Below are 144,179 nucleotides of genomic sequence, written 5' to 3'. Positions count from 1 at the left end.
GTATTACAAGGTCTGACTCAAAAACCCTTTGAACCTTCAGCAAAAAATTATTTTAAAGTATCAGTCTTTTTAGTGGCCATCACTTCTGCTAAAAGGATTTTCTGAACTCCAGGCTCTTTCATCAAAGACTCTGTACATTATTTTCTATAAAGACAGGGTTACCTTATGAACTAATGCTTCTTTTTTCCTAAAGTGGCTTCTTAATCTAACTTTAACCAGTCTATTCATTTACCAGTTTTCTTTCCAAAATTTTCAAATAAAGGAGAATATAGGCTACATCTTCTGGAAGTGCACAAGCAATTATGTTTTTATTTACACAGAACTTAAAAAAAATCAGAACATCAGACTGACTGTCTCCTTGTTAACAAATTGACTGGGTTAAATAGTATCTGAGGTTATACTGGATAAATGGATAACTAATTAAATTTTCTGGCTCTATTCCCAACAAGGCGTTTCTCAACCAAGACCACCTAAAGCCCACTCAACTAGATCCATGGCCACTTCATGTGCTTTTCAATCATGAACTTCTATTGATCATATTTCCCCAGCAGTCTCATGGTCCAGTGCTCATACCTTTGTTGCTCTTTACAAATTGGACCTAATCTCCAGAAGCAGACCTGCTTTTGGTTCAGGGGCTCTCCGGAATATACTTCCATGAAGGCCACCCAAGATTCACATAGCTGGGGAATCTGTCCCATTCATTGAGGAAGGATGAAAAGGACAACATCAGATTTAAAAGTTATGTACTCACATAACTAGGCATCTGTGTTGTCCATTTTCATTCTTCCTCAGCTTCCCCCCTCCACCCCTTCCTATAACCTTCTGGAGTGACCTGATGTTTTTTTTTTTTTTTTTGGAACCTATAGTTCTGGGTTTGAGCCCTATTCTATTTCATATCTTTTTCTTTAACTATTTAATGTAGACTTTATGGCAGCAGACATGGTCTTAGGTGCTGGGGATGGACAAGGGCATTATGGGCATACCTCTCAACTGTACAGATTTTCATAGAATATTCAGATTTTGGCCTCACAATTTTGGTCTGATTTACATAAAATTGTGGTTTTCTGGCAAATTAGTGGTAAATAATTAAAGATTTAAGTTAAAAAGTAATGACAGACAGTTGAGTTTCAGACTTCATATCCTTCAGAAACTTCATGCTAATGCAAACCCTATTATTCTATCAACTTTCTAAGTTTATAACAGCAATATTTAAAAAGTGTCCTTATTTTTGAACCTTTGTCCCACTTTTATTTATTGCTTTGTCCAGATTATTGCTGTAAGAGGTTGAGAGGTATGATTATAGATAGAGGGAGGAGCTCGAGAGTTGGATCCAAAGTCTGAAGTATGTGGCTGAGTCAGATCCAAGGATCAGATCCGTAACCCATTCACTAAGGAAAATGAAAATGGGCAACATAGATGCTTAGTTACGGTAAGTACATAACATTTAATTAATGGCTATTGACCAATCACTGTATAAACCAGAAAGGAGTTAGCAATGATTTTCCTTTCACCAGAATCAACAAGACAATAACCCTAGCAGAAAAAGGACAGGAGCATATCTGTTTTGGTCAGATTCCAGGTGTCCCAAGGACTTCATTGAAGTTTCTTCTCTTAGTCGGTGTAACAGTATGAAGTATAGCTAAATGCAGCCCACCATATTAGAGCATGTGTGCACTGCAGTTCTCGGCTCAGCTTTTTTTTTTTTTTTTTTTGCATTAAATATTTTATTTACTATCTAGGCCTTTTCTATGCTTTTAGTAGGACAGTACTTGGAACTAGGCAAAAGATTTTAAAACTAACTGGAAAATGGATGGTTAATAATGTAAGTATTGTATTGTTCACCTAGTGGGAGAAAATAAAAGGGAGGGTAAATTAAGTTTTAACAATCTAATGGGAGGGCCTTCCCAACTTGATATTCTAATGCTAATCAATATGAGCACTGGAGATAAGACTGGGAGGAACTTCAAAGTCAAATTTATATAAGGTGTAGCAACTCAAAAGCCATTTGGGTTAAGATCACAGGGTATGCAAGGTGAAGAAATCAAAAAAAGAATCACAGAGCAGCTAGAGCTCTGGCAGCCCCCACAAATTAAGCTTTGCCCTGTTCTCTGCTTATCTTAAATCAAAATGCTACTTCTCATCTCTTCTCACAATTCAAATAGATTTAATCTTATTGCATTCAAAAAGTGCAGCACAAATAGATGCTAACTGGTCCTTAAACTTTAAGAAAAAATTTAGAGTAAAACTGCAATTAAAAAAATAAAACTACAAATTTAAGGTAAATGAAAGTGCAATAAAAAGAACAAAAGAGAAGCAATGCAGTATGCAAACTGTAACTCAAGGAATCCAAAATAGTCATGGAGCAATGGCAACTCCCACAGATTAAATCTTGTCTTGTTCTGCTTACTTGAAATAAAAAGGGTACTTTTCAGCATCTTCTACATTTCTACATTTCATATAGACTTCTTGCAGTGAAAGACTACAACTCAGAGCTTTCTTAATTGGCCCTAACCAAAAACATTTTTAAAAATATATATAAAAAAAGAAAGAAAAACACATGTAAAGCAATAAAACAAAAGCAAAATGTAAATGTGCAAACTATAAACCAAGAAATCCAAAATAGTCACACAGCAGGAGTCACAGAGAACTAATAATTCTTACAGATTTGTGCCATGATGACCACAACAGAGAATCTTATTAATGTTGTGAGGGAGCTACCAGTGCTGGCTACTCAGGCTCCACAACTTGAGTAGGTGGTTGATGGTATCCTGGATGAAATGTATGCCATGACTGAATATTCGGAAACAATCATCATTTTGTGGATAGGGTCATGAGGACAATGTCAAGATTTATGGAGGAGATGTCCCAAGTTTTTCAACACACAATGTGGTCTATAATACTACATATGTATCTAGGCACACATCAGACATTACTCTTAATCCATCCAACATTATGAGGAATGTAGAATCTATGATGTGTGCTTACTAGGTACTAAGCATTGAATGTTTATCTGACATCTGTGTCTGTGAATGTTAGTGCATTGGATGCAGCAATTTAGGAACACATGTGGGTGAGACCACCCAAGAGCAGCAGGGAACATATGGAACCACTGTCCTTTAACACATAGTTGTGCCAGCACCTGCAGATATATGGTCTTCAGGATTTCACATGGTGCTGTGGCTTGAGAGATCACAGAAGTTCCTCACAAAAAGAATACAAGGAGTAAACACAGTCCTGTGCAGACCATCTCAAAGTTCTCTCCCTCTGTGGTCTCCTACAGAATGCTACATGGTGATCTTTGCCTAGCCTACAAGCATCCTCTGATTCCATACTGATAGGTTTGTTGCACATCCACAAAACAAATAGTATCAGAAATACCCGTTCTAAGGACCTAAACCTCATCAACGACATAACTAGGACATGTAGGGACAAATACATGTCTCAAAGATTACCCCTTCTCTGGAACAGGCTTCCCATCCACATGAAACAAAGCTCGCCCCTAAACATATTCAAAAATGACATGGAACAATGGATGGGCAATCACAAATTGCTCCCTTGTTTGACATATGTCTCTAATGAATAGGGACAGTCTGTGAATGCTTGATGTGTACATGCCTATATCGTAACTATAAAATTCCATGGAGCATGGACACATCAGCAATATTTTGCTAAATATGGGATAAGCTTGGCTAGATGAGGTTTAGACTTAAATGGCTCTTGAGTACATAGCCTAGCCACCTATGAACCTGTTGCTGCTGTTTTCAGGGTTAAACAAATCCCATATAATATCCACAGTGAGCTTGGGAATGACAGTTTGCACAAACAAGTAGGGACAGTCATACATGTGCATCTGCCTCTACTTAGATATTAGAGATCTGAAGGGCTAAGTAAATATATTCTGACCCACAGAATCATATGCGGAACAGTTTTTTTTTCTATCAGCATTAGTCTACAGCAGTCATGTCCAGAGCAATCCATGGTGTGGCATTATAACAAAGCAGAAGGGCATAACTACAAACATGGGGTTTATCTTGGAACTATCTATCCTTTATCTACTTTGGTTGGTGTTTGTGCTGTACATATAACAATGCATTCAAGAGACACAGTTATCCATTTCTGTTGTATATGGTGTTTTGATGGGCAGCACATACAAACCATTTACACATATTAATAATTTTTGTGTGTATACATTTGAGGTGCTGCTATATATATATATATATATATATATATATATATATATATATATATATACAATAATGCTGCATTTGGGAGGGGTATGTGTCTTTGTAGTGACTCAGAATTTACATTGTGTCCTTCTGTGTAACACCTGTTGTCCACACAACAGGTACAGGTAGAGACAGTTAGGAATTAGTTGCATGGTCTCTTACATGACTACATCTTACATGTCACTGAATGATATATTTATATGTTTGTGTTTCTGTGGATCCACTCCTCACTTCCAAATGCAGCACATGTTCTACTTAAACACCACCAGTGTTGCTTACAGTCATTTAAATAAAAAAGCATAATCTAAAATGAAGTTGTGCAATTTTTGTAAAGATGCAAAACAACTTGTAGGGAGAAGTTGCCAATACCCCCATTCACTTGATTATACCAGATAGTATGGTAAGCTTTCTGCTTTGTAGCTCCAGGGTTTGGGTTCATTACTGACCTCTGTTTATTATCTGAGTGAAGTTTTGCATGTTTCCCAGTTTTCTCTGGTTATTTCACTGTCTTCCCACCTTATAAAACTGATGATTGATCGGTTCCATTAAATTGCTAACTTCAACTTCATAAAAGCAATAAATAAAAAGTTTGCCCTTATACACTTACAAAAAAGAATCAAACAAAAAACAAAACATTGAAAAAACAGTCCCAACTGAAGGTGGTAACTTAAAAGAACTCACACCAAAAAAACACCAAACTCAGCACTTAAAGGGAAATAGAAAAAACAATTTCCACGAAATAGCGTAAAAACAGTATTATTTCTGCTTTCATCCAAACAAGGACTTCTTCAGAATAAATCAACCATTGAACTTGGAAACATTTAAAAGAAAACCATCCAATGACAATCTAATGCCAATTAAGTAATAAAACACGCAAATTAAGTTTAAAGACATAATTAAAAAATTATTCATTTTTAAACTGCTTTAACCTTTTGTCTTTCAAAAAACATTTGATGTTAACATTTTCATTAAGGCCAGGTGCCTTGTCAGCCTCAAGTTTAAGTTGCCACAATGTTTCTTTTTGTTTGATTTTATTCTTAAAGTTACCCCCTCTCAAATCCAAAGGAACTACTTCTATATCAGTAAAAAGAAACTTCTTAAAATTAGTACAAATCTGCAAATGTTTATAAAGAGCATTGGTTTCATCTTTAGATGTTATAGCATAAAGAAGTTCTTTAACTCTCACATCTAAACTCCGTGTAGTCATGCCTATATAATAGGCATGGCAACTGGAGCATACACCAACATAAACAGCTATCTGAAGGGTGCAGGAATTTAAAAGGCAAATGTGTAGTACATTTGCTGACAGGTTGGGGAAGCCTACTTGGGGTATCCCAGTAGCACTGCTTGTTGCAGTGACTTGGTCAGACTCATACTAAAATGAATGCTGACAGAATCAAATGCTTCACTACAGGAAGAAGCTTATGAATAGCTCATAGCCTTATTCATTTGCACTAAGTACCAGACAATTCACACCCATTTGCCTGAAAAAAAAATTAAATTTTTAATTCATAATTAATATTTTAACATTAAACTCATAGATGTCATGTTGTCCTGTTTTATTCACAACCAAATAATAAACAGTGTCAGCAGTCAACAAAACAAGGAAACCAAGGGTTTTACTCAAAGAACATGGAAAATATGATTAAGCTCTACTCTGGGATGCAGGACACATTTACACACACACACACACACACACACACACACACACACACACACACACACACACACACACACACACACGACCATAAATTACTGTCCTCTGTTTGACTGTGTACATTCAGATGTTTGCTTGTGATAAATAAATGAAAAAAAATGCATAAATTATGACAGAGAAGTGTCTTTCAGCTCATTGCTGTGAGAACCAGTGCATCACATTGCACACGCTTTGTCTTTTCAATTTCTTACCTCAAAAATCAGACAGGGACACAAAAATCAGGAAGAAATTTTAAATCATTCTCTTATATACTTAGTTGCATTAGCAAGCATTTTCTGAAAGACATACAGTCTGGAATGCACATGCCTGTTATTTAGTTATCTCAGTCCACAACAATTTGCCTAAAGTCATAAATTAACAAGGAACAGACCAAAATAATCCTCATCTTCTTTACTCAAGAATTCTGGACAAAGCCAAAAATAATTGGTAGGTGGAACAAAGGCTCCAAATGTTAAATTCTGTTTCTTTAATCTGTTTATTTACTACACTGAAGAAAGTGTTATTTTTCAGGAGTACTGTCTGAATGACTTGTTCACAGTCATTCAGCAGGCAAATGGAGATGAGAGAATTCAAACCGTGTACTTTTTGTACAGGAAGCAGCTTGTGAACAGCTTGGTGCCTTAAGTGCCAGGCAATGTTAATTCACTTAAAAAGTTAACAGAACAACAACAGGTGTTCTGCTGACATGCATTTTCTGAATGATGAGAGCTGAAATTTGGCTTTGTATTGGAACATTACCCCACAAAATGCGCAGTAGCAAGGACCGCCCAAACTGCGCCCAGCACCCTGCTCTTGATGGTGAATAGACATCATTAGATGTGCTTCTTCCATATGAATATTAATTCGGGATTGCCGCATGAAGAATAACTATTAAATTGCACGTTGCTTATTCTAGCTAACGATATGTATTTAAGTACTTTTCCCTAGTACTGCGGAAGGTGCTTTCAGTGACTTGAAAAATAAATGCAAAATGTTTCTCCCCTCTTAGGAGAGAATGGGTGCAGAGGGCTTGTTTCTCCTTGAATTTATTTACACCTTTTTAGTACTGTTCTTTATAAAGTAAAAACAGTGCTGTTTTCTTTTTCTACAAATCATATATATGTATATATATATATATATATATATATATATATATATATAAAATTAAATTCTTCTAACAGTATTCTTTTGTATGAGTACATACAATGCTTTATTTGTTTTAAACTATTATTATTTATTTATATTTACATATTAACCAGGTGGATGGACTTGACCAAATACCATTATCAGTCATGACCCAGACACAGCAGGGCAGAAACAGCAATACACAATTATGTAAAAATAGACAATTATTCAACAATGTACAATTGTTGAATTAGGCATAAACAAAGGATAATAAGAGACAAATATTACTATTCAGTAATAAATACATATGTACGTTGCCACGTGAAATTTGAATGTTATAATATACAAGTTACTAGAGATGCAAATCTATCCAGGAAGTAAGCAGAATTGTAAGGCAGAAATGTTAGCCATTATCAATGAAACATTGACATGCTGTGTCTTTATGGAGTTATTCTTTAAGCACTGTTTTGAAGTTCATTAAGCTTTCTTTGGCCCTAAGATCAGAGGGGAGATTGTGTCAAATGGCAGGACCAAGTCTTGAAAGTGCTCTTTCACTAAACATTGTTTTAAATGGAGGCCTGTGCAGAGATAAGAGATCAAGTTGTGCATTTTTAAGGGAGTAAGGTTCTCTAATGTGAAGGAGCTTTATTAATGGTTGTCAGTACCCTTCATGCAAAATTTTCTATATTATATATGTTAGTAGGTAGATGGATTTTTGGCTACTGGGAGCCAATTTACCTTTTGTAGCAATAGGCAATGTGTGGTGTTGGCTGCCAAAAGAGTAGATCTGCAGATTTTTATTATGGTCGGAATTCGTTTAGTATTGTGGGAAGAATGAAAGGTCAGAAGAGGAAAACTATTCAAGTTTGGAGAGTAAAACATTTTTGGCTATGGCAAGTGTGTAATGTTATAACATAGCTTAAGTTGGGAGACGACTTTGTGGCTGATGTTCTCAGTGTGGTTAGAGAGAGTATGTGATTGGTCCAGTAGAAGGCTCGGGTATTTATATTCTGTGACTGTGGGTATTGTTATGAGATTCTAAAATAAAAAAATTAGGGCATTTGAGAGAATTTTTGGGGAATGAGAAGAGCAATACATTTTTTATAGTTAATTATCAGCTTGGTAGGTATAGCCCAGTGGTGGAGCTTGATGAAGGATTGCTGTAATTGGATTTGTAAAGTTTGAGGACATTTGTTTGTTTGAAGTAGAAGGATGCCACCTATATAGAGTACAAGGGTTAATGAGGGAATGTCATCTGGGAGGTCATTTATGAACAAGAAAAAGAGAAGGGGGACTAGTAATGATATTCATGAAAGTGAACAGTGTGTTTACTTGGAAAGTTCTGTTTAACAGATAACTTTGTAATCATTTAATAGTATTTTGACCAAAGTTAAATCTGGTAAGTTTGTTGATAAGAAGTCTGTGATCAACTATTTCAAAAGCTCTGGTCATATCTACAAAAATGCCAACAGTGATAAGGCCTTCATTCATGTTACAGTAGACAGAGTTAGTGGCTGTGAGTAAGGCTGTTTTGGTCTTGAAGGTTTTCTAAAGTAGTGTCAGATAAGAATCCGTAGCTATTGATATTTATTTTATTAAATTTTATTATTTATTGGCATTTTATTTATTTGTTAACTGGGATAGTCCATTGGGCTAAGCAGAGCCCATTTTCAGTGGAGGCTTGGGGAGAAAAGCTCCAAAAGAAACACATTAGGAATATGTAAAATCAAACAGCATAAACTTATTACAAAGTAATCCACTACAGTTTATATAGTAGCATGAGTAAATATTATGTCAACTGCCTAGCATACATAATTTTTGCAGAGCTTCTAAGCTTAATTACACTATCAGACAACTAGTAGCCAAGTTATAGGATATAAGAGAATAAGTGAGGAAAGTATAAGAATAAAGAGGGGAAAGAAATAGATAGTGTAAAAGACAGGGTAAAGGAGGCGAGTAAAAGGGAAACTTGAGAGAAGAATAGGAACAACATTGGGAATATGTTTGAGAAGTTGACTGTAGAGAAGCATTTCCAAGATTTTAGTCAATGGACAGAGGGTGAAAATAAGGCACCAGTCGGTGTTCTTTGGAGGTGGGTATTTTAGGAAGGGGAATAATGACACCATACTTAAATTTAGATGTGGTATGCCAGTAATGACTGATAAATTGTATATGTATGTAAGGGGTTTAACAATATACTTTTCTGCTTTACTAAGAAACATGGGGTGAAGTTTAGTGTGTCTAGGAGGACTGTTTAAGGTTATTAACTAAAAATGTTGTTTCTTTTTTTGGTGCTTTCTCTAAAGTGGAAAGTAGCTGCATATTCAGCAGGGAAGTATCAATATAGTTGTCTGGTGACAACTGTTTGTTCCTGTTGGTAGTACTGTATGTATTTACGATTTCATTGATGGTGGAAAGAAGCAAAGTTTTAACGTTTGCTGCTTGGTTACTGTTGCAGCTGTTATTGCTCAAATTATGGGGTTGCACATTTTTATGCGTAAGACTAGTAATTTATTTATTATTTGTTTACTGGGAAAGTCCAACTTGGAACAAGGTCAGGGGAGAAACACTCCAGACACGTCTTTGTAATGTGTGAGGAAACTAAAGCAACCCCACACGAATGTAGTGAGGATATGTAGATTCCACACAGAAAGCACCCCAGCCAAGAATTGAACCAGAGAACCTCTTGCTGTGAGGTGACAATGCAAGCCACTGCACCACCGCACTGTACAGTGTAATGTCTTTGATTTGTTTCCAGAATTGTTCGGGATTAGAGACAGCTGACAGTTGTTTATCATGAAATTAGGTGACTTTTACAGATTTTGTTGCTATTCTAATTTGCTTTCTTAGGGTAAGATACTTTTGGTTCATAGGGTCATAGGATCATAGGTGTATACCAGGCTAATGTCCACTAGGGCCTTTATAAAGCCTAGCCATGCAACTCATATGTGACCTGGAAGTTTATGTCAGTTACATTTTGTTTCCAAGATCTCCCTGCTAAGTCTCTATGTTCACTTAAATATCTCATTATTTTGTTTTAGACTGTTTACTTAATGTTGGTCTAAATGTTGCATTTACAGCTTACCTGTTCGGTCTACCCCAGCATAATACAGAATAAAGTTGTGTCGCTGAACAGTTTAGGCATACTACAGATTGTTACTAAATAAATGGAATATAGTCTAAAATTGTGAAACTACTTTTGTTTTCTAACGTTCCATATTAATAGCATTTTCACTTTTGAATTCTGATATTTTTTTATTTGATAATATGTGACTTGTGATATTCATGTTGTTTTTTTGTTAATACTGCACCATAATCCATGTTCTTCTTTAATTTTGTCTTTTACATTTTCATGTTGAAGATCCATCCAATATATAGTGCAGCACTTGAAGCCCTACAAGCCCTGAGAATCCAAGATATTGAAGAGATCAGATCATATCGCTCACCTCCATCCCTTGTTATCATGGTAACAGATGCACTCTGCGTAATGTTTGGGAAGCAGCCTGACTGGGAGCATGCCAAGCAGCTGATTGGGCAAGCAAATTTCTTTCAGGTAAATTGTCACTGAAATCTAAAAAAAGGCATCTCTTGGTAAAGGAGAATGATGAATTACAGCCCTAGTAATTTACCAGTGAACATATTCAGAGAAAACTTTTTGTTACCGCATTTGATAACCACAAGTCTTTGTCTGCTGCTTCATGTAAAATTTTGCAAAATTGGAAGTGGCATGTAATATTTGACCAATTAGTAAACATTATTATTAATTTTGCTTTTATCTTTGTTGTGTTTTAATTTGGCAGTTGTTTCCTTGTAGTAACATCAAGCAGCTATGCATGGATGCCAAAAGCTTATTCATAAAAAAAAAAAAAAACAAAACATCAGCTCTTATTCTAGTAGTTGTGCTGTTTCTTCTTTCTTTCTTTCTTTCTTTCTTTCTTTCTTTCTTTCTTTCTTTCTTTCTTTCTTCTGATTCTGCTAACAGGGAATGGCAAGACATAACATACTGCACTGTTTGCTTTCTGGTTACCCCTGTTTGCCTCTGGAGGAATTAACAATAAAATAAATACAAATAAATCAACATTCTTTTATAAGACCTTTATTGACTTGTCACTTAAGACATAGGCAAGCATACATTTATATAAAAGAAAAAAACAGATAAACATGTTCACAGTTACAAACATTATTCATCATATTTGTTCTTTTGTATAACTATCACCAATCCAACATTGCATAAATTGCTCAGTTCCGGCCTTCCCTTAAACCTCACATCCTTCAAAATATTATTCTACATGTATTGTTCCCACAATTTCCTTTTTTTCCCATGTAAATTGCTCTTACCCTTTTCTAAACATCCCACTTCCGTTTTTTTATCTGTATAAAAATATTCAGTACTTCAGATACAGTTGGTTTAGACTTTCACTTCCATTTTCTAGTAATTGTTTTTTGGCATCCACCAGAATTTAACTTCACAATGCCTTACTATGTCTAAGCAATTCAGATCCTATGTCCCAGTTAGAGGAATCATGTCCTTAGTTATATCCATTTGTTCACACAGCATTTCTGACAAAGTACTCTATAAGGGGAATTTTTAAAGTCTGCCAACTCATTACACTCCCTAAATATATGTTCCCAGTTACCTCTTTCTTCCCTGTCACACCTTCAGCATTTGCCATCTACCTGAGGTAAAATTCTTTGGAGTCTGCTTGGGGTATAAAAATACCTCTGTAAACATGTCCAAGCAAAAACCCTTAATTTGCTAGACTTGTTGCATACTTATGAGCCATACATATGTCCTGGCATTGTTTCCTTGTGAATTGCTTATCCAATCTCTCTTCCAAGTCTTTTCTAACATCCTCTGATTGATTCCTATATTTATCGTGCAATATTTTATATACTCTACTAATTTATCTCTTTTTAACAGCAGCTTCTGTTCTAGATTCAATTAAAAACTCCACCAAAGCAGGTCTTTCACTTAATATTCCCCTATCCATCCCTGATAAGGAAGGCAGTCTCTAGCCTGTAATTCAAATGTCTTCTTAGCCTCTTCCCATTCTGTTACATTTCCTTCTCTAGTTGTTTGATCCCAATACTTTGGTTCTTTTACCAGTTTTCTCCAGTAAATTCCAGCCCCCTCTTCCCTATTCTCTGTACCCCTAATTGCAGTCACCTCTCTCAGCAACATCACTTTTTTCCATTCTTAGTTGACTTAGTACTTAGAATACTTTCTGCTACTTTATGAATATACTATTTCGTACTGCACTCACTCCTTATTTCTTGAATTCCACCCCCCATTTCATTATCATCTCTTTTCACTGTAACAAAAACAACCAGAAGTCAAACATCTGATATATCATTTAATCGAGAACCAAAACAGATAAAATTGCAAAGCTTTCGAGTACAACTCTTCTTCAGGTACATAAAACGTGTGCTTGTTCTCTTCTTTTATATACAAAACAGCCAACCAAATCTAGACTTAGCAGCAGCAACAGTATTCTTAAAAATAAACATGATATGATATAGGAAACTTTTTATGTGTTTTTAAGTAAATTTTTTATAGTTGTAAGTTTATAAATGTTTAATAGATAGTTTTGGCTTTTAAGATTATTACTGAGTTGTAATTGATTAATTTGGTACGTTAATTGATGTCTTGAGTTGGTTGGCTGTTTTGTATATAAAAGAGAACAGGCAGCATGTTTTATGCACTTGAAGAAGAGCTGTACTCGAAAGCTTTGCAATTTTATCTGTTTTGGTTCTCAATTAAACGATATATCAGACGTTGGACTTGTGTTTGTTACAGTGTGTTTGTTGTACCTTGAAACCCTTCAGCAGCTTGAGGAAATTATTCTGTGATATTGCTTTGATTTGCTTCTCTCCCTGACGAACGTCTGTTGGATTATAAATGGATATACAGCCCTGACAGACTACAAAAGTTTTTAGTGTTTGGTACTAATCCTCTCCTAAATATTTGTGCTGACTCTGCTGAGATTGAAATATCCAATCCTAGTAATATGGAGATTTTTGACCTGTATAATACTATTAAAACTCTGAAATTGAAGGCTGAGCAATACAAAAAACTGCAATGGCAGATGTTAAGTTTTAATGCTTATATTGAACTGGGTATTGTTCCCAGGGGGCTTAGAATTACCAAAATGCTTACGTATGGAAATATATATCCAGAGCTTCTTTTAAAATGACAAAAACTCAATTTAAGGCATAGCGCCAATTATATGCAGCCCATGAATGACTTTTTTTGTGAAGCATGAAACTGAACTGGCTTTAGAAAATCAAACATTAGAAGATAAACTGTTGAATGCCTCTGACTTTGGTTCTGTTGTGAATGCATATGATAGTATGCTAGAGAGGCTTAAAATCTTTGAAGATAAGCTTGTTGCTTTAAAAAAACAAAAACTACTTTGTGATCTAAATGACTTTAAAAGTAGAAACATCTTTTACTGGCTGAAAGCAACTAAGCTAGTGACGACGCATACAACTGCATTCTCTGCTGGTTCTGACCAATTAATTTGCAGCTTGGTGTCCAATGCACAAGCCCCGCTCCAATATCTGCTCAAGCAAAGTGTAGTGAAGCTGTTAGTGATCTGGATAGCTTCAATGGGCCGTCTAAACAAACTACATAGAGTAAAATTATATCTAATAACAAACAGAGTAACTCTCCAAAGATGAGTAATTCATCTAGTTTAAATGATGTAGATACTAATAGAGAGTGTTTTTTAGTACAAACTTGCTTTCAATTGGAATAGCCAACAGAAATAAAAGAAAGACCAATGGGTTTCAGCAACAGTCAGAAGCGAACAAGAACAAAAGATGAAGACAAACACATAGTGAGAAAACTGCAGAACAAGATAGGCTTGGGGACAAAATTCAAGAAATTGAAAATGTGACTGCTGCTAATGCTAATGTATTTAACCTATTTGACTATGCTTTAAGCCCATCTCAAATAATCTTACTTAGTAAAGGGCTGTCATTTATCCCTTCATCTGCTGGGGATTTAAATGATGTTCGATTCTCAGAGCATCTTCTGTGTAGCGACATGCGTGAATGGGCGTTCCTTCGTTGAAGGTTGTGCGTTAGGCCCGGCAAGCCAGTACGTAAAAATCTACTGCCAATCATTAGCGGACCGGAGTTCCGCTGTGGCGACCTCTAACCGGGAAAAGCCAAAAGACACAAATTAACTGAACTGAGACTATTTGCCAGATCACTGGATTTAAAGGTACTATATAAGAATGGCTCTGATACTAACAATGAATTTCTGAAATGGTCAAGTACTTTTGTCCCATGTAATACTCCCACTGTTAAAGCATTTTTAACTATGTGTGAGCAAGAGATATACAATTCTTTATTTTAAAAGCAAAAAGGAAATACATTTTATAATTTAAGTAGAGATGAATGTGAAGTACTTATTACTCTTTGCTCTAATAATGATGTTATTATTAAGCCAGCTGACAAATGTGGCAAGATAGTTGTGATGAATGCAAGTCAGTACAATGGGTGGATGAATTCATTTTTAGCTGATACCAGCACTTTTTTAGATATTATAGGTTCATAGGTAGGTACTAGGTTATTGGCCCTAGGGCCTATATAAGCCTAGCCAAAAAGGTACCCTGGCTTTCACCACCCAAGAAAATTATTTTCCTGTGCCCCTGTCGAGCAGAGCTACAGAAGTGATTCCCAGGGTGAATTTCCTATTTCCCATCCAATCATCAAGATTTTTCTTGAAGAGTGGTAATGAGGAGCTTTGTTTGATATAGATAGGTAGTTTGTTCCAGAATATGGGAAGTCTCTGGAACAGGAATCTTTCCCTCCAGCATGTTCTGTTTATTGTGGTGACAATGTTTAGGTCCCTAGAGCTTGTAGCTTTGGGGGATTAGGATTTATTTAAGTGGAGCATGTCCAACAGCTCTGGGTTTGACATAGCTTTGTATGTTAGGCAGAGATCGCCTCTGTGTAAACGATATGCGATGGAGTAAAGCTGGAGTTTTTTGAGAATGTCTGTGTAGGGCATCTGTTTGAGGCCGGTAATCTTCTTGTGAGGTACTTCTGTGGCCTTTCCAGTTGTTGTAGATGTCTTGTGAGGTACATACCAAAAGGGGTGCTGTATTCTATAATGTGTCTAATGAGTGATAAGTAGAGGAGAGCAATGGCCTCTTTTTTCCTGGATGAGAAACCTTTTGTGATGAGGTGTGCCACGTAGAAGGATTTCCTGACTACTGTGGTGATGTGATTATCAAAGGAGAGACTACTGTCCACCTGTGTCCCAAGGTCTCATCACACTTTTGGTTTTAAGTAGACTACCGCCTATGTGGTAGTTCATGGGTACAAAAGGGATGACAATGCACTTTTTGGCATTGAGCTTGAGGCCATGGCTTTGACACCAGGCATCTGTCTCAGTGAGGATGTCCACATCATTAGGAGTTTTGATTATGGCTCCTAGTTTGCAGTCATCTGCGAACTTCATTAGCCAAAGACCTTTTGTGTTAGCCTGTACTTCAGAGAAGTAGATACCAAACAGGGGAGGACCCAGGACTGAACCCTGTGGTACTCCACTTGTCACTGGTGGTCTGAAGTTAATAGATTTTATGTGAATGATGTCATCACTAACGTCAAGGGTTACCCATATGATTTAGTAATAGAAGGTTCATTGACACCTGAAATGTATAACTTTCTCTATTTGGCTAATTCAGTAATTCCATGTGTATATGGCCATCCTAAAATTCACAGATGTTTAGTTGCACAACCCATGAAGCCTATTGTTTGTGGGAAAAGATGGCTCATCACAGCAATTTTTTGAAGTATTTAGATAAACAACTAGCACCTTTGTTAAAATTCTGTAATAGTTTTATTAAGGACACCAGGGATTTCCTATTCAGTCTTAAAGAATGGCTGTTGGTTAATAATTATGATAATATTCTTTTAGTAACGATGGACATTAAGTCCTTATTTACAGTCATTCCAAATAAATATTGTGTAGAAGCTGTAAGGGAACATCTGAATATGCATTGTGAATATTCTTCTTCAAAAGTAGAAATATTATGTTCCATGCTTGAAATTGTACTAAATAATAATGTATTTATGCTTAATAAAAAATGTTACCATCATCGACTAGGTGTGGCTATGGGCACACCAGTCGCAAATACTTATGCCAGTCTTGTGTTAGTGAGATGAGAAGAAAGATTTATTTTTAATGAAAATGCTAAGACTTTTAGGAATGAATACTTTTATTCTTTAAGCATTTTGTGGATGATGTATTTCTTTTTATGGAAAGGAGACATGGATGCTTTGATTGTTTTTGTAGATTATTTACTCTCCTCTACTGTGTTTTTGATTTTCAATGTTAAATTATCTTATGATAGTATATATTTTTTTGATATTATGGTTTCAAGGAATGACATTTTATCTGATACCACAATACACATGAAAAATGTGCAGGCTGTCAGATACGTTCATTCAGATAACATGCACCCTAGGCACATTTATTGAGAAGTAGTAAAAAGTCAGTTTATGAGGGCAAGTAGACTGAGTACTAGGGATGCAACATTCATAAAGGAAATGGAAGGAATGGCAATAGATTTTAAAAGTAGGGGGGATATGACAATGCCCTTATCCAAGAAACTAAACAGTTGGTGAGCTATGAGAGAAAGAGTTCAGCTAAACCTTATTTATGTTCACAGAATACTGATATTCAATCTGATATTAAAAAAATAAGAATATAAACAGTCATGTTATTAGTTATGTGATGAAATATAATAGACATACAAGAACAGTACAACAAATTATTAGGAAAAATTGGAGTATATTGAATTCTAATCAGGAAGTCAGTGAAATTGTAGGCATGATACCTAAGTTTGCATAAAAAAGGGAAAAGAACCTTAAACAATACTTATGTTATAAAGACATGAAAATTGGCATATATGTAAATAGATATAGGAAAAAAATCTGGTACTGTTCTTGTTTTAATTGTGTTCATTGCAAATATATAAATACAGATTTATTTTTCAAACATCCTATTAGTCAAGGCACATTTGTGTTTAAGGTATCAGGTACGTGTAGCACTGAAGATGGGATGTATTTTGCTAATTGTGTTCAATGCCATTGTTTTTATTTAGGAAAGACCAATATGAAACGTAAAGAAAGAATCTGTGCACATATGTCCGTTATTTGGAGGAATATTATTACTAATGCTCTAGCTAAACATATTTCCACTAAAGGTGTAGAATATAAATTTAAATTTAGAATTCTGCAAGTTATATCTCAAGATGGCTTGGGGGGGGGGTTAATAAATAGAACAGAACTAATGGAATACAAGTTGATTAATTATTTTAGGGCGGCTAAACTACCAGGACTTAATAGCAGCAACAGAATTAAACCTATTCTTAAGAATAAATATGATATGCTATAGGAAACTTTATGTGTTTTTATGCACATTTTTTTATATTTGTTATGTTTATAAATGTTTTATAGATAGTCTGGGCTTTTAAGGGTAATACTGGGTTGTAACTGATTAATTTAGTATGCTAATTGATGTCTTGATTTGGTTGGCTGTTTTAAATATAAAGGAAGAGAACAAGCAGTGTGTTTTATGCACTTGAAGAAGAGTTGTACTCAAAAGCTTTGCAATTTTATCTGTTTTGGTTCTTGATTAAACAATATATTGGATGATAGACTTGTGGTTGTTTTTGTTACAGTGTGTTTGTTGTACCTTGAAGCCCTTCAGCAGCTTGGGGAGATTATTCTGTGATATCATCTCTTTTCACTTTTAATTATAGCTTTCTGCTTGTATTTATATATTTCAACCTTAACTGTGTAGATCTACAATATCCCTTCAAAGCAGGTAATCCCAAACCACCTTGTTCTATTGAAAGGATAACTTTTCCCACTTGACCCTTGCCCTCATCCCCTCCCACAAATTCCTTCAACTCTTTATTAATTATTGTCCACAACTTCTCCTCTGGTTGATAAAAAATGTGTCTGATCTTAAAATTAAAAAGACTAAAAACATTTTCAGTGCTTGTATCTTGCTGTCCATATCTATAAACAAGAGCTTTCATTTACTCAGTTTTTGTATTATCTTTTTAGTCTCTTCCCACATATCCTTAGCTGCTATCCTTTTTAATTCATACTCCTAAATACTTCATTTTATTGCGTCCCCAAAAATATGGATATTGCTGATCCAGTTCATGTGTGGGTATATAGTTTACAGCTACTGCCTTTATTTTATCTTTCTACAATTTTCTATTGCAAAAATACTTAAAATTATCTCAAAATGTTTCGTAACACTGAGATGTCCTTTTCTGTTTTTTTTTTCAGGTACAAAATAATATCATATGTAGATAAAGCCAACTTTTCTTAATAACAAAACCAATTATATCCTTCAGATTTCAAGTCTACTATTTTCTTTGCCAATGGATCTAAATATAAAGCAAATAACAAAGGGGGAAAGAGGACACCCCTGTCTGGTTCCACTGTTCAGACACAACTTATCAGAGAGGAACTCTCCACTTTAATTCTTGTCTCCTGTCACTCATATATCCTCATAATTAATCTTATTATTCTATCATTGAATGCAAATGCTTCCATTGTCCTGCTCATAAAATCCCAGCTAAGTCAAGACCCATCAACAACAGAGGTATTTTCTAACTTTCTCTATTAATGTTGTCAAATGCTTGCCTCCCCTCCTCAAAACAACATTGATCCATATTTATCAGTTTTGGCAACATATTTGCCAATCTATTAGTTATTAGAGACAGAACCACTTTATAATCATGGTTTAAAAATTGAAATAGGCTATATGAAGCTGGATTTGATGGGTCTTTACTACAGCTTTTTTTCTAGGATGTTGGTGGTCCCTCTCCTTTCAAAATACTGTTAAAATCTTCCATATCTTTATTACTTTACTTCCCTTCTAGTTTCCAAAGTTCTACAGGAATGCCAGTTATTTCTGGAGACTTTCCTGCAGATTGATTATACATCATTGTTTTTATTTCCTCTCCTCCTAGCTTGACTGTTAATTGTTGAGCCTCATCTACCTCTCACCTTGGCATATTTAAGTCTTCCATAAATATTTCCATTTGTGCTCTTTTTGATTTCCAATTTCTCTGCTTTATACAAATTTTCATAAAATTTCTGAAATACCTCTAATACATCTGCAGAATCTCTGATTATTTTTCTTGTTATAGGCTCCCTAAGTTTGGTAAAAGACCCTTTCTACTTTCTGTTGCGTATGTCATTGTGCTAAATGATTTTGTGGTCTGGAGTTATCAAAAATAGTTTCTTAACAGCTGTCTTTCTAAACTCATACAGATTATCCAGATTCTCCCTTATTTTCTCTTTAGAACTCCTCAGTTTTGCCTCTTCTTGTTCTGTGAGATTCTCCTTATTCTGTAATACTTTAACCTTTAGCAGCCTGTGTAAATAGTTCCTGTTACTTAGTAACAATATCTCTTTTATTTCTACTCTATTTTTAAAGTCCATTGTCATTTTTCCCATTCACTAGCTATAACTTCTGAAGAAATTTGTATCTTCTTTAATAACTCCTGAATAATTTCCACTATACATTCCTTATATTCCTCTCTTTTTGATAAGTGGGGAAGCACCAGGCTCTAATTATTTCTTCATTACCCTGCATTTTTATCTTAATTTTTTTGAGCATTATCTGAAATAGTTATTGGATATGCATCAAAGCTTTCAATTAAATGCATATGTCCCTATGAAATATAACTTCTATATAGGTTAGCTCCATTATTGTACCTTTGGGAATAATGTGTAAATTCTTTCCAAGTTCCTACTACTGAGTTCATGTCTTCCATACCAAATATTTTCATAAATGTTTCCAGAAAACTACCCTCTTTTGTTATATTTTTCATTCTAAGTCCCCCAGATACATCCTCACTGTTGCGACTCAAGTTACAGCCCACTCCTATAAATAATATTCCCTGCTGAAAGATTATTACGTCTTCCAAAAATTCATAAGCTCCATAATAGCAGTTTTAGGTGGAATATAAATACAGGCCAGTGTAATCCACCACTTTTGCTAGTAGCCCCTTATTGCTACAAATTTACCATTATTATCTTTTTTCTGCCTTCTATCACTATGAGAGCTTGTCTAGGAATTCATATATGTACTACTCTTTTCCTTTGTCCCTGATATTCTGCTGAATATCCATCCTGAAATCCTTTCTTTATGAAATGTATATGCTTATTTCTTTCCAACTATGTCTCCTGTAGCATTGCTATTTGCACTCTCTGCATTTCTTACTATATTTCAGCACTCTTCATTTCTGTCTATACTTGTGAGGCCATTAATGTTCCAAAATAAAATGGATAGTGTACCCATTATGATAAGAAGTTATTATTCCCACCTATTATACGTCAGCTTTTTAAAATGTCTATTTCTAACTTTTGTGTTACATGCACACACTAAAGTTTGGCAGGTTGATCTTTTATACAGTTGTTTCTTGCCATCTCCATTTGAACCTATGCCACATTTTACAAGACTTTTTGTTCCGAGGGCCCTCAAAACGTCAAACACAACCCAAGAACACCCCATAACCTATTATCTCAAAACAAGCATACACAACTGCGTACATCTTCAAATAGTGAAATTTAACCCTCCTGATAGGAACAATTGTCCCAAATTGACAGCTGCCCCCACAGGCATTATCTAACCTAAAATTAATAATAAATAAATAAACCAACATTATGAGAATAACTGATATGCATCTCATGGCATATTCCTCAGTTTAGAATTTACAACCTTTAGGGATGACTACTTTTTATGTTCTTGCTTTGCTGGATATCTATGTTGTGAAATCCCTGTTGGGAATGCTAATGCCAGAGAGAGAGTGAGAGAACTCTTATACTAACCTTAGAATTATGGAATGCAGTATTTGACTCCAGAGGCCTTCTCTTGTAGGTACCTGTTAAAATTTTGTCTTGGTATCCTCTGCATGTCACATTTCTGAAATTTCTCTTGTTCACATGCACAAGAGTTCACTTGCCTCCAAGTATCACACATAATTAGATCAGGCATTGGATTAGGGGCTATGACATTCAGTTCTTTTCTGCCACTCAGAAAGTTCAGGTGTTTACCCTAATGCTGATCATAGAAAAGATCTGCCATGTAATGCCTGAGATGGTGAAACCTTCAAAGTGTTGCTGTGGTCAGCATATCATAAGTCAGGACCCTGCATGGTACTTTCTGTATTCCCTGGGAGAGTAGTCTAGCATGAAGTATTGCAGTCAGTGCCAATTTTTAAACTGAGACACGTTTGAGACATGAAGAGGAAAGCTTGAGACCTATGTCAATTCACCCCAAAGGGAGCTGTTGAGAGGGTGCAGTGTGTGGAATAGCACAAGTGTTTCTCATGTGACTCTTGACCTGTGCAAGACCAGCATTTGAACATATGAGGATCAGAGGCAAGTTGTCAGTCATATCCATCTCCTGGTAAGTCTGCTCTCAAAGTAGCCTCATGCTACTTACATATCACAAGTTTATCCCTCAAGTGGGTAGAGGTTCAACTTACATCTGTAGTCTACTAAATATAGGAGGAGCATCCCACACCTCTCCTTTTGAAAGGAGGTTACATCCTGGGTTGTCTGCACTACACCATCACTCATTTTCAGCATCAGGAGCATACTCATGTCCAGCCAGCTCACACTGAGCAGTCTCATGAGTCCCCTAGCACTGGCTGTGGAGTTGCATTAGGAAATCAAAGAGTCTTCTCCCCAGACCTCCATCACATTGACATATCTTGGTGGCTAGAGTGGAGGAGACTTCTTTGGATCTCCCTGCTTTATTTTGTCCCCAAGAGAATCACCTGGACAATAGATATACATCAGTTGTTTGATATTTGGTGGGATCTGTTTTCACAAGTACAAAATGTACTGTTAAGGAGAGTATGCTGTTACCAGAACTAGGCTCTGCATATGCCTCTTATGTCTCTGAGTTCCAACTCCAGTAAATGCTTTCCCTAGTACTAAGGGAAGATGAGTGTGAGGACCTAGAAGTTGTTGTCTCTGAGATGCCCATATGACATCTTGTTGGGAGTTTCACAGACTCTTGAATTCTGGAGCATATTATCCATTCCTTTGTTTTACTCCATAAAAATATGCCAATCATTATCTAGACAATTAGGATGAAGACCCCTGGATCATACTACACATTGTTCCCCGTCTTGAAGGATGCTGTTTATGCATCCTGGAAAATACGGTTTCTGCTCACTCTTTTTTCAAAACAGCTGAAATTCTCTATAAGCCCATAATGGAATGGAGTCATCTATTACCCAAGCTTTGTAATGCAAACTCCTATGCAATATTTTCAGTACAGCATAGATCCAAGAGACTAGCACATCCTATCTGTCCACCTAGTCAAGAGCTTTATGCTTTTTTGGGCAAGAAGACTTTCTTCTTTCTGACTTTGTGGGTTAGGATGGTAAATTATGTTTCACATCTCTCTAAATTCTACTCCTCTATTGTAGACTTGATACAGTAAAAAATGGCTTACCTTGAGTGTGGAATCAGGAAGGATCTGGAAGGGAGGTTCATCACAAATTCTACTGTTGGTTTTGCATGCACCCTGTACTTTTGATAGTGTTGGTGTAAGAATGTGCCTATTCTGGCCAGAGCCATGGCATAGAGGGATAAAGCCTTAACTATGGCTCAGGTGACCCATGTTCAAGTAGTATCTGAGGCACTTGCAAGTTGGTAATGGCATACCCATCTCTGTGGGTGGGGGAATTCATCTAGGAGTTCCAGAAGGGAGGATAAGTCCATACATATAAGTAGTCCCCCATATGTAACAGACAAACATAGGTGTAGGGGGTAAACAAATATGCTGGAGGAAGCAGATCCCCCCAGGCATCCTTAAGTGTGTTCCAGCCCAGCCTTGGAACAGAGATAGTCTGGAAGCAGTAGCAGAGGGTAGTAAATCCTGTAATGGACAAAGGCACTGGGGTAGCTGGAAATAATGAAGCAGAAGGGAGATAAAAACATAAAAATGTGCCTGTACTGAATGGAGTAGCCTGGACTCTTATTATTTAAGAATGAACTCAGGCAGGCCATCCTGAGTGCCCTCTTCCAAGGTGATACCTACTTTAGGCAGGCATCCCCTGATTTGGCAGAAGACCTTCAAAAAGGGAAATAGGCCTAATAGTGTAGGGTGAGTATAATGCTCACCTGGAGCCCATAATCTTCTAGGCCACTGTAGTTCTCTAAAATAAATGCAACCCTCATATAATTAGTAGGGCTCCCCAAGCATAAGGCATTGTAACCGCCATTGGTTGCTACTAGATCTGTTAGAGGATAACTCCACTTGCCCACCAGTGGCATTCTTGGCTTTCTTGTAGGATTTCCCTACTTCTCATATTTCACTATGGCTTAAAGAGGAACCATCTCTGACTAGTGATTCCTTAACAATATAACAGATGATCATGCACAACACTATTATGTCCTGCACAGAAAAGCACCATACAGGGACTAAGCTGCCTCAGCAGAGCCCAATAGACCATGACTTCAATAGAGAAAATAACAGTACAGCCTCCTCTGGAGCAGGGGAGACAATTTTACTCCCACATGTTCCCGTCTTATATCCCAGAGACATGAGAAAAAATATCCTGTACATCAATTTCTAAGTGGGGATTCTCTTTGGGATCATTTCCTTTTAGCTGCATGGTACTTGGATTGTGTTGCTGGCTGTGATGGACACATTTTGATGCAGCAGTGTCTCATTTCCACAGAAGGCTTTCCTTTACTTCTACCTGCATGGGCATAATGTTCACTACATGATGTTGACATTTGATCTATTCTTCATACTAAACAGTATTTACCATGGTACTTGCCATGAAGACAAAGGCCTTCCAAGAGAAGGACCTAAATATGTTCCCTTACATGGATGACTGTCTCCTTGTAGACTTGTAGGAGTACTTATGTGTAACATTCTTGGCTTGGCCACTTCCCCAGTTACAGAACCTGGGATCTTCATGTACTGAGAGATGTTTTCTTAGCTCAGAGGATTGGGAATTTTTCAACATTAATCATTCTAGCCAATTGAAAAGACTAAGGAAGTCATAGACTAAACCACCTGAGTGAGGATGCAGTGGACAGTTTAAGCCCAGACCTGTCTGTTCCTCATAAGCCTTATGACAATCAGAATCCATATGGTTCCACTTACATACCTGAAACTATCAAACCTCACAGAGATTCTTTTAGCATCAGACCCTACCACTGGCCTGTAAAATGGTAGATGATTCTGCTAGCCACAAAGTTTGAGAAATCATTTCATGCTCAACTCCTGAGAGACTTGCTTGGCTACAAACATCTGCATTACCAGCTGAAGCTAAGTGAAACTTGCAGTAGTGAAATTTAGTATTTTGTTAAGTACAACCTTGCAGTTTTAAAAGTACTGTATTTTCAACTTTTTCTGTTTCCTAATTGTGTGTTTCTGAACAGTGTGCTGTGTGTCTCTGCAGTTATTTTGCTGTAGAGGGGTGTTGGTATCACTTCTTTGTTATCTGTTTAGTAGCCTAGAGGGATTCCTCTGTACTTTAAGTGCTAGCCACAAAGTTTGAGAAATCATTTTATACTCAACTCCTGAGAGACTTGTTTGGCTACAAACATCTGCATTACCAGCTGAAGCTAAGTGAAACTTGCAGTAGTGAATTTTAGTATTTTGTTACATACAAACTTGCAGTTTTAAAAGTACTGCATTTTCATTTTTTTCTGTTTCCTAATTGTGTATTTCTGAACAGTGTGTTGTGTGTCTCTCTGCAGTTAGTTCTCCACCCACCCTCCCTGTTCTTGTGTTGGTGGCTCTGGAATTGCCCGCCCCTCCTGTAAGTCTGTATTAGAACACTCCTCCTGGGTCCATCTCATTTGCTCACTTAACTGAGTACAGTGAGATCGTATTCTGAGTCTAGTGTTCTCTCTACTTAATACAGAGAGAAGATTTGAGAAGGCCAGCCCACTTAGGTTCTTCCTTCCTCTCTTGTTTCACTTAAAAAAAAATAAATAAAAAATAAATGTTTTGCACTTTATTCATTTGCTTTTGCTGTAGTTGTGTTTCCTCCTACTCTATTTTGCTTTTCTTAAAAGTACTCAGTTTTATTTATTCTGCTGCATTTATTACTGCTTGGTCATAACCTGATTAAATTGTAACTGCTATTCTAAGTCTTTTGGTTTAAGCACTTGGGCTTCATACAGGCTGTTTTACATTAAGAAGGTTTGTGGACTGTACTGTTGTGGCAGGACAGGTAGCCTACATCCTTCCAAGCTGAGAATTGCTGATTGAAGGCCCAGTGTCTGCTATTCTAAAAGTGTATTAGTTCTGGCTTAAGCGCTTGGGCTTCAGGCCAGTTATTCTACATTAAGAAGGTTTGTGGTCTGCACTCTTGTGGGAGGAGAGGCTGGATTCTGACCTTCTGAGCTAGGAATTTCTGGTCACAGGCTTATTGTGACTGCTTATTTGAACTATTTCTTTCTGAAATTGGTGTGCCTTGTTTCTGTAGCATAGACCAGATTCAGGCCTGCTGAATCTAGCTTTGTTTGTATAACTTGAGGCACTGATCCAGGCCATATTTTTTTGGAGAAGGTTCCCCTGCACCCTAGTAAGCAGGGGTGTGTAGTTAGAACTTGTCTGATTGAAGACTGCTGGAACAGGGCTCAGTTTTGAGCTTTTTTCTGGTTAATTGGGTAACTTGTTTAAATCAGTTTGTTTGTTTTCTATTGTTTTATATATATATATATATATATATATATATATATATATATATATATATATATATAAATTGCACTTTATTCATCTGCTTTTACTGTATCTGTGTTTCTTCCTGCTTTATTATTGCGGGCATTGACTACAACTCTGATCTGTGATATATAAAAATAATTATCGCTTTTCTGTGCTTTTAAACTGTTTTTTTTTGAGTGTATCTGCTTTATTTTCTGAAAAAAAAAAATATATATATATATATATATATATATATATATATATATATATATATATATATATATATACTTGTTTCCCGCCTTTCTAAGCTAGAATAGTCCAATTTTCAGGTTAGTGCTGAATTCAGGGTTGTGTTACAAATCTCTGTGTTTGCCCATACCTTACTTGGATAGAAGGAAGTTTCTCTGTTCACCTGTGAGAGAGGGGAGCTTTGAGCAGCCTATCTGTCCCTGGAGGAGTGGTTTCAGCCCAGAAATTAGTAGTTTATTGGCCATTTTGGGCTAATTTCTATCTCTTTCATTTTCCTGCTATAAATACCATATTTGCCCGGTTTTGCACGCCGGGCAGCACCAGTTAGCTAGGGTAAAACTATTCCTGGCTCCACAAAGTCTCCTCTTTAATTTTCCCTTGGAACTAGACAAACTTTCAACTTAAGCACTCAAGCCATTCATTTCTCAGCTCGGCACTTGCTCAAAACTTATAGCAAGCACTTATAAACCCTAGCACTAGACCCTCCTGTACTGTACAGAAGGACAAGGCTCTCTATTCGAACTTACCAGCCATCCAGTAAAACAATTCCCTGTACCTATCCAGGCATGTCTAAAGGTCAGTTTCAGGTGTACTCTCCAGTCCAACTGGTGAATCTGGGCATTTTGAGGTAATGTTACAACTGCCTCATGTACACAGACAACCCCCTTCTCCTACCACCAAACACTAATACATGCGAGAGATGCAGTTATACAGCCAGACTAGGGGCTAAGCTCTCTCAACCCAAGACTGGATCAGACAGTCAAGAGGAGAAGGGAAATACTTGCATCACACCACCAGTCTTACATAGACCCGTTAAACCAGCATTGACAAAAAACACACAAATACATGAAAACATACTCAGTAAATAAAAATCTGCAAAACCAACAGAGACCTCTAAAGCAAACATCCAAGCAACCTCCACTCCCCTACACAAACCATGAAACACATACTTCACAAAACCAGTGTGCTATGCAATCACAGCCCTTAAGGCAAAATAACATACCCAACATACTAGTAATAGGTGACTCTATAGTCAGGCACACTGACATCCCACTTGCTAGGCTGAATAAGGAGAAGGTTACTGTTAGCTGCCTATCGGGTGCCAGGATCCGCCACATAACACAAGCACTCAGGTCACTCCAGAACAAGTACAAATATGACTTTGTCATTGTCCATGTTGGTGTGAATGACCTGAGCCGTACCTCCCTGGACTACATGAAAAGAGACATGGAAGAGCTCTCTGATCATGTAGCCCATGCCGGTATGACCCTGACCCTGAGCAGCATCCTGCCCTCACCAAGAATGATACCATGGTATAAAGAAAAAATTCTCGATTTCAACAATTGGCTAAGTTTCTGGTGTCATTCAAAGGGGATCCAGTGTCTGTCTGCCTGGGATGACATGCTCAACAAGCCACACTGCTTCACTAGAGATGGCTTGCACCTGTCACCCTTAGGCTTTCGAATACTTGCCAAGGCTCTTGCCACCCCCATAGTGCCTTTCTTAGGCAAGGCTCAAAAGACAAACCCACCGCCGTAAATAGAACAAGTAACAAAAAACTGAGGGTAATGCTACTCAATGCCAGAAGTCTAAACCTCAAAATGCATGCACTCGGGGCACTCCTCAATATGGAGAAAAACGATATATGTGCAGTAACAGAAACCTGGTTTAAGGCTCCAGAGAGCACACCAGCACTACCAGGCTACAACTCATACCATACATTTCGGCCACAGAACCCAAACCAAAATACAAAAGGCGTGGGCGTATCCATATTCATCAAGGATACCCACACCTCCAGGTTAGTGGCAGGCACAGCACGATGCTTCAGATATCATCAACGTGCAACTAACAATGGGCAAACCTGCAATTCAAATTGTAGCTTGCTACAGATCACCCACCATGTCCCAGGACCCCCATTCTGCATTTCTGGAAATACTGGGAAACATAAAGGTCCTACCAAACACCCTAATATTGGGTGATTTCAATTACCCAAACATTAACTGGGAGAACTACTCAAGTACTAACTCCCTTGTCCAACTTTTCCTAGAATTTATAAACTCAAACGCCCTGGCTCAACTGGTCAACACTCCCACCAGAGGTGACAACATATTGGACCTGGTCATCACCAACATGGGCGACCGGTGTTCCACACCAGAGGTCAACCCCTCGCTGGTTAGATCTGATCATAAACAAATCACTTTGGATATCCATATTCCGCCCCCACCCCCAGACAACAAAGCCACCATGAAAAACTTTTCAAAAGCAAACTTCACGTTACTTAAGATCGAGGTGGAAAGTTTCAAAGCCCCCATGCTGAAGGATAACACTGTCCAAGCTGCAAAATCCTTTACTAATGCATTCTACGGGCAGCTACAAGAATGCATGGATCATGCCATCCCAAGCAAAAGCAAGACTCACTCCTCCAAGAAAAGGAAACTGGTCTGGTGGACTCCTGCCATAAACAAGCTATACAATAGAAGGAGGAAACTAGTACAGAAAAGAGTAAAATCCCAAGAAGGGAAGACATCCCTGATCAGCATCAGCAAGAAACTACGATCCCTCATAAAATCATCCAAGGCTAGCTTTGAAAGAAAAATTGCCAAGGACTCCAAAGATAACCACAAGGCATCCAAAGATAACCACAAGGCATTCTTTAGCTATGTCAAGAATCTAAGTGGCAATGCTTAGATCTGCTCAGAGTTAGTGCAGAATGACACAAAATACACTGAACCGACTGATATCACCAGCATCCTGGCAGACAGGTTCAGTGCAAACTTCACCCCCCTCTCACCCCCAAAAGGGCCCATAACCATACCATAAGAATGTAGAGTCCCTGAAATCACAGACACTCAGGTTAAAAGTTAAACTCCAAAACTTCACTTCACTGAAGTTAAACGCCAAAAAATGTATAGTCATACCCTTTGGGAAAAACAAGGTAACCCCAAGCTACCATATAGGTGGCAATCCACTAAGCACAGAAGAGGTTATCAGGGACCTGGGGACCCAGGTTGACAGTGGCCTTTCTTTTGACACTCACATTGCTAAAGTGGTTAGAAAGACCTTCTACATTGCCCACCTGATCATGAAGGGATTCACATCCAGATCTAGTGAGATCATTGTTCCCCTGTACTCTTCACTTATCAGACCAATGATCGAGTACAATGCCCCATTCGGGATGTATCTCACCCGACATCTGCAGCAATTGGAGAGACCCCAAAAGTTCCTCACCAAAAGGATAAAGGGACTCCAAAATCTGTCATATGCTGCCAGATTGAAGAAACTCCAGCTCTATTCAGTCACATACCGTCTGCTCAGAGGTGACATGTGCCTGACATACAAGGCCTTGTCCAACCCAGAATTAATGGGCATGCTCCACCTCAAAAAATCCAAATCCACCAAAACCACTAGAGCAAGCGACTTAAACCTTAGCACGGATATAAATAGGATGTGCTGGAGGGATAGATTTATCACTCAGAGACTCCCTATGCTGTGGAATAAAATCCCGGTCCATGTGAGGCAGAGCACCTCGCTGGCTCTGTTCAAGAGAAATCTTGACCTGTGGATGGGAGATCGTAGGTTTAACCCGGGAATCATCTCTGTGTCACTGCTGGACAGAGGCACAACAAACTAATGGGCACAGTATTTTTTCATATAAGGGGTGGCGTAAGCCACAAAAATTTGGGCTAGGCTTATAGATGCCTTAGGGCAGATAGCCTAGTATAAACCTATGAACCTATGAACCTATAAAACAGCCCTCTCCAAAGCCAAAACTCAGCATCAGTGGGACCTGACAGTGTCTCAGGCTGCGTCCTACACGAGCTCAAAGACAAATTAACCCCTCACCTAAACACACTGTTCAGACTCAGCCTCTCCACAGGCTACATACACATAGAGTGGCACACAGCAACGGTTATTCTGCTCCACAAAGGTGGAGCCACAACAGACCCTGAGAACTATCACCGTATAAGCCTGACTAGCTTGGTCTGCAAGGCTATGGAGCGCATTATCATGGAACTCATTAACAGAGACATTGAGAACCTCCAAACACTGGACCCTACCCAGTTTGGCTTTGTTAAGGGCGGATCATGCCTCCTAAACCTGGTGGACTTCTCTGAGGCAGTTACCAAGGCTATAGATGAAGGAAAGTGGTACACACAGCCTACCTAGACATCGCTAAAGCCTTTGACACCATTTCCCATTCTGGTATTATAGACAAGCTCACCAGCCTGAACATAAACCCCTACGTCACAAGATGGGTTGCCAACTGACTCATGGACAGAACCCACATGGTGACAGTTGCGGGAGCTAGGTCCGTCTCTAAACCGGTTACAAGTGGTGTTCCTCAGGGCTCAGTCCTAGGACCCCTCCTGTTCGGCATATACTTCTCAGGGGTACAGGCAAGCACAGGAGGACTATGGCTGACCAAGTTTGCAGATGACTGCAAACTAGGAGCTATAATTGACTCTCTGGCTGACACTGACATCCTCCAAAAGGGTCTCACTGAGATGGATACCTGGTGTCAAAATCATGGCCTTAAGCTAAATGCCAAAAAGTGCATAGTCATCCCCTTTGGAAAAAACAAAGTACCCAAAAACTACCACATAGGTGGCAGTCCCCTAAATACGGAAGATGTAAGAAGGGATCTGGGGATCCAAGTAGATAGTAATCTCACCTTTGATAATCACATTGCCAAAGTGGTTAGAAAATCCTTCTACGTGGCCCACCTAATCACAAAAGGGTTCACATCCAGATCAAAAGAGGTCATTGTGCCCCCTCTACTCATCACTCATCAGACCCATCTTAGAGTACAACTCCCCATTTGGGATGTACCTTACAAGACACCTGTAACAGCTGGAAAGACCACAGAAGTACCTCACCAAGAGGATTAATGGCCTCAAACAGATGCCCTATGCAGCTCGACTGAAGAAACTCCAATTGTACTCGGTTGCATACCGCCTACTCAGAGGTGATCTCTGCCTGACATACAAGGCCATGTCCAACCCAGAATTGATGGACATGTTCCACCTAAAGAAAACCTTATCCCCTCAAGCCACACGCTCTAGGGATCTAAACCTCACCACAGCAATAAATAGGACATACTGGAGGGATAAATTCCTGTCCCAGAGACCTCCCATTCTTTGGAGCAAGATCCCAATCTACATTAGGCAGAGCTCCTCGCTAACACTCTTCAAAAGAAACCTTGATGAGTGGATGGGAAACAGAAAGTTTACCTCAGGGATCACTTCAGTGGCTCTGCTGGACAGAGGCACAGGGAACTAATCTAAGGGGATGGCGACAGCCAACACATTCTGGCTAGGCTTATAAATGCCTTTGGGCAGATAGCCTAGTATCCGCCTATGAACTTATGAACCTATGAGTCTTGATATGAGCTGTACCCCTCCTCTGGCAGCTGTTATCATATGCCCTGGTAATAGGCCTCAGCTGGGGGGAGTTCAACTTGATTTATTCCTTGGCAGGTATTGCAGACCTCATCCACCATCAAGAATCAGGAGTTCCAAATAAACTAACTTAAGCAGTGGGTAATGCTCCCAGTCGTAAAAGTCCTAAAAGGACAGTTAAGATTAAAGCTCCTCTTACTGCAGTCCAGTTAGGCCATGGTGTAGTATGTGAATAGGTATGGTGACATGTGCTCATACCTGTCATGCAGAGCTAGTAGCAGACCACTGCCTGGAGCATCAGCTCAGCAGACATTCACATCTTGTGGAAATTAATGTGGTTAATGTTTAAAAATAAAAGCCAACTGGCACCACGGCTACCAATAAGCAGCTTTTAATAAAACAACACAGCTGAAAAACTTAAAAATGCAGCTAATACTTTTGATACAATAGCTTCATCAGGCAAAAAGATGTAACAGACAAATGAAAGTACTTTTATACAAAGCTACAAAGTCAGTGGTGAGTCATATGACAATGAATTAACTCACAGCAAATAAGCACAACTAATTCCATCAGTAAAGTACCCTCTTTTGATTCAGAAAATATGTCCTCAAAACTAGAATGTGTGACCTTTAAAGGAGAAGTTTGGTTGTTACAGGATACTAATCATTTAAAATTTTAGGATGCATTTAGATCTTGCAGAACCTATGTAGCATGTTTGCTATCATTGCATCAAGAGCTTTTAGCTTCAGATATGGGATGAATAAGTATATGCTGGGGCAGTTACTTGTTTCCCCCTGTCCATGAAGCTCAAGGGTGCTAAACTGTAGATGAATTTGCTGTTATCTATCCATTCATCCAAATTACATTTGAATAGAGTAAGAGAACTACTCTGCTTTATGCTGAGTAGAAGATAATTTCTATAGAAACAGTATTTTCTGTAATACAAACCTATCCCTCCAAGATGTTCTAATTATTTGACAAAAGAGATTGAGAGCCCTTGAGTGGATGTTTATGATATCATTGCAAGCATGACTGTGTTGTAGTTATTTATTTATTTGTTTATTTATTATGTATATATTGATATTTGATTACGAGGAAAGTCCAACTGGGTAGAAGCCCATTTTCAGTGGAGGCCTGGGGAGAAAAGCTTCAAATTACTACAAAACATTTTAAGATCAATAAGCTTACAATCTTCAAAAATGAAACAAAAACATATACAGTTTAAATAACTAAAACAAAATTAGAGCTAATATAAAAACATCTGTTAAGAATCAATACAAGTTATATAACAATCATTTAATATTTATAGAAATTTTAGACAGTTTGTAGAGAAATTAAAGGTAAGTTAGTCTAATACAAACAGGAATTGCAATATGAAGTGAAGGAAAAACAGGCTTATGGTATATTTAGAGAGGAAGTCAAGGAAGAGAATTTGATAGAAGGATGTAAGTGAAGGAGGGAGAATAAGGCGGTATAAGGAATAAAAAGGTATTTGTTCACAATAGGTCTGACAGAATAGGTTTTTTTATCCGTACAAGCAAGGAATGCCAAAGGCATCAAACTTTTGAAACTAAAAGATCTGTAAGTTGGTCTAGGCAAAGGAGGCAGTTGTTGCAGGTATAATCATTAGGTGCTGATGGTATGAGAATGGAATACTGGTAATGATTTACGAAGCTGTGAGGATATCATGGCTTCATGAATGAATGTCGATACTGCATGTGCTGCCATGGCTGAAGCAATGAAGGACTTGGTATAAGGTGAATTAAGCTTTAGGAATCTTTTTGATGCATTTGTATCAAGCTGCTTGCAACAGTTTCAGAGGAGAAGAGCTTTTTCTTTTTCATTCTTTGCACTTTAACTTCAAGGTTGAGTGGGGTAGTGCCAGTTTGGGAACTGCATAGGGCACCAGATGATATAGCTATAATTCTGGATACCAGTTTTTGGGTAATCACTCATCCTAATTGCTCTTAACTCTCAAAAGTAATACACATATTTTACAAACTACAATTAATAAGATCTGCAGCTTCAAATCTATTCTTCTTACCAGAACATCAATCTGTCTCTTTCTCCCTTTCTCTGTTTCTCTCTCTCTCTTTTTATATATATATATATATATATATATATATATATATATATATATATATATATATATATATATATATATATATATGTATATATATATATATATATATATATATATATATATATATATATATATATATCACTAACTACTAGCAGCTGCTCAAACTAGTTAATTTTCAACTCAATAACATTTTAACTCTTATCTCTGAAGTATTGTCCTCCTCTGGCAAAACTGTGAGTGACTAAGAAAACTCATTTTCTCTAAGAAGCAATAACTATGGTGAACTCACCTTGCCAAGGTCCTCCTTTGGGCTGACTACTTCCAAAGAAGCCTTTACTAAAACTGTCCATGTAGCCAGGAGCCAGGAACCTGTTACACAACAAGAATTCTCTCTCCTTCTACCTGTAAGAATCTCACCACACACCATTTTGATGACTGTCAGTGTTGCTGTTTTAAAGGTAGCAGGTAAATAATCACCCTTTATGTTCCAACCTGTTCTGTACAATATCTGCTAAAGAATGCCTATTTGTTCTGTTTCTTATCATGTTTCCATTAATTGCATATAATCAGATTGTGTTTTGTTGTTTTTGTTGATTCACATGCTCATATTGTATTTATCTGAATACATACTTTTTAATATCTATATAAAGTTATATATACACTGAAGGAGTTATTATTCTCTATTTGCAGGCTCTGTAACATCATACATTATTAGTGCATGTTTATTATTTAGGTTTGTTCTATGTTTATTATACTGAGTTCACTTGGTCTATCATACACTTCCACCAATTGGTTCTCCAGCTACCTTTCCAATAGACTCCAGTCTGTTAAATGGATTAATTCCTACTCATCCTTCCTACCTGTCAAAACAGGTGTTCCCTAAGGATAGATACTGGGGCTACTGCTTTTCAACATAATTTCTAGCAACTTACACTCTGCCAAATATCAAGCATCCCACATAAAATAGGCAGCTGATTCCACATTAATCTCTTCTGCCAGTAACCCAATTAAAAAAAGTTGGTAAGTTAGATGCCCTTGAGTTGAAATCGACTCATGGTGACTGTATGGGTATGCCCCATAGGATTCTCATGGCATATTATGGAAATAGATTGCCAGGCCTTTCTTCCTCACAGATACTGCTGCAGCCTGGTTGTGCCCCAACCAGGTTTTGAACCCATGTCTTCCATTTAGTAATCCTGATCCTTAGCCTCTATACTATCAGTCTGGGCAGTAATCCAGTTTCCCTACAACATATTATCCAAGAGTCATGTTCATCAATTGAAAGCTGGCTGAATAACTCCCAGATTCTACTCAAGCCAAAAAAAGTTTCTTCTATTTTTCTCAATACCCAAATATAACTGGTGACTTCCATGATGACTCCATATTGAGTAACAGCTTAATTCTATCTCTCCCAGTATGAAAGCAGAAAATTAGCAGAGAAGGCCAGTGAACTTACATTTCTGGGTAAATTTCAGTAACTGACTAGTAAGTGTACTGCCTGGATCCCAGGAAAAGGGAAATTCAGAGGACCTGAAAGAAAATCAACTACAAAAGGTGAAAAAAAAACACTGACTTGGAAGAGTACTGCAGTTATTCAGGAAATAATAGTGAAAGCTCCAGACATGACTTCCAGTAACCTAGAGTAAAGTATAAGACAACTGCACACAGACCTGATTGAAATAAATGACACACTGATAGAGTATATCAATTCAAATAACAAAAGACAGGAAAAATGGAAAAAGCTTTAAACAGATATTCAGATGAGGTGATAAAACTGCAAAAATCAGAGGTCAAAATGAAGAAAAGGCTGGCTGAATATGAGACTGCTCAAGAAGAGATGTTTCAAAAAATAATATAATTAGAGGACAGTGTACATAGGGAAAAGCTGAGATTTTCTGCTTTACCAGAGAAGCTGGAAGGAACAGACTCTATTAATTTTATGGAAGTACAAATAAGCAACTGGACTGGTATTCCAAAGCAGGAGTTGCTAATTGAAAGGGCACCTTATGTACATGCGCCAAACCTGGCTATGAAAAAGCAACCTAGACCTTTAATAGTAAAGATGTAATCCTACCAGCAGAAGGAGTTGATGCTGACAAAACTGCAGCAGAAGGACAAAGTACTAAAAGTGGGAGACAGGGGAATATCTGTGGAGAATAATTACTTGTGGTACACCAAGCAGAAGAGGAGTATGTTTATTTTATTATTTAGGGAATGTTGAGAAGCAGGCATGATATTCAAACTCCTGTACCCAACTATCTTGAAATTATTCTTTCTTGGATGAATAGAATCATATTTTGATACAGTACATGCTAAGGAGAAATGCAAAACTTTGTCCAACAATAACTGAGCTGTTAAACAGAAGGAGATTCTGCTACTTATTCTTCTGGTAACAAAAGACCACAGACAGACTGTGCCAGTGAAACCTTTTCCAATGTTTCAATTGAAAATGCTTGAGAGAATGGAAAAAGCACAAGAGCTGACTAGAAGAATTGAGAGTAAGCTGGAAATGAAGCAAAGGCTGGACTTGGGAGATGGAGATGAACATGAATAAAACCAGTAACTTGGAAATTGACAAATGTGGGATTATAAAGCAATAATTATATTTGTGAAACATGACATAATAAGAAAATCTGGAAATATTGCACCTTTTGGCTTTGTTAAACTTGTAGGGAACTCTAAAGCATATGCCCTACTTCATGTCATTAATGTTCATTCAGAAAAAATACTTGGAGAGGGGAAGAGGAGGGAGAAAGTTAACTGTAAGCAAAACAAAATTATTTTTCTTAATAGAAATATTTTATAGTGCATTATGTTCTTTGCATGCTATAGGGTTTTCTCAGTTATTTTAAGTGTAATGAGGATACTAAAAATAGGTAAATAGGTGATCCAGTTATTTTCTCCCTTCTTTTCTCGTTCTCCTTGTTCAATTTTAAGAAATGTAGGCATTGCAATGTAAAAAAAGAAGAAAAGTCTGGTCAAAAGAGCATGATGAAAGAAACGTACTTTTCTCATTCTTGCATAGGGGAATGACTGGATTAAGGCCCTTAGCTTGCTCTAGTAACATGTTTTAAGAGAAAGCAAGTAAATGAAAAAGAGCATTGAATATTATAAAGCTTTTTTCTAGCAAATAAATGTATGCTTAGTAGCAACTCTGTATCTGGTCCTCATGTCTCTATGGAGAAAATGTGATAAAGAGAAATGGCTAGGCAATTATGTTTTCTGAAAGCATTCAAGTGCATTCCACTCTGGGAGAGGTATAAAGATAAGACAAAACCAAACATCCCTTAGTAGAAGCACAGGCTGTACCATGCATCTTAGCATGGATAACCTTTCTTTTAGGTAACCCAAGTCTATGAGTGTGGCTGTCAGTTTGGGACAGTTGTTCCTATTAGGAGAGTAAAACTTCAATGTTTGAAGCTGTACATAGTTGTGTGTTTTAGTATTAAATTAATAGGTTTTTAGGGGGGTACTGGGGTGCATTTTTTGAGGGATTTCAATAAAACAAAAAGTTTTGTAAGATGTGACATGGGCTCAAATGGATATGACAAGAAACAACTGTATAAATGATCAGCCTGCTAAACAGTGTATACATGCAACAAAAGCTGGAACTAGACATGTAACAAAAAAGCTGTTGCACATAAGAGGTGGGAATAATTGCTTTTTAACATAATGATGCTTTCTGTAATGTCTTTAAATGTCAATGATCTCACAGATAAATACAAAAAATGAAGTTTAGTGAACAATATTAAAAAATGCAGAGTGCAAACAGCTATGCTACAGGAGATACACTTGGAAAGAATTGAAAATGTGAATTTGATAAAGAAAGATTTTCAGGGTGGTTATTCAGCAGAAAATACGGGGGAAAGGAAAAGAGGAGTACCTATATTAATTGCAATAGGAGTTACAATAGTGATAGAAGAGGATAAAAAAGATAATAATGGTAGCTTTGTAGTACTAAGGGGCTACTGGCAAGGGAGGAGGATTACACTAGCATGTATTTATATTCTACCTAAAACTGCTATAATGAAGCTTAAGAAAATTCTGGGAGAAATAATCAGCTTTCAGAAAGGAATATACTTATAAGTGGGGGCTGGAATTTGATTTGCAGCAGTAAAATTGTGTTTGTGCGGCCCAAAAGGGAAAATATAACAAAGGAGAGTAAATTTGTGAAGAAATTTATAAAAATATTTGACATGAAAAAAGATGTGAATTCAGTACTAGGGGTTCGGAGTTAATTTACATATTATTCCCCAAGATACAAAAACTGGGCTATGCTAGACAGAATTTACATTTCACAGGAACATGTGCATTTAATTAAAAGTCTTGATATGCACCCAATAACTGTTATAGATCATGCACCAATAATAACTAAAATAAAACACAGGGTAATTTAATAAAAATGAGACACTGGCGCTTTCCCACCTATCTGTTGAAAAGAGGAATTTAAGGAATGGGTTGAAGAAATTATTCAGAAGCTATTAGAGAAGATAGATATTTCATCTGACAATATAGCTGAGGAGTGGGATAAAATTAAATTGGATTTTAAAAGTAGAGTGGAAATAAAAGAAAGGGAGATATAGTTAAGAAGTAACAAGAATTATTGTGAGGGACTGATAAATGTTAATGTATTGCAGAATAGGGGGAATCTCACAGAAGAAAAAGAGGAACAACTGCAGAATACTAAACAGAAAAGAAGGAATTACCACTTTAATATGCATGAGTTTAGAAAGATTGTTGTTAAGAACTGTTTTTTTGATAACAATTCTAGAGCACAAAAACTTTTAGCAGAACAACTCAGGCAACAAAAAGTAGAAAGGGCTGTTGCCAAGCTTAGAGAGCCTATAACAAGAAAGATAAGAGATCCTGTAGAGGTATTAGAAATATTTAGGAAATTCTATAAACATCTGTATAAAGCAGAAGAATATGGAATCAAGAAAAGGTACAAATGGAAATGTTTGTGGAAGAATTAAATATGCCAAGGTTAGAGGTAGATATGAGGCTCAATTAATAACAGTTAAGACAAGAGGAGATGAGATAAAAATGGTGATGTATAACCAAGCCACAGGAAAGTCCCCAAGACTAGATGGTATACCTGTGGAAGTTTAGAAGCTAGGAGGGAAAAAATTATAAAGATCTGGAAGGATTTGTTTAACAGGGGTCCAGGGAAGAAAATAGTGTGGGAAGAAATAGCCAGAGAATTGTTATGGCTAGGCTTGTATAGGCCCTAGGGCCGATAGCCTAGTACCAACCTATGAACCTATGAACAGTATTTTAAGAGAAGGAGCTGTACCAACATCCTGTAAGAAAGCGGTGGTAGCTGTAATACCTAAAGAGGGTAAAGACGCATCAGATCCAGCTTCATACAGGCCCATTTCAATACTAAACCATGATTATAAAGTGTTCATGTCATGAGGAGGCAAACATTTGACAACATTAACAGAACACTGATGATCCAGAGGGAAGCAGTATGTAAGAAAATACCATTGTTGTTGGTGGGTCTTGATGCAGAGAAAGCATTCAACAGAGTAAACTGCGTCTCTATGAGTAGGGCACTGAAAGCATTTGCATTCCATGATAAAATTGTAAGACTGATTAGAAGGATCGAGCCCCTAAAGTAGTTTGAGGTTGAACTTGACTTCACTCTGACAGCTCCTGTGATGACACTGATGCCAAGTTGTACTGGCCTTGCCTTTCCCCTTGGATTACATCACTGGCTCAGAGAAGGGAACTTTCTGCTGGGCATCAGCTGTTTCCTCAAATTCACTTGCCCAGGACTGTGCCATGGGGATGACATTCCTGCTTCAATCTGTGAGTGGTGACACAACACAGAAAGTAGCAGTTACCAGTAATAAGTCACTGCACTCAGTTAGCATTGCATGAGGTGCCAGGGACTGCTTTCAGCAATGGGAGAGATCCATTGATCTCATTGGGCAGATGCCATCCACCTTAAAATGGGCATCCCTCAGCCTAATAGTAGCTCCCTCACTACAGTTCCACTTGCTCCACCAGCTGTGTGGGGCTTAGGGAGCTCCCAACAGGTAGATTGTTAAACATACACCTGGAAAAACAAAAAACGCAACAAAATAAACCAGCTCGGAAGATAGCAGTCATTAACAAAGAGTTGAGCAGATTGCAGATGGACATTGTACCTTTCCAGGAAAGAAGGTTGCCATTCAATGGATGTCTCAGTAAGAAAGACTTTACTTTTTTTGGCATGGAAAGCTTCCAGAAGAGACCAGGGAACATGGTGTTGATTTTATAATCAGAAACAACCTCGTTGGCTCAGTCATACCACTAAATATGTGAAATGAGAGACTGCTGAAAAATCCAACTACAAACACCAGTGGCCATTGTCAATATCTACACTCCTACTATAACTTGTATGATGAACTTCTTGCTGCCATCAGTGAGGTCTGTTCCAATGAACCATTATTCATTCCTGAAAAATTTAATTCCAGAGTTGGAAATGACCATCAGAGCTAGCCATCTTGTCTGGGACATTTTGGAACAGGAAACATGAATGAAAATGGACAGCATCTCTATGAACTTTGTTCCCAAAATGACCTCTGCATAATCAACACCTCCTTCAAGGCCAAGCCCCAGCACAAACTTTCATTGAGGCACCCAAGTTTGAAACATTGGCACCAACTTCACCTTGTCACCATCAAATGCAGCAATTTAGGTAGTGTAAGAGGATTAGGTTATACATATAGTATTGGCATAATAGTTAAGGTGTTTACCTCCCAGACACATGGTACAGGGTTTGATTGGTAAGCATAGCTAAGCTTAACAAAGCCCTCTGGGGTAATTAGTCTAATAATTATACATCTCAACCTCTAAGCCCAAGAAATCTGGACAGAGCCAAAAATAATGGGGGGACAAAGGGTCAAAAATAGGGACAGATTTTAAATATTGCTCTTTTAAACATAGAACGTTGTTACAGCAGCAGGTTTTGCATTAGTATGCATTTTCTGAAGGATATGAATACTGAAACTCAAATGTCTGTCATTATTCAGTGACTTCAATCCTCAGTGATTTGCAAGAAAACCCCAAAATTTATGAGGAACGGAACAAAAAAATGAGCCAAAAATCTGGACATTCTGCAAAAATCTGTACAGTTGAGAGGTATATCATTGATGATCAACACTAAAAGTAGAACTGTTTTGAGATCAAGATACCTAAGTAAATCCATTAAATTGTGGAACAGGTTACCATTCTTCATTAGACAATCAAGTTCACTATATCTTTTTAAAAATAGCTTGACACACGGATGGACTTTATAGTCCTTACTCTAATTGCTGAGCCTGCATTTTAATTGGCTCTTAGCCCTAACATGGTATAATAGAACTATTGAACTAGACCCTAATCAATTTGACTTTGTCAGAGAATGGTCTTGCTTCTTTAACTTTGTTAATTTCTTTGAAAATGTGAAGAAACAGTATATATTTTCCATTCTGTGGTGCTCTGACTCCCTGTAATTCTTTGTGGGATGCCTCTAATCTTTGATGTCATTCATGTTAGGCATTCCACTAAAGCTCTCAGTTTCAGTGCTTGAGAATGATTCTGAGGACTTGGTTGTTTTTTCGTAGTGAAAGCAGTGATGTCTGTGTTACTGTTTTAATGTCTGATACTGGAATTCAAAATTCTTTGAGTTCAGCAGAAAGTTTAAATGACAGCAATGTTGCTGTTGATAAGGCTGTATACCATAGTGAAATCTTGCTCTAAAATGACTACTTGACCAGTCATCTTTTATCTTGTCCTGTACTATTACATCTTCTTGGCCACATACACTGTGTTATAATCTTCTCAACTTTACATTGTTATTAAAGTTCACTTTACCACTTTCAAAATTATAAAATACTATGGATCCAATTTTTGTTAGTGTAAACACTCATTCTGATATATCTATAAATTATTTTTCATATCATTGTATTACTTGTATTATGATTGCAAACTGACTATTCATATAAATTTTTTCAATGTTTTTTGTGTTTTTTCACTATTGTATACCCAAACAAAAAATGTTTTTTTCTCATCATCGTATGCTCAAATGATTCATCACACTGTGTGTCAGTGTGTTACTTTCTCTCTCTATCGTTTGGAGCTTTCCTCACCTGGCCTCCAGTGAAAAGGGGTTTTTCACCCAGTCAACAAAACAATAAATAAACAAAATTGGAAAATCATGAATCGTATGTATTCTGTCAAGGTATAATACATTTCTTTTACTGCTGATTACTAAGTGAAATGTATATATATTTTCTAAACTGGTGATTGATTTTACTTTTACTTTCTGGTCATACTTACTGTCATCATTGTTGGTTGACAGTGTTGCACAGTTTTTTTTTTCTTTGTTGATGTTTTAAGTAGTAGTATGTATATAGGCAAGTGCTTTTATTTGAAATGTAGGGGGAAAAGTCTGTGAATGTTTTGGATCTGCTTGGAAATTGGCTATGAAAATGAAATTAGGAATGACCACTGTAATGATCCTCACATACACTGTCACACATTGTTAAACACACACACACATACACACATGCGCACGCACTTGTTCTTGGCTCATTTTTCGATAAAGCTCTTCCCTAAATTTGTAATATTATATTGGCAGGTGCCAAATATGGTAGCTTGGAAGATGTTGACCATTCTTTGGGCAGAGCACAGCATAGGATTACTGTACCTGGAGCTACACATTTACACTGCTTAATTTAAGACCTTTTGAGGGATGCCTGTTGTGGACTATAGTTCAATATGATAAATACTTGCCTTATTAGGTCTGGGCGGTAGGACTGGTGTTTTTGAAGGAATTAAGATTGTGCACACAGGTGTATGTGCCCACTCCACTCTCTGTTCTATGTATATTTTCTTTGAGGCATACTGGTGGTCTATTCAACATCAAAGAGTGACTCATTGGGCTTTATTTTTATACCTATGAAATATTCACTTATTATGCTACACAAGATATCTGCATTGAGTTGGCTAAACCTCCAGATCTGCAATACTGGAAATGGCTGATGTAAGATTCTGTCATTCCCTGGCCACAGTTCTGAGCTATTTCATGCTGCATCTCCAGCATAGTTATTATTTAACTGGGTGAATGGTCAACTGCAAATTATGCTTAATTGCAGAGGGGTTGGTGACTCTGCACCATGGGTCTTTGCTAACAGGAATAAACAAGGCTCTCCCACCAATAAAACTGGACATTTGCACAAGATGCATGTTGCCTGGCATCTAATTATTACTGAGGGCTTCAGGCTTGGATGTTCAAACCATTATAACCAGTTAGGAATGGGCAGCCCTTCAGCTTGCACTATGATATGCCACCAACTCTAGATGCTATTTTGGGGGGGGGGGGTGAGAATGACTATATATTTTTTTTATACTTCCCATTGACTAGCCCAAATGTACCCTGATGTTTTGGATGTGTGCTGGAGGCAAGAGGTGCTGGCCTTTGCAGAATGGTGAGGTGTGTGTTTTGGGACTGCTCTACCCTTTCTTGGTTTAAGTCTCACGTACAGGAAGTGCTAGACAAAGTTGTGGGCAGTCACTTACCTCTGAACCCTAAACTTTTTCTGCTAATATTAACCAGGGGCTCAATGCCACCAACAGTGTGGATTTCTGTTAATGCAGTTTTATTATTAGCCAAAAAAAATGTATAACAAAGATATGGAAACAAAGAGCCTCCCCTGTGGTAGATGAGTTGCTTTACCTACTTAAAGAATTAGTAGAAATGGAGAATGCAAATACTGTAATCAGGCAGAGGTTGAATTGTTACTCAGATCATGTACTGTGTAATCAGCATAAGTAATCTGTTTGGTGTAATAGTGATTTATATTTATATATGCTTATTCTGACCTTTGTTTGATGCTACTCTGCTGTGATGTGTGTGACGTCCCTGTACGGCCCAGTAATCAAGGAGCCTCAATCCTCACTATTAGCACCAGTGAGGGATGTGCACATTGGGAGGATGACAAGAACACACATACACAGTAAAGTACAATTTCCCTTAAGAGCACAAAGAGATCAAAGTCAGTCTGGGGATAGTTTCTCCCTCTTTCTCCAGATCCCCAATAAACCCCCCACTGGCACAGCTATAGGGTTAAGATCTCAGCTGAATGGTCAACCCAAAACCTCCAGCACCCTCTCTGTCCAGCCAGTGCTTTGTGTTCCTGCCCAAGTAGCTGACACACACACACACACACACACACACACACACACACACACACACACACACACACACACACACACACACACACACACACACACACACATACACACTTTGAGATTTGATTTATATACAAACACACAGACACTCCTAGGGAAGGCTGGCGCAGGTTCGCTAGCTATGCCCCCTTCTGCCCAGACTATAAGGTAGTACCAGCTGCCACCAACCAACTTATCAGCTGCTATAAGGCCATTACCAAAGGGTGACCAATGCTACTGTGTGATGTTGCTATTATCCAAATGGTAAGTCTGTCCAAGACTTTTAAGGCTACTTAGGAGTGGCCTGTACAGTGTTACCAAATACATGTGCAAGTCCTTTAAGAGCTTAAATATCTCTAAACAATCCAGCCACAATTAAATGTTTACACATATTTAATAATAAATAATAAAAGAACAAAATAATATTGAATAACTCAATACAGTGACAACAGAGTTCAGAATCGCAGGAAATATTTTAAAACAACATTGCAGGACAGTCTCACATAATTGCAGAAAACATCTAAACTAATCTTACTATATTCCTATCTCTAAGAGAAACTATGTTCTACATAACTTACTTACAGAGAAAAGAAAATGCAGATGAAGTGCTGAAGATGGATGTTTCATGTCCATAGACAAGATACAAAATGCACAGACTCACTCTCTGAGATAGTTCTTAAATTACTATCAAACATTACTGCTGGGCTATCTCAGATTACATCATTCTTTGTCACCTCTCCTTTCAGTTCCCAGGGTAACAGAAACTTAAAAATGTAGCACCTCTATGTCAAAAATACTTATCTGTCAGAAGTTTGCCTAGAATTGGAAGTCGTAAAACAGTTAAACATTTTTACATTTGAAACCTGTAATTATTTCTGTTTCCAGACAATAGAAAGAACTCCTAGCTGTAGACATTCTGTCTCCTAGCTGAAATAAACACCGTGGTAAAACCTTTTACTTTTCCTGAGGGTTTGCAAGTTAACTCTGTTTTCCAGCCTTTACCATCAAAACATACATTTGCATAGGCATGTAGTTTATACAATTTCTGCTCTTTTCCAGCAGGGTACACCGTGGTTACATTCTTAAAGATCAGTACAGAACAGACAGTTCAACACACACTTATGCACCAGTAGTTTAATATACATACAACATATAGTTTTCTTACATTTGTAAGACAAGAATACAAATTATATTGCTAAGATAAGCTTAGATTTAGATAAACTCCATGGTACATGCAATATGTACTTAGTGCTATAGTGTATACTAATAGATAGGTATGGGTTCTAATATCACTAAGGGCAAGTCTGTGTGTGTGAGTGCACAAATATATTCCCATGCAGCAGTACACATATGGCTATATGGATGTGCAATTGTCATAAACCTCCTATGATCCTATATTCCATGTGTGTCCCTCCTATACAGGGGCTCTGGGTGCTGACTTGTCTAAACATGGGCTAAACTCTTGGATAGGCTTATAAGGGCCTCAGGACCAATAGCCTAGTAACCTCCTATGATCCTGCTATTCATAAATAACACAGAACTATTTACAAAATTCCAGCTAGCTGGGCTGGCAGCCTTCACAATCCCTCCCCCCAAGAAAACTCAAGCTAGTTTTTCAAGTGACCCTTGAGAAACATTGCTTGAGAGGATTGAGCTTATCTGGGATTACCTTACCCCATTCCCTGTCTTGAGAGCCCATCTGCATTGGCATTGCTAACCCCACTGTGGTGCTGCACTGTCATATCATGTGCTTGAAACCCTAGGCTCCACTTTAGTAACTTGACATTTTGCTGGCTGGCTCGATATAACCATGTTAGGGGATCGTGGTCTGTAACTACAGAGAATTTGCTTCCATACAGATAAGGCTAAAGTTTCTACAGTGCCCACACTATGGCTAGACATTCCTTTTATACAGCTGCATAGCATTCCTCCCTGGGTTGGAGCCTACGACTGAGATAAACCACTGGGTGCTCTTCTCTCTCTGAAGAAATCTGGCTAAGTACAGCCCCAACCCCATGGTTTGAAGCATCCATCTGAACAACAAATTCTTTGCTGTAATCTGGACTGGTTAACACAGGGGGTCCTCCCAAAGCTTCTTTAAGCTTCTGGAATGCCTGATCACATGCTGGGGGCCACACTACATTATCTGGCCTGTTTTTCCTTGTCAGGTCTGTGAGGGGAGCAGCTATGGTACTATAATTGGGGACAAACTTTCTGTAGTACCCTGCTGTCCCTAAAATTGCCCTCATCTGCTTTTTGGTAATGGGTGCAGGCCATGCCTGAATGACTTCCCCTCTGACAGGTTCTGGCCTGATCTTACCACTCCCTATGCTATGACCCAGGTAGGAGACCTCTGCCAGACCCACCTGCATTTCCTGGGCTTAATAGTCAACCCTGCCCTCTGTAGTCTGCCCAGCACCTCCCTGACATACTGAAGGTGCTCTTGTAAGGAATGAGTGTAGATGGCAATATCATCTAGGTAAGCAAGAGCAAAATCAGCCTCTGGAAAGTCTCTGGGGCATTTTTCATCCCAAAGGGCATATTTGTGAACTTGTACAAGCCAAAAGGAGTTACAAAGGCTGACCTCTGTCTAGCACTGACAGTCAAGGGCACCTGCCAGTAACCTTTGGTAAGATCAATAATGGTAAGATATTTAGCCCCACCCAGCTGCTGTAGGGCTTCATCTGTTCTAGGCATGGGGTAAGCATCTGACTCTGTGTGACTATTTAATTTCCTGTAGTCCACACAGAACCTGGTACTGCCATCCTTCTTTGGTAACAGCACCACTGGGGAGGCCCAGGGACTGCTGGACCTCTGAATTACCCCTAGTTCCAACATTTGCTATATCTTCCCTCTCAAAGTCTGTTTGACTCTCTCAGGCACCCTATTACAGATACCTCAAATTTTGCTTGGGATGCAGTTTCCATGATTGAAAAGGTACAAGGCCTGTGGTATTTTTCAGACAGAACAAATTACATGTATCTAAAAGAGATAACTGGCCATGATCTATGCATTAAAATATCTTTGTTACCTACAGCCCCCAAGTGATCCATCTACAGGCAAGAGGGCACCTGTTGTACCCTCTAGACAGGCTAGCTATGATAGCTTTGAAGTTAGCTCTTCATTACTTTTTTAACTCTCTAAGCAACTAACTTTCTGTCAGAGCAAACCTTAGTGGCAAACAACCTGAGCAGGTCCAGGAAAGACCCTCATGAATGAAAACTGAATGATGGCGTCTTCCAGAAATTGTTCCACAAGTAGATCTGACTGCCTCTTTCAAAATCAATGCCTTTTCTTTCCCTTGTAAGGGAAGGTTCCTTTGTGCATTTCCACCCTTGCAACCGAGATCCAGGTTAATTCTGAAGTTTCAGAAGAGCTCTTCAAATACCACAAGCTTACTCACTCACTAAACTTACTCACACAAGACAGAGGGAGTTTGATACACCCCAGTCTTGAACATCTTCATTTAGCTGCCTGGATAATTCAATTTTAATACCTTTTAGGCACCTCTTTTCACAAGGTGTGCAACAGGTACTAGAGGAGGCAAGAAATCCTGCTACTAAAATACCTTATACTGGAAAGTGGAATAGCTTTTCTAGTTGGTGCCTAGTGGATATCAGGGCACTATCAAGGATTATGTACCACTGGTGCTCAAATATTTGTGTGGGTTACTAGCCTCTTGTCTTTCATACTCCTTTATTAAGGTACATCAAGCAGCCATTTCAGCATGTCTGCTTGTAGACCCTCCACTTTTTTCAGTGTTTTTAGTAAAACAGGGGAGTTACCCCTCAGACCACTACATAAACAGGTTGCTCCTTCCTGGAATCTTAAGTTTGTGCTGGAAAAGTTAACCACATCTCCATTTGAACCTGCACATCAGGTAGATTTATTGTTCTTTACATGGAAAACAATTGTATTATTGCTCTGACATCTGCAAGAAGAGTATCTGAGTTGCGCATTCTCATAGTAGGTGATCCCTATCCAGTTTTCCATAGGGATGAATTGTCATAAAAAAATCACTTACTCATGTCCAAGGTGTTTCAGAGTTTACTTTGAATCAGAATGTCAGCTTCTCACTATGTTCTATCCTGACCCTCAGAACCAGGGAGAAAGGATTCTGATTACTTGTAATGTGCATAGGCAGCTCATGTACTATCTTAACCTATCCAAGTGCTCACAGCCGGCCTTAGGCATAGGCGAACTAAGCAACTGCCTAGGGTGCCATACAGCCCGATCACATAAAGGGCGCAATTTTATTTATTTAAATGATTTTTTTTTTTTTTTTGTTATCTAGTCTGGGTTTGTGCTGTTCTTGCTGGTACACTTCCGTAAAACGGAGACTGCCTGTGGCAGCCAGGAGATTCATTTTCTTTTTATTAAAAAAAAAACATTTTTTAAGGACATTCTTCTTTAAGAACACTCTCCTTTTATGGCCGCAGATGACGAAAACAGGTTGCAAACACCTGCTGTGCCTGTGCGACAGATTATGTACGTCTTTGTTTCGGGGGCGCGGAATTTGATTTGCAGAAGACGTTGCATACTGGAGCAAGACTGGACAAGTGAGAGGTAAGGGTATGTGTGTGTATGTATGTGTATGTGGGGATTATTGAAAGAAAGTAATGTTTGGAAATGTAGTGTACAATATTTTTAATATGTATTATAACTGAGTTATCTAGTGGCCACTCATTTAAGCTTCAAAACTGATTTGTATTCATTTTCATTGAAATATGCAGAAGAGGGTTACTAAAATGCTGCTGTTGAGGAGATAAAAAAAGAGGAGGGTTAGGTATGTAAAGAAAGGTTTAACATTTAATGACTGTGCAATGTTCAGGAAGGCTGTGAGTAGGGGCTTGATTGGAATTTATTATGTTATCTAATTCAAGAAGGTGGTACGGCCTTGAGAAGAACATAAGTGGAAGAGGGGGCATGTAAGGAGCTGAACAGCAGAATATTTCAATAAAATTTCAGGAAACACTTTTTTCAGGCAGATTGATGTGGCACTGGAATGTTATACTAGAAAATGGGAATATAGGTCAACAGAGGCATCCAGAGGGTCCCATAGAAATGGAAGGTAAAGCTGCAGCTAAGTGCAACAACTCTCTAAGGTTAAATGGCCATATATATTTCTTGTATGGCTGTGTGATTTAATTAATTCAGTCATTCAACATATTTATTTTCTTAACTGGCAGCCTCATCTGCATTCTATTTCCACCAGCTGTATAAGTTTGGTTTTGGTCAGTGATTGTTCTGCTCATGTATACACACAAATAACTTATGGAAATATAAGACTTTTAAAAATATTTATTTGCCATCACATCTGATGTTCTCGCCCTTTCTGCTGTAAGGCTTTAAAGGTTGTAACATTGACTGATGTGTTCTTGGAGGCAGAAGGTCATATAAATTCTACTTTATCATGATTTCTGCCAAGCTTTCGCAAGAACATACCTATTTCCCATTTCAGTACTGTACTTTGTTAGCATAATCCTATTTTTTTTGGTGTGTTTTTTTATGTGTGCTTCTTTAGCTAGTAACTTGCCAACAAGGGACATGATCACAAAAGCAAGCTCACAGAATTCTGTGATTTTTTTCCCCATATGTTTCTTTTCTCTCTCATTTGCTTTTTAAGCCAAGTATTTTGTCAGTTATCTGGTTCAGTTCTTGGATGGGGTGTCTTCATTGTACAGTCCGGACATCTTCCATGTGCCTATATTGTTTTTTTGTCAAATGGTACAGTTTCATTCTATATCACAAGGCATGGAGTAGGTGCACTGGCAATCCCCAAATTACCCACAGGTGTGTGTAACAGGTAGGTAGCATACCCCTCAACTGTCAAGGTTTTTGCAGAATATCCAGATTTTTTGCCCTATATCTTTGTCTGTTCCTTATAAAGGACTGTTCTACTCCCACAACATGTAGATGGTTTGCTGATACTGTGTTGTATTTTAAGGGGGTGGAGTGCTGCAGTCCTAAGTATGCCCTCCTTTGGATGAGATGCCTAGTAACTATGAACCTGTTTTCAGTTTGCCACCCATTACCCTAGTGCAATATTACCCGCTTACCATTCTTTTTAATGTAATGTAGGCAATTTATTCTTCAGTGACAGCAGACACTGAATTGGTAGATGAAACACTGAAATATAAAGTTGTTTGCTAGCAGCAACCTTTTCATTAGTTGCAGATCTCTTTAATGTGGAATTATTCAGATGACTTACTTCTGCAGAAATTGTGCATATTGACTGATATTGATGGATTGTAATGACACAAGTATGAGTGGCCTTTATGGTTGAAATGTTCTGATTTGGACAGTTTTGCTATTGGTTCATATGGTTTGTTTCATTGCTTACAGGAAAAAATGCTCAAAACTAAATTTAAAACACACTCTAATAAGTAGTGCTGTATTATACAAGGGATATAATATTTTAAAATGACAAGCAGAGTATAAACAGAAAAATAGTAATACTTCAGGTTTGTATAGATACATTTCATTTTTAAGCTATAATTATAAAGTGTTTATAGCTATAATAGTTATGTGAATGTCAAAGGTGTTGCCAACATCGATAGATGTAAATGTGATTTAGTGAATGGGTGACAAACATTTGACAAAATTAATGGAACGGTGCTAATGCAGACTGTAAAAAAATTGCTCCTGGGGTTGTTGGGTCTTGATGTAGAGAAAAGATTTGATAAAGTCAGCAGTGATTTTGCCTTATATTATTTTCACCCTGTCCGTCACAAAATTAAATCAGTTGAAACTGCCAGACATTAGCTTTGCAATTCCAAATGCTAGAAAATACATTGATTCAAAACCTGTTGTGCTATTAATTATACGTAAATTAGAATAGTATTTAAAACTTTCCCTGATTTGGAGCATTTGTCCGGAATTCTTGAGCAAGAAGTTTAGAGGCATGACTGCATTTGCATCCATCTTAGAAAATACTAATCCAGGTTTACATCAGTTTTGTTAGGGTTAAACATTCTATTTTGATAAGAGGCATGAGAATGTCTCTGTTTTGCAGAAATATAGCTATTAAAAATATTTACTTAAAACATTAAAGTAGCTTTGGGTAGGCTAAGGTGGCTTGTAATTGTTTTTTTAATTAATTTTATCATTTTGGTAATGTTTAAGTTTATACACTTATTTTTTTTTTTAGATATTCGTTATGGATGTATGACATATGATGGGGAGTACACCTTTAAACAAAAAGCAGCTATATGGACTCAGAATGGAGTGGTGGATTGTTTAAACTATTTAAACATTATATTCAGTTGAGATCTTCTTCTTCTTCTTTTGGCTTTTCCCGGTTAGGGGCTGCCACAGTGGATCACCTGTCCACTCATGATTGGCAGTGGAGTTTTACAGTGTCAAGTTGCCAGCCTGGCACCCAACCTTCCACAGAATGCACACACATGCACACACTCACATCTAGGGCCAATTTAGAGTGTCCAATCCACCTACAGCATGTCTTTATGATGTGGGAGGAAATCGGAGCACCCAGAGGAAACCCACGCAGCCACAGGGAGGACATGCAGACTACACACAGAAGGCACCCCAGCAGTGGATCAAACCGGAGAACCTCTTGCTGTGAGGCGACAACGCTAACCGCTGCATCACCGCGGCTGCCCATTATATTCAGTTGAGATGATCTGATGAAATTCCAAGTTATATGGGATGAAAGTGCTTATCAATTTTATTGCTTTCATTGTTTGATTCATGGTCATTTTTTAAAGGTTTTGTAGCCTTTCTTTACTGTCTTGGTTTCATTTTGGAGTTTGTCGTTGGGATTTACCATCTTAACACCTGACTACCTCTGTCTTCAGGCTAGCCTATCACAAATGTAAATATTGTAAATAACTAAAGTGTACTATGTATCCACAATCTTATGCCTGTTTCTCTTGCATGAAGTGAAATTGTAAAGGCTTTTTCTTTTCCACAATTGTACCTGTAACTAATGTTTGTAAACAAACATTTTGTATCTAAGCTATGTAATGTGGAGCTTATCTTCCCGGGCCTCCACTGAGAATGGACTCCCTGAGCCCAGTGGACCTCCCCGGTCATCAAACTGGAAATAAATAAATAAATCTTTTGTGCTTGTGTTCATTTACAGTAGCCATTTAGACAGTATTTGATGCTTCCAGTTTCTAAAGGTGCACCATGCACTTGATGTGAGTCTATTTTCAGGAAAAAAGTGTCGTGATTACGCCCTGCAAGCTAGTGTAATGCAAATCAAAAACACCCAATTAGGTTAGACTGATTCCAGAGTCAGACCGTTCAGTAGTGATGCAGACCAGGCATAGAAGAAATGTTTGTGTTTCTCCCTACTTAATGTAGGGTTTCAGGTGTGTCTTCTGTGAAATGTGCCACAGCTGTGTGTAGGGTTAGTTTCTGTTGGTGGTGCTTTTGGATTTAAATAGCAGTATAGAATGGTAAGGACAGGAAAAACTGTCCAGTCCTGTGCACTTATTGTGGTAGAACAGAGTTTGCAGAGAAGATAGCATCTGGAGTAAATGTTTACTTCTCTTGCATTAAGTGAATGTACCTGTGTCTTGTTTAGCCGTTATCTGTGAATGTTTCATTCGTCTTCGCACCAGGTTTAGTTATAAATGGGCAATGTGATCATGACAGTGCTGCTTGCACATCTTTGGTTGCTTGCAAATCTGTGGTTGTTGCAGTTTACCTCTTTCTCAATTGTCTTATTTTGACTCCAAATTTTGTTCTGTCCCTCTTAAACCCTCCTAAAACGGGCAACTTTTCAAAAAAAAGGAGATGAATTACATTTAATAAATAATTATGACAATACAATCAAGAAGCGTAAACAGGTAGATAGAAGCATAAGTGTTTTGCTGAAAAACTAGTGATTAATTTAAAGAAATAGCAAGCAAAGTGAGTAGAAAAATGTAAACGGGTCTCCCTTTGTTTTTTGTCATTCCAGTCCTGACACAGACCAAACGTTATGTTCAAGGCAAGGGGACTGTGAAATGTAACCATCAAAACATTCTTCAATAAATGTCCTGTAATCAAAAGGACAAAGCCTTATATGCCTAGGTGAATGGTACCTGCCAGCTGATGGCACAGTTTTGGGCACCTGCTGGGACTGCATTATGTCATAAAGTGTGTGTTTGTGTGTGTCTGTGTCTCAGCTGGTTCTGATTTTTGATCTTATTACTTGTCAGATGAACTCTGGTATTAATTTTGGACTTCGTAACTTTCGGAAAATGCTTGGTAATGCAAAACCCATTACAGTAGAAACGTATTTTCATACATTTAAAAAAATTGAAGGAAATACCTGGAGTGACTTTCATGGGGAGTGATGTATCTGTGGATGTGGCTCAAATAGGGGTGTATCATGAGTATTGTGTGGGTGGGGCTTAAGGGGCGCCGGAGCACTACTTCGCCTAGGGCGCCATTTCAGCTAAGGCCGGCCCTGAAAGTGCTTTAGAAAAGCTAATTGGCTATTTATTTCTATTGGATTTGGGAGCTGCTGCAGCTGTGCCTGTTGTACCTGCCATGCCAGTAACTTCCGGACTTGCTTTGGGGGCCATTCCTAAGCGGTGAGCCATCAGCAGTGAAGTAACATCCAAGGGAAGTTAGGACAATTTTCTCCATAATTTTTTAAAAGGACCTGTGAATCCCTCTATAGAGGGAAGTCAGCAACAAGAGGTAAGAGAACCAGATTTGACAACTGAGTTTTCTAAATTTGAGAAGGACTTGTTGAAATTACTAAGACTGCAATGGGATGTTTTATTTTTAGAAACTTGTCTAAATGTTAAAAGAGTTCCGAGGGGACTAAGGGTGTTAAGAGCTCCCACTATGGACAAGTTTTCTGTTGGTTTTATGGAAGCCTGGCAAGCTCTAAATGAAACAACGGTCTTGCAATACATAAAGTTACTATTAGAAGAGCACAAGAAAGCGCTTGTGGATCTATCAAATGTAGTAATGGCTTCCTTTAATAGTTTAAAGGATGTTACGTCCTCTATTTATTTTGAAACTAAGATGAGGATCATTGAGGAAAAAATTGGTGTTGAAAATTAACTTTTGAAGAAAAGAAAGCAAAAGAAGTTTTTTCATGGACAAAAATAAATACAAGATGGGCTCTAACTCTGTGTTTTATATTTCTGGAAGTGACATCGGAGCACAAGTGAATGAGGAAGTCTCGCAAATGTAGTCGGCACCAGATATATTTTTGAGAGGTAGCTAATGAAGAGATGAGCTTGCCAAATGTTGGAGGGGATCTAAATTAACTTTGGCAGGGTCACAGAGAAACTGAAAATGTAAAACGCCAATCATTTTTTCAAAATGTAACCATTTACCAGGATGGGGGCACAGGACAGAAGTCATGTGCTCAAGTAGCTGTACAAGCTCCATGGAAGCAGGGGAAAATGCAAAAATGGAAAGGCTTCAAAGGGAAGAATGCGAATTGGCAGAATCACAATTATTCAACCAACAAATACATGCCAAGGAAATAAATGGACATTGTGAACAAGGTACTGTTTTGGATTTATTTAAAATCATTAATTTATCTAGATTTCATCTAAGTAATGAACAAATTCAATTTTTCAGCAATGGCTTGAGTTTTGTACCCTCAAAAAGGACAGACTTGATAGATAGTATTAATTCTCTAAGAGACTTTGTTGGAAAGTTAAATCTGAAGTGTTTATTGAATAATAGCAATTAATGTAAAATGCAGCAATTCAAAAAAAAAAAAAACAAGTTTATTTAATCCCTGTTTGAAACCTGAGTTAGAAGCTTTTTTGTTAACTTGTGAAAGTGAAGTGCGGAATTTATTAGAGTCAAAAGCACATGATTGATTTTACAATTTAACAATGAATGAAAGAAATGCATTACTACAGTTAAAAAAATAATGGAAGTTTATATATAATAAAATATGACAAAGGAAATGCTGTAGTGATATTGGAAATGAGTTATTACTGTAAAGTAATTGAAGAAATGTTGAATGATAAAAAAATTTATATGATGGTTTCATGGGAAGAAGTGGTGAAATCATATAATGTTACTGATGCATGTATTAAGGAATTGTTGTCGGAAGGGTTAATTACAGCTAATTTAGCAGAGTATTTTAGAATATGGAATCCTAGATTGGGGAGGTTTATTGGCCTGCCCAAAGTGCATAAAAATTTAAATATGCCTAGTTTTCGGCTTATAGTGGCTAGTCAGGGTGGAAAAATAGAATCCATGGCAATTGTTGCAGATAAACCTTTACAAATATTAGTGTGCTGTAGTGATTCATATTTCCAGGATTCCTTTCATTTTAAGAATCTCCTTTATGATATTGACGTGGATAGTTCCATGTTGTTAGTAACAGCAGATGTTGTTTTCTTGTATATGACTATTCCAAATTTAGAGGGATTAGAAATAGTAAATAAAGAATTGCCCCTATCTAACCTTTATTCTACAGATGAAGTAAGGTTGTTAGTTGAAATTCTAGATGTTATCTTGAGTTATAATTTTTTTATGTTTGAGGGTAGAATTTACAGACAGATAAATGGTGTAGCTATGGGGACTGTAATGACTCCCAGTTATGCTAGCATTTTTATGATTGGCTGGAAAAGGGAGTTTGTGTTTAAGTCTGAATTTTTTAAGAATGTTTTTTACAAACGTTTTACTGATGTCTTGTTTTCCTTACAGAAAAGCACTGTAGAAAGTTTAAATGAGTTTTTATTATACTTGAATAGTGTTTCTACAAGTTTAAAGTTTATATATGATGTGAATCAGGATGAAATTATCTTTTTGGACTTGAATGTTTATAAATCTGCCAACAATTTGAAAGTCAGAATTTTGAAAATGGAATTACATAGTAATAGTTATTTGTATTATAATAGTATGCATAGTAGAAATTTAAAGAGACATATGGTAAAAGGGAAATTTCAAAGGCTAAGTAATTGAACAGAAGATAAATATAACTTTGAGGTGGAAAGTGTGCTATGGAAGAAACATTTTTAAAAAGAGGGTATCCAAATGGTTTAATAAAAGAAGTTAGAGAACAGATAGAAAAAAATAAGGGAGGCTAACCTGTCTATGAATAACCGGGTGGAGAATAACATTAAAGAAAAGAATTATGCTTTAACCCGTGTGTTGCAAAATTCTATGGATGTAAATAGTATTAAGCATATTATTAAGAATAACTGGAAGTGTCTTTTAAATTTTAGTGAGACACATAACATTATTGGAGAAACACCAGTATTTGTTACAAAAAGGGGGGAAAATATGAAGGAATATTTGTACAGAAATAATGTTGAAGGGTTGACTACAGAGGCTGCTAAAGGGATAGTGAAGTGATTGAAGTGTGATGGCTGTAGGATCTATCAGTTTATTCTGGAAGGTACAGAAATCAAAGTGACTGCTAGAAATTTTAACATTAAGTCATAGATATAATTGTAAATCAAAATTTGTTGTATATTTAGTTTTATGTGGATTATGTCCAGCTTTTTATACAGGGAAAACTAGCAGAGAATTTAATAAAAAAATATATGAGCATCTAAGGGGGGTTGACATCAAAGAAACAAATAATAGTTTGGCAAAACATGCAATTTTGAAGCATAGTTAACTTATCTAAAGAAGTTCCTTTTGGAATGAAAGTGCTTACCAGGTTTATTTAATAAAGTCTGTATTTATTTGGATCGTTATTATGTTATTTATTTCTTATATTGGGACTGATAAAGGACAACTCATGTCATAACAGACTATTCCACATGGTTGTCTTTTGTTACACCCACTGTGATAAACCAATTTCAGTCAGTATCACTGCACACTGTACATGGGCCTTGTTTTCTTTGATGGCATATTGGAAAGGGGTGAACTCTAGAAATGTTCTAGACATGGCTACATGGTTCTCTGCACATATCTTGACAAGACATTTCATACTGGATGTGACGTCCAGTTAATATCCCACTGGATGCCATCAATGAGTGACGTCCCCCACTTAAAACCCTGATCAGTAATTAAGGAGCCTCAAACCTTACCACTGACTCCAGTGTGGGCGCATCACAGAAAATACCAGAACCAGAGCACACAAGAGTAAAATTCCACAATTTCCTTTAAGAGCACAACAGAAACACATTCTGTTTCCTGGGACTGGATTATGTACCTCTGTCCACACCAAATGTAATCCATTATCATATATTTCAGAGCAATGTGTTCCAGTTTAAGACCTCTGACTCACTCACAGTCAAAATAAATTTAAATCTCACACACTCTAACACTTATGAAAAGTCTGACACAGATTTCCAGCGGTGTCCCCCTCCCCAATACAAATGGTAAGCACTGCCATCAGAGTCAGACAGGTCTACATGCCCTTCAAAGGGTGATCAGTTAGTAAAAATTAAATATCAAAATAAATGATAACTGTGACCAGAAGCAGTCAGGCATTTGGAGTGACCTGGGGAGTATCAAACAGGTATGAACACTCTCTAATCTCTAAAAAACACACTGATTGTCCAGCCACAATGTAAAGTAATGAAAAACATTTAATAATAAATAAAATGAAAATTATAAAAATGTAAATCAGTAACTTTCAATAAACACCAGAATTTAATCACCAGAAATATAAAATTAAACTGTAGGATAGTAGTCCATCATTTCTGAAAAGCTCTAAATAACTAAACTTTCCTAATCTAACTACAGAATACTGTCCATGACCTAATCTAAATCATAACAGCGAGGCAAACCCAGTTTTAAAGTTTTTGGTGAGACCTTTTTCTTGGGTATCCACTGCACAGCACTGTAACTGACTGTAACTCTTAACTAACTGCCCTTCAACTGATTTTAGTAGTCTCTTTTAAGTCTCTTTTATAGTCCAGGTTAACAGTCTCAACTGTCATATTTTAAAAATAACAATCAGCTGTTTGAAAAAGTTCTTTTTCCTTCATCTGTTCAAATAATTGCCTAGCAACCAGGAACATTCTAATGACATCACCTACTGATCAGCTGATTCTCCATAGACAGTTTGTACTTTAGAATCTCCCTCACAAACATGTGCAATTAGAAATGTATCAAAACACTGACAGATTCATTAAACATTTTGTATAAACAGTGAAGTACTCAAACTTTTAAAAATATATTTACATTTTTCACAATTAGACATGCTGGCATACAAGTTAATTTGAGAATATACTCAAATCTCCTGCCAGACATGCTAACCCAGATGACAGTGTTTTCATTTTCTTCACACTGGATTCCATTTCTAGATCCAGGACTGGCTTTGCTAGGACCATTTTCCAGGGTTCATGGATTTATATCCTCCCTTCACCCAGGTTGGATAGGCTTTGATAATCAACCCATATAGCCTAAATTTACTGCAGCAATGGGAATGATGAACATAGTACAGTTGAGCAAGTTGCACTTACTCATAACAGTAAATGTTCATATTCCTCACTGCTCCATCCCTATACTACTGTATATGTGTTTAGTTGGAAAATAGTTTAGTGCTGATTTAATGTATGTTTACTGTAGAATGAGTATGGTACTTCTTAACTATTAGACCAAAAAGTCCTGAAAGTTTTCCACTCTGACTGCTGATTGCCCTCCCCAGGGTTGACCAGTCAGAAGTTGGAATGGAAGGGAAGAAAGAAACCAAAGCTTTGAAAAGCTGTTTTTGTGTCTTGAGCAAAATACAACCCATATAGCCTAAAGGCTAATGCAGCAGTGAGGGATTCGGCCATTTAGTGTTGTAGGTAAGTCAACTTACACAATCATCATATTTTAGAAATTGAATAATGAAGACTTCTGCAGATGCTGCTATTGCTAGGTTAGGATTGAAGTTAAGGCTCATCCAAGTTGTTCATAGGTTCATAGGTGGGTACTAGGCTAATAGCCCTGGAGCCTTTACAAACCTAGCCCATAGGATTACCCTGACATTGTGCCACCTGACCTTAGTTCCCAGTGCCTCTGTCAAGTAGAGCCACTGGGGTGATCCCCGGGGTGAATTTTCTATTGCCCATCCACTCATCAAGGTTTCTCTTGAAGAGGGCAGGTGAGGTGCTTTGTTTGACATGTATGGAAAGTCTATTCCATAGCAATGGCAGTCTCTGGTTTATGAACCTGTCCCTCCAGCACATTCTGTTGATTGTGGTAATGAGGCTGAGGTCACTGGAGAGTGTGGTGTGGAGGGATTGGGATTTATTTAGATGTAGCATTTCTAACAGAGCTGGATCAGACATGGCTTTGTATGTCAAGCAGAGATTGCATCTAAATAGGCAATATGAGACAGAAAATAGCTGGAGTTTTTTGAGTATGTCCATATAGGACAAGTGTTTAAGGTCTAGGATGGGGTGGCCACGGTGGTGTAGCAGTTAGCATTGCTGCCTCACAGCAAGAGGTTCTCTGGTTCGATTCTTGGCTGGGGTGCCTTCTGTGCGGAGTCTGCATGTCCTCCCTGTGGTCACATGGGTTTCCTCCCAGTGCTCCAGTTTCCTCCCACATCCCAAAAGGCATGCAGTAGGTGGATTAGACACTCTAAATTGACCCTAGGTGTGAGTGTGTGCGTGTGTGTGCCTTCTGTGGAAAGTTGGGCGCCGGGCTAGCAATTTGGCACTGTAAAATGCCACTGCCACTCATGAGCGGACAGATGATCCGCTGTGGCGACCCCTAACCGGGAAAAGCTGAAAGAAGAAGTTTAAGGTCTAGGATCCTCTTTGTGAGGTACTTTTGCAGCCTCTCCAGTTGTTGCAGGTGTCTAGTGAGGTACATGCCAAATGGGGCATTGTATTTGATGATTGGCCTAATGAGGGAAGAGTAGAGGGAGACAATGACCTCTTTCTTCCTGGATGCAAAACCCTTAGTAATGAGATGTGCCACATAGAACGACTTTCTGACCACAGTGGCAATGTGGTGATCAAAAAAGAGGTTACTGTCATCCTGTGTTCCCAGATCTCTTATAACGCCTTCTGTGTTCAGTGGACTTCCATCAATGTGGTAATTAAAGGGAACTGGGTTTTTCCCAAGGGGGAAGACTATACATTTTTTAGCATTGAGCTTAAGGCCATGGTTCTGACACCAGTCGTTGGTTTCATTGAGGCCTTTCTATAGGATGCCAACATCACTTGGGAAGTTAATAATAGCTCCCAACTTGTAATCATCTGTGAACTTTGTCAGCCAGAGTTCCTTCATGTTGGCCTGGTCTTCAGAGAAGTAGATACCAAACAGGAAAGGACCCAGGACTGAACCCTGTGGGACTCCACTCATGAAAGGTCGGCAGTCTGACTTGGAGTCCACTGCTTTCACACTCTGGGTTCTATCTGTGATCCAGTTTGCAACCCACCTAGTGATATAGGGGTTGAAGCCTAGCTTAGTGAGTTTTTCTATGATTCCTGAATGGGGAATGGTATCAAACGCCTTGGGCAGATCAAGGTAGGCTGTATGAACCACCTTGACTTCATCCACAGCGCTGGTGACTAACTCACAGAAGTCGACCAAGTTGAGCAGGCATGATTGACCCTTCACAAAACCAAACTGTGTGGGTTCCAGAGTTTGGAAATTCCCTATATCCTTGTTTATTAGGTCCATGATGATGCGTTCCATAGCTTTGCATATCAGACTCGTCAGGCTAATGGAGCGATATTTCCCAGGGTCTGTAGTTGCATCTGCTTTGTGGAGAGGGATGACTGTAGCAGTGCACCATTCAGTAGGGACAAAGCCTGAGGTGAGGCTGTGATTGAACAGGGCACGCAGGTGAGGTGCCAGTTCACTCTGTAGTTCATGTAGAACACAGCCAGGGATATTGTCAGGTCCCATGGAAGCTGTATTCTTGGCCTTGGACAGTGCTATTTTAACCTGTGCAGCAGTAATACTGGGTGCCTGGCAATCTACTGGTATTGTGATTGGTCTTTTGGGGGGAGTAAAGTTGGCACTGAATCTGTGGGCCAGTATATTGGCAATATCTGTTGGCTCAGTATAGGAGGTACCATTGTGCAGTAGCTCACAGCAAATCTGGGTATTGCATTGGAAATTCTTTACATAACTACAGAAGGCCTTGTGGTTGTCTTTACTATCTGCTGCAATTCTGTTTTCATAGCTAGCTTTAGAGGATTTGATGAGGGATCTCAACTTTTTGTTGAGTCTAATAAGGGAGTTTTTCCAGTCTTGGGACTTCACCTTATTGCACATCAGTTTCCTCCTTCTGTTGTAGAATTTGTTTATGGCAGGATACACCTGTGCACTGGCCCAGCAATCAAGGAGCCTCAATCCTCACCACTAACACCAGTGAGGGGCAGCCATATAGGCACAGTAAAGTACAATTTCCCTTAAGAGCACACAGAGATCACAGTCAGTCTGGAGCTGGTTTCTCCTTTTCTCTCCAGGTCCCCAATCAGACTCCCCACTGGCAGAGCTATAGAGTCAAGATCTCAGCGTAGTGGGCAAGCTAAAACCGCCAGCACCCTCTCTGTCTGACCAGTGGTTTGTGTCCCTGCCCAAGTAGCTGACACACATGCACTTTGAGATAAGAGTTATATACAACCACACAGACACTCCTGGGGAAGGCTGGCACAGGTTCTCCAGCTGTGCCCCTTTTTTCCCAGTGTAAAAGGTAGGACCAGCTGCCACCACCCACTAATATCAGCTACTTGAAGGCCCTTCTGAAAGGGTGTCCAATTATTACTGTGCAATATTATTATCCAAATGGTAAGTGTGACTGAACATTCAAGGCTTATTAGAGTGACTTGGTACAGTATCACTATATAGATACAATGTACTCTAGAGCTTAAATTAACTCTACATAAAACAGCCACAGTTGAAAGGTTTAAAAATATTTAATAATAAATAATAAAAGCACAAGACAATACTTCTTAGTTCACAGTGCTAGTCAAGAGTTCAGAGATCACAAAGAAATGTTTAAAATAATACCGTAGAAAAGTTCTGACATCACAGAAAAACAAACTAGTCTAAGCTTCCTATTTCCTAGCTATATCTAAAGGAAAACACAGTTCTAAAATCTTACTAACATCTAGACACAGGCAGTGCTGAGTTGGATGTTCTCTAGACAAAATGCTCAGAGCACTCTGATTCTCTCTCTTTAAATTGATAACACAAAGCTGCTTCACATGACATCATTCTTCACACTTCTCTGGTGTTCCCTGGCTAACAGAAACTACATTTACATTCTTTACACCTGGTCAGAAACCAAAGGACATTTATACATGCAAATTCTAGCCATTAACTCTGGCCTTAAAACAATAGGCAGGATGCCACCCTCTAGGCATATCAGCTTCGAATTTTGACATCAAAGACAGTCATAAAATGCTTGACTTAGCTTTCTTACGGCAGAGTACACTGTTGTTACATTTTTGCAGTTCAATATCCAATGCAATCTTTTCACATTTAAGAGAATAATCCTGTGGCTTACATTAATATTTACAATTGCAGAATTATCTACAAATTTCTAGCTGGCTAGGCTGGCAGCCTTCATCTATCTTTACACAAGTTTTAATTAAAACATGAAGGGTTATACAATGAGTTGGAAATAATGTCTAACTTGTTGTGCACAGACATCATATTTGTGTATAATGCTCATCATAGGACCAAAAGAATATAACTCCCCCTTATAGGTCTGTGATTGCCTAAAAGCACCCTGATTATCTCATGAATATGCTTGAAAGCTTTCAATCCAGCATGGTGATAAGTAAATTAACACATATCTGGATGCCCTGCTTAGAACACTTCAAAATGACCTGGTTATGGCAAACCCCAGTTCTAACTCTCTTAAAGGTCCCAGTATGATAGTATAGATGACAGGCATGCTGGCGGGTTGACAGTGTTGTCATATATACTGAAAGACCAGTGCTGCCGTTCTTTAACTCTGTTTGTAGAATGAGGATGACTGAAAACTGGGCCCTAAAATCTCAGGCATTTCTATAGACAGGCTTGAATGCATCATTTCGATTAACAGAGGTGTAATGGAGATGTAAGAAATAAAAGCTGGAAAATGTAAGTGCAGCTTAAAGTTTGAGAGATAGACTGTGGGTTAACGGATGGGAGAAAATTCTGAAAAATTAGAAGATATTATAGAATGGTGTATATGGGACTATGGTGAGATAGGGTTAAAGGAAATATTATGAAAAAGAAGAGGTTGTAGTCTTAGATAAAATTGGAGTTTTAAGATATAGAGGCTATTATAAGGAGATAATAGGAAAAAAAGCTGGGTTAGGGGTGTGTGTGTGTGTGTGTGTGTGTGTGTGTGTGTGTGTGTGTGTATATACAAATGTGTATCTATATATCAATACCTATCTATATGTATATATGTATATATATATATATATATATATATATATATATATATATATATATATATATATATATATATATATATATATATATATATACATTGATCTACCTGACTTTGTCGAAATCCCATATTATCAAATCTCAGTTTGTCAACACTCAAAATATCAAACTCCCACTTCATCAAAGCAGCAAAACAATAAAGATCTTCCCAGGATAAGTAACTTGGAGTGCGAGACAGTGAACTTTGCCCTTTTCCCAACTGTAGTGCGATCTTGCAGTTGGTATATTTAATTGGGGGGTTTTGTTTCTTTTTGGGTAAGTAATTACTTACCCTGGGAAGATCTTTGTTGTTCTGCTGCTTCAATGAAGTGGAAGTTCGATATTTTGAGTGTCGGCAAATTAAGATTCGATAATATGGGATTTTGACGGAGTCAGGTAGATCCATATATATATATATATATATATATATATATATATATATATATATATATATATATATATATATATATATATATATATATATATATATGTATATGGGTCTACTACGGTTGTTTGAAAACTCACTTGATTGAAAATGAAATTACTAGGACCACCTCACTGAAAGCTCACTTCACTGAAAACTCATTTCTTTGAAACTCATTTAGTTGAAAGTTATAAATGGCCTTTTCCCCACTGTAGTGCGACCCTGGAGTTAGTATATAAAGTAAGGCAGGGGTATGGGGGTGTAGCCCCCCACATATTATAAACATTTTAAACTATACACAGTGATACTTACAAGTGCAATAAATAACTGTTTCCAAAGGACAATATAAACCCAAGATATGTGGGGGGCTTTGTAACTGCAAAAGCACCTGAAGGCGTCACTCGGCAGTAAAGAGATAAATAGATATTGATATATGATTGTGTATTATGAAACAGTTTTTGGTTTCACGTGTTCATGTGTGTTTATACTGTATATGACTGAAAGTCTGTGCTGCCTGTTGGCTCAGATCATGGCTGAAAGATGTCATCGGATCAATCCATGCAGCAGATTAGCAAAGTATAAAAAGATAAACAAATAGTAAGTACTCCAAGGCTTAATTGGACAGGAGGCATTTGTGTTCAAATATCAGTCCAGCGCATGTGCAAATGCCATACATTAGCTTGTGCTTAGTTTTATATTCTTATTAGTGGAAAAAGTTTAAGCTTAGCTGGAATCTTGTGACTTAATGCAGAATCAAAACAATCATTTTACCAGCAGTGCGTCGTTCAGCATTATATGGTTGGGGTATTATAAGTAAGATCAATATATCCACTTGAACTGTTGCTCTTTGTATTTGGCATCAAACATTTATGAACTGGGAAGACCACATCATATGCAGATATTGAGCTATGTTCCCATATTAGTTGATCTATATTTTCTGACCTTTTATGCTACACGTTAACATGTTATGACTCACAGTTGTTTTTTTTTTAACCACTGATGTCTTATCTTTTGCTCTTGCTCATCTTTGCCCACATTTTGATTTGATTTTATTGCTCAGTCAGACTGCCCCTTCCTTTGCCGTGTCTACTTTCCTTCACTGGATTTACAGATACTGTTGACTATTATGCATATATCATTCATCCCCTTCTCCTGAATCCTCCATCTAAATCCATGTCCCTGTACAATTATACCATTTTCTTTATCTCCCCTCTGCTTCATCTCCCCCTTTCTGCCTCCGTAATTCTTCTGTGCCTGTCTTTTTCCCTTTCCACCCTCCATCCTTTAATCCCTCAATGCATTTCCATCAAAATCTCTTTGGCCTTTTGTTTATAGCAACTGCTGACCATTTCCATTTCAGTTGTACATTTTGAGTACATCCTGTGCATCCAGAGTGGTTTTAATTTTCATCATTAATTTGTGCTGTAGTCTGGCACATAGTTCATATCATGAATTGCTGTCTTCCTCTATTATAATTCTGTGTATTATTTTAGCTGTACTTATTGCCTTATTGAACTAAATGTATTTTACAAGCGTAGGATATAAAGCAGAATTTTACCATTTCTCATTTTGCTTATCTATAATTCTTCATTTAGTTTGGTCTACTAGTCAAATGTATCATTATTCCAGGTGATATCATTGTCATATTTTGTTGTATGTAACGTATACGAAATATATTTTTGTGTATTTGATGCATGTGGAGCTTTTCTTTTTGAGGCTTCCTTGTAAATGAGTTGTACCCATTTGGGTCTTCCAGTTAGAAATAAATCTAATACAGTTTACTTGTTTGCTATCATTCCTGTCATTTTGATAGAAACTTCTTACATTGCACCAAACATGGTTTCTCTTCAGAATAATTCCTATTGATAAGAAAGAATTTTGTAATCTTTATTAGAAGACAAACAGTTAGGTGGCACACAGTTGCTGTTCTGTTTCAGTATCTGTGATTGATTATTAATATTCACCATATAGCCTTTGACTGCTTTCTTTTCATTGTTCATATATAATGTACAACCAGAAAGTTCCTTATATAGGTAAAATCACTAACAAAATAAAGGGAAGAATGTTCTCAATGCTGTGTGTTGTAATTCCTGTAGAGTACCTCTGCATAGACATTTTTTTTTTTTTGCTGTTTGTAGGACCTGGAGTTTTACGATAAAGATCACATTTCTGTGAAGTTATTTGAATTCCTCAGTCAGATCATCAAGAATCCTCATTTCCAACCAAACATTATACGAGAAGCAAGCAAAGCAGCTGAGTCCCTTTGCCGATGGATCCATGCCATATACATTTATGCTGTAGTCAAGCAACAGATGGATCCAAAAGCAGCCCAGCTCAAGATTCTTCAATCTGAAATTAAGGAGAAGCAGGCAAAGCTGGGGGAGAAAAGACTTAAATCAGCAAAACTGAAAGAGGAACATAAGCTCTCAAAAATAGAGCATCAGAAGCTGTTAAAACAGGTAGAAGACCTAACCAGAGAGGTCAACCAATGGTTAAAGAAGACCATACAGGCAGAGATGGTAGAAAAAGCCATTGCAGTACACATTTCTGACTGGAATGCTGCATTGCAGGTGGGAAAATACTATGCATGCTTCATTTCTGTATTTCAGGCGCACATCTTTCACTGTCTTAGAGTCATTTAAGTTTCTGCAACTACTGTGGACTCATTTGTTCCCATTCCAGTGTATGGGCAGGTGAGAAGTAGAAATCTGTTGTAGGCAATCAGCTGTTCTGCATACTCCTTATGCATCATGATGTTATGCTGGTCAGTAATATCTGCATGGATGAATGTGTGTGGTTGTATAATTCATCATTGCAGATAAATTTCCACATATTACTCTACATGTGAGCATGTTAGAAACAGCAGTTGAAAACCTCCATCCTGATTACCTGTATGCCCATGTCTAGGCCATGGCCTTCACCAGAAGACAGTCCTGGTCCTAGAAGGTGTATTTTGAAAGAACATGTAATTAGCCAAAATATGTATGTGATTTCCTTATCTTTGTGCCTTTGCTGGTGAATTGTTTTCAGTAGTAACCAATATCGGGTTCTAGCCAGTATCAAATTCATGCCAAGTACCACCTACATCAAATCTTCACATATTCAAAACCAACAGTGGTCATCTTTGTTTTTTTCTTATTGCCCATAATGGTTGTTCAAAGTTAGTTCACATCTAATTGATAACAAATACCACCTACTTCAGATCAGTATGCACATATTCAGTGCCACAAATGGCCATCTTTCTTCTTGCTGCTCATAATGATTGTTCAAAGTTAGTTGAAGCATCAGATGATTTCCTCATTTTGTGATCATTTGCCATCAAGTCAATGTTTTTCACTATTTCTGCATTATAACTTGCTCAGATTACCTTTTACAGTACCCACAGTAATCCACTTATCCAAATATACTATTTTATGATCTGTCACAGTTACCATCACCATTGTAAGTTCCCTATCTTACTTGTATTTGAACAGTTATAGTTGTGAGTGACAGCTGTCACTTAAAGATTTCCACAGATAGTATATAATCTGCTGAGCACATTGAAGTAGATTGTGAAGTTTGTGAAAATGTCATGCCAGCCACCAGAAATACAAGACATGAAGCATCAGAAGCCTGTCTGTTGAAAGAAACTCTAAACAACAGCAGAGGTGTGAGGAGATAGCTGTCCCCACTGTGAATGTAGCAGATTGTCTTCACTTACTTATTTGATAAAAATGAAAAATAAAAACCCTTAAACTTAGAAATATAAGCAACAATAATAAAAAGTCTAAAACTTCAGACATTTAATTCCTCTTCATTAAAACTATTGAAGAAATAAACTTGAGCAGACTTAAACATTGGAATAACAGATTTTATGTATGATAAAGTGCTTTCATACACTAGCTGGAGTTAATCATATCAATTTTTCAATAACAGCTTTACCTGTGGAAAACTAAATATATACTTAATGAAAACAAAGGATCATAAGTCATGATTGTCAAACTCATGCACAGTATGGAGCCAAAACAGAGAATAACTAATGGCAGGCTAGCTACCATCATAAGCAAACCTGATGTAAACAAAAGCCAACTTACAGCCACACAGGAATTGGTCACAACAAAAGATCCAAAAAGGCAGGTCAGTCCTAAACCTCAGACCTACTGAGTTATATTCTCTGTGTCAGTGATACAAAAAGACCACATGCCTATATTAACAAAAGTTAGTCACCAACCACCGTAATCACAGGGGAATGCAGTACAAGTCAGGTAAACTAGATGGCAAAAAATAAACATAACCAATCCTAACAGAGAAGCATACTAAAAATAAAACAGAAAAATAATAAGCATATAACTAGACTGTAAACAGATGGCTCAGGTTCGGAATCTGGACCCAGACAGAAGTACAAATAATGACTAATCCTTATAACTAACATTCCAACAGTATTTATTTTTTATTTATTTATTTACATTTGTTTACCGGGAAATTCTGACTGGACCCAGGTCCTTATTCAGCAGATGCCCGGGTAGAAATGCTCCACATCATGTACATAATAAATAGAGATACAAAGTTGCAGCAATAGTAAACAACATTACAGGCTTTTGACTTTAATACAATAACAAGATATTGATTATCAACTATATATACAGTAAATGTTGCAAGTTAAGATAGTTTCTTTTATAGTTTATAATATTAGTAACAAAGTTGTCAGACAAGATGTTAAAAGTATGTAAAGACAACTAGCTATTTCTGACTGTGGTTAGTAGTGGCAATAGTATAATTGGGTTAAGAGTCTAGGTGGGGAGGGGGGGGTAAGGGGGAGTTTTAGTCTGGATTAGAACAAGGACAAAGCCAGTGCAAATTTAAGTGGAATTTGAGCGCAGTCTTGAAAAGGCTGCTGGAAAGTAGAGTAGTTATAGAGTATGGAAGATTGTTCCAAAGTTTAGATATGGTACATGAAAATATGGCTTCTCCTGCTGAGTTTTTGGGTTTGATAACAGTAAGTTGATTTTTGTTGCTTCATCTTAGGGGCCTAGTGGGGTGATAGGGTTGGAGAAGGGTTTGAAGGGAAGAGATGTTAAGGGAGTGGTTAATAAGTTTATGAGCGAGGGTGAGTTGATTAAAGTGAAGGAGTTGTGGGAGTTTTAGCCAGTTTAGTTCTTTAAGGGAGATACAGTGATGGCTGTGGTAGGAGGTTCCAATGGCAAATTTAGCAATTTTGTTGTAACAAGCATCCAGCTTGTGTAGGTCTGTCTGTCTAAGGTTGGTAAGTATGGGGGATGCATAGAGTAGGGTGGAGATTAGCTGGGAATTGGCTATGGAGATTCTAGCCGTCTTGGTTAGGAATTGGCGGCTTCGATATAATGCACCACATTTCTTGTGAACTTTTTTTATTGTGAGAGGTATGCGGGTGTCAAATCTAAGTTTGTTGTCTATTTCCACACCAAGTAATTTTGTGTGTTCTGATGGAGAGATGATGGTATTGTTTTTGGCAAGAATGTTGAAGTGCGGGGTGTTTTGGGTGGCTTTGGAAGGTTGGAACAGGAGAAGTTTTGTCTTACTTGGGTTGAGTAGGAGGTGAGCATTGGATAGACAGCTTTCTACAGAAGAGAATGATTCCTGTGTGATTTGTTGTAGTTCTGGTAGAGTGGGGGCAGAGCAGATGAGAGTAGAGTCATCTGGGTACTGTATAAGAGATGCTTGTGTGGTGGCAGTATGTAGGTTGTTAGTGAAAAGTGAGAATAGCAGAGGGCCAAGGATAGACCCTTGGGGAACTCCAAGAATAACTGAGAGGCAAGGTGATATGTTATCATCCCCAATTACTGATTGCTGGTGTCTGTGAAGATAGCTGTGGAACCAGTTGCAGGCTGACTGTGAGAAGGAGAGGTTTGGGAAAGTAGAGAGTATTAGCTCATGAGATATCATGTCAAAGGCCTTTAGAGATCTAGAAATACAGCAGTAGAGAAGAGGCCATTGTTTTTGTGATGAAGTATAGTTTTGGTGAAGGAGAGCAGAGTGAAGGTAATGCTGTGATATGGCCTGAAACCATGTTGGGTTTTGGAGAGGAGATTATTAGCTAGGAGGTAGTTGGAGACCTGGGTGTTGATACATTTTTCACGTATCTTGGATTGAGGGGAGAGGATAGCAATGGGGCAGTAATTGGAGAGGTTGGTGGAGGGGGTGCCTTTGTGGAGGAGAATGATGTGGGATATTTTCCATATTGAAGGAACATAGCCTTCAGTTATGAAACGGTTGATTAGAATTGAAATTGGGTAGGCTAGTGTATCAGCTGCAATTTTCAAGTATTCAGAGGGGAGGTTGTCAGCTGTGAGTTTGGTGGGTTTAATTTTGACAATAGTCTTTTTATGTTGGAGGTAGGCACTGAGGTGAAAGAGAAAAGAGGAGTGGGGGTGTTTAGGGTTAGGAGTTGAGGGGGCTGTTGTAGGGAAGTGTTGTTTGTTTAGAGATGTTATAGTTTCAGTGAAGTGTTTGTTGAAGGATTCAGCAATACTGCTGGAGGAGGGGGGAATGGACGGCTGGGGGGTATCAACCTTCCCTGGGTGGAGGATAGTGTTAATAGTGGACCAGAATTGCTTAGGGTTGTGGTTGGTAGAGTTTAGGGTGGATTTATAGTAGAGGGATTTGTCTAATTTTATATGCTTTTTGGCTTTATTGCACAGTTCAAGGAATGATTGCCTATCTGAGTTATTTTTTGTTAGTCACCAGTGCTCCCAGGCCTTATCTCTGGATTTCATTAGGGTTCTGGTGGTCTTTGTAACCATGGAGCATGCCTGGATCTGACTTTGGCATTTCTTACAGGAGCATGGGTGTTTAGGATGGAGAGGAAGGTACTGTTGAAGAAGTGGACAGCCTCATCTAGGTTGAGGTATTTTAGTGGGGACCAGTTAATTTTTTGCATGGAGGAGATGAAGGAGTTGGGGTTGAAGTTGGACTTGTTCCATATCTGCCTGTGGATAATGGGCTTGAGACTGTGTGTGTGTGGTGCCGAATTAGGAAAGTGGGGGAGTGGTCACTAAGACTGTCAGGTAAGCAGCTTGCTAGGTAAGAGTGAGGGGCTTTGTTGACTAGGATCCAGTCAAATAAGGTATGATTGTTAGGGTTTTTGTTGATTTGGGTAGGGGATTGAATGAGTTGAGTGAACCCATGGAGATTAAGGGGAATGGTTGGGAGACTGCTATTACAGGATAGCCAGTTGATGTTAGGCACCGAGAATGATGGTTTCCTGGAGTAGAGATAGAGTAGCCCAGCTCAGGAGATTTTCTAGAGGTGTAATATTTTGCCCTGGTGGGAAATAGCATCCTATGATATTGATTGTTTTATTGGGGTTTAGTTTGAGATTGGCATAAAGGATTTCTTTATTGTTGTGGTGAGGGGTAGATGAGTTCAGGAGTTGAATATTGAGGTGGTGTTTAAATATCAATACTACACCACCTCCTTTTTTGGACAATCTGACTATGCGAAGGATGTTGTATCCAGGTGGAAGTATTTCCTCACATTTGATTGAGGTTTGAGCCAGGTTTCAGTTAGGAAGAGAATATCTGGAGACTATATGCTTATGCTGGCAAGTAGTTCTTGGATTTTATTGCATATGCTTCTGATGTTTAGGGACATTATAAGTAAGTCTGTTGTTTCCTTGTTGGCTAGGAGTTGAGTTGTAAGGGTAACAGTAAGGGCCAAAACCATCAGTCTGAAAAAATAAAATAGAAAGGGTCAGTGATGAAGCAGTAGTCATAGAGATGGCAGAAGTTACTGACCACTGTGGAACAGGGGCAATGTGACAATGTAAAAAAGGAGTATTTTATATATATATATATATATATATATATATATATATATATATATATATATATATACATATACACACAGATATTTATATATATATATATATATATATATATATATATTCTATGAATGGGGAACTGCATACAGCGCAGAACAGGAGATTTCCCTTTCTGCGCTGTAGTGCGATCTCGGAGTTGGAATAAATAAGTAGCGGCGGGTGTGGGGGTGCAGGGGGGCTTGCCCCCCTGCAGAAACGGATTCAGGTGTCTCAGCAGCGAGACATTTCCCTGTGGTACATTTGACTGGGGACACATGGCTGAAGTGACATTCAGCTGCAGAGAAATATGGCTGTTTGCAAATTCCCTGTTGGCAAAGAGAAGCACACCCTGCTATGCTCACAGCTTTAATAACCAAATGATTTGTAGCAGAAGAAGTAATGAGTGTTGCTGTCAGTGTACAGTATATACTTATGTAACTACAACATGTAGAAGTGTGCTACAGCATAGAGGAAATCCTGCAGGATGCTGTAGTCACATTTATGCTCCAGTATGTGCTTTAGGTAATGTTCCCTAGACACTGTGAAGGGAGTTGTGGTCCACACACTCCAATTATAAATGCACTGCCCATTGTGCACTGCATTTTTACTGCCACGGACATGCCCTCTGGCCAGCCTGCTGCGGATGCCTGCCATATTGCCTGCTGTCTCATGTTCCCTTGGGGACTATGGACATTGTTTTCCCCCTGTGCATTTGGTTACTGAAGTTGTGGGCATGACAGCTTATGCTTCTGTTTGTCCACAGGGAATTTGCAAACAGCCATATTTCTCTGCAGCTGAATGTCATTTCAGGCATGTGTCTCCAGTCAAATGTACCACAGGGAAATGTCTTGCTGTCTAGGTGCCTGAACCCTGCAGAAACACTTTGTTCTGTTACGTTTTTCTTTTTTTAGCTCCCTTTCATGAAGTCGAGCTTCAGAAACTCAAGCATATGGCTTCTGCCATATGCATTTCGAGTTTCTGAATGTTCAACTTTGTGAAGGGGAATGATTAAATATATATATACATATATACAGATTTAACATTAACATGCAGTTTCTTAAAAAAGAAGCATGAAACTCTAATGTCTAGCATTGCTGACTTATCTAAAATCCTTAGTGACTTACCAGAAAATCAAAAAAATTATGAGCTACAGAACAAAATATGAGAAAGTTTAGGGACATTCTGCAAAATAAGGGAAGTTAATAGGCATGTCTCGAAAACTGTAGACACACACACACACACACACACACACACACACACACACACACACACACACACACACACACACACACACACACACACACACACACACTGCCAGATCAATGGATACTTAACTATAAGCAAGTGATTATATGTGGTCAGTTACCTCCACATACCGAGTGCTTCCCAGACCCAATGTTTTCTGACTGGCTATTCCTCTGATGTCTGACATTGGTCAACCATGACCCAGTGTTTTCTGACTGGCTACTCCATTGATATCTGACTTTGGTCAACTGAAAAAACTATTCTCAGATTAAAATGTTTTTTTCCACACACACAGCAGAACAGAGCTGATAGCAAAGATTTGAGTAGTAGGAAGTGTTGAAAGTGCTGAATGTCTTAACATTTAGACCACTTTATGTTGCTGGTTAAAAGTAAGGCACAGTCTCAACTCCAGGATCCTTTTCTTGCTGGGGCACAGTAGGGACAGAGAAACTACATGGTGGAGCATGTAGGGCATGTGAAAAAAATACCATACCAATAAAGTATAAAATACATGATACATGATAATAACTCGTCTACAATCCACTGTTAAAAATGAAATATCATTTTCCTATTAAAAAAAAAATGCTATAATCTTACAAATCTTGGCAATATTCACAACACAAAAAAGCAACTTATTTGCCATGCTCAATGATTATGCTTTGGATAAGTGTTGGTATGCTACAGTGTAACTAGTCAAGTGTATAGCTACCAATACAACAGAGTTGGGAAAATGTTATGCACAAAGACAACTCTGTCTCAGTAGAAATGTAAAAATCACATTAACCCAAATTCAACAGCAGAAAGCTCTGTGCTGCGTTGTATGGAAAATACTTTTAAACAAATACATCACAGTTTGCTAATATTTAGGATAAAACTCACATCTTCCTATTACAGGCAGTGATGAATAGCAAAAGTAGTTTAAATATCTATTAATATTTCTTTGATGTACAAGCAAAAGTGGTCAGTTAGCAACTCCTGTATTATAGTGATAGATCCAATGTTGCCTATTTTTGTCTTATTCAATAAATGGGACATTTGATCTGATTGGATCCAACCATGGCACTGAATTTAAAGCTTCCTTGGTTTCAGAGGTCTGACACCTCCCCTACCCATAATTCCCTGTACTGTACTCCAGTACGTCAGATCCCCTTTGCCACCTGAAGTTTCCAAATGTGTTTTCAAGGGCTTGAACCCATTAGTTTTGAACTTTTCAATACAGTTATATTATCATATAGTTGGACAAGCTTATAGTTATAGTTATATTTTGTATAGTTAAATAGTCTAATATTTTGCTCCTCCTCTGTCAGGAGGTTTGTCTCCCTCTAGCTTTAGTGTTAGCTTAGCAGTGTGTTAATATAGATTTATTCTTAAATTAGCATTTTCCCCTTTTGGATAATGTTAGCTTTATGGTTCATAGAGTTTAGAAGGTTATAATACTTGTTTTTGGTATTACATAGTTGTATAGTTATATAGTTGTAATTTTTTTATTCTCCTGGTATCTTCATGGCTGAATCACAAGCATTTAAAAAGTGTTCAGAGAGTGGGCACAAATTGTGCCCTCAGGATCCTCACACTTTATGTTTGTATTGCTTGGGTACTGCCAATTTGGATACACAATGCACTTTGTGTGTATCCTTTAGAGCCAGACCTTTGCAAATTCATCGAGGCAGGCCTCACTTTTCAATGGAACTGTTAGCCCCAGACTGCATTCTCCATATATTCAAGACCTTCTTCAGTGGCTTCATCTACCCAATTATCTCTGAGCTTGCCAGAGTATGAAGTTGACAGGATGATGAGTAAGTTTATGAGGATGCACATTCAACTTGGGGTTTGTTGGTACCATCCCCAGGGAATGTACTGACCATTGTTCATCCTGCCCCTCCACATTTTTCACCTGTGGCAGTCCATCCTCTGCCTTTGACAGTTGCAGATCTGACTTGTTCCCTAAGACCCTCTTTTGGTGCCATCAGTCCCTTTGACTTTGATGCTTACAGTCTCCCTATCCCTCTCAACTCCAATGGCTTTGATCCTGAAGGGACTCAGAACCATAGTGTTGGTGCCAAGTTCCAGGGAGAAAAGTTCAGTTCTGAGATTTTTTGGAGCCGTCTGTTCCCTTAGGAGCCTCAATGCTAGACAGCTCAGATCTGAGGTCTTCTTTGGGGCTGGATATATCTGGAGTTGTGCTTTCTCTTGTTTCCTCATATACAGAGGGATCCTCAGCTCCAGTGGCAGCTTTGGCCTTCGAGGTAGTTGAAAAGGTTTTGGGATTACCCAAACAGAAGGTACTAAACCCCAACAGGATACTGCAACTCCACTTTCCACTCATCCTGCCAGACAGGGAGAGTTGGCACCACAGGATTCTGGAACCACTTGCTATGTCAGCTCCCAGTCAGATTCTAAACTGTCTGTATCCCCAACAGGATCAGTTCACAAGAAACGTACATGCAAGTGAAAGCACATACACTTCTCCACAGAGCTGGTCACAGAAATACAGATGTGGCTAAAGGTGAGGGTTCATCCAGGTCCCCCTCAGAGTATGTCACCTTTGGTGGAATTCTAGAACTTATGAAACAGAGAAGGGGTTGGTCCACTGAAGATGGGGTTGGTCCACTGAAGATCCCTCTCCTGATGAGTCTACTTTTCTAGAAGCCTTTGATTCCAGCTCATCTTTGTCTTGGGTGATACCACCCATTGATCCATGGATTGATCTTATGATACAACAGGCTTGGAAGGACCCTGATGTGGTGAAGCCCATCCCATTAAAGCTAGACAAAATCTTACAAGCTGTCAAGGACAGAAACTATTGAAGTAAAGACCTCCAGTGAATACCATCATTGTAGCAGGAGCCATTAAGAAGGAATTATCTGAGGAAAGTTCCTCTGCCCATCCCCCTAACAGGGATTCAAGAGCAATGGACAGGTTTGGAAAATGGATATACTCATCAGCAACCTTTGCACTCAGGTCACTGAACTATCTTCCTCATGTTATCAGGTTTCAGAGGGACATAACCAAAAAGATTTCCAAGTCTCTTTTTGGCGTTATGCCAGTAGATGTCCAAAAGACAGTGACCTCCCAGCTTTCAACTCTGCAATTCACTTTGAATGTAGCAATGCATCTCATTTTGACTGCAGATGATGGCTAGGCCAGAGAGACTGGCACAGGTCTTACAGCTTGCCAGGATGCATTTGTGATTTTGCAGAAGGATTTAAGATGTCCTTCATCAACGGTCCTTAAAATAGTTTCACACTTTTTGGACCCAGAGTTAAGGATACCTTGGGAGTTCCAAGATGGATGCATATTAACAGCTTAATTCTAGCTCTGTTAGTGTGAAAACAGAAACTCAGCAGAGAAAGACATTAGACTTATATTTCTGGGTAAATTTCAGTAACTGGATAGTAAGCACATTCCCTGGATGCCAAGACAAAGAAATATGGAGGATCTGAAAGAAAATCAGCTACAAAAGGTGAGTAAAAAACACTGACTGGGAAGAGTACTGCAGACATTCAGCAAAAAGCAGTGTAAGCTTCCAGTAACCCAGAGGAAAGTATAAGACAACTGCGCACAGACCCAATTAAAATCAATGAAACAATCATGGAGTATATCAACTCGAATAACAAAAGGCTGGAAAAAGGGAAAGAAGCTTAAACAGATATTCAGATGAGGTGATAAAACTGCAAAAATCTGAGGTCAAAATGAAAAAAAAGTCTCACTGAATATGAGACTTTTCAAGAAGAGATGTTTAAAAAAATAATAGAATTAGGGGACAGATCACATATGGAAAACCTGAGGTGTTCTACTGTACCAGAGTGGAAAAGCTGGAAGGTACAGACTGTAATAATGTTATGAAATCACAAATAAGCAACTAGACTGGTATTCCACAGCAGAAGTTGTTAATTGAAAGAGCACATCCTGTGTATGCTCCAAACCTAGCTATTAAAAAGCAATCTAGACCTTTCATAGTAGGGTTGCAATCCTACCTGCAGAAAGAGTTGATTCTGACAAAACTGTGGCAGAAGGACAACGTATTAAAATTGGGAGACAGAGTGAGGAGAATGATTACTCACTGTACTCCAGGCAGAAGAGGAGTAAATGTATTCTACTATTCAAGAAGGAGGCATGAGATTCAAACTGATGTAACCAGCTCTCTTCAAAATATTCCTTCCTGTAGGAACAAAATAATTTTTTGATGCAGTACTTGCTAAGGAAGAAATACAAAAATTTGGCCAACAAAAAGTGAGCTGTAAAACAGGAGGAGATTCTACTTCTTTTTCTTCTGGTAATAAAGACCACGGAGAGACTGTACCAGTAAAACCTTTTCCAATGGTTCAATGGAAAATGCTTGATAGGAGGAAAATGCACAAGAGTTGACTATAAGAATTTTTTCAGTATGATGGAAATGAAGCAGAGACAGATTTTGGAGATGGAGATGAACAGGAATAAAACCGGTCTCTTGGAAATTAACAAATGTGGGATTACAAAGCAATAGTTATATTTGTGAAACATGACAGAACAAGAAATTCTGGAAATATTGGAATTTTTTGACTTTGTTAAACTTGTAGAGGACTGTAAAGCATATGCCCTACGTCATGCCATTAATGTTCGGGAAAATACTTAGAAGGTGGAAGAGGATGGAAAAAGTTAACTCTATGCAAAACAAATGTTTTTCTTATTACTAATATTTTTATAGTGCATGATTTTCTTTGCATGCTATAAAGTAAAGTTTTCTCTTTCTCCTTGTCCAATATTAAGAAATGTAGGCACTGCAGTGTAAAAGAAGACAAGTCCGGTAAAATGAGCATAACAAAAGAAAAATTGATGTATTTATCCTCATTCTTGCACAGGGGAATGACTGGATTACGGCCCTTAGCTTAATCTAGTAACATGTTTTAAGAGAAATCAAGTAAATGAAAAAGAACATTGAAAATTGTGATGTCCCCTCTCTGGGCCAGTGGTCAAGAAGCCTCAATCCTCACCACTGACACCAGTGGGAGACCATTCACTTTGAGGGAAATAGATACACACAGTATTTTCAGATGCAGCGCTCTGTACCAAGTGCAGTTTCCCTTAACATACAGGGAATCGAGGAACACAGTTAGCCCAGGGTCAGGATTTCTTTATATCTGTCCCTCTCCAGGGCCCCAGTAAGGCTCCTCACTAGCACAACTATAGGATTAAATCCTCAGCTGAGTGTCCAAGCCAAGTCCTCCAGCACCTTTTCTATGAAACCAGTGCTTCATGCCACTGCTCATTTTTGCACACACACACACACACACACACACACACACACACACACACACACACACACACTTGGGAAAGGCTGGTAAAGATTCACCCACTGTGCCCCCTTCTGCCCAGATTATAGGGTAGTTACACTGCCACCAGACACTCCCCAGCCAGTTACTATAAGGACGTTAAAAAGGGTATCCAGTTATATTGTGCAATATTAATACTAATACAAATGGTAGTAGTTGACCTCACAGCAAGACTCCCAGGAGTGGTTCCACAGAGTCACCAAATAAAGTGAAGAGAGACCAGATAAGCAATTCACAAAGAAACAATGAGGAAATATATGCAAATATGCAACAAAATCTATAACATTTAGGATGTTTGCTTGGAAATGTTTACACAGGTATTTTTATACCCCAAGTAGACTCCAGAGAACGTATCCTCAGGTAAACAGTAAATGTTGGAGTTGCAATGGGGAAGAAAGAGGTAATGTGGAACATATTTTCTGGGAGTATAATGAGTTGGCAGACTTCTGTTTAAGAGATGCTGGGTAAGGAAATTGGTGTAACTAGGGAAATTATTTTTCTGAGCTATGATATGGAATCTGAGTTGCCTAGGCATAGTAAGGCCTTGCTGGTCTAATTATGGGGACTGCCAAAAATGCAATTACTAGAAAATGGAATTCATAGTCTAAACAAACTGTATTAGAAGTAGTTAATTTATTAACAAAGATAAAACAACTAGAACTGGGATCTTTAGAAAGGAGTAGGAGAAAATTACATAGAAAAAAAATGGAAATTGTAGGAACAGTACATTCAGGGGAGGAATGAGGTTTAAAAGAAGGCAGGATATGAATGAGCTATATAATGTTTGACCAACAGTGATTGGATAGAGTATAAGTGATAGGTTCATAGGTTCATAGGTTCATACTAGGCTATCTGCCCAAGGGCATTTATAAGCCTAGCCCATAGTTATGTGGCTTTCGCCACCCCTTTAGTTTGAATAAAAACTATGCCTATCATTTTTCTGTGCCTCTGTATATATAATGTTTGCAAGTAAAATTATGTCAATATGGTTTGTGATGTATATTTGCAACTAAGATTATGTCAATATGGTTTGTTTTCATTTATATAAATGTATGATTGCCTATGTCATAAGTGAAAATGTAATAAAGATGTTTGTTGTTTAAAAAAAAAAATTAAAGATACCTTAACCAGTAGTGAACAGGATGGTAAAACATTTTCTGCAGTAGGCATCTGTTTTTCCAGGAACCAGAGAGCAAGAAAGAAAATGTGGTTTTGCAAGTTACAGAGCTCTTACTAGGATTACCATGGCGATAGACCTCTATGTGGCAGAAGTGGAGGAATGTTATTGGACATCACCCAAGAGGCAGAGGTGGAACAGACAATCAGGGCTTCCATGTTCCCTTTTCCAAATGGCCATATCAGCATCCCTGAAGGTGTGCCCACCTGCTGCACTCTGGAGGCAGTCAGGGGATGATTATCTCTGCACCCCAAGCCTGGCTAAAATTAACAAGAGACAAGTGGGTGCAAAATATAATTTCCAGAAGCTATTCCATTCCCTTTTCCGTGCCTCCAACAAGGAAAAAAATTATTCCTGGCATTCCACTCAGTCAATGGGAACTAGCAACAATAGAGATTTCCAAGCTGCTAGGAAAAAATGAGTCATCCAACCAGTCCCCGAAGGCCAGCTAGGATCTGGAGTCTACTTAAGGTTGTTTTTTTAGTTTGAAAGAAAATGGGGGACCCAAGTCCAGTTTTGGATCTTAGTCATCTGAACCAGTTCATTAAACAGACAAATTTCTAGATGGTCACAATTCAGTCCATTTTACCTCTTCTGAGGAAAGACAACTGGATGTACTTCACAGATCTTCAGGATGCTGCATACTATCATGTGAAGATCGAGAAACAATCCAGGATATTTCTCTGTTTTTGGCGGGGAGCCAATCATTTTAAGATCAGAGCCCTTCCGTTTAGTTTCACCATAGTCCCCAGAGTGTTCACTAAGATAATGGCAGTGGTGGTGGCTCACTTGCACTCTTGGGATCCAAGTTTCCCCTATTTAGATGATTGGTTCCTAACTCCTATATCCAGGCACCTTTTGATATGTCACCTTGACCTTCTCCTCCAATGCTTACTGGATCTAGGCATATCAATAAATTTCCACAAGTGTCAGTTTCTACCATCACAACAGATAGAGTTTATTGGATGCCACCTCAATACCACTCTTCAAATTGTTAGGTCTTCCACAACACAGAATTTGTTCTCTACATCAAACAGCCTTACAGGTGTTGCATCACCCCATTCTCCAGCATGGTTGATACTACATTTACTAGATCCAATGACCTCTTCCATATTAATGGTTTCAATGGGTCATTAACACATGCAAAATCTTCAGTGGATACTTGCATTTCAATTGTCTCAGAAGATTCACCCTTTGTATGCCAGGATTCATCTTACAAGAATTTGCAGACAACACACCGTATGGTGGATTACTTTGTCTTCAGTAACTCAAGGGAGACACTTCCTTCCAGAACACCAACAGCAGTACTGACCACAGACATCTCCCTTCTAGGGTGAGAGGGCATTTCAAAGGGAGAATGATTCAAGGTACATGGTCAAACGTAGAGGCCAATCTTCACATAAATGTTTTGTAAATGAGAGCAGTCCTCCTCATGTTGCAGGATTTCCAGGATGCCTTCCCCAAGGGTGTGATCTCCATACAGTCAGGCAATATAACTGTAGTATGATGCATCAACAAAAAAGGTGCAACCTGTTCTTATCCCCTGTGTCTAGAGGCCATGTGGGTTTGGAAGTTGGTGACGTCTTCCACTACTTCCTGAATGCAATGCACATGCAGGGATGTTCCAGTGTTTTAGCACATAAGTTCAGCAGGACTATTCAAACTTCTCATGAGAGGTCCCTCAATCCAACAGTAGAAATGCTAATTTTCAGCCACTGGGGCCAACCTTGCTGCAATCTATTTGCCTCCTACCTAAACAAGTGCAGCAGTTACTTTGCCCTGATCCCTCCATAGGGTCAGTCACCAAGGGATGCTCTGGTCCACAGCTGGCCCCCTAGCCTCCTGTATGCCTTTTCCCAATTACTCCTTATGAACTAATTCATTCAGAAAACTAGACAGTGCAAGGCCAGGGTAATCCTCATTGACCCCTTTTGTGCCCGACAAACATGGTTCCCTTTCTGTGGCTTCTACTAGTACATCTACCACGGATGCTGGACTAATAGCCAGATCTTCTTTCTCACCCATCTGGACTGCCTCTGCTGGATCAGACTACCATGAAGTTAATCTCTTGGTTCCTCCAATTTTCACTATAGCAAGAGATGCTAGGCTTCCCAGTTCAGTTGTAGATATAATGACAGCCTCCCAGAATTTTACTATGAAGAAATCTGCAACAGTAAATGGAAAAGGTTCTTATTTTGGGTTTAGACCACTTTTCTGCTCCTATTCCAGTGGTCTTGGAATTTTTAGCTGAACTCTTTCAGCAAGGATCTAGCTATTCTATTGTCAAAGTTTAGATGGCAGTGATTTCCAACCTTCATTCTGAAAAATCACATTCCTCCTATCCATGCACCATATAAATTGTCCTATTCAGTTCTTCATACACCCTCTGCAGGACAAAGTTACTGTATTTTTTTACTCAGGTATGTTTTTATTTTTAAAAGTCAAAGATCATACAAATTATGTACAAACAAATATAATAAACTACATACAATGTCCATAACAATGCAACCATGTAAAGGGAAATCATTGAGTATTTCGCTAAGATTTCAATTTCTCCCAAACAATTTGCATATGTGTCAGATATTTGTTCTCAGTTTTATAGTGGAAATTTCTCTGTCACAAACAAGTTTGGCTAAATAAACAAAAAGTTATTGTATTTTTGACAGACCTGTTGCAGCTCACATTTGTTTAATTCTGCATTGTTTAGCAGCTGGAGCTATAGAATCCATTCCTTGTAATTGCCTACTTATTACTGTTAATAAAAAACAATGCACTAAACACAGTCATCATCTCAAGCAGAATGCACTATACAAATATATCTGTATGGTTATCAACAGCAGTAAATGTCAGGATTTAATTAATCATTTATGACTTAAAAGGTTCTGTGTATTGCACTAACTTGACCTTAAGAATCTTATGTGCCATGGAAGAGAAATGTTTTTCAGACTAGTATGCGTAAAATATAATAACCTTTACAATTATCTGATTATTTACTATCTCTTCCAGGTGATGAGGATGATGAATAAATAGCACAGCCCAGCCAGCCAATAAGATGCAGATGCAGACAGGACCAATGATGCATGTTTCTTTTTTTTCAGACAGTAAAACGCTTATTCAACTATAGTAGCAGAAACTTAGAAACATACATTTTTTTTAAATAGGTTCATAGGTAAGTACTAGGCTATCTGGCCAAATGCATCTATAAGCCTAGCCAGAATGTGTTGGCTTTCGCCGCCCCCTTAGATTAGTTCCCTGTGCCTCGGTCCAGCAGAGCCATTAGTTCCCTGTGCCTCGGTCCAGCAGAGCCATTAGTTCCCTATGCCTCTGTCCAGCAGAGCCACTGCAGTGATCCCCGGGGTAAATTTTCTGTTTCCCATCCACTTGTCAAGGTTTCTCTTTAAGAGTGTTGGTGAGGGGCTCTGCCTAATGTAGATTGGAATCCTGTTCCAAAGCATGGGGAGTCTCTGGGATAGGAATCTATCCCTCTAGCACGTCATATTTATCATTGTGGTGAGGTTTAGATCCCTAGAGTGTGTGGCTCTTGGGGATTTGTTTTTTTTTAGGTGGAGCATGTCCATCAATTCTGGGTTGGACATGGCCTTGTATGCCAGGCAGAGATCACGTCTGAGTAAGTGGTATGCAACCGAGTACAGCTGGAGTTTCTTCAGTTGGGCTGCATAGGGCATATGTTTGAGGCCAGTAATCCTCTTAGTGAGGTACTTCTGTGGTCTTTCCAGCTGTTGCAGGTGTCTTGTAAGGTACATCCCAAAGGGGGCATTGTACTCTATGATGGGTGATGAGTAGAGGGACACAATAACCTCTTTTGTTCTAGATGCGAACCCTTTTGTGATTAGGTGAGCCACATAGAAGGATTTTCTAACCACTTTGGCAATATGATTATCAAAGGAGAGATTACTATCTACTTGGGTCCCCAGATCCCTTATTACATTTTCTGTATTTAGGAGACTACCACATATGTGGTAGTTTGTGGGTATTTTGTTTTTTCCAAAGGGGATGACTATGCACTTTTTGGCATTTAGCTTGAGGCCATGATTTTGACACCAGTTATCCATCTCAGTGAGACCCTTCTGGAGGATGTCTTTATCAGCTGGAGAGTCAATTACGGCCCCCAGTTTGCAGTCGTCTGCGAACTTGATCAGCCATAGTCCTCCTGTGCTTGCCTGTACCTCTGAAAAGTATGTACCAAACAGAAGGGGTCCCAGGACTGAGCCCTGGTGGACACCACTTGTAACTGGTTTAGAGTCAGACCTAGAGCCTGCAACTCTCACCGTGTGGGTTCTATCCATGAGCCAATTGGCAACCCATCTCATGACGTAGGGGTTTATGTTCAGGCTGGTGAGCTTGTCTATAATACCAGAATGGGGAATGGTGTTGAAAGCCTTTGCGAGGTCTAGGTAGGCTGTGTGGACCTTCTTTCCCTCATCTAAAGACTTGGTAACTGTCTCAAAGAAGCCCACCAGGTTTAGGAGGCATGATCTGCCCTTAACAAAGCCAAACTGGGTAGGGTCCAATGTTTGAAGGTTCCCAATGTCTCTGTTAATGAATTCCATGATGATGTGCTCCATAGCCTTGCAGACCAGGCTAGTCAGGCTTATAGGGCGATAGTTCCTGGGGTCCGTTGTGGCTCCACCTTTATGGAGGGGGATAACTGTTGCTGTGTGCCACTTTATGAGTACATTGCCTGTAGAGAGGCTGGTTTGAACAGTGTGTTTAGGTGAGAGGTTAGTTCATTTTGGAGCTCGTGTAAGACACAGCCTGGGACACCATCTGGTCCCATTGAAGCTGTATTTTTGGCTTTGGCTAAGGATGCTTTAACCTGTGTGTCAGTGATTGCTGGGGCACTACATTCTTCTGGTATGGTTATGGGCCCTTTAGAGGGTGAGAGGGGGGTTAAGTTTGCACTAAACCTGTCTGCCAGAATGTTGGCAATATCAGTCGGTTCATAGTATTTTGTGCCATTCTGCACTAACTCAGAGCAGATCTGAGAGTTTCCACTTAGGTTCTTGACATAGCTAAAGAACACTTTGTGGTTATCTTTGGAGTCCTTGGCAATTTTTCTTTCGAAGCTAGCCTTGGATGATTTTATGAGGGATCGTAGTTTCTTGCTGATACTGATCAGGGATGTCTTTCCTTCTTGGGATTTTACTCTTTTCTGTACTAGTTTCCTCTTTCTGTTGTATAGCTTGTTTATGGCAGGGGTCCACCAGACTAGTTTCCTTTTCTTGGAGGAGTGAGTCTTGGTTTTGCTTGGGATAGCACAATCCATGCATTCTTGCAGATGCTCATAGAGTGCCTTTGTAAGGGATTCAGTAGCTTGGACAGCATTGTCCTTTAGCATGGAGGCTGTGAACCTTTCCACCCCGGTCTTAAGTAACGTGAAGTTTGCTTTTGAAAAGTTTTTCACGATGGTTTCCTTGATTGGAGGTGGGGGCAGAATGTGGATATCCAGAGTGATTAGTCTATGGTCTGATCTAACCAGCGAGGGTTTGACCTCCGGTGTAGAACACTGGTCGCCCATCTTCGTGATGACCAGGTCCAATATGTTGTCACCTCTGGTGGGGGTGTTGACCAGTTGATCCAGGGTGTTCGAGTTTATAAATTCTAGGAAGCGTTGGGCAAGGGAGTTAGTACTTGAGTAATTCTCCCAGTTAATGTTTGGGTAATTGAAATCACCCAATATTAGGGCATTTGGTAGGACCTTCATATTTTCCAGTGTCTCCAGAAACGCGGAATGGGGGTCCTGGCTCATGGTGGGTGATCTGTAGCAAGCTACAATTTGAATTGCAGTTTTGCCCATTGTTAGTTGCACACGGATGATCACTGAGGCATTGTGCTGTGCCAGTGTAACTAAATCAAGCTTGTTTGTTTATTTTTCACTGTTATAGTTGAATGTAATTTTTATTTATTTATTTTTTTACATTTGTTGATTGGGAGTGTCCGACTGGACGTAGGTCCATTTTCAGCAGAGGCCTGGGGAGAAAAGCTCCACAGTTAACATATACAGACAGTAGTTACATTGGATTTACATAGCAATTAACAATTTGATCAACATAGCAAATAAAAATTACACACATAGTTACAGATGAAGAACGTAGTACATCACTAGTCAACTAAAATCTTTATCATCTGTGAAGTACATAACAGACATTAACAATTGTTACAATAAGAAGTTCCTGCTGTATAATAAGTAGTTAGGCTTATGAGCATCCAAGCTTGCTATAATCAAGGTAGTTAGTGGGGTGGAAAGAAAGATAGTTGGTGGATGGGGTGGGTGATATTAGAGGGGGAGTTGCAAGGGCTTAGCCAGCATGTTTTTAGGTGCGCTTTTAGTAAAGTTTTGAAGTGGGTGCATGATGGCACAGAGGTAATTGTGGGTGGGAGGGAGTTCCATAATTTGGCTATGGCGCAAGAGAATAGTGCTTCTCTAGCAGAGTTATTGACTTTAGTGACCTGTAAGTGATTTTTATTGCTGGATCTTAGTGGTCTGGTGGTGCGATAGGGTTGGAGTAGATTCTGCAGAGATGGGACTTTTAGTGGATGGTTTACTAGTTTGTGGGCAAGTGCGAGTTGATACCATTGAAGGAGGTGAGGGAGTTTAAGCCAGCCCAGTTCAGCAAGGGAGAGACAGTGGTGACTACAGTAGGATGCCCCTGTGGCAAATTTGGCGATTTTGTTGTAGCAGGTCTCTAGCTTGTTTAGATCGCATTGCCTTAGGTTGGTATATATTGGAGAGGCATAAAGAAGGGTGGAGATAAGGTGGGAATTTGCTATTGAAATCTTTGCTGCTTTGGTGAGAAGTTGCTTATTTCTGTATAATGCTCCTAGTTTTTGTGGACTTTTTTTATGGTCATGGATATGTGAATGTCAAATTTTAGTTTATTGTCTATTTCAACTCCTAGTAATTTGGTGTGTTCTGTTGGGTGTATAGTGGGGTTGTCTTTTGCTGTGATGTTAAAATGAGAGTTGTTTTGAGTATGTTTGGTACGTTGGAAGATGTATAGTTTAGTTTTGTTTGGGTTGAGTATTAATTGGGCATTGGATAACCAAGTTTCAACAGAGGAAAAGGCTTCCTGTGTGACTTTTTGCAGTTTGGGTAGGGACTGGGCTGAGCAGATGATAGTTGAGTCATCTGTGTATTGTATGAGTGTGCCATGTTTGGTGGCAGAGGCTAGATTACTGGTGAAAATAGAGAAGAGTAGGGGTCCAAGGATGGATCCTTAGGGAACCCCTATAGAGACAGGTAGTTGGGGAGATATGTCATTCTGCCATACAACGGATTGTTGGCGGTCAGACAAGTAACTCTGAAACCAGTTGGTGCCTGATTGAGAAAAGGATAGTTTATTGACGACAGAGATGAGTTGTTTGTGTGGGACCATGTCAAATACTTTAGATAGGTCTAGGAAAGTAGCACAGGAGAGATAGCCATTGTTTTTATGCTGAAGGATAGTGTTAGTAAAGGAGAGTAAGGCAGTGGTGGTGCTATGGTTTGGTCAGAAACTATGTTGAGTATTGGAAAGGAGGTTGTTAGTAAGAAGGTAGTCTGAGACCTGAGAGTGAATGCATCTCTCTAGTGTTTTGAAGAGGGAAGAGAGAATAGCTATGGGGTGGTAATTGGTTAGTTCTGTGGAAAGGCCACCTTTGTGGAGGGGAATTATATGTGATACTTTCCATAGTGTGGGAACGTAACTTTCTGACAGAGATCGGTTAATCAAGATGGATACTGGGTAGGCTAGAGCATCAGCTGCGATTTGTAGGTATTCACTTGGGATGTTGTCTGCTGCTAATTTGGTGGGCTTAAGTTTAGTTAAGAGTTTTTTTATGTTGGAGGTAGGAACAGGAGAAAAAGAGAAGACAGTGGGGAGATTACTAGTTGAAGGTGTGGGTTGGAGTGGAGGGGGGTTGTGTTGTCTAGCTAGTAATAGTATGGTTTGTGTGAAGTGTGTGTTGAATGAGGTAGCAATAATTTTGGAGGATTGAGGGATGTTAGGAGGAGGGGTACTGACTTTACCTGGGTGGAGGATGGAGTTTATGGAGGACCAGAATTGTTTGGGGTTGTGTTGGGAGGAGTCTAACTGGTAGTACTGGAATTTGTCCTATTTTATTAGCTTTTTGACTCTATTGCGTAGTTCTAGGAATTTCTGACTAGTTGAGGGGGTTTGGTTTTGCGCCAGTGCTCCCAGGCTTTATCCCTGTTTTTCATTTCTGACTTAGTGGTTTTCTGTAGCCAAGGGGAAGGTTGTGCTTTTGTGTTCTGGAAAGTCTTTTGGGGGTGTGGTAATTAAGGATGCTTTATATCTTTTTTTCCAGCCAGTGAGTTAGCCGAGGGCACAGGCCATAAATTTGTGGAAAGTAAGGGGGAGGGAGCTCTCACCCCCACTGAGCTTTGGTTCCGGAGCCCTTGACCATACAAAGACAAAACAAAAAAAGATGTTCAATTCAAAAAAGAATCATATGGACCATGGGACCAGAACCTAAGCTTCCTGAAAATCAACAGTACAATCCAAGCTAAAATAAAATGCACTAATAAAACAATGACAGAGTGAACTGGAGTGCAGAACTAGTAATTAATTCCCAGTCTCTCTCCAGACAAAAAACAAGGTGTAATAAAACTCCCTTCACTACAGGCCACTTAACACTAAAGTGACAATGAGACTTTTACAGAGTGATAAACTAAAAAGAAACAAAAGACCAAAAATATGCCAGCCAAAATGAAGGAGAGAGAGAGGGAGTGTGTGTGTGTGTGTGTGTGTGTGTGTGTGTGTGTGTGTGTGTGTGTGTGTGTGTGTGTGTGTGTGTGACAACAGGCAAATGAATCAAGAAAATAGCACCTACCACACTAACCTTAGAAGAGATGCAATATAAAGAAACATCACATATAAAAAAAAATCAAGTAAACAGGGTCTTGTGTAAGCAATAATACCTAACATGGTGTGTGCTAATGTGTAATTAACTCCCGTCCAGGGGTGTTATAAGGCCTGACGCCACAGGCAGAGGGCCTCTGCACCCCTGGAAGGGCATTAATTAGACAGTAACACACACCCTGGAGGGCATTATTGCACTTAGAGAATGGACTCACTGTAAAATTGCTGTGTTGTTTTACTTACTTATTTTCTTAAGTACTATATTATTTTTTTTGTATATTTTTGATGTAAAATAGTTCCTCAACGTATTGTTTCAAACTTTCTGTATTGTATGTTAATGGTGTTGGATGAAGCAATTTACATCAAAAATATATATAAAAAAACAATATAGTACTTAAAAAAAGAAAAAAGTAAGTAAAACACAATTTTACAGACAGCTCATTCTCTCTCTCTCTCTCTCTCTCTCTGTGATACATAGCTTTCATACACGCATTCACTATCGCTATCACTCTCTCCCAGTCTCTCTCTCTCTCTCTCTCTCTCTCTCTCACACACACACACACACACACACACACACACACACACACACAGTCTTCGATGCTTTCATACATGCACTCACTCACTCAAGATTGCTGTCACTCTCTCGATGTCTCTCACACACACACACACACACACACACACACACACACACACACACACACACACAGAGTCACTTCTGCTTTCATACACGCATTCATTCACACGATCGTTCTCACTCTCTTTCGATCTCTCTCTCATTCACACACACTCTCTCTCTCTCTCTTCTACTTTCAGGCACACATTCACACACAAGCAGACAGCAAAATAAACACACATACACATGATCATCTCTCTCTCTCTCACTTACTTTCATATACGCATACACTCTTTCTCTCTTTCCTTCATACACACGCGCAGATTTTTTATTTTACACTCGCGAAACAGCAAAAGCGCTGCTTAGCGAGCGTAAAATAATGGTGGCTGTTCTGTTTTTCTCAGTCCAAGCTCCACGGTGGCTTGATAAGCTGCTGTGAAGCGGCGGACTCGTTTCTCACCAGGCATTACTTGTACATTAATACCCTGCTGGAGAACGCTCGTTCCCGTATTAATGTACAGTAAGTCCATTCTCTAATCTTACTTAATTACTTATTTCCTTACTAAAAGGTAGGGATCTTGTCCCAATTTACCTTTTCAGACACAGTCTTGGTGATCACAAAATATAAAGAAATGTTTAATATTATACAGCAGAGCAAGATGTCAAAACAGGACATCTATCGATAACACAGATGTGTTAATGTAAGATAATCCAAAACATTTGTCAAGAGATGAGTAAGACAATATGTTCTTCTTTTGGCTTTTCCTGGTTAGGGGTCACAACAGCGGAACTCCGGTCCGCTAATGATTGGCAGTAGATTTTTACGGTGCCAAGGTGCCAGCCCGACGCCCAACCTTCAATGTAGGCACAGATGAGTAAGACAATAATGAATTTTAATACTACATGTGTCAGGGCAGCAAAATCCAAATAAATGATAGGTACAGTATTTACAATGGAGATGCAGGAAAGAAGGAGAGACGACTAAAGAAGAAAAGGCTAAGAACAAGAAATTGACAATAATGGGAGGATTATCCAAGAAAATGAACTAAGAGGAAATTAAAGTAGTAAAGAGAAAAATGTACAATTAGTTGCAGACACCCATTTAAACAATAGTTTGGATTTGTGACTGGCTATGTTTAAAATTGTTGTAGAGTATGTAATGAGTGGTTCTGAGATGAAACACTGCTATCTGGAAATTGTACAAAAATTTATCCTTAAGATGAGATGTTAAACCAGGGTCACTTCTGCCTGACTTTGTGGTAGCACAGGTATATATAAAAGTTTCCATGGCACTTATTAAAAATAGGGGGGAGATATGGTGGTAGTTCAGGTTTATGTAAAAGATCCCACAGCGCTTATCAAAAGAAGTAGATGGGAGATCTCCAGTGCCCTGACTAGTTTTCTTATAGTCAGTATGAATATTATGTTTGATCTCCCCTGAAATGATGCTGCAGGTCTTGTGGGACTAACTCAGTCAGCAAAGTGTAAATACATAAATAAATAAATGTGAATAATCACCTTCGGAAAATAAATATGTTATATCCAACTAATATCCAACTAATATTAATTTTGCTAGCCAGCATTCATCATTGACAAATACTTGCTTCATTTACAGCAAAAAGTTTCAGCTGTAATAATTTGTACTATATGTTCACTTTACTATTCTCACCAAGAACATATATAGTAACATACCATTTTTGAACTGAACATGCTATTCTTAGTAAAGCAAAATAAATATGTATGTCCATAAGTATGTAAACAGAAAAATAAATAAATAATAAAAACAGAAGACTAATGGAAAATGATTGCTTGTTCAGAGATGAGACACCTTTGTCTGTTCTGCTTCTCTGCATCCAGCCATAAAACACTCATACACATAAATGTGCACACACACACACACACACACACACACACACACACACACACACACACACACACACACACACACGCACACACACACGCGCACACACACACACACACACACACACACACACACACACACACACACACACACACACACACACACACACACACACACACACACAAAGCTTCCCATTTATATCACAAGGTAAGTAAACAGTAATGATGCTGCTCTTGCAGTGGTGTTTAATTATTCCCTTTCATTGAGTTGTACGACATGAAGTATGAATGAGTGACTTTAGCCTCATGGAAGGTACATCTTACACTAGATTACTGAAGTTATAAAACTGAGTTTGCATTAAAAATCACATAAAACAAACCTCCTGCCATGATGAAAGATTTGCCTGAAATAGTGAAAAAAATGTATGAGATACAGGTCTTTGTGAATAGATTAAAATGGGAGGTATGGATAATGTCTATATGGAGGTCCTGGACTGAGTGCTGACATATTGTATTGTATTACAAAAATCTTGAGCTGGGTTTCATTGATGTCTTCTGAATATGAGTTTTTGGATGTGTTGACTTTAGTTGTGAAAGATTTGATTTAGTTGTTTATTTTCTGTTTCGAACGTTTTTTAGGCAATTTAGGTTGGACATTACTGGCATGGCCAGGTGTCTAGTAGTGAGGGGAGTAGTGAGGGAATAGCTGTTAGTTGGCGCCTGTCTGTTTTTGCTGTTGTCTTATTTTGTGTTTTTCTTACTTGTTCACATTGAGTTTTGGCTGTTACTAATTTTACTCCAAAAATCTTGGGGTTTCATTGTATCTTTAATCATTTATATCAAGCAATGCCTTTTTTACTGTCTGTGTGAATTTTATTTAGTTATTTATTTATTTATTTACATTTGTTGACCGGGAGTGTCTGACTGGACGTAGGTCCATTTTCAGCAGAGACCTGGGGAGAAAAGCTCCACAGTTAAAATAGACAGTAGTTACATTGGATTACATAGCGATTAACAATTTAACATAGCAATTAATTACAAACATATTTACAGATGAAGAACCTAGTACATCAGTAGACAGCTAGAATCTTTATCTGTGAAGTACATAACAGACATTAACAAATGTTACAGTAAGAAGTTCCTGCTGTATAATAAGTACTAGGCTTATGAGCATCTGTGCTTGCTATAATCAAGGTAGTTAGTGGGGTGGAAAGAAAGGTAGTGGTTGGATGGGGTGGGTGATATTAGAGTGGGAGTTGCAAGGGCATAGCCATCATGTTTTTAGGTGCGCTTTTAGTAAAGTTTTGAAGTGGGTGCATGATGGTACAGAGGTAATTGTGGGTGGGAGGGAGTTCCATAATTTGGCCATGGTGCAAGAGAATAGTGCTTCACCAGCAGAGTTATTGGCTTTAGTGATCTTCAAGTGATTTTTGTTGCTGGATCTTAGTGGTCTGGTGGTGCGATAGGGTTGGAGTAGATTCTGGAGGGATGGGACATTTAGTGGATGGTTTACTAGTTTGTGGGCGAGTGATAGTTGAAATCTATTGAAGGAGATGAGAGAGTTCAAGCCAGCCCAGTTCAGCAAGTGAGAGACAGTGGTGACTACGGTAGGATGCCCCTGTGGCGATTTTGGCGATTTTGTTGTAGCAGGTCTCTAGCTTGTTTAGATCGCATTGCCTTAGGTTGGTATATATTGGAGAGGCATAAAGTAGGGTGGAGATAAGGTGGGAATTTGCTATTGAAATCTTTGCTGCTTTGGTGAGAAGTTGCTTATTTCTGTATAACGCTCCTAGTTTTTTGTGGACTTTTTTATGGTCATGGATATGTGAATGTCAAATTTTAGTTTATTGTCTATTTCCACTCCTAGCAATTTGGTGTGTTCAGTTGGGTATATAGTGGTGCTGTCTTTTGCTGTGATGTTAAAGTGAGAGTTGTTTAGAGTATTTCGTACTCTAATTAGTAATTTAGTTTTCATATTTTTAGTTTTAGAGCTTATTTTTACAGAATTCTGACCCTAGAGTCATAAATGAATTCTGACTCCTTAAAAATTGGGATTATAAACTTGCATGCCCATTCAGCAATCCAACTTTAATTGAAACAGTTTAACCAATGTTACACTTCTAATAAAGACAGAGAGTTTGTTCAAAAGTAAAGGGGTCATCTGAGTCAAGAATGCCGTTCTAACTAATGTCTTATTATAATTAATGCAAAACTCCAGACTTCTTTGCAGATGTGTTTAGCAAGACTCACAGTTCATCATATAATGCTTTATGAGCTGTTATTAATTTTCCTTTGTAATGCCTGTATTTAAAAGTATAAAGATTTAAATGTTTACATTATATGAGGATTCTATAATCATTGTGAATTAAGAGTCCTGTCTGTTTTCTGTGTATGCTTTGCTTATATATGTGTTTTTCTTGACTTACACAGAGGCTTGAAAATCTACAGTCAAGAATCATAGGTGATGCTTTACTACTAGCCGCATCAGTTGCCTACCTTGGTCCCTTTCAACAGATGCATCGAGTAGAGTTACTGAATAAGTGGAAGAAGTTGTGTGAGAGTGGGTACATTGATCTGCAACCAGAAGACATTAGGACGCAAGTTTTTCATTCCTCCTCTGAGAAAAAAGAACCAAAAACTGGCGTTAATCAAAAAGTTGAGGGAACTCAGGATTCCTCACCATTACTACTGTTCAGTGAAGAAGTCAGTTTGCTGCACTCAGTGAGTTCAACAACAGAACAGAGAGAGTGGCACAAGGCTGACCTTATCAGTGATGATTTTGCCAGACTTAGTGCTCTTTTGCTTCGTGGCACTGTCCTCTTTTCTACAAGGTATTGTCCCTTACTTGTGGATCCTGATGGCCAAGGGGAATTATGGATACAGGCTACACAAACATTGAAAGAGCTGGAAACTGACCAACACATCATAAATGAACAGACAACTACAGTACCAGGTAGAGTTTGTTACCACATTGCTGATGTTTTAATTATCAGTGGCAATATGGATAATTTTCTTGTTCTGTGTTTTTTCCCCTTTATTAACTGCTTTCTGACACAGAGGAGTCGTCACTTTAGACAGCTCAGTAAACCTTCTAAATAATCACATTCACACATCTTATGCATTGCTGAATCTTGTTTTATTTTTGTTGTGGTTCATCTTTGATGTAGCTACCAATGGTCAGATATTTTGCTTCTTTTAACTATTATGACACAACACTCCTAGCAATTATTACAAAGGTTGTTTTACTTATATATAAAGTCAATATGTGTGAATCTGATTACTTAGAACGTTTACTGAACTGGCTAAAGTGATGACAGTACCCAATCAAACTAAATATTTTCCATGTTTTAATAAGGGAAAGCTGTGCTAAAGACTAGAATGTTGCAGCTTGCAGGCATTCTTCCTTTTTCACTCTCTCTCTCTCTCTCTATATATATATATATATATATATATATATACACACACACACACACACACACACACACACACACACACACACGAATGCATATACATATATACACACACACACAGGCATATAATATAGTTCACATTGGAGACACTGAACTCTTTAGCTTGGTTCTCTTTATTTACAGTGATATAAAAATTAAAACTAAAACAGGCTTCAAGTTGTAGTTAGGAAACAAATACAAAAGCTTATATTTCAGGTTTATACGTTTACCAAATGTTTCAGATAGTCTCAGGCAAAATCCACGTGTCCTCCTCTTGTTCCACAGTCCCTTCCAGTAAATTCTCAGTTGGCAACTTCCAAGAGTCCCTAATTTTGGTGAAATTAAGTCACTTATCAAGACAGACAGTCTTCTTTCTATACTGAGTTGTCCAGAAAGACTGGTGGCCCTGTCTCTGTACTTGGTCTCATATAGATTCCTCTGTGGTGATCAATAGCGAGCCTTTTGAGTCACGAAAGATCTGCAGATCCTCAACTTATTACCTGTTCATAGAATAAATGGTTTCCCAAATAGCTGTTTAAAGAACCAAAACCTACATCAACAGATAAATAAGAAACACTGGCACAACACAGTCATGTAGGTTCATACGTGTGTACTAAGCTAATGACCACAAGGGCCTTTATAAGCTTAGGCATGCACTCCAAATCTCTGACAAGTTCTGGTGCCCTTTATAAATGTAAGCAGGGGCTGGAAGATGAACCATTTACAAGCTGTCAGTGTCCATTACAGACATAGGTGCGAAACCAGGGATGAATTTCTTTTTCCCCATCCTATTGCTCAAGTTGCATTTGAATTGGGTTAGGAAGGAATTCTGCTTTACATGGATGAGGAGCTGGTTCCAGAGAAGGGGTAGTCTCTGGGATGCATACCTATATTTCTAGCAGGTTATATTTATATCACAAGCAAGGTTTACATGTTTAGAATAGGTATTTCTGGTGCTGTTTGTTTTGCAGATATGTAGGAGGTCCATCAGAGTGGGGTCTGACAATGTCTTGTATGCCAGGCATAGATATCCCATCAACAGCCTGTAGGAGGCAGAATACAGGGATGAGGCTTTGAGGCAGTAGACACAGGACATGTTACTTACTCCCTGTATTCTTTTAGTAAGGAACCTCTGTGGCCATTCCAATTGTTGGATATGCCTGGTTAGGTAAATATCAAGGGAAGCGTTGCACTCAGTGATAGGGCTGATGACTGCTGAATACAGTGGAACAGTGACCTCTTGAACCTAGATACCATTAATTTGTTTATTAGTTGCACAACAATAAAATGATTTTCTCATTACTGTAAACAAATGATGTCAAAGGCTAGATTACTATCCATATGTGTTCCCCCATGTCCCTGACGACTCCTGGGTCGGTTCTTGGGGTGTGTTGTCAATATAGTAGTTACGAGGGGTGGAGGACTTTCTGAAGGATACTATTATGCATTTCCTGGCATTTAGTTTGTCTATTGCTCTGACACAAGTTATTTTTCAGGAGAACATTAGTTTTAGGGGGGGAGGAGTCTATGACTGCTCCTAATTTGCAATCATCTGTAAATTTAGTCAGCCAGAGGCCCTTGACATTGGCCTTGACTTCAGAGGAGTAAATGCCAGAAAGGAGCAGTCCCAGGACCGATCTATGAGGGGCTACACTTGTGTCTGGCCTCTTTGTAGAGGTGAACTCATTAATTCTAACTTCTTCAGTCCTGTCTGGGAACCAGCTGCCTATCCACCAGCTGACATATGGATTTATACCTAGCCTGTTGAGTTTGTCAGCAATGCCCGAGTAAGGTATTGTGTCAAATGACTTGGCCAGATCAAGGTAGGCAGTGTGAACCGTTTTGCCCTCATCCATTTCTTTGGTGACCTTCTTAAAGAAGTCCACCAGGCTGAATAGGCATGACCTTCCCTTGATCAAACCAAATTGGGTTGGGTCCAGTGTTTGGAGGTTTCCTATGTCATTATTAATCATCTACATGATAATTATTTCCATGGCTTTGCATATGAGACTAGTGAGACATATGGGTCTGTAGTTTCTAGGGTCTGTAGACGGCCCACCTTTGTGCAGCAGGATGACTGTTGCTGTTCTCCATTCATGAAGCACAAAGCCTGTTTGGAGGCTATAGTTAATTAGCAGTTCCAGAGGGCCAGATCTGTCATGTTTCATGCTATTTAGAAGGCTTCCTGGAATATTTTCTGGGCCCATTAATGCAGTGTTCTGAGCTTTATATAGAGCATTGAGGACCTGTTCCCTAGTGGTAGTGGGGAATTATTTGATGGTATTTCCTGATGGGAGGTTAAGGGGGAGAAATTAATAAAGTTAGACCTGAATTTGTTTGCCAGTAGGTTTGCTGTATCTTCTGGCTCAGTATAGGTGGCTCCATTAACAATGAAATATGTTCAAAATCATGTATTGCCCTTGAGGTTACTGACATTGCTAAAGAATGTTTTGTGGTTGTCCTTGCCCTGGGAGGTTAAATTTAACTCAAAATTGGCTTTTGTAGACTTTCTTTATCCTTTGAGTTGTTTAGCTTGATGAGAAAGATTTTTATCCTGCTGGGTGCTAAGGCTCCTAATGTTTACCATGATTTTTTTCCTTCTGTTATACAGCCTATTAATGTGATTCCACCAGTGTGACTAATTTTTTGCGTTAGTTCTGCACTTCTCCCTGGTTGGTACAGCTACTTGTATGCATCTATTAACATGCCTGATGTTTCTATGAGCACTTCCACTTAGGCAGTAGTGTTTTCATGGTTTATGGGGGCTTGAAGAGTTTTCAGGTTATCAATTAATATTAGGAAGTTAGCCTAAGAGTAGTTTCTGATTATTCCAGGGTTAGCTTGGGTTCCAGGTTTTATTTTTACTTCAAAAGAGACTGTTTTATGATCTGACCTTACCAGAGAAGACATTACACTAAGGGGTGTCCAGTACTCTCCTGTATTAGTGAGGATCCCATCCAGTATGTTTGCGCCCCAGGTTGGTGTATTGACAGTCTGGCCCAGATAGTTTGTTTACAAAATCCAACATATTCCCCACCTTTGGAACAAACTTCCATTGCAAGTCAGGCAGATGTAGCACCATTGTAACCTTCAAGATAAGCCTAGATGATTTATTGTACATCCTGAAATTATCCCAAGTCTATACAGTGTTACCCTACTTGAGGCTGGAAGGAACTTATGAATATGGCTTATTAGATAGGCTTGTAAAGGTCTGCAGATTGATTACTTAGTACTTACCTATGAGCTTGTGAATCTGTGACTATACTGATGTATTTGTCTCTTCCAGGTAATAAATCTGTGCATGTTGTAGCTCATGTTTTTTAGGTACAGAATCTGCTTTGAACATTTCCATAATCAGTTGTAAGTTTAAATGTATCCCCTTTCCCAAATGCACAGTTGTTATGAATGTTGAGTTTTTTTACAAACCACATGTAAGAATAAGGAAACCTTTGTTCATGGACGGGCAGCCGCTCGAAAGTACCTCTGGCAGGCAAATGTCTACGAGAGTAGAGAAAGCACAATGTCCTCCCAACCTCAACGACTTCTTTTTAGGGTTGCTCAATCTCTTTCACTTTCTTCGTAGTTTGGCGGTCAACAAACACACATGAACTAAGTCTGTATTTGAAAAATCGAGAAAACCAAGTGCTATACAATGGGCGATTCCTCGGGCCATGTTCATGGCAATAATCATCCTCATCATCGGTTTCTGTAGCACGATATCCTAGCAGAGAAACCAACATTGTGCACGACAGATTGAGCAGAGCTATTCTCATGCCTCACGATTGGGTCTCAACATATCATATTATGGGAGATTTTTCTGGAATGGGGTTATGCCCAGATGCTACCTTCTTCTTCCCAAAACAGCAACAGCCCATCTTTCTCTCTGACTCCTACCCCATCCCCCCCAGAGACCCATCTGGACTTCCATTTCTCCAGGGACTTCTTTATGCCTTCCTCCATTCTTCTCCTCCAAATTGTTATCCAGAAAGCTACTGCTTGGAGAGCCAAATTCCTTCTCCTCCTACCTCTCACTGGCCTTGACCCTGCTCCATCATCACCTTTTGCATCTTCCTGCATCTGGACCCAGGGCCAGATCTTCTGATTCACCAATCTCAACCATTCACCAATCCGGTCCCACTCAACCTCACAGCATGGCTGCTCAACTGCACCACCTCCTCATCAGCACTTTCTTCTAAACTTCCAGAACCCAATTAGAGAGAGCAATGAACAGTTTCTCTTCATAATTTAAGGATTTAAATATTGATCCTTTCACTTATTCTCCAAAGCCAAAGTTGCCTCTCTTATTGCATTTTTCATGAAGGCTGTTCAGACACTTTCAGAGCCCAATCAGAGCTATCACCAACTTTCATGTCAGAGTTTTAGGATCATCTATCTTCTTCATCCCATCGGCTCCTGTAGGGCCTCATGTCTAATACATTTCATATATAATCCCTCCAGGAAGAATCCTCCTCCCTGGGGCTCTAAATTTAGTGCTGACAGAATTCTCCCTCCCTCCTGGTGGCTAGCTTTAGTGCTCCTATCCCTCTTTCTTTGTCTCGTTCTTTAGCTCTAGTTTCTATTAATTTCTTTTCTTTCTCTGAAATTTATTTTCTGGCTTTATTTATACTATATTTTTTTTCATTTGGACAGAGTATTTTGGAACTTTCAATTTCCTTTTTGCCTACTCTCGCTCATAAAGACACAAAGACATTCAATCTTTTGAAACATATCTTCCCTAACTAATCAGGCAGAATCCATTTGAATCAATCACATTATCTCAATGTATTTCAATTAGAATCCATTCAAATTTAGACAAAATCTTAAAAAACCACCTGATTTTTGTTTCCTATGCAACTATAAATTATTTGGACTTAGAAACAAAAAACTTAGAAAAATCTGATCCTTTTTGTTTCCTGTGATTTATCTTCGTCAGGGAAAATTCTTGTGCTCTCAGGTCCTTAAAGTTCAACCTTGGAGTCAGCTGAAACTTGTGTGCTCAAAAAAAGCTCATGCTCAAAGGAAACCAGCGTTTTCATCACCCTTACAGCCAGACTCTTTAGACAGCTCTTGTTCTTCCTTTTTTAGAGCCACCTCACACTTTTGACTCCCCAGCTCAAGCTGTTTTGTTTCCTCAGATAGAGAGCCAGTTTTGCCCATTACAGCAGAGATGAGTCTGTTCCATCAAACCATCCTCAAGAGTCTTTTCCATTATGCCACCCAGGATAGAGGTGTTGGGAAACTCTCCATTTTAGTTCTATTGACCTCCTTTAAAAAGCAGCCTAGTCTCCTTGTCGCTTCTAACATTTATGCTTATGTCTCCTTCAGAAGGTTTGATTCTTATTTCCCTCTCCCTTTGCCCCTTTGACCTTTTTATAAGTGGTTATATTTTTTATGACCTCAAAGTTCTCTTTGACTTACCGCCTTGCTCTTCATTTTATTCTTCCTTTTCGAATGTAAGTTTATATGGTCTCGGGCTGCTGTATGCTGGGGATGGAGCGAGGAAGTACCGGCCTTCCACTTGCATCGAGGGATCATGGGGGCCCTCTAGATGGGCTCATTCAAGCTCGAAAGAAGTACATCACAACTGAAATGGGGGTAGAGAAGACAACTATCATATTTTCTCATCTTACTAATCAGCACGAATTACAGATAAATGCAATTAAGAATCCTATTTCAACCTCCTTCAACTTTAAGTCACATTACCAGTCATTTCAAGTCATATGAGTGGTTGTAGAGACTCATTTTCCTCTGTTCTTTGTTTTCTTAACTCACAAGATGATAATAGTTTAGGTTATCAAGGCAACCATTCTGCAAATACTTTTTCACTGTGTGAGTAATTTTGGTGCTTATCTTTAAATGTTTATATCATGAATAGAACTTGGCCTTTACTTCCACACTTGTATCACTGATTGTGTTGTTATTCTAGGTTCAGGTAACACACAGCGCACTTTGGGAGGAAGTCTTCTTTAATATAAGACTCTTGGATTCACAGTCAGTGCACACCCCTCCACTCTCACACAGCAACACATACACACCCCTCCTCTCTCACACAGCAACACACACACACACACACACACACACACACACACACACACACACACACACACACACACACACACACACACACACACACACACACACACACACACACACACACACACACACACACACACACACACACACACACACACACACACACGCGCGCACACACACACACACCAACATGAATTGCAATTTTCTAGCACATGGAATATTTTAGTTTCACAGACTCAGAGATACTGCAACTTTAGAAATTACAATAAGTTGCCTGATTTATGTGTCAAGCAAAAAATACAGTGACAATCATTACATAGTATGATGGCTGTCCCACTACACCACTCTGTGATTACAGGTATGGCATTTACATAGGTTTGAATCATACCACTACCAAGCAGCGCACCACCTTGATATGTGAGGGACAGGGACTATAGTCCTTGGATACACTCCACTGCTCCAGACAGGTCTTATGGCAACTAGAGGAATGATGCCTTTAGTCATACCATCAGTGGCCAACACATTAAACTAAAAAGTGCACACAAATCAAATTCAATAACCAATTTACCAAATACAAGCTAGCCCAAGAGCATGAACTGAATCTGCACTACTGCCCATAGTATGGGCTTCTAACATCCATACCCAGACTAGGATACACATTGACCTCTTAAAGAGCTGAATCTCTGGCTTAGCATGCCAAGGCCCTTTCTCACCACTCTGTCTCTATAGTGACGTCCAGTGCCCATTAACCACTATAACAGCCTTTCAAAAAACTTATCTTCACACATACCCACACACACACACACACACACACACACACACACACACACACACACACACACACACACACATACATATGCACTTAAATTTCTGGGGAAGGCTAGTAGAATTCTCTTTCCCCACAGCTTTCATCCTAAGAAAGTTGTACTTCCACCACTCTAGATTTAGACAACTACTACTCCACTCTTGAATTAGCCAAATACAAATTAGAAAAATTAGAATAAACACAAAATAGTAATGTGATGAGTGGCCCAGCCAGTTAGACGTAACACAGCTTGACAGCCTACAGTGATAAATAATCCTCTCTGTTCAATAATACATAAATAATCAAATGTCGGTCACAAAATATGTATTTATTTACTTATCTATTTCCATTTCTTAACCACAGGTCAATACACTCATAGGTGATTAGTAGGCTAATGGCAAAAGAGTGTTTACAATCCTATTTAATGATATCCATTATATGACAATATTATATCTTCATTCCCCAGATATGGGATGGGGTAGTATCAGGGTAGTGGGTCTTTGGATGTTGGAGCCCTGAGTCATTTTACAGACTGCCTCTGTCCATAAGGGACATGTGGAGTACCCCAGGAATGAATTTATGGTTTCCCATCTATCCATCCATCCATCCATCCATCCATCCATCAATCAAAATTATTTTTGAATAGACTGAGGGACAGGCTTTTTTATGAAGATGGGAAGTTTATTCCATAGACAAAGGTAGCCTTTCTGATATGAATCTGTCTCTCCAGCAAGTTCTGTTAGAGGCGCAAATAAGATTCAGGTCCATGGAACACGTAATCCTCGTATAATCTTTCTTGCAAATATGTAACACTTTCATCAGGATTGGATCAGAGAATGCCTTGTAGGTCAGGCATAAGTCCTGGTGGTCAAAGTTTTGGTTGCTATCTATCTGTGTTCCTAGGTCCTTCACCACTGGGTCTACTTTTAGGGGTGTGCTACCAATATTATAATTTTCACTGATATCTGATCTACCAAAGTGTGTGATTACACATTTTTTAGTTTTCAACCTCAGACCATGTTTTTGACACCAGTCATTTGTCATTTTTAGGCCTGTCTATAGGATGTCAACATCATTTAGGGATTCAATGATTGCCTTCAGCTTACACTCATTGGCAGTCTTGGTGAACCATATGTCCCAACATAGACCTTCACTTCAGAGAAGCATATACCAAACAGGTGGAGTCACAATACTGAGCCTTGTGGGACACCACTAATAATAGGTTTCTTATTGGAAGTAGATTCACCTATCTGGACATATGTCCTGTCAGTGAGCCAGTTTGCTATCCATTTGACACTGTAAAGGTTTATGCCTAACTCAGTAAGTTTATCTATGATCCTGGAGTAAGGGATTGTGTCAAAAGCTTTGGCCAGGTCTAGATAAGCAGTGTGTACCATCTTATCATCATTCATGGCCCTGGTGACGTTCTCAAAGAAGTCTACCAGACTTGAGCAGGCAAGACCTCCCTTTGACAAAGCCAAATTGGGTCTGATCCAGTGTTTGGAGATTTTCTATGACATTACTGATCAGGTCCATGATAATTCTCTCCACGCCCTTGCAGATAAGACTGATCAAGCTTATGGGTCTGTAGTTCCCTGAGTCAGTTGATGCCCCCCCCCCCTTATGTGGAGGGACAACTGTTGCAGACCTCCATTCCTCTGGAACAAAGCCTGTCTGGAGGCTGTGGTTAAAGAGGATTTTCAGTGGCCCTGATAGATTCTGTCTTAAGTTATTTAAGAAGCATCCTAGAATGCTGTCAGGACCTATGTAGTCTGTGTTCTTGACTTTAGCAAGAGCAGTAAGGACCTGCTCCCTCATAATGAGTGGTAAGGGGATGATTGCAGGTATTTCTTTGGGTGTGGTAGGAGGTGATGGGAGTTGAGAAGTTTGACCTGAACTTGTCAACCAAGAGGTTTGCTATAGTTTCAGACTGGTTGTAAGTGTTGCCATTCAAGATTAACTTTTTGAATTGATGAGCGTTTCCCCTAAGGTTATGAACATAATTAAAAAAAGCATTAGGGTTATCTTTCACCTGGGAGGGTATCTTTGCCTTGCATTTTGCTTTAGCAGATATGACCAGCTCTCTAATTTATTTGTCTGGAGTGGTGAGTGGCTTCTTGAACTGTTTTATCTGTTCTTTCTTGGCTTTGGAGAGGATTTTTTTTCCTTTTGTTGAGCAGCATGTTTTATGGTAGAGGTCCACCAGGGTAATTTATTTTTTCCAGTAATCATAGGCTTGACTCAAGCAAGTACTGCATCCTCTATGCAGCTATGAATGTGGTTGTAAAGTGCTTTTATGTACAACTCAGAGTAGGCCTCAGTGTTATTGGGGTTTGGAGGGGCTTGGAAGTTTAATAAGCTGTCACATAGTATGAAGTAATTGACCTTAGCAAAGTTATTAACAGGTCTGGAGTTTGACTGGGGTTCTAGATTAGTTTTAATACAAAGGAGGTAATTTTGTGGTCAGATCTTACCAAGCAGGAGTTAATGCATGTTAGGGAGCAGCATCCCCCATGTTCGTGAGTACTAGGTCTAGGATATTTGTACCTCTACTTGGGGAACTAACTAGTTGCTCCAGGGTGTTTGCATTGACGAAGTCCAAAAACCTCTGAGCAAGTGAATTATGGGTCTTATAACTCTTCCAGTTTAAGGAGGGGTAGTTGAAGTCCCACACATAGTTGGTGTTAGGTTGATTGATAAGAGATTTCAGTAGATTTAGGCAGGAGGTGTGATTTTCCAGATTCTTGTTATGGGATCTGTAGCTAGCAAGGATATGATAGGAGGGTTGCACCTATGGTTAGTTGGACAAGGAGCATCTGAAGTGAATCATGTTGTTAGACCAGTCTAGCAGTGTACTTGTCCTTTATAATCACTGACACATCCTTTTCCCATTGTTTTATCCTGAGCTAAGGGGGATCACAATTTCCCTAAGTCTGAACCATGTTTCTGTGACTGCACATATGTCTGCATTCTCCCAGGTAAGGAGCATTTCCAGGGAGTGCATTTTTTTTATTTAAACTCCTAACATTGAGCAAGTACTACCTTTAGGTAGTCATGTGTGGTTTTTGTTATGATGGTGTGTTTAACAATTTGGCATGACCTAAAAAAGTCACTATGGAGATAAATAAAGATTTTGCCAATATTTGGAAGCCAAGTGGTTGGTGACAGGTGCAAACTGTATCTAGCAAAGCACTGTGGTTTGTCAATCTTGTCTCTCCAGGCTGACAGATATTGGATCCCCTTGATGTACCAACAGAAACTAAGCAAACTGTTGAAGTCATTTTTTGCTGGTACTGTGGCATTATCATTGGTGAAGGAAGGATGCTACTCAGGGCTAGATTCATGCCTGCCTGGGACAGATATTTAGAGAACTCCATCATGTCTCTTCATATGGTTCACTGAGGTATGTCTTAGATCATTTACGCCCACATGGACTATGATGATGTCATACTGGTAATTGTGTTTTAAAGACCTAAGTTCATGCATGATCTGGTGGATCCTGGCTCCAGAGAGACAGCTCACTGTGATCTTCTCCTTCTTTAGACTGGTAAGGGGGGGCATCAGTATATTTTATGTTGGAGTCCGTAATAACTAGAAAGTTTGGCTGTGTGGTGTGTTGCCTTATGGGCTTGGAAGTTGGGCTACTGTGATTTTCAGAGTTATCTGTTTTGTGAGATGTTGTCTTTTTTGAGTGTGTGAGGGGCTACTGACAGATGCACTTAGGAGATATTGGAGGTCTGGGTAGATTACATCTGAGTACCTCTGCATATGTAGGTCTGTGTGTTTGTTCCTTAGTGTTTGTAATGAATGTTTTCAGTGTAATGTTGACAGCCTGGTTTGCACTTTTCTTGTGTGTATGTGAGAACTTTGCCTCCAGTGACACCGTGTATCTATATCTCTCACACACTATGTTTGTCTGTTCCAAATAGTTGTCAATGAACATGAGGCAGTTACTACACTGCCTTAGGATGCCCATATCCACCAAGCCAGAAACAGAGATGACAGGGAAGCACCTATACATTATACCAGATCCTTAGTAGATGGGAAAGAGTAGGGGAGACTCGCTTAAAGGTCTAAGTGAGAGTGTTTAGTAGTATACTATAAGATGACCTGCAGGGAGGCTGCATTTTGCACAAGCTGGTAGCTCTTCCAGCAGCTATGAACAGTGGGAGAATATGGAGAGTGCTCCCTATAGAAGATTTTAAACTGAAGGGGTTTGCTTATTATACAAGGCATGGATAACCACGTTTGCGCAATATGCAAACACAAGGCCTTTATACCAGCAGGATGAAAGACGTACACAGTTAAAACCCCCAGGCCAATCAAATAAACATACAGTAAGCCTTCCACCAGCAGTTCTCACTTAGAATGGATTGAATCAGCCCTCTGCTCCCATCAGAGTGCAGAATAAAAACCTCTTAATGTGAAACAAACTGGTTTTGAGCTCAAGTGCAGTAACTTTTACTACAAAAGGCAGACCTCCTGCAGTATCAGAAATCTTTGGAAATAAGTTGAACAAACACAGAAAAACGTTGCAAAACTTAAAAATATTTTGGCAAACTCAGAGCAGCTTTTGCAGGATCAGAGGATGCTAGGAAATCCCAGAATATGGTTAAAATTACCCAAAAGCAGTACAGTAAGAAACAGATGGTGTTTCTTTGAGAAGTGCAGTCTGAAAAACAGTGATTAAGTCAACCAATTGATAAATGCAACACAGAACTGTTAAATAGCATTGAGATAGAGCAACTGCAAAATAAAAGATACTTTTTTATCAGCTTTGTACGTCCACAGATTGTTTTAGCTGCTTTGTAGGTCCACAGATTGTTTTAACTGCAAACCAAGCTCTTATAGTCATAGGTGGAATGCAGAACATTTTTAGTCAGTGCCTTAGCTCGGAAGAGCAGAATGAAAATTACAAACAAAATTTTGAAAATATTAAGTATGAGAAAACAGTTTGTCAGGACTGTATTTGCTTATAATTACAACATTATGTACAAATCTACAATATATAATTATGAGCAATACATGAATATGTTCTTTTCACAGGGGACAGAAGTTTAACAAAGTATATTTGCACTGAATAAAAAATAAACAGTGTCAGTTTTAAATCAGTTGCTCACCAGCTTTCCTATTCCTTACATTAAATTCATTGCTCAATTGTTTTGCTATTTTGCATATAGAGGTATATTGCTTTTGTGATCCCCCTGCACTGGCCCAGTAATCAAGGAGCCTCAATCCTCACCACTGGCAACAGTGAGGGACGTACACAATGGGAGGATTCCAAGTACACACACAGTAAAGTACAATTTCCCTTAAGAGCACAAAGAGATCACAGCAGTCTGTGTTTGGTTTTTGCCTCTTTCTCCAGATCCCCAATAAGACTTCCCATTGGCAGAGCTATAGGGTTAAGATCTCAGCCGAGTGAGCAAGCCAAAACCTCCAGCACCCTCTCTGTCCAACCAGTGCTTCATGTCCCTGCCCAAGTAGCTGACACACACACACACTTTGAGATTTGATTTGTACACAAACACAAACACACACCTGGGAAAGGCTGGCACAGATTTACTAGCTATGCCCCCTTCTGCTCAAACTATAAGGTAGTTATCACTGCCACAAACCAGTCTTTATCAGCTACTGTAAGGCCCTTACAAAGGGTGTCCAATCCTACTGTGCAATGTTACTAATAATCCAAATGGTAGTTTTGACCAAGACTTGCAAGGCTATTTAGGAGTGGCCTGTACAGTGTCACCAAATACATATGCAGGTACGCTAAGAGCTTAAATATGTTTCACATATATCAGCCACAAAGATGGGTTTAATATATTTAATAATAAATAATAAAAGAACAAGATAATATTCCGTAAATCAACACAGTTACTTCAGAGTTCAGAACCACAGGAAATACTTCAAAACAACATTGCAGAACAGTCTCAAATAAATACAGAAAACATCTAAACTAATGTTTACTATATTCCTATCTATATCTAAAAGAGATATTATGCCCTAAGTCTTATTTACAGAGCAAACGCAGATGGGGATGATGATGAGTGGATGTGCCCAGGTCAAAGATAAAATACAAAATGCAGTCTCTCTCTGAGAGAGTTCTTAAATCAATCCTAAGGGGTGGTGAAAGCCACACACACTCTGGCTAGGCTTATAAATGCCCTAGGGCAGATAGCCTAGTATGAACCTATGAATCTATGAATACCAAATATTAACTGCTGGATTAACTTGGATGACATCACTTTTTGTCACCCAACTTTAGTTCCCAAGCCAAACCAGAAACTAGCATCTCTGTGTTAAAGATACATATCTCTCAGATGTGCAGCTGCTAGGAAGTCATATAGTAATAAAACTCTTTTACATTTTAGACGTAGTAATTACTTCTCTCCAAGACAATAGAAAAAACACTATCTCTAAACATTGTGTTTGCTTCACTGAAACTGAGAGATAACACAATTGTAAAACAATTTCAGCTTATTTTCTTGTAGTTTTGTAAGTTAATCTTCTGTGTTCCAGCAGGGTATGCTGTGGTCAAATTCTTGAAGCTTAGTACATAACATACAGTTCTGTATAAATCAAATCAATATTCACAAATTACATAGAATTATTTACAACATTCCAGATAGCTGGGCTGGCAGTGTCACAGCTTTCATGAAAAAGGATAAAACATTACAATCATATGTTGTTTCTTGCTGTAGGCAATCTTTTTGGCAGGCTTAAAAGCTACCAATTCAAGTTGATCTGTGTTTTCCTTTGTTAAAGTGTCCTAGATTGCTGTACCTGGTCTAAAAATGGTTCTTTTATTTATTTATTTATTTATATTTGTTGACCGGGAGTGTCTGACTGGACGTAGGTCCATTTTCAGTGGAGGCCCGGAGAGAAAAGCTCCACAGTTAAAATAAACAGACAGTAGTTACATTGGATTACATAGCGATTAACAATTTACATAGCAATTACTTACAACATATTTACAGATGAAGAACATAGTACATCAGTAGACAACTAGAATCTTTATCTGTGAAGTACATAACAGACATTAACAAATGTTACAAGAAGAAGTTCCTGCTGTATAATAAGTACTGGCTTATGAGTATCTGAGCTTGCTATAATCAAGGTAGTTAGTGGAGTGGAAAGAAAGGTAGTGGTTGGATGGGCTAGGTGATATTAGAGTGGGAGTTGCAAGGGCATAGCCAGCATGTTTTTAGGTGCGCTTTTAGTAAAGTTTTGAAGTGGGTGCATGATGGTATGGAGGTAATTGTGGGTGAGAAGGAGTTCCATAATTTGGCTATGTTGCAAGAGAATAGTGCTTCACCAGCAGAGTTATTGGCTTTAGTGATCTGCAAGTGATTTTACCAATAACTGATTTGTAGAGAGGGCTATCAGTGATTATACTAGCTTCTTGAATGCTTCATAGTCTTGGTCTTTCGGCTTTTCCCGGTTAGGGGTCGCCACAGTGGAACTCCAGTCCACTAATGATTGGCACTGGGTTTTTACAGTGCTGAGTTGCCAGCCTGACGCTCAACCTTCAAAAAAGGCACACCCATTCACGCACGCACCTACCTGCATGTCTTTCAAATGTCAGTCGACCGCGGGGAGGACATGAAGACTCCACACAGAAGGAGCTCTTCTTGAAGGGCAGCTTCCATATCAGTGGGAGGCAATAATTATGATTTTGAGGAGGATCTTCCTAGTAGCAGGCTGGCCTTTACATTGCAGCCAGAGAGGTATTTTAGTATATCTGCTAAAACAACAACTCTGCATATCTTGTTCTCAACTATTTGTGTTTTTTTGTGTGTTGTATACAGAATGAAGACAGAGTGATGACAGGTCATATTAGGATTTTGGAAGTAGTATAGATTTAGCTATGGCAGTTCTGGAAGCAAGGGGTAAGAGATGTGATAACCTATAGCATATCGTCAACTGAGAGAGATCTTTGGAAGTGATGGTATTCATATTGATTTTAAAGCTGAATGACTCATATAGTCTAAATCCTAAGAATGCATATTCCATATCATTGGGGAAAATAGAGCTGTTGCTGTCTTTAAGAAACTGTGATTTTAGTTTGACAAGTTTATGTGGTGTAAAATCCCATAACATTGAAAAATAAATTAATTATAAACCCTAAGGAAAATTAATGTCTAATTACATAACTCAGAAAAACTGCCATGTAGATTGGTTTCAAGGCGGCTAAATGATCCATGACCGTCATGTGGCGATAGTGGTCAGAAAAGCCTTTTACTTGGTTCATCTCATAATTAAAGGGATTGCATCCAGAAAAAAGGAGGTTATTACCTCTCTGCACTCCTCCCTCATTAGACCTATAATTGAGTATAATGCCCCATTTGGTATGTACCTCTCCAAACACCTGCACCAACTGAAAAGGCCACAGAAATATCTCACAAAGAGAATCCATGACCTCCAACACCTGTCCTATGTGGACAGGCTCAAATCACTATAACTTTACTCGGTATCATACAGATTGCTCAGGGGTGCTCTGTGTCTCACCTACAAGGCAACATCGGACCCTGCCCTATAGAGATGCTCCATATCCATAAGTCTAACTCCTCACGCATTACTCACTCGATAGGCCTAAATCTAATATGCGACATCAACAAAACCTGCTGGAGAGACAGGTTTGTCTCCCAGAGGCTGCCCCATCTCTGGAATAGACTTCTTCCCTTACATATCAAACAGAGTACCTCGCTGACCCTCTTCAAACATAAACTTGATGAGTGGATGAGAAACCACAAATTTGTCCCAGGGGTTCCACCTTTATCTCTCAGTGACAGGGGTGACAGGTATTAACTGAGGGCTTGTAAGGGCCCCAGGGCCATTAGCCTAGTAACCTCCTATGATCGTATGATCTGATGAGTCTAGCAGAGAATGTCATGTGCATTTATTACAAGGTTGAGGTTTGGGAGGCAGAAAGTGAGATCATTAATGAACACAGATAACAGAAGGTGCCTAAAATTGTATCTTGTAGAATACGTATTTTGAATGGCATTATTGGAAAATATATCATTACCATATATTTGAAAGTTTCTTGCCTTTAGGTAGTTGTGGAACCATTTGATGCATTTACACCAAAGTTGAGTTTTATGTGTGTGTTGAGTAGAAGAGAATGGTTTACTGTCTCAAATGCCCTGATCTTATCAATGACACCGGATGTTATATAACCTTCATTTAAGTTGTACGTGTAGTCTGTAGCTGATCAAAGGCAGTTGTAGTATTGAATGCATTGCAGAAGCCATGCTGTTTGTCATACAGGCAACAGTAGCTATTTTTGTGTTTAAGTAACTGCTTATGCAGTAGGCTTTTAAATATTTTGGTGATGGGACAAACGTTTGATAGTGGTCTGTAGTCTTTAAGGTCAGTGGGAGAGCTGCATTTTGGAAGAAAAATAATAATGATGTGCATCTAGTAGACTAGTTTAATGTTTATGTACCTCACGTTTTAGCAATGACTTTGGCAGTTTTTTGGCACTGTTGTTTGAATTAAGTATTGTCTGTTTGTTGTGTATGTTAGTAGTTTGAGATATTTCTGTAGAGTGTGGGAATCTCTGTTTGTACTTGAGAGAGTAGAGCGTGGATTGAGGGCTGGAAGAATATGTCAGAAATGTATCTGATAGAATTAGGCAGACCATTAAAAGGGAAAGTAAGATGGTTATAGCTGAAGATATGCATATTAGAGGCATTGTGATGTGAGATGGGTATAGCTAAAATAGGAATATTAGAGGCATTGTGATATTTATCTTATGCACCTAGGGGGTTCAATAGTACATGTAAGGTTAGAAATAAAGTTAAAGTATGCTTCTGATATGTCAGAATGTATGCAAAAATGAGGAAGGAATTTAAAGAAGGATGGTAAAGAAGGATGGTTCAAGCTACAAGTGTATATATTCAGAATAAATTAGTGGAAGATAACAGAGTATACCTAACCTGCCTGCCACTCAGGAAGGGGAAATTTCAGTATGAGGTTTGAAGTGTCTAGGGTCTGCCATCCTTGGTGAAGGAGAATGTAGAAGAAAGAGAAGAATGGCAGATCTAATGATCTAATCTTAAGAAATGTTAAAGAAAAGACTGATAAGAAAAGAAAAAGCTGAACAAGGCTTTGGGTAAATCATAAGGGATTAATATAAAAATCAGGCCAAGAGAGGTGTTTGATCTGAATGGAGTCAAACGTTCATCACCAGTGAGAGAGGTTAAATAGAGGTGATGTAATATTGAAAGGCATCAGTTGAGGGGAAGTGGGTGGAGACAGTGTTTAGGGTTAAGGCATTCATCGAAACAAGGGTGTAGAATTAGGAGGGGGTTGTGGAGTATAAATGCAAACATATGGTGGGTGGTAACAGTGGTAGAATGGAAAGCGAAGGGAAGCCTGACATAGAATGGATAACCAGTGTATGCCTAGCCCCCCTTCCCACTCACCCCCATATCATATTTATTACACCACCTCTGTTCAACCTGTCCCACTTTTAATCAACAACTTTTGACAACATTTGGAGCACACACCATTCTTTGTATGGCAGTCAAGCATTTTTTCCCTCTGATTATAGAACATCAATTATCTTCCTTCTTTCTTTAGAATTCCACAGAATTTTCTCACCCATGTGCCTTTCCTTCAGAAAATGTATGTTAAAACACAAGCAACATTCTAAGTTTATAAGAGCAATATTTAAAACATGTCCCTATTTTTGGGCCCTTCTCCTCCCATTTTGTTGGGCATTGTCCAGATTTCTTGCACTAAAAAGTTGAGAAGTATGCCAACATTCAATCGATATCTGCATCTCAGCTTGTATAATTAAGTTATGCCTTTCAAAGGAAATGTGTATGGAAAGGGGAATTGGTCTAGAGATCTGTGAGGAGCAGATGGAGTTATTGTATAGAACAGTAGGTTAAACTGGTGTAGTACATTATTGCTTGCCAATGTCTTTAGTTTAAGTTCTCTGTGTTATATATTAAATATATTTTGTAGCACAGGAATGCACTTATCCCCTGTGACCTTGTTGAACTGCTTAGTGCTATAGATTAGTAAATTTACAAGTTAGGGAGACTAGGAAAATAACAGCCTAAGGAACCCAGTGGTATCAGGTTGCATATATTAACTTTAGATATTTTTAACATAAAAGATACCCAACAAAAATGAATTTATTATGTTATAGTCAACTGTGGGCTTCTGCATAACCATTTTGATTATTCCAGCAGTTCTTGTATAAGGAGGCATCCACTGGGTAGTAAGGGTGTATGAATGTGCTGTTCATGACTGAACAGCACACCAAGAGCACTAAAAAGTTCTGCCTTACAATATCCTTATAAATTATCTAAAAAGAGCAATACACATGCATTTAATAAGCTCTTGCATGTGCACCTAATTATGATTAGCTACAAACATTATTAATAATTCATGCATTTATTATTTATAATTTAGGGTTTTAGCACAATGGAGTTTTAATTTTTAAATTATGGAGTTTTAGTTTTTAAGTTATATACATAGACTTTTAATGCCAGCAAGTTGCCCCTTCCCTACTTCTAAAATACAGGAGATAATATCATGTATCGCTTGCCTCTCTGACTAGAGAAGAGGTTGTTTTTACTTTAGTGCAAGAGATCCTGGTTCTTCTCTTGGAGTATGCAAATAAACTATGTGCATTACAAAATGCTACACAAATATTTCACATTTGAACAGTTTAACCTGCCGAACACAGTTGTCAAATTAGTATGGGCAAGATACTTAATCACATTACTTTTTTTTAAATAGGTTGATGTACAAAGGGCTCATTGGGCAATGTAAATGCAACCAAGAAAAAAGTATCCCAATAAGACCCAACACTAGATATTATGTATCTCTGGGTTGAGTCCCTCTAGCCAGTGATAATGGTGGTTGTGAGAACTTTGCACCAAAATGGCATTAACACAGCATCTTTGGCAACAACTCAAAATTTATCTGATGGATGCCACATGTAATGTGATTGTTCCATTTGATAAATTACTATGAGCTAAGCCTAGGAAATAGTATTACAAATGACCAATTGAAGTTGTTATTTGCATGCTGTCTAGCATTAGCAGTAAAGAAAACACTTATTAGCAAAAGGCTAAAAACGTTATACTTTTCTATATAGCACTACAAGTATAATCAATTACTTGATAAATTCATTTAAAAGGAACAATTATTAATGCATGATACAAATAGAATTAACTAGAGATGTAAGACAATCCATTTATCAGAGTAATGGAAGTGTGTGCTTCATTTGTAAATGTATATAAAAGTGTAAAAGAACTATTGCATCCCAACTATACAAATGCTTAAAACATGGTATATCAGAAAATACATTTTTAGGTATTACAGCAACTTACCTAAACACTGCTGAGTATGGGAATTCCCTAAGCACACTGCTTGCTATTAACATAGGTTATGTTGTACTAACAATAGGTATGGAGCCTATGTTGCCTGACTGGTGATAGAGCAACATTATAGCAACTTATATGGTGGAGGGAAGAGAGAAACAAGAAAAGGGGAGTGGCCTTCACAATCTCAACCCCCTTTACAACTGTGTTGCCAGAATTAATCAGTAACTGATAATCAGCATCTGTACCTCAGCTTATATGATTAAGTTATGCCTTTCCAAGGAAACCAGTATGAGGAAAGAAGAATTAGTCTAAAGATCTGTAATAAGCAAAGATGAATATGAAACAACAGTTTAAAATAATGTAGTACATTTACTGCTAGCCATTGTCTTTAGCTTGAAATCTTTGTGTTATAGTTAACAGATATTTTGCAGTGAAGGTATGCAGTTATCTTCTGTGACCTAGATAAACTACTCACTGATATAGATTAGTTGTTGTGTCTTTCGGCTTTTCCTGGTTAGGGGTCGCCACAGCGGAACTCCGGTCCGCTAATGATTGGTAGTTGATTTTTACGTGCCGAGTTACCAGCCCTGACGCACAACCTTCAACTAAGGTATGCCCATTCATGCATGTCTCCACGCAAGATGCTCTAGCTGAGAATCGAACCAGACAGCGTCTTACTCTGAGGCGACAACGCTACCACAGCACCCCCACCACGGATAGATTACTGATTTCACAAATTAGGGAGAGAAGGAAAACAGTAGCCTAAAAAAACCTAGCTGTATCAGGTTGAATATATTAACTTTACATATTTCTTACATAATAAAGGATGGCTGACAAAAAATAATTTATTATCTTACATAAACTGTGAGTTCCTGCAGAACCCTTTTGATTATCCCTGCAGTTCTCATATAAGGAGGCGTCCACTGGGTAGCAAGGCTGTGGCTTGACTGTGCTGTTGACAGCTGAGCAGCATGCTGAGAACCCTAACAAAGTCCGGTTTTGCAATATTTTTATAGGTTGTAGTCAGCTATGGATTTCCACAGAGCCCTTCTGTGGATAAATATTTTTTTTTATTTTTATAAAAACAAAATAAGTGTGCTGAAATGATCAAGGAAGCAAAATCCAAATAAGAAATAAAATCCATTCATTTCCAAAAGTTAAAACTATATGTATTTTTGTTTTTATTACTTTTGAGAGTGTGTACAGCTACACTTTTGTTTTGGTTCTTTGATTTTTTGTATTAAACAGTAAAAAAAAAACAGTGCAGATACAGACTAACTGTGAAGAGGTACAAGGAGTTGTACACAGAAGAGAAAAAAACAATAATTATTTAAATATTCAGAATCTTTAAAGAATACGCTACACTACATCTGAATAAGTCTAATTTAAAGAAATACTGCCCCAGCTATTTCTAAGTTAGTAAAATATTATACAAATGTAGATTTCACAGCATCTTACACAAATGTGGTTACTATGTTTATCTAAGCAAGACTGACAACTGACTTACCAACTTGTTCTGTGATTTCAGCTCCTGATAGAAATGTTAGCTCATAATTTCTTTCCAACAGAAAACACTTCTTTGCTCAACCAGACCTCTGCATGCAATGAAGCAGTTTCTCAGTTGAATACTAATGACTGTATTCCCAACTCTGTCCAGCTACCTCTTTTGAAGAAAAGTTTAATTCCATTTATTTATTTAGTTAGTTGGTTTCTTTTTTGGCCTTTGTTTTATATTTCCGTGTATTTTTATGACCTGATAACTTCCTGACAAAGAGGAGTAACAGACCCAGATCAAACACATTTCACATCCTAAGTCACTGTTTTTTTTTTTTTTTTACTTTATTTCAAGTAATATTTTCCTGTCCTCCACTCCTTAGTGTCTTTTGCTGGCAATAGCAGTTTAGATGATGTTCACTTTAGCTTTTATATCTACCAAACATTTTCTGCTCTGCCTTCTTGCTGTTTCTTTGTTCTCTGTGCTTCTACACAAAAAAATGTTATTCTGATGTTGTTAATCTTCTTTCCATTCATCACTGATGGGGTCGGCCTATTACTAAGCTCGCGCCAGCCAAAAAAACTCTCGAACTAAGCTTCTACCCAGAATGCCCTTCTCCCTGTTACCTCAGATCTCGTTTGCTGTATAGCTGTAAAGCCACGTTTCAGATGAGCTCTCAGCTAAGTTAAAACTTTTTTGATTTTTTTGTGTGAAAAACTCATTGAGATTTCTTCCCTTAATGAGCGTTAGTCTTTCTTGTGTCAAATTGCAGTTAGATCTTTTTCTTTCTTCTTCCTTTTTCTACCCGTTGGTAAAGTTCAAGTACCATTGTTGGTTCGGCACTCTCCCCTTACCCTTGTGGTATTCCTCAGTAACATAGTTGGTATTCCTACTTTCTTTCCTATCCTGTTAGTGCCTTTCTATAGTAGTTTCTGTTTATGTGTATCTATAATACTGTGTGGTTTTGAACTTTGCCATTTTTGCTAAAACAGACTCGTTTTCGATTTTGTTGTTGAAGTGCTGGCCTGTTGTGTCTCTCTTTCAAGATGTCAGATAAGAAGGGTACTTCAGAGTTTAAGCATTGTACTTCATCTAATGGAGAGTTACCTAATAGTGACTCTCAGGATGGTTGTGTGTATTGCTTGGGGATGCCCCATCTTTTGGTGCAACCTCCCTGTGGCATTTGTCAAAGCTTCAGTCAACGCACTCTGAATGAGTGCAAGAATAAATTGATACTGAAAGGGTTACTTAAGTCTCCCTTTTCAGAGGCTGTTTCTGTGATGGAGGTCTTAACCCTCCTACTAAAGACAAAAAGAGATCCCACTCAGTTCCCTCTTCACCCTCAGGTGATTAAGGTAAGCCCATGAAACCAAAAGTTCCAAAGTTGTCCTCGGAGCATAAATCGGCCTCATCGGCACCGTCCTTATCGGCTCAGAGCACTACGAAACTTACAGTATCGTCACCTGCTTTGGCTCCGATTCTGCCTCCGGTACCGACGATAGACCTCACCATGCCTGCTATGACTTTGGCACCTGTAACCACTCTGTCTCAGTGCACATCTTTGGTGCCTACCACTGATATGACATTGGAACCCTCCGCATCAGCTCAGAATGCCCCTTTGGCACCGACTGTTGTTTCCACTAAACTGGACTTGAGCCCTTTGATTCTGGTCTCGAAACTTCAGACATTGGAGCCAGCAGACCTTGCACCATGGACCCGATACTCTCCTTCCGTAGATCCGTTCCTGGTTCAAATTTATAGCCCGTTCATTGATTGACCTGACTCCCCATCCGGAGTATCCACTAGATCCACCAGGAGCCTGTCAGAACTCAATGTGGTGCTTCTTGTGGACCAGCTGTTGGTAGCCGGGGGGATAACCACATCTTCTAAGACCCATCCGCCTTCAGGACTTGGGTTGGTTTCTCCATGGACTCCATCTTACTCTCCTCCTTCAACCATTCTGATTCTGAAGCTTTCTGCTCTGACGTCCTTCTCAGAACCCACCACTTCAATGCCTATAGTGGACCTCACTCAGGCTGGGTTTGCCCCTTTGTTCCTCGGTTCTCGTGGAACCGATCCTTCCTCAATTTCGGGATTGGGAGGGTGGGCTCCTCGTCTCAGGGCACAGTTCCTGGTGTGCCTTTGGTTCCGTCCTTGGTGCCGGTTGTCTCATCTGCACCGATCCTGCTTGAGGTGCCATCTGTTGTGGCAGATTCGATGGGGCGGGGTGTGACCCTGGTCCCAAGGTTGTCTTTCTTGGTTCCGGGCTCCTATCCCTCTTTGGGCAGACCTGCTTTCCACACGATAGAGAGGGCTCTTGCATCTGGAAGCACTCCATTGATGTTGGAACCCCAGAGCTACAGCTGCTACAGACCACCTCCCCGGGGCACTAGGCGGAGATGCCACAGGATACCTGTTCAGGGTACCTGTTATTCCAAGTCCTCCTCAGAGGCCCCCACTAAAGAGCTCCCTCAAAAGAGATCATGCAAGAGGAAGCACATAGACTTGCCCAAGGAGTCTCTAACAGAAGACATGGATTACAATGATGGTGAAGGGTCCCCATGGTCACCTCCTGCTGATGTCTCCTTTGGAGACATCCTTGAAATGCTGAAACAGAGAGGTGACTGGAAGCCCTCCAACCCTTGCGTGAGGAGTCCGTGTTCCTGCAGGCTTTCCGCACCCAACCATCTATCACTTGGGTGACCCCGCCTGCCGACAGGCTTGTTCAGCTCGTTGTGCAGCTCGCTTGGAAGAACCCTGAGTCCATTGAGGCAATCCCTTGGAGACCAGACAAAATTCTTTCCCAGCCCGAGGAGAACCCGCATTGGTCCAGAGGGTTACCAATCAATGCTATGGTGGTGGCGGCGGCCATGAAAAAGTACTTGGCTGAGGAGAGTCCTGCTGCCCACCTGCCCAACAGAGAGTCCCGGGCTGTGGACAGACTTGGGAAGCAAGTTTATGCATCAGTGACCTTTGCCATATGGTCTCTGAACTACTTGGCACATTTCACGAGGCTCCAGAGGGACTTGATCTCGGAACTCTCTGGAACACTTGCAGGACAGGTGTCTGATGAGGTAAGGGACCAAGTTGCCTCACAGCTCACAACCCTGGAATCGATCTCCACCTCCTCCATGAGGTTGCTATCACATGCAACCAAAGGGGTGGCTAGAGCGGTGGGTTCAGGCATTGTTATGAGATGTCATGCCTGGATACGCATTTGTGACCTCGCGGATCCCTTCAAGTCTTCCTTTCTGAATGCTCCAATCGAAGCATTGTCCCTTTTTGGCCCCAAGGTGAAGGACACACTAGCCAGGTGCAAGCAAGATGTCAAGACCCTGTCTGCTGTAGGCCTATGGTTTTCCAACCCTCAATGTTCCTTTTCCAGGAATCAGAGGAGTGGGAAAATGTGGCACAAAAAAAAATCTCAGAGTCCTTTCTGTGCCGCACGTGGTGATGATACCCCCAGGGGCAGAGGGGGCAACAATTCCAGAAGATGCCCCTACAGGGGCAGGGGGGGGTCCTCGTACCCAGGGCTCCAGGGATTCCTTCTCTGTACAACCTTACCAACCCTCCTGAAGAGCAGCCTAGTTGCTTACCTCTGGAAGCAATCAGGGGTCATTTTTCTCTGCACCAAGCTGCCTGGCACTCTATTACCACCGATCCTTGGGTGCAGAGTATAATCACCAGAGGTTACACCATCCCCCTTCTTTGTCAGCCAACACTTCCAAAAAAGCCTTGCGACATTCCATCCAGTCAAAGGGAAGATGCAGCTTCAGAAATAAAAAGCTGAATAAAAAAAGAGTCATCCAACCAGTCCCACCAGACCAATGTGGATCCGGATTCTACTCAAGATTCTTTTTGGTGCCAAAAAAGACAGGGAACTGGAGACCCATTCTGGATCTCAGCAGCTTGAACAAGTCTGTCACCCAAACCAAATTCCGGATGGTCACGGTTCAGTCCATTTTCCATTTTATAAGGGAAGGCAATTGGATGTGGTTGATAGATCTCAGAGATGCATATTACCACATCAAAATGGACAAATGCTCCAGGAGTCTGCTTCGCTTCTGGCTGGGAGCCAGTCACTATTAGTTTCATGCCCTGCCATTTGATCTCTCTACAGCCCCCAGAGTGTTCACAAGTGTATGGCAGTGGTCACAGCTCATTTGAGACTACAAGGATTCCGAGTGTTTCCATATTAGGACGACTGACTCCTCCCAACTCCCACCAAGCATCTACTAGTAACAGCCCTGCATTACACTCTCTCTCTGGCAAAAACTCTGGGAATAACAGTACACTGGAAGAAATCAAACCTTGCTCCTACATAGCAAATAGAGTTCATTAGAGCAGTGTTCAACAAGGGGTCCTGTCTAGTGTTGCTCCCAACCCACAGATTCCAGTGATTGAGGCTCCAGCTCCAGGTGATACTCTGTCAAACAAAAGTTACAGCAGGGGAGGTTCTTCAGGCCCTAGGTTCCATGGCAGCTTCAATCCCAATAGTACTCCTCACAAAGCTGCACATGCAAATTCTGCAATGGCTACTTCTTTCACAGTGGTTCCCAAACCACCATCCTCTCTGTTCCCAGATTTATATAACCAACTGCAAGCAAGGCCATCTTTGGTGGATGAGGCCAGATGCAAAACTATGGAGTCGCCCATTCCAGTCTCTTCAGCCCAAGGCCATTGTGACCATGGATGCTTCCCTGATCGGGTGGGGGGGGGGGCATTTCCAGGGAAAGACAGTCCAAGGCGCATGGTCCACCCTAGAGGCCAACCTGCATATCAACGTTCTAGAACTGAGAGGGGTGCTGTTAGTGTTGCAGGCATTTCACCCAGTTCTCCCTTCTGGGACGATTGCAATTCAGTCAGACAATATGTCAGTGGTCTGGTATATCAACAAGCAAGGAGGAACCAAATCCTACCCCCTGTGTCGAGAGGCCATAAGAATCTGGCAGTGGGCAATAGCTTCCGACAGCTTTCTGATAGCGACTCATATCCTGGGTAGCTCCAACGTAATTGCGGACAAACTGAGCAGATGCATCCTCCTGCCTCACGAGTGGTCCCTCAATCCTGAGATGATGACAGAAATCTTCAGCCATTGGGGACAGCCTTGCTGTGATTTTTTGCCTCCCCAACGAACAACAAGTGCAGCAGCTACTTTGCCCTGTTTCCCCCAGAGGGGGAGTCCCTGAGGGATGCTGTGATCCACAATTGGCTCACGGGACTTCTTTATGCTTATCCCCCCATCCCACTTATCCCACAGTTCTTAAAGAAAGCTCTTTGGTTGAGATGCAAGGTGATCCTCATAGCCCCGTTCTGGCCTCGACAAGTTTGGTCCCCTTCGTTCGGCCTCAACAAGTATACCCGGTGTGGATTCTGGACCCTCTTTCAGATCTGATTACTCACCCTCAAGGGTTGAGCCACCTGAATCTGTCCAGTCTCAAGCTAACGGCTTGGTTTGCCCACTTCTGTTAGTGGCCAGGCAAGCTAATCTCACCTCACCTGTTCAGGACATCATTCTGGCCTCTCATAAACCATCCACCAGGAGACTATATCAGGATAAATGGAAGAGGTTCTCCATTTGGTCTAAAGATAACATGCTAGAACCGTATTCGGCTCCAGTGACTGCAGTGCTACAATACCTGGCTAAGTTTTTTGATAATGAAGCTTCTGCCTCTACCGTACTAGTACACCTGGTGGCAATTTCTAATTTCCACAATGGTCTAGATGACACGTCTCTCATCTCCTTATGTCTATGCAAAGCCTTTCTCAAGGGAACCTCTCACATCAGGCCTCCTGTCAGACAGCCTGTAGAACCATGGATCCTCACTTTAGTCCTTCAGTCTTTGACTCAAACCTCCTTTGAACTCACAGCGAAGTGTGACCTAAAGTTCTTGTCCTGGAAATCTTTGTTCTTAGTAGCCATCACATCAGCCAGACAGGTCTCGGAGCTGCAGGCATTATGTATCAAGAGGCCCTATCTGGTCTTCCATAAAGACAGAGTATCACTCTGGACTAACCCGTCCTTCCTCCCCAAAGATGTTTCTGATTTTTCCATTAACCAGACCATTGACCTACCAGTGTTCTTTCTGAATTTTCCCAATAAAGGAGAGTACTGCCTACATTCCTTGGATGTACATAGGCCACTGAGATTCTACCTAGACAGGACCAAGCCTATCTGTAAGTCTGAACAACTTTTTGTCTCCTTTTCTGGGCCTAGAATAGGAAACTCTGTTTCCAAGGTTATATTATCAAAATGGCTAAGGGACTGCATACGTTTTATCTATTCCCTCACAAAAGAACCTATGCCAAAGGTTAACGCTCACTCCACTAGATCTATGGCAACATCTGTAGCTTTCCATTCCAAGGTTTTCATGGATAACATTTGCGCAGCAGCCACTTGGGCCAAACCTCATACCTTTATCAATCATTACAAATTGGACTTGGTCTCCAGAGGGAGAGTTGTCTTCGGCTCTGTGGTACTCAGGAATGTTCTTCCATAAGGGCCGCCCATGGACCTCAAGGTAGCTTGGAATTCTATCCCATCAGTGATGAATGGTAAGAAGATTAACAACATCAGATAAAGAAGTTATGTCTTACCATTACATTCCATCTGTGTTGTTCATCTTCTTTCATTCATCACATCCTATCCCCTTCCCCCGCCAAAGGCGTCTGGGGATGCTTTGGTTCCAAATGGCACACTAGGGCATTTGCGCAGAAGTGGCCTTGGCTTTACTTCTCTATCTTCAGCAAACTTGATCTGAGGTAACAAGGAGAAGGGCATTCTGGGGAGAAGCTTAGCTTGAGAGATTTTTTGGCTGGCGCGAACTTTGTAATAGGCCGACTCAGCTCCGAGGGCTCGCAACTGAACCCATCAGTGATGAATGAAAGAAGATGAACAACACAGATGGAACGTTATGGTAAGACATAACTTCTTTTTTTTTTTAATATGACTTTTTTTCTCTGACATTACATATTACTATGTGTAGTGCTTGTATCTGATACAGGCTTTTTCTCTCTGTTAGTGGTTGTGTGATTACTTTTTCCCACCATGGACAGCAAGGCCTTGTGTTTTCAAAAATGTCTGGATTGTGGGCAAAAAGTGCCCTTTCAGGATAAACACAACATGTTTGTCTACTACGTTGGGCCTGAGCACTTTTCTACTGATTACCAGGTCTGTTCAGCCTTTGGGTCATGGGCTTTGGATAACCACAGGGCCAAATTGGTCCTGAAAAGCTTATTAATTGCTGCTGTGGCAAATTCTGCTTCAGTTTCTTCATTGCCTTCTCCTTCAAAGGCAGAAGAGAAAAGAAAGGAGAGAGAGAGAAAATGACATTAAGAGTGAGAAGGAAAAGCTGAAACTTAAAGAAAAGGAAAAAGAGAAAACAAAGGCTAGGAAAAGACATTCAGTTTTACCCTTAGAAGGCCAACTGGAACTGAAGACCTTAAGGCTTTTCTTGACTCCTGCTGTTTCAAAGGGGTTGGGACTGACATTTTTTTGACTCCAGACTCCCAATTTATCAGTGTCAGACTGTGATCTGATCATGATTGTAGGATCTAACATTCTAAACCCCTTTCTTTTGGCATGTCTGGCTTCTGTTGAGATCCATTCCTCCTTTCTTGCTATTACACTTTAATTGGAATTTTCACCAGATCAGGGTCAGTGCTGGCATTTTGGGGGCCCCCAGCAAGTTTCAAGTTGGGGGAGCCTACTCAGGAGAATATAAGGTGTGACCACATTGCTGTCACACCCCCTTCCCTGTCAAGCTCATCCAGCACCATTTAATGATCTATATAGTGTTACTACATTCAAATCATTAAGAACTGATGTGCAAAGGTACACACACACACTGACTGGCATTTAGTACCAACACATACTGACTGGCATTTAGTACCAATGTTACATTATGACAAACCCCCGTACAACAACAAGGTAGCCACTCTGAGGTACACACACACACTGACTGCATACTCCTCAACTGCCCAGATTTTCATAGAATGTCCAAATTTGACTCATTTTTGGTCTGTTCCTCAAGCAAATAACTGACAGCTGAATTAATTAAATAATGACAGGTATTTGAGTTTCAGACTTCATATCCTTCAAAAATGCATGGCAACACAACACCTTTTATTCTAGCAACTTTTTTTTAATTTTATAAGAGCAATATGTAAAATTAGTCCTGATTTTTGTGGCTGTCCCCCCATTATCTTTGGCTTTGTCCAGATTTTTTGTTGTGAGATTGGGAGCTATGACTGACTGGCATTTAGAAGCAATGTTATTACATTACGACAAGCCTCTGTACAGCATCAAGGTAGTCAGTCCCACAGAGGTACACAGACACCCACACTGGCTCCCACACACAGCACAGACACAAGACAAAGGCAGCAATACAGCAAGGCTGAACAGAGACACCCACACAGACTCCCTCACACAGGACAGTGGCACACCAAGACAGACAGCTACAGACTCTTGCATACAGGACAGACACCCTCACATGATAAAGACAGCACTACAGCAAGACTGAACATTAATAGCCACACAGACTCCCACACAAGACAGACAGCTGCACAAGATAAAGACAGTGTTATAGCAAGACTGAACAGAGACACAAGACAGACAGCTGCACAGACTCTTGCACACAGGACAGACACACATGATAAAGACAGCACTACAAGACTGAACATTAACACCCACACCGATCCACACACAGGACAGACACCCACACAAGATAAAGACATTATAGCAAAACTGAACAGAGACACAAAACACAGACAGCTATACAGACTCTTGCACACAGGATAGACACATGATAAAGACAGTAAAGCAAGATTGAACACCCACACAGTCTCCCATACAAAGGACAGAGGCACCCACCCCCACAGGACAAAGACACAAGACCAGGACAAAACTACTGCAAGACTGAACAGAGACCCACACAAGATGAAGGCAGTACTATCATAAGACAGACCTGAGACAAAACTTCCAAACACAAGATGATGACAGCAATACAGCAAGACTGAAACAAACAAGCAGCATAAGATAAACTGACCCCATCACATAAGACAGACAGTTACTGATATGTAGAACAGTCACATTGCAGAGATACACAAGACAGCCATGGGACAGACATAGAAAAGACTAAAGACACACAAGACATACAAGGGAAAGCCATGGGGATTACTGAGCCTGAAGCAGATGACTCAACCCAAAGAAATGCACAACAGAGTGCCATGGGGATTACTGAGCCTGAGGCAGACAGACTAATACCAAAAGGAACACACAAGAGCCATGTAAATTACTGAGTCTGACACAGATAGGCTTAAACCCAGAGAGAAACAAGTGAAGTCAAGACCACCAGAGTGTCATTTATTTTCACTGTGCAGTTAGCTCCTCAGCTTTTCTGATTGCTGCCACTTTTAGCGCCATTAGCAATCTTTTCTTCCTGTGCTTCTGTCCTAGCCTCATGATGAATCCTGCCGCTCTTAACTGTCCTAGCCTCACAATGAGTCTTGCCACTCCCAAATATCCTGGCCTCATGACGAGTCCTGCTGCTCCCAACTGTGATGCTCCTAGGTGCCTTTGCCTTAAATCCTGATAGTTTCATCCTCCGTGTACTACTTGGTCCTACCTGCTGGTGTAAGCAAAAAATCAGTGAATACACATGATATGCCCTTGCACTGGGCCAGTAATCAAGGAGCCTCAGTTCTCACCACTAGCACCAGGATGTAAAACCTTAGTAATTATCTCTTAAATCAAGACAATAGAAATAATTCCTTACTCCCGACATCTTGTCTCTGAACTTTGAGATCAAACAGTCATAAAATGCTTTACTTTATCAGATTTCTTCCAGCAGAGTGCACTGTGATTACATTTTTGAAGTTCAGTGCAACATATAGTTTAATCATAGCATATAGTTCTCTTTACATTTGTAGAACAAGCCTGTGGATTACATAAATATGTACAATGACATAGAATTATTTACAAAATTCTATCTGACTGGGCTGGTAGCCCCTCAGTTTTTCACATCCCCCCCCAGAACTCTAGCTAGTTTTCCAAGTGACCCTTGAGAAATGTTGCTTGAGAGGGTTAGGTCAGTCTGAGTATACCTTACCCCATTCCCTGTCTTGAGAGCCCATCTGCATTGGCATTGTAAGCCCCACTGTGGTGCTGCACTGACATATATGATTGCAACCCTGGGCTCCATCTTAGCAACTTGGCATTGTGCTGGCTGGTTCAGTGTAACCATGTTAGGGGATTGTGATCTGTAAGTACAGTGAATTTTCTTCCATACAGATACGGCTAAAGTTTCTGCAGTGCCCACACTATGGCTAGACATTCCTTTTCTACAGCTGGATAGCATTCTTCCCTGCATTGGAGCCTATGACTGAGATAAACCACTGGGTGCCCTTCTCCCTCTGAAGAAATCTGGCTAGGTACAGCCCCTACCCCATGGTTTGAAGCATCCACCTGCACAACAAATTCTTTGTTGTAATCTGGACTGGCTAACACAAGGGGTCCTCCCAAAGCTTCTTTAAGCTTCTGAAATTCCTGCTCACATGCTGTGGTCCACACTACCTTATCCGACCTGTTTTACCTTGTCAGATCTGTGAGGGGAGCAGCTATGGTAGTATAACTGGGGACAACCTTTCTGTAGTACCCTGCTGTCCCTAAGAATGCCCTCATCTGCTTTTTGGTAACAGGTGCAGGCCACGCCTGAATGGTTTCCACTTTGGCAGGTTCTGGCCTGATCTTACAACTCCTCACTCTATGTCCCAGGTAGGAGACCTCTGCCATACCCACCTGATATTTGCTCAGCTTAATGGTCAACCATGCCCTCTGTAGTCTGCCCAGCACCTCCCTGACATGTTGAAGATGCTGTTGCCAAGAATGGCTGTAGATGGCAAGATAATCTAGGTAAGCAAGAGCAAAACCTCCTGCTCCTGCTAGGATATGATCTACCAACTTCTGGAAAGTTGCTGGGGCATTTCTCATCCCAAAGGGCATTTTTGTGAACTCATACAAGCCAAAAGGTGTCACAAAGGCTGACCTCTCTCTAGCACGGGAAGTCAAGAGCATCTGCCAGTAACCCTTGGTAAGATCAATGGTGGTACGATACTTAGCCCCACCCAGCTGCTCTAAGGCCTCATCTGTTCTAGGCATGGGGTAAGCATCTGACTCTGTGTGACTATTTAATTTCCTGTAGTCCACACAGAACCTGGTATGATGCCATCCTTCTCTGGCACCAATACCACTGGGAAGGCCCAGGGACTGTGGGACTCCTGAATTACCCCTAGTTCCAACATTTCCTGTATCTCCTTCCTCAGAGTATGTTTGACTCTCTCATGTACCCTATAAGGGCCTGCTTAATAGGCCTTTGGGGTCCTGTATCCACCTGGTGTTGCAACAGGTGGGCACACCCTGGTTTCCCAGTGAATATGTCCCCAAACTCTTGTAACACTGCTCATATTTTTTGAACCTGGGTAGGAGACAGCTGCTGGGACATTGCTACCCCTTCCACTGAGGTGTCAGTCCGAGCCTCACTGAGGAGATCTGACCCCAGATCTCCCTCAGACTCCTCCTGCAGTCAACTGCAAGTACTCAGCACAAGGGCCTCCTTATCATGGTAAGGTTTCATTATGTTAACATGGCACAATTTGTGCCCCTGCCTCCAGCCTAGCAGTTCTGCTATGTAGTTAAAATCACTTACTTTTCTTACCACCTTGTAGGGTCCTTCCCAAGCTGCTTGCAGCTTGTTGTGTCTGACAAGAATGAGAACCATTACCTGCTGCCCTACATCATACTCTCTAGCTCGAGCCTGTCATACCAGACTTTTTTCTGTTGTTAGGCTTTTGCCAGGTTCTCTTGGGCCAAGGCCATGAGTTCCCTGAGCCTTGTCCTGAGGTTTGGGACATATGCCAGAACAGACTCCTTGTGAGATTCAGACTCACCCTCCCACTCATCTCAAATTAAATCTAGAGGCCCCCTCACCCTATGCCCATACAACAACTCAAAGGGTGAAAAAAACTGTGGATTCCTGGGGAACCTCTCTGTAAGCAAACAACAGATGGGGCAAATATTTGTCCCACTCCCAATTAAACTGGTCTGCAAATGCCCATAGCATGAACTTGATTGTAGAGTTTAACCTCTTAACAAGACCATTAGTCTGGGGATGGTAGGGGTGGTCTTCAGGTGCTTAACCCCACAGACAAGTCTGCAGTTCTGACATGAAATTGGCACCTCTGTCAGTCAGTATTTCTTTTGGGAAACCTACTCTGCTGAAAATCTCTAACAAATCATTGCCACCTTTTCTGCCTCAATGGAGGACAAAGCCACTGCCTCAGGGTATCTAGAAGCATAATCTACTACCACTAGGATATACTTTTTCCCTGTGGAACTTAGGGTACTCATAGGCCCCACAATATCCATAAGTACCCTCTGAAATGGCTCCTCAATCATAGGCAAAGGCATCAAAGGAGCGTTCACTTTATCTTCTGCCTTGCCTACCTTTTGGCACTGCTCACAGGTCCTGCAGTACCCTGTTACATCTCTGGAAATCCCAGGCCAATAGAAGTTCTGCATAATGCGTCTCTTTGTACATTTTATGCCCATATGACCTACAAAGGGAATATCATGGGCTATGGCTAGAAGCACCAGACGGGAGGCTCTAGGCACTACCAACCACTGTATTCTCTCACCTTCTAGCCCTCTCTCAGGGGCCAATTCTCTATACAGTAACCCTTTGTCCCAGTATACAGATTCCCCCTTCCCTTGAGAATCAGGTGCCTCACTAGCTACCTGCCTCAGACCTTGCAGTGTAGGGTCTGAGAGCTGAGCCTGTCTCAACTCTCTCTTTGTAACCCTTCCCAGCTCCCCTTCCACAGGAAGTCTGGCATTCTCTGACTGCTGTGTCTCACTGTCAGCTACTCACCTCTAGCTTTGCAGTCACTCTGTCCAAGGGAACATCAGAACCAACAAGCAGTTGTGGCTCACCTTCAGTCTCACTGCTATAGGGTAGCTCCCTCCCTAGAGTAACCATGTCACCAGTCCTGGCTGCAAGTGTTCGGTCTGTCTGGGTCTCCCCCATGCTACCAGACCCACATGCTTGTCTCCAAGCCTGACTGAGTGTAACTGCATTAACAGATGGTACTGCCTCATCCAAATCCTTCCCTATCAGGACATCTGCAAGATGGTAGTTTAGTACCCCTGTTGTCTCAAGACAACCTACTATTGGCATTTTGTCCTTCCCACTTACTGACTCTCTCACCTTTTGTTCCCCACCTTGCCTCCGTGGACATCTATATGCCACATGGCCCCACTGGCTGCATTCAAAACATTTAACCCTAGGTCCTGGACGTGTACCTTGCTACTGTTAGATTCTGTTGGGGCTGTCTGGGCTGCCCACCATGGGTTCCTTTAGACCCATGAGCAGTACTGGGGGTCCCTTTCCTGTGCAGGGATGCCCTGATTGCTAGGTATAGGTCTCCCTTCTTCCCTAACTCATCTGAAGTAGCACATTGTCTATCAGCTAACCAGATCCTCATGTCCTCAGGCAAAGTGCTAAGGGCTTGTTCCCTCACCAAAAGATCTGCCAGCCCTTCAAAAGTGGTGGCCTGACATCCACTCACCCACCTATGAAAATAAGTGCTCAGTTCAGCAACATATTCACACACACTTTCATCTGCCTTGCTTCTATGCTCACGAAACTTTTTCCTACAAGTTTCAGGTGTTAGCTTAAAAAATTCTAACAGACAATTCTTTATAACATTATAATTAAAACAGTCAATGTCAGATAATTTGGAAAGTACAATGTTAAGTTGTCAATCTCGCCTTCATTCTTGCTGGATGGGTTCGGAGCTGAACCTCGGCTCTGACTCGGCCTAATACTAAAGCTCGAGAGCTGTTTTTACCGGCTCGAGGCTATGCTATGTCCCATAATGCTAGGCATCATATACTCATATCTCGTTTGCCGCTTCAGCTATGAGGTTGCGTTTTCACCAGCTTCAGGTCGTATTTAAGATTTTTTATATTTATAGTTAGTTTTTGATAGATATTTTTCCCTGAATTTTTTCCTAGTAGTGTTAGTAGTCTCTTGACTAGTCTTCCCTCCCTTTATTAATAGTTTTCCTTACTCTTCACCCTTAAGGTGGTTAGGCCTTTACCCCCTTATAGTAGTTTTGTACAGGTTCCATTTAGTGTGTGTGTGTGTGTGTGTGTGTGTGTGTGTGTGTGTGTGTGTGTGTGTGTGTGTGTGTGTGTGTGTGTGTGTGTAATTTTGTTTTGTTTTACTGTAGTAAACTTAATTTTTTCTTTGAGAGTGTCTTCAAGTGTTGTGTGTGAATCTGTTGTGTCTGGTATACTTGTCTAGACTTTTTTGTCCCGTTCCTGTGGTATCATGTCTAAGGATACCAAGATATCGGGATTCAAGAAGTGTGACTCGTGCTGTCAGAAGATGTCTCTGACATATGGTCACACTTCTTGCGTGTATTGTTTGGGCCCTCTGCACCTGCAGGACTCTTGTTCCATCTGTCATGCTTTTAGCCCAAGAGTCCTGCAGAAATGCAGAAATAAGCTCATTCTAAGGGGCTTATTAAAGCCCGAAGGTTCTCCTACCAAGCCTCTGCCAGGAAAACCTTCTAAGCCCGCCAAACCGTCGGCTTCATGTCTGGAGCCGGCACTGAGCGGACCTTCTTCTGCCTCATAGGTTCTGGCTGGAACCGATACATTGAGGCCTCAGTCGGCTCCGACCTTGGTGTCGGAGCCGTCTCCAAGCCGAAAGTGTTCCCGATCTCCTTCATTGGAGTCGGTCAGGTCGGCACCGAAGTCCCCTTTGCTGTCGGAGCGGAGCCATAGGTCTCACTCCTCTAGATCTTCCAGGCTTTCGGACCACGACCTCGAGAGGGTAGTCAGTAGGTTTTTGAAGTCGCAGGCTCTCGCCTAGTTATTGCATATCCCGTCTCAACAGACAGCGGCTTCCCCAACGCCTGCTCCAGTTCCTCCTCCGACTATTCCTTCAAGCTCGGAGCTGGAGGCCGTCGGGGTTGGTACCGTGGGGGGGTCAGAACCGATTCCACCCTTATCGATTCCTTCGTCAGCTCTGATCCCTTCATTGGCTCCGTCCTTGGAGGGATCCGGGCGCCAGGACTCCCTCGTCGGTTCCAAGGGGGCAAGTGGCATCGGACCCTTGTCAGACCCCGTTCTCCCTCACGGAGCATCGGCGCAGGTGAGTCCAGCCCCGACATCAGCCTCGGAGCTGTCCCTCTCGGTGCCGGGAGGAGCTCTCATCTCTTCGGAGCTGGGTCCCTCTTCTCTGCCTGATAGGGGTGCCTTTGAAGTTATGAGGAGCATGCCGGCTCCTATACCGGTGCCACGGTCGGCCCCATCAGCCCCTCCTTCCATGGTGCCTGCTTCGGCCTCTGCCTACCCTCCCGAACCCAAGCATGGAGAACCAATGCTCCAGGTCACCCCATTGGGTGTATCCTCCTCTTCTGAGGCCTCCCCTGATCCTGCGTGGAGCCCCCTTGGAAGAGGACATGTAAGAGGAAGCATGTGGACTCCCTGGAGTCAGTGACATCTGACACCGACCTGGATGATTCGGAAGGGTCCCCAAGGTCCCCCTCTGAGAATGTCTCATGTTCTGACATTCTAGTGATCCTTAAACAGAGGGGGAACTGGTCTGCCCTCAACCGTTCCGAGGACGAGTCGGTGTACCTGGATGCATTTGGTTCTCACCCTTATACCTCCTGGGTGTCCCCACCTTTCGACCCACTCATGGAGGTGGTGGCTCGGAAGGCATGGATGGCTCCGGGTACTATGGAACTAACTCCCCGGAGGCCCACAAAATTTATAACAGCCCCTTCGGACAAGCAGTTTCTCACTAAGGGCGTCCCCGTTGATGCCATGGTGGTGGCGGCGGCCACTAAGAAGGAGTTGGCTGACCCTTCAGTTCCTGTCCATCCTCCTAATAAGGAATCTAGGACTATGGATAGGCACGGCAAGCGGATGTTTTCTTCAGTGACCTTCAACATGCGTTTGCTGAATTATTTGTGCCATTTCACCCATCTTCAGATAGACCTTCTCAAAGAACTAGGTGATACCTTACAGGACCCATCAGCTGCGGGGTCTCAGGAAAAGATCAACTCCCAGCTGGGGACCCTGAACTCTATTGTAAACTCCTCCATGCAGCTCATTTCTTATGCTGCCGATGGAGCAAATAGGGCTGCAGGCACAGGCGTTGATCTAAGGAAACATGCCTGGATGCAGCTTTGCAACTTTGCTGACCTCTTCAAGGCGTCCTTCACTAACACCCCCTTTGATGGTTCTGCTTTGTTTGGACTTCAAGTGAAGGATACATTGACCAGGTGCGAGCAGGAAGGCAAGACTCTCTCTGCCGTGGGAGTCCATTTTTAAACCCCTTATAGACCATACCCTAAGGGTCAAAAGTGTGGAAAAATGTGGTTCCGGAAACCCCAGGGAGTACTGCCTGACGCACGTGGTGAGCTTCCCTCCAGAGGCAGAGGAGGGAACAATAACAGGCATTGCCCTAGGGGCAGGGGGGGTCCGTAAAATCAGGGTAGCAGAGAATCTTTCTCTGACAAACCCTTCCAGCACCCCTGAGGAGCTGCCCGACTGTCCACCTTCGGAGGCAGTCAGGGGAAGACTATCACTGTACCCAGAAGCCTGCCATTCCCTCACGCAAGACAAATGGGTACAGTAGATCATATCCAAGGGTTACAGAATTCCCTTTATTCACACCCCACATCAGCCAAAAGGGCCCCTTCCAGACATTCCACCTGGTCTGAGAGATCAAGCAGCACTAGAAATTTCAAAGCTGCTAAGAAAAAGGGCCATCCAGCCAGTCCCAGCAGACCAACAAGGATCCGGAATCTACTCCAAGTTCTTTTGGTACCAAAAAAGACAGGGAACTGGGGACCTATTTTGGATCTCAGAAGATTGAACAAGTCGGTTCAAAGAACGAAGTTCCGGATGGTCACGCTACAGTCCATTCTACCCTTTCTGGGTCAGGACAATTGGATGTGCTCTATAGACCTTCAGGATGCGTACTACCATATCAAGATGAACAGGCACTCCAGAAGGTTTCTCCGCTTCCGGCTGGGAGCCAGTCACTACCAATTCAGAGCCCTGCCCTTTGGCCTCACCACAGCCCCCAGGGTGTTTACCAAATGCAAGGCAGTGGTTGTGGCTCACCTGAGACGACAAGGATTCCAGGTGTTTCCATATTTAGATGACTGGCTCCTTACTGCCACCACCAGGCACCAACTACTCCAATCCAGAGATTATGCTGTACAAACGTGCAACGCGCTAGGTATCTCTATAAATTTTGAAAAGTCTGCATTGTCGCCTTGTCAGTCTATTACCTTCATAGGCGCCATTTTAAACACAGTGGAGCTCTCAGCAAAACTACCTACACAAAGAGTTTCAGACATTCGCAACCATGTTCAGATCCTATTACAGGAGAGCAGAGTCCAAGTCAGATTTGTACTAAAAACACTTGGTCTCATGGCAGCAGCAATCACTTTACTCCCCGTTTTCTTATGCGGATCCTGCAGTGGATGCTATTTTCCCAGTGGTCCTTTCAGCAGCTCCCCATGTCACACACCATTCTAATCACTCAGTCATGCAAAATACACCTTTCTTGGTGGACGGTCTCCCCTCAGGTACTCCAGGGCAGACCTGTGGTTCTTCCTCCTCCTGTTGCCACTGTGACAATGGATGCCTCCCTGATCGGGTGGGGGTGGGGGGCATTTTCAGGGCAGGACAGTTCAGGGCACATGGCAACCTTTCGAATGCCACTTGCACATAAATGTCTTGGAAATTAGAGAGGTACTTTTAGCATTGCAGGCCCTTCAGGACTCTCTACCCACCGGGACTATTGCAATTCAAACAGACAATATGTCTGTAGTGTGGTACATCAAGAAGTAGGGTGGAAACAGATCCTACCCCCTATGTCGAGAAGCACTCAGACTTTGGCAATGGGCGATCTCTTCTCAACGGTTTCTGGTAGCAATGCATATTCCCGGGAAGTCCAACGTCATAGCGGACAGACTGAGTAGAGCCATTCTCATGCCTCACGAGTGGTCTCTCAACCAGATAGTAGCGGAAAGAATTTTCAGAAGGTGGGGTCAGCCTTGCTGCGACCTTTTTGCAACACCTCTAAACAGCAAGTGCCCATACTTCTTCACCCTCTTCCCTCTCCCAGGTCTACCCCCCAGAGACGCTCTAGTTCACGATTGGCCCCGGGGTCTTCTGTATGCATTCCCCCCCTTTCCCTTGATTACTCAATTAGTCCAGAAAGCGACTGCCTTGAGAGCCAGGATGATCCTCATTGCCCCTTACTGGCCTCGACAAATTTGGTTTCCGTTCCTGCAACGCCATCTACTGGAGCAGCCCTGGCATCTGGACCCAGTGCCAGATCTTCTAACGCATCAATCAGGTGGGCTGCATCACTCCCTTCGATCTCTCAACCTCACAGCTTGGTTGCTCCACTTTCAACCCTAGCCAGGCTTCACCTTATCTCTCAACCAGTTCGCGACATCATCCTTGCTTCTCACAAGTCTACTACCAGAAAGACTTATGCTAGCAAATGGAAGCATTTCTCTGTCTGGGCAGGGGAGAAACATGTGGACCCCTTTACGGCTCCTGTCCAGACAGTTCTAGAGTTTCTAGCAGAACTCTTTCGATTGGGCTCCTCCCCAGCCACCATCAGAGTTCAACTGGCAGCTATTGCAAATTTCCACGTTGGCTTGTCTGAGACCAGCATCATGTCCCACAAACTTTGCAAAGCCGTTTTAAAAGGAACCCTTTTGCTTAGACCCTCCCCCACCGTGGGACTTAAAGTTGGTTCTGTCTTCTTTAATTCTTCCTCCCTTTGAGCCGGCGGCTTCTTGTTCATTGAAGTTGCTGTCATGGAAAACACTCTTCTTAGTAGCCATCACCTCAGCAAAACGGGTCTTGGAACTTCAAGCCCTTTGCGTTCGCCCTCCTTATCTTGTTTTTCACAAAGACAGAGTGTCACTTAGGACTAATCCATCTTTTTTACCCAAAATAATCTTAGAGAAAAATCTGAATCAGACCATAGATCTTCCAGTCTTCTTCCCAAATTATACCAATAGAGCTGAACGAAAGTTACATTGTTTGGATGTTCACCGCCAATTACGCTTCTACCTGGATAGAACTAAGCAGATGAGAAAATCAAACCAGCTCTTCCTGTCTTATGTGGAAGGGAAGCAGGGCCAACCAGTCTTTAAGGTAAACTTGTCCAGGTGGTTGTCCTGTCTTATCATGTTGGTCTACCAGTTGAGGAGCAGGGAACTTCCTACTAAACCTAGAGCCCACTCGACCAGAGCTTTAGCTTCTTCAATAGCCTTTCAGGCAAGATTGCCGATGGATTCCATTTGTGCAGCGGCTACTTGGGCCTTTTCTCATACCTTCATTTCTCATTACAAGCTCAATATGGCCTCCAGAAGTCGGGCTGATTTTAGTTCCACTGTACTCAAGAGTTTGTTCCATTGAGCCACCCAGGACTTAGGTGCTAGGGACGCTGTCCCATCCAGCAAGAATGAAGGTGAGATTGACAACTTAACATTGAGAAGTTATGTACTTACCATAACGTTCCATGTTAGTTGTCTTCTTCTTGCCTTCTTTCTTGCATCCCACCCCCCTAGCCTGGGAAGATCTAGAGTACCTTGTGAGAGTTATTGCCACCTCAGTTATATCCCCAGCTAGCTCCTTTGCCCCCTTTTTTTTTGCTAGCTCTTCTAGAAGGGTATATATATATATATATATCTCTGCTGCTTCTGTTTCCAAACACCTGCCCTCTAACTCAAGTCTCTTTAGCTCCAGATGGATTTTTAAGTCCTCTGCAGAAATTTTGAGCTGTCCATTCTCTGAGTGTTATACATCTCCACGGCCAGTCTGATTATCCTCCTGGTTGCTATTTTTTGTTGCAGCCATGACCAGAGCTGCAATCATGTCTGCTTTAGTCAGGTTTCCATTCAGCAGTCCTTTAGCCTGGCACATCTCAGCCAACTGCCTCCTTGTCAGTTTACCGTACTCCTCTGCTGACATGTTTGCCTGCTCTCCCTAACTAAGCTAACAAAATAAATAAAACAATTGTGATCTAAACTCTGAATATTCAATGAATTTCTGATTTAGAGTACAAAAACACCTTCAGTGATCACTGTACACAAGCTACAGGAATTCACTATCCACACCACTACAAGCCAATTAGTATGTGATGTGGCTAACTCACCACTATCAAACAATTAATATCTGATGTGGATATCCCATCACTGCCAAACAATTAATATGTGATGCCCATGCACTGGCCCAGTAATCAAGGAGCCTCATTCCTCACCATTAGCACCAGTGAGGGGTGTACACATTGGGAAGGATAACAAGTACACATACAGTAAAGTACAATTGTCCTTAAGAGCACACAGAGATCACAGTCAGTCTGGGGCTGGTTTCTCCCTTTCTCTCTAGATCCCCAATAAGACTCCCCACTGGCACAGCTATGGGGTCCATATCTCAGCCTAGTGGTCAAGCCAAAACCTCCAGCACCCTCTCTGTCCAACCAGTGCTTCGTGTCACTGCCCAAGTAGCTGATAAATCCACACACGTTAAGATAAGAGTTATATACAAACACACAGACACTCCTGGGGAAGGCTGGCACAGGTTCTCTAGCTATGCCCCCTTCTTGACCAGACTATAAGGTAGAAATCACTGCTACCAACCAATAATATCAGCTATTAATAAGGCCCTTACCAAAGGGTGTCCAATATTACTGTCCAATATTATTATCCAAATAGTAAGTGTGACCCAGGGCTAAAGCTATTGGAGTGGCTTAGTACAGTATCGCTAAATACATGCAAGTACTCTAAAGCTTAGATTATCTCTACACAAAACAGCCACAGTTGAAAGGTTTAAAAATATTTAATAATAAATAATAAAAACACAAGACAAATCTCCTCAATGCAACACAGTGCTAGTCAAGAGTTCAGACACAGGAACTTTAAAACAATGCTGTAGGATAGTCTGACATAAATATAGAAAGCAGCTAGTCTTACTATTTTTTATCTATTTCTGAGAGAAGTACTAAGTTCATTCTGGTGATTAGATGTGTTTAGGTTCAGATAAAATCCAAAATCTCTCTCTGAGAAAATCTTAAATTGATAACACAGTACTGCTGAGTCATTTCAGATTACATCATTCTTGACACTTCTCTGGTTCCCAGGCTAACAGAAACTCAACATTTATATTTCTTAGTAAGCTTGCACCTGGCCAGGAAGCCACAGCAATAAAAGACATTATACATGTAAAACCTTAGTAATTGTCTTAAATCAAGACGACAGAAAGAATTTTTAGTCCAGACATCTTGTCTCCGAGCTTTAAGATCAAACAGTCATAAAATGCTTTACTTTATCAGCTTTCTTCCAGCAGAGTGCACTGTGGTTACATTTTTGAAACTCAGTACAACATGTAGTTTAATCATAATATATAGTTCTCTTTACATTTGTAGAACAAGCCTGTGGAGTACATTAATATTTACAATGACACAGAATTATTTACAAAATTCTATCTGGCTGGGCTGGAAGCCTCTCAGTTTTTCACAACACAGTATACTATACAAGCCAGGCTAAGGTGCTACCTGAAAATTACTGCCTTACAGCATTACAGAAGATTACTGGAAAGGAAATATGAGCATATACCTAGAGTTTTACTGGACTCTTATGAATTTTCTTCCAGACAAAGTCCTCAATGAGGCTGCTGTGTGATAAACCGTGTCCCATTTCATGCTCAATTGAGAGCGCATCTAAGCCTAAAAGTCTCTCCTGACTCATTGATGAATGTAGGTATGTCTTTATGAGGTTCAGTTTAGAAAAGCTGCATTCTGCAGTAGCCACTGTAACAGGTGCAGTCAAACAAATGTGCTTTGAAACATAAGTATTTATATAGATGTCTTGCAAGTGGTTGCAAATGAGAAATTTAAATACAGTCAGTGGTGATAATTCATTACCAATCATTCAAGAAAGGCTTTTCAGTTCATGTCCAAGGTCATCAATGTCACAGCGGCCACTTATCCTGTCAGTCAGTTGTTCTTTTAGAGCCTTGCACTGTTGGATCAATGTGTCTTCTGCAACTTCACTCAAGGCTTTAATATTTGATAAAAACTCCAAAGGCTTTATCAAACCCTGAAAGCTGCTCAAACCGGTCAGTAAATGATTTGATTGCTGTGTCCAGCAGCACATTGAAGAACTCTGCATGTAGTTTTACCACTGGATCCTGTACAGTCACATCTTCTCTTTCATAGCAAAGAAGCACTTTACTTTCCTCTGCCTCTTTTCCTGAAATGTGGTGCCAGCATTCAGTTCTTCTGCTAACTTGGAGGCTCTTGGCATGTTGAAATCTGTCTCTGTAATTCTTCAGCAAGTCCATAGTTAATGCCAGCACTTTGACACATGTAGAAATATCAACTGATGGACTCTGCAGAACTTTGCTTGCACAATTTACCTCTGTCAGCATATCACACCAAACCACTAAACATACAATGAAATGGTATGACATAAGTTACGAGCACAGTCCCCTTGCTTGTTGACATGTTGCAGCATAATTTGTACATAAAACTTCACCTATCTCCTGTAATGCTTCCACGACTCCCTTCAACTGAAATCTTACTACCTTGACAGTCTATTCTGCATTCCCAGCGAGTCTCCGATAGTGGCTTCACAATGACATTTATGTGCCGTTTCAAGATATGCCATCAGCTTGTTGGTGCTGAACAAAGTACTTAAATGTTCTGCAGACATCCAAAGAAAGACACTGCATGTAGTGATGAATGTGCTCCATCACTCACTATAAGATTTAAATTATGACAGGCACATGGTGTATAAAAAGCCCTTGAATTCATCTGTTTTATCTGGGCCTGGACTTCAGCTTGTTTCCCCTTCATGTTGCTACCATTGTTGTATCCTTATCTTCAACAGTTGTTAATGTCCGGTTGATGATTATGTAGAGTCTGAAAAAGTGCTTCTGTAAGCCCTGCCCCAGTTGTATCATTCACAGGTACAAATCCCAGAAACTGTTCCTCAACTGTGGCTACATTCCTTGAAATATTCACATACCTAACTACTACAGTCATTTGCTCTTGATTCCTGATGCCTGGCTTGCAGTCAAGAATCACGGAAAAGTACCTATCATCCTTCACCTTCCCTACAATGGTCCTTAAAATAGCATTTCCAATCATCTGGATAATTTCATTCTGTATGTCCTTCCCAAGATAGTGATCCATTACGTCTTTATTCCTAATACAATGCAAATGTTTAGCCATGACAGAATCAAACTGTGACAAAAACTGCAATTGGCCTAAGAAATTGCCATTGCCATAGTTGTACATGGCATCACTCTTACCAAGTAATGCCATGTTCCATTCCACCAGGTATTGGACAATAGCTATAATGCTTTTAACACACCATGCCAGTAAGTTCTCTTTTTCAACCAGTGCTTTTCTCCTATTATCCATTGTCTGCCTATTCTTTACTCTATTGTCCAGTTCATTCAACTTCAGTATGCATGCTGCATGCCCTGGGGCTCTGTCATGGCTGTGTAAAGCTTTAGACATCTCTTCCCATGCTCTGTAACCACCTGACCTGAGAAGATGGTTACAATGTGAAAATAATTTGCACGCAAAGCAAAACAGTTCATCTTCTGAGACTGAATATGTTAACCAAGTGCATTTTGCTCTCTCACTATTAGCATATGGAAATAGTTCTTTGATGTAAATCTTTAAAGTTCATTGACTGGGAACTGCAGCAACACCACTTGCACAGGTCCATGCTGAATGGCAGCTACCTAAACCCATTCCTTATCGAGTCTGGCCAACTTCCTAGATCCTCAAAAGATAAGCCTGACACTCTCTGCAAGTCACAGGCCACATCTATTGTCACTACAGAAGTATGGGCTCCTTTATCAAACTCTGTTGATCCATGCAGCACTTCTAAAGTTGAATCTGCATTTCTTGACATCATTTCGCCCATGGTAACTGCTGTAGGTTCACATGAGGTAGCCTATGGTGCAGCAGCAACAGAGTGGTCACTTTCTATGGTAAGGATGCTTGGCTACCATTGGTCAGGTTGTAATGCAGAACCACTGTGTTGTCCTGAAGGCAGACTCTTTTCCCAAATCTCCCCCCTTTGATGACCCACAAACAAAATTCTTACTGGAACCCTGTCTGTTCACATCCTCATTACTCTGCTGCTGAAGCTTTCTTTGTGCTGCTCCTGACAAATATGTAGGCTTCATCTCTAACTGGGAATGGAAGTAAAGTAGAATTACTATACATGCAGACATTGGGATTTTTGTCATACTGTTAGTAAAAAGCACTACACTTCAGGTATATGTTGCACCACTTTCTTTGATCTACCTGTGACTACATAATGACAAATGTTAGCATTTTGAATGCATTCTAAGGATGCTTTTTTCCAATTTACACAGAAACAACTCCCATGACAATAGTGGAATGTTACCCATCAGATTTACTTAAATGGACCACTAAGGCAAACCCTCAACTTTGAGATGCCCATTGCCACAATGTGAAATACAAGCTCCAAGCTAGCCAACCAGTGTAAACAATAAGTGTCGTAACTTTAAGCACAAGCTACAAACCTACAACCTTTTCCTTAACACACTGACACTTGCCTCCTCTGCTTACAAAATACAATCACTAACTATAAGTCACTATTACATATTACTCTCCAAGCATCCTCTACTGTATTGCAGTATTGCTGCTACAAAAAGTCATAACAAAAGGAAATAACACCAAACATGGTCTATAACTAGGTAGCACTACATCTTGACATGAAAGATAACTGCAAAATGCATTCCAGTTAAGCAAAAAAAACTGAAGCTGCCACAGCCACACCAAGACAACTAAGAGCTACATAATCCATGGTGCAATGCACACCGAAAAAGTGATCAGTTTATTCCATCTTACACTGTAAGCAGAACTGAAGAGAAACAAGGACCAGTAATCAAAAGACTGCAGTGCAGGCATATAAACTAGAAAAATGGGTTCCAAAAAGTCATATTAATATGACTGCAGCTTGCAGGCACAAAAGAAAGAGCAACCTAATACTAAACTCTGTTCACGAAGACAATTACAGCAGGTATAACTGAAATGTATTACAAAATTTCTATTGACATCTGTTACTATTGTACCACAGGCTGAAAAACTGCTGAGTAAAAGTAACCAGTAGGCAAAAAGAACTGTAATGTAGGCAAACAAAATACATATTACATTACTTCCATTGACATCAGTTACTACTGTACCGCAGACAGAAGGACTGAAGAATGACTGACTAGTGGTCAAAATAATTAATGAGAAAGGCCCAAATTACATTTTAAGTTAAATAGTGTGATAAGAGACTTAGGGACACAGGTGGACAGTGGTCTTACCTTCGATAACCTCATTGCCACAACAATCAGGAAATCCTTCTATGTGGCACACCTCATCACTAAGGGCTTTTCATCCAGAAAAAAGGAGGCCATTGTCCCACTGTAGTCATCCCTCATTAGACCCATTATAGAATACAATGCCCCATTTGATATGTACATCTCAAGATATCTGCAACAACTGGAAAGGCCACAGAAATATCTCACTAAAAGAATCACAGGCCTAAAGCAGATGCCCATGCTGATTGTCTAAAAAAACTCCAGCTATACTCTGTCGCATATCGTCTACTCAGAGGCAATCTCTGCTTAACATACAAGGCCATGTCAAACAGAGCTGTTGGACATGTTACACTTAAAGAAATCCCAATCCCTCAGAGCCACACACTCCAGGGATCTAAACCTTGTCATCACAATGAGCAAAACATGCTGGAGGGAGAGGTTCCTGACCCAGAGACACTCCAGACTCTGGAATAGACTGCCCATACATGTCAAGCAGACCGCCTCTTTGGCCCTCTTCAAAAGGAACCTTGACAGCTGGATGGAAGATAGGAAATTCACCCTGGGGATCACCTCAGTCACCCTGCTATGCTAGACAGGGGTCCAGGGAAGTAAATATTGTGGGAAGAAATAGCCAGGGAATTATTATGGCTAGGCTTGTATAGGCCCTAGGGCTGATAGTCTAGTACCAACCTATGAACCAAACACTGGAGGTGAACCTCAGAGTTTTCTACAAAATTCTCTCTCTGCCCCCCCCAACCATGTGAAGGGGCCCAACAGACTTAAAATATTAATATCACAAGCTCTCTGGAACAGGGAATTAAAATCTGAAAGAACAAATGGTTAGGTAGAAAGTCGCAAGTTTTAAGGGGAACACACCAAACTATGAGACAAGAAAAAGGTGATGGAGCAAAAACAATAAATTTCCAAAAAAACTATTCCCACTTTAATGACAAACCAACCAAAATTCAGTAATGCAGTGTCACAATGACAGGCACTGCATAGCATGTACAACGTTTTCATACTGTCTCATTCGAAGTTTCTATCCCACCCAACCCCCCCCCCCCCCCCAGCCGAAATCAGGCTAAGAAACTTCTCAAAAGCTGACTACAACCTCCTAAGGGAGGATATCTGTAGCCTCACCCGACCGCCCCCCAGAGGATGCAGACAACTATGCTGGACAGTACACCAGTGCAGTTTACAAGTACCTGTACAACTGCATTGACTCAGCCATACCCAATAGAACTAAAACCTGCTCCTCAAGGAAACACAAACCTGTTTGGTGGACATCCTCTTTCAACAGACTTTACAACAAAATGAAGAAACTGTTGTCCAAGGGTAAAAGGGAAGAAATTCCAAATTGGAAACACTCCCTCCTTAGCCTCAACAAGCAAATTAGATCGCTAGTGAAAACCTCCAAGGCCAATTATGAATCGAAACTAGCCTCCATAACAAAGGGAAACCATAAAGTCTTCTTCAGTTACGCCAGGAACCTCCGTGGCAAAGCCCAGGTTTGTTCCGAGTTAGTACTTAACAGTATCACATACACTGATCCTGCTGACTTAGCCAACCTGCTAGCAGATAGGTTCAGCACAAACTTCACTCTCCTGTCCCCCCCAAAGGCTCTTTCGACATCCCAGATACTTGTCCCGCACCTCACATCTCTATGTAGATCAGGTGTTACAGGCCCTATCCAAGACAAAAAACACAGCTTCCATGGGACCTGATACTATCCCAGGATGTATTCTGCACCATCTCCAGCAAGAACAGGGTTCGCCATTGAACACCCTAGTCATCCTAGCCTAAGTACTGGCTTCATTCCAGCAGAGTAGAGAACCGCCATTGTCAATCCTGTGCACAAAGGTGGTGCCACAGCTGACCCTGGAAACTATCACCCCATTAGCTTGACAAGTCTGATCTGTAAAGCCATGGAGCATATTATTATGAATCTCATAAAGGACATAGGCAATCTCCAAGCACTTGACCCCACCCAGTTTGGATATGTCAAGGGCACATCTTGCCTGTTGAACCTGGTCGACTTCTTTGAGACTGTCACCAAGGCCCTGGGTGATGGAAAGTCAGTACATACAGCTTACCTTGACTTGGCCAAGGCCTTTGACACAATCTCCAACTCGGGCTTCATCAAAAAGCTAACACAACTTGGCGTAAATCCATTTCTCATCAGGCGGGTGGCCAAATGGCTCACCGACAGGACCCTCAAAGTCAAAATAGGCACCTCCACCTCTGATAGCAGACCTGTCACTAGTGAAGTTCCCCAGGGATCTGTCCTGGGACCCCTACTGTTCGGCATCTATTTCTAGGAGGTACAGGTGAATATAAAAGACCTGTGGCTGACCAAGTTTGCCGACGACTGTAAGTTGGGTGCTGTTATTGACTCCCCAGATGCTGTTAACATACTGTAAGAGCATCTCACAGCAACTAATGACTGGTGCTCAAGTCATGGCCTCAACCTGAATGCAAAAAAATGTATTATCATACCATCTGGCAAAAACACAACCCGTACTAATTACCACATCAACAGCAAACCCTTAAGCACACAACCTGTGGTGAGAGACCTGGGCACTCAGGTTGATAACAACCTCACATTTGACCATCATATAGCAGCAGTGGTCAGAAAAGCCTTTTACTTGGTTCATCTCATAAGTAAAGGGATTGCATCCAGAAAAAAGGAGGTTATTACCTCTATATACTCCTCCCTTATTAGACCAGTAATTGAGTATAACCCCCCATTTGGGATGTACCTCTCCAAGCATCTGCACCAACTAGAAAGGCCACTGAAATACTTCACAAAGAGAATCCATGGCCTCCAACACCTGTCCTATGCGGACAGGCTCAAACCACTATCACTCTACTCGGTATCATACAGATTGCTCAGGGGTGATCTGTGTCTCGCCTACAAGGCAATCTTGGAATCTGCCCTACTAGAAATGCTCCATATTCATAAATCTAACTCCTCATGCACTACCCACTCAAAAGGCCCAAACCTTATATGTGACATTAACAAAACTGCTGGAGAGACAGGTTTGTCTCCCAGGGGTTGCTCCATCTCTGGAATAGACCTCATATACACGTCAAACAGAGCACCTCACTGGCCCTCTTCAAGTGCAACCTTGATGAGTGGATGAGAAACCACAAATTTGTCCCAGGAGTTCCACCTGTGTCCCTCACTGACAGGGGCAACAGGTGCTGACTGAGGTTTCTTTTGGGGGATAAATTCTTGGCTAGGCTTGTAAGGTACCCAGGGCCATTAGCCTAGTAACCTCCTATGGTTCTATGATACACCTACCCACTACTTCTCAATCTCTTGGCACAAAATTTTGAATAAACCAAAATCATTGGTAGAACAAATGAACTTGCTAGAAAATCTCATCCATGAGAGACACAGATATGCCAAGCAAATATTGGGAGAAAGACACCCCCCCCCCCCCAGCACAAGAACTGTGGACAAAAGCATAAAGCCAGGGAATGCACCATGCATTATGTGAAGGATATGAAACATGAAGTCCATTTTGCTAGTACCTTCCACCCTCAACATTGTGCTACATAATCATTTTATGAGTGAGGAACAGACCAAAAATATCAGGCAAACATTCTACAACATTCTCTCAGAACCTACCCCCCCCGACCTCTCATCATAATAATTCTAGTAGACAAAGCCAAAAATAGTTGCAGAACAAATGTGTAACAACAAGAACAGTTTAAAACATTGTTATGATAAACTTAGAAAGATACCAGAATAGCAAGGTTTGCATTAGCATACATTAAAAGAGCACATTCTGCACAATTCTCACAGCCCCCCAATGTCTCAGAATAATTTTAGATGAAGTAAACAAACTAAAAACAAGACAAAGGCATAACATTAGGGATTTAAAACAATGTACTTATGAACCAAAATATGCTAGACCAGATTTTGCAGGAGCATGCTTTGCATGAACCTGCATTTTTGATGAGGAACAGACTAAAATTACCAGGCAAACCTCTAAACATTGTACAACATTGTAGTATTTTAGCAGTCCTACCCCACTCCTAACCTCTCAGTTTAACAATTCTAGGCAAAGCCAAAAAACACATTATAAAGGCATAACAAGGGAGTTTTAAACAATAAATCTGGATGAAGCAAAACTACCACAAGACAAGGGCTTTACAGTAGCGGTTTAAAATAGTGGGCTTATGAACTAATAACAATGTTAGAATAAGATTTTGCAGTAGCATGTGTTGTATGATCGGACTTTTTTGTGGGGGGAAAAAAATA

The sequence above is a fragment of the Protopterus annectens genome, chromosome 5.part1, assembly GCF_019279795.1.
Source record: "Protopterus annectens isolate FY-2018-M chromosome 5.part1, PAN1.0, whole genome shotgun sequence".
Taxonomy (NCBI): domain Eukaryota; kingdom Metazoa; phylum Chordata; order Ceratodontiformes; family Protopteridae; genus Protopterus; species Protopterus annectens.
Note: the sequence above shows the minus strand (reverse complement) of the source record.